The following is a 144,179-nucleotide window of genomic DNA, read 5'->3' as shown; positions in this document are numbered from 1 at the left end:
CTAAATGAGCTCCAGAGATGGGCATGAGACAGGGCTATCAGCATGGACAACAGAGAAGGGCATGAAATGCCAAGGTTGCTGCTGCAGCCACCAAGAAGCCTGTGTGCAAGCACAGGTCACTATCCACACCTCCCCTCGCAGAAGCCTGTGCAGCCCGCCACTACCAGGGTCCCATGATCCAGGGACAACTTCCCCGGGAGAACACATGGTGCGCCTCACACTGTTGCAACATCATGCCGACCTCAGCCACCACATGCTCGTCCCGCATTCTGTACCCCTCCCTCCGACTGGCCTGAGCCAGAGCCCCCTAATCAGCTGTTGCTTTAACCCCATCCTGTCTGGGTGGGAACAGATGCCCTCAGGTGACCTAAGTGAAGAGGCGGGGCCAACCCAAAGCTGAACCCCAGGAGCTGTGCGAACAAAGAAGAGAAAGGGAATTTCTCCCAGCAGCCTCAGGAGCAGTGGATTAAATTTTCACAGTCAACTTGATGTACGCTGCATCTGTGGAATACTTGAATAGACAATGAATCATCCCAAAATTGAGGTGGTGGACTTTGGGAGCAACTGTAGACTTGGGGTTTGCTCCGTGTGGCTGACAGTGTCTTGGTGCTCTGGCCGGGTGTCAGTCCTGTGCCTCTGAGGTAGGAGAGCTAAGGTCAGAACATTGGTCCACCAGAGGCCTCACAGCTCCACGTAATATCAAATGGCGAAAGCTCTCCCAGAGATCTCCATCTCAACGTTAAGACCCAGCTCCACTCAACAACCAGCAAGCTACAGTGCTGGACACCTTATGTCAAACAACTAGCAAGACAGGAACACAACCCCATCCATTAGCAGAGAGCCTGCCTAAAATCATAAAAAGGTCACAGATACACACCACTGGATGCGGTCCTGCCCACCAGAAAGACAAGATCCAGCCTCATCTACCAGAACACAGGCACTAGTCCCCCCTACCAGGAAGCCTACACAACCCACTGAACCAACCTTAGCCAATGGAGGCAGACACCAAAAGCAATGGGAACTACAAACCTGCAGCCAGTGTAAAGGAGACCCCAAACACAGTAAGTTAAGCAAAATGAGAAGACAGAGAAACACACAGCAGTTGAAGGAGCAAGGTAAAAACCCACAAAACCAAACAAAAGAAGAGGAAATAGGCAGGCTACATGCAAAAGAATTCAGAGTAATGATAGTAAAGATGATCCAAAATCTTGGAAATAGAATGGAGAAAATAGGAGAAACATTTAACAAGGGCCTAGAAGAACTAAAGAGCAAACAAATAATGATGAACAACACAATAAGTAAAATTAAAAATTCTCTAGAAGGAATCAGTAGCAGAATAACTGAGGCAGAAGAACGGATAAGGGACCTGAAAGATAAAATAGTGGAAATAACTACTGCAGAGCAGAGTAAAGAAAAAAGAATGAAAAGAATTGAGGACAGTCTTAGAGACCTCTGGGACATTAAATGCACCAACATTCGAATTATAGGGGTCCTAGAAGAAGAAGAAAAAAAGAAAGGGACTGAGAAAATATTTGAAGGGATTATAGTTGAAAACTTCCTTAATATGGGAAAGGAAATAGTCAATCAAGTCCAGGAAGTGCAGAGAGTCCCATACAGGACAAATCCAAAGAGAAACACACCAAGACACATATTAATCAAACTATCAAAAATTAAATACAAAGAAAGAATATTAAAAGCAGCAAGAGAAAAATAACAAATAACATACAAGGAAATCCCCAGAAGGTTAACAGCTGATCTTTCAGCAGAAACTCTGCAAGCCAGAAAGGAGTGGCATGACATATTTAAAGTGATGAAAGGGATTCAGATTCAATGGAGAAATTAAAACCTTTACAGACAAGCAAAGGCTAAGAAAATTCAGCACCACCAAACCAGCTTTACAACTAATGCTAAAGGAACTTCTCTAGGCAGGAAACACAAGAGAAGGAAAAGACGTACAATAACAAACCCAAAACAATTAAGAAAATGGTAATAGGAACATACATATCAATAATTACCTAGAATGTAAATGGATTAAATGCTCCCACCAAAAGACAGAGACTGGCTGAATGGATATAAAAACAAGACCCGTATACATGTTGTCTACAAGCGACCCACTTCAGACCTAGGGACACATAAAGACTGAAAGTGAGGGGATGGAAAAAGATATTCCATGCAAATGGAAATCAAAAGAAAGCTGGAGTAGCAATTCTCATATCAGAGAAAACAGACTTTAAAATAAAGACTATTACAAGGGACAAAGACGGACACTACAGAATGATCAAGGGATCAATCCAAGAAGAAGATACAATAATTGTAACTATTTATGCACCCAACATAGGAGTACCTCAATACATAAGGCAAATACTAACAGCAATAAAAGGGGAAATCGACAGTAACACAATCATAGTAGGGGACCTTAACAGCCCACTTTCACCAATGGACAGATCATCCAAAATGAAAATAAATAAGGAAACACAAGCTCTAAATGAAACATTATACAAAATGGATTTAATTGATATTTTTAGGATATTCCATCCAAAAAAACAGAATGCACTTTCTTCTCAAGGGCTCATGGAGCATTCTCCAGGATAGATCATATCTTGGGTCAGATATCAAGCCTTGGTAAATTTAAGAAAATTGAAATTGTATCAAGTATCTTTTCCGACCACAATGCTATGATATGAGACTAGATATGAATTTCAGGAAAAAAATATGTAAAAATACAAACACATTGAGGCTAAACAATACACTACTTAATAACCAAGAGATCACTGAAAAAATCGAAGAGGAAAACAAAAAATACCTAGAAACAAATGACAATGAAAACATGACGACCCAAAACCTATGGGATGCAGCAAAAGCAGTTCCAACAGGGAAGTTTATAGCAACACAATCCTACCTCAAGAAGCAAGAAACATCTCAAATAAACAAACTAACCTTACACCTAAAGCAATTAGAGAAAGAAGAAAAAAAAACACCCCAAAGTTAGCAGAAGGAAAGATATCATAAAGATCAGATGAGAAATAAATGAAAAAGAAATGAAGGAGATCAGCTCTGTGCTTTGCGACCACCTAGAGGGGTGGGATAGGGAGGGTGGGAGGGAGGGAGATGCAAGAGGGAAGAGATATGGGAACATATATATATGTATAACTGATTCACTTTGTTATAAAGCAGAAACTAACACACCATTGTAAAGCAATTATACTCCAATAAAGATGTTAAAAATATATATATATATATATATATATTTCCTCATTTAAATATTTAATAAATATAATTAATTGGACTAAATAGAATTTGGTGTTAAATGTATTAAAGTCATGGCATACTTAAAATATTCTATCTTTAAAAAGATAATTTAATAAATCAGTCTGTATTTCTCTTAAAAAAAAAAAAAGAAATGAAGGAAAGAATAGCAAAGATCAATAAAATTAAAAGCTGGTTCTTTGAGAAGAAAAACAAAATTGATAAACCAGTAGCCAGACTCATCAAGAAAAAAGTGAGAAGACTCAAATCAATAGAATTAGAAATGAAAAAGGAAAAGTAACAACTGACACTGCAGAAATACAAAGGATCATGAGAGATTACTACAAGCAACTATATGCCAATAAAATGGACAACCTGGAAGAAATGGACAATTCTTAGAAAAGCACAACCTTCCGAGACTGAATCAGGAAGAAATAGAAAATATAAACAGACCAATCACAAGCACTGAAATTGAAACTGTGATTAAAAATCTTCCAACAGAAGCCCAGGACCAGATGGCTTCACAGGGGAATTCTATCAAACATTTAGAGAACAGCTAACACCTATCCTTCTCCAACTCTTCCAAAATATAGCAGAGGGAGGAACACTCCCAAACTCATTCTATGAGGACACCATCACTCCGATACCAAAACCAGACAAAGATGTCACAAAGAAAGAAAACTATAGGCCAATATCACTGATGAATATAGATGCAAAAATCCTCAACAAAATAATAGCAAACAGAATCCAACTGCACATTAAAAGGATCATACATCATGATCAAGTGAGGTTTATCCCAGGAATGCAAGGATTCTTCAATATACGCAAATCAATCAATGTGATAAACCATATTAACAAATTGAAGGATAAAACCCATATGATCATCTCAGTAGATGCAGAAAAAGCTTTCAACAAAATTAAACACCCATTTATGATAAAAACCCTCCAGAAAGTAGGCATAGAGGGAACTTGCCTCAACATAATAAAGGCCATATATGACAAACCCACAGCCAACATCATTCTCAATGGTGAAAACCTGAAACCATTTCCACTAAGATCAGGAACAAGACAAGGTTGCCCACTCTCACCACTATTATTCAACATAGTTTTGGAAGTTTTAGCCACAGCAATCAGAGAAGAAAAAGAAATAAAAGCAATCCAAATCGGAAAAGAAGAAGTAAAGCTGTCACTGTTTGCAGATGACATGATACTATACATACGAGAATTCTAAAGATGCCACCAGCAAACTACTAGAGCTAATCAATGAATTTGGTAAAGTTTCAGAATACAAAATTAATGCACAGAAATCTCTAGCACTCCTATACACTCATGATGAAAAATCTGAAAGAGAAATTAAGGAAACACTCCCATTTACCATGGCAACAAAAAGAATAAAATACCAAGGAATAAACCTACCTAAGGAGACAAAAGACCTGTATGCAGAAAACTATAAGACATTATGAAAGAAATTAAAGATGCTGCAAACAGATGGAGAGATATACCATGTTCTTGGACTGGAAGAATCAACATTGTGAAAATGAGTATACTATTCAAAGCAATCTACAGATTCAATGCAATCCCTATCAAACTACCAATGGCATTTTTCACAGAACTAGAACAAAAAATTTCACAATTTGTATGGAAACACAAAAGACCCCGAATAGCCAAAGAAATCTTGAGAAAGAAAAACAGAGCTGGAGGAATCAGGCTCCTGGACGACAGACTATACTACAAAGCTACTGTAATAAAGACAGTACTGTAGTGGCATAAAAAAAGAGATATAGATCAATGGAACAAGACAGCAAACCCAGAGATAAATCCACGTACATACGGTCACCTTATGTTTGATAAAGGAGGCAAGAATCTACAGTGGAGAAACGATAGCCTTTTAAATAAGTGGTGCTGGGAAAATTGGAGAGTTACATGTAAAAGAATGAAATTAGAACACTCCCTAACACCATACACAAAAATAAACTCAAAATGCATTAAAGACTTAAATGTAAGGCCAGACACTATAAAACTCTTAGCGGAAAACATAGGCAGAACACTCTATGACATAAATCACAGCAAGATCCTTTTTGGCTCACCTCCTAGAGAAATGGAAATAAAACCAAAAATAAACAAATGGGACCTAATGAAACTTAAAAGCTTTTGCACAGCAAAGGAAACCATAAACAAGATGAAAAGCCAACCCTCAGAATGGGAGAAAATGTTTGCAGATGAAGCAACTGACAAAGGATTAATCTCCAAAATTTACAAGCAGCTCATGTGACTCAATATAAAAAAAACAAAGAACCTAATCCAAAAATGGGCAGAAGACCTAAATAGACATTTCTCCAAAGAAGACATACAGATTGCCAACAAACACATGAAAGGATGCTCAACATCACTAATCATTAGAGAAATGCAAATCAAAACTACAATGAGGTATCTCCTCACACCAGTCAGAATGGCCATCATCAAAAAACCTACAAACAATAAATGTTGGAGAGGGTGTGGAGAAAAGGGAACCCTCTTGCACTGTTGGTGGGAATCTAAATTGATACAGCCACAATGGAGAATAGTATGGAGGTTCCTTAAAAAACTAAAAACAGAACTACCATATGACCCAGCAATCCCACCAATTGGCATATAACCCGAGAAAACCATAATTCAAAAAGAGTCATGTACCACAAGGTTCATTGCAGCTCTATTTGCAATAGCCAGGGCATGGAAGCAACCTAAGTGTCCATCGACAGATGAATGGATAAAAAAGATGTGGCACATATATACAATGGAATATTACTCAGCCATAAAAAGAAATGAAATTAAGTTATTTTGTAGTGAGCTGGATGGACCTAGAGACTGTCATACAGTGTGAAGTAAGTCAGAAAGAGAAAAATAAATACTTCATTCTAACACATATATATGGATACTGAAAAAAAAAAAAAAAGGGTTCTGAAGAACCTAAGGGCAGGACAGGAAAAAAGATGCAGACGTAGAGGATGGACTTGAGGACACAGGGATGGGGAGGGATAAGCTGGGATGAAGTGAGAGAATGGCATGGACTTATATATACTACCAAATATAAAATAGATAGCTACTGGGAAGCAGCTGCATAGCACAGGGAGATCAGCTCGGTGCTTTGTGACCTCCTAGAGGGGTGGGATAGGGAGGGTGGGAGGGAGATGCAAGAGGGAGGAGATATGGGGATCAATGTATATGTACAGCTGATTCACTTTGTTATAAAGCAGAAACTAACGCATCATTGTAAAGCAGTTCTACTCCAATAAAGATGTTAAAAAATAAAATAAAATAAATGAAAAGAAAAAAAATAAGAGACACAACATAAAGTATGACTATTATGATGGAGATCTGAATAAACAAGTAAGGCATTTGATACCCCATCTAACAGGTCTATAGTGCATTTCCAAGGAAGTCATTCACTTGTAATGGAAACTACAGAAGAGGAATAAGTTGATGAACCAAGTGTGGAGAAAGTGCAGTGGAAACACTGCCCAAAGTTTACAGAAGCTTTTAGTGGTTTAAATTATCTCCAGGGACACTGGAAATTGACAAGGGAGTAAGAATTCTTTCAGCACCAGTAATAAATGGAAGAGTTCTTTATATAGTTAGATTTTGTGTTCACAGGGAGACAGGAGAGCATGATTTCTAGTACCTGAAAATCTGTTGTTAGATAAAACAGTCAGACATGTCATAAAATATTGACAAATATTAGCCTATTTACATGTGAATACCACAGAATTTCTCATAGAACACAGATATCATATTATAGCACATGCAATTATTTTCTAGTTAGGAATGTTAAAAATATCATATCCCATAAAATGTACACATAATTATCTAGGATTTAGCAGTGCATTCTCTAAAAAAGTGTGTGTTCACGCCTTCTATATGTATATGGCTTTAACTGTTCATCTTCAGGGCTTACTACTTCCCTGATGTCCATAATTACATCTATATTTATATATCTGCATCTATATATAAATTTATCTTTAGAAGTCTACTCAAAACTATCTATTGATGGCCTAAAAAAATTTCAAACTTCATGTAAATAAATATTTGTTGATTACTTCCCCCCCATCTCTTGTCCAAATGGTACCCTCCTCAGTAGACGTCACTTAAATCCACATTGCGCCAATAAAATTGTGTTGTGATTTTTGACCTTGATATTTATCCGTCTTTTACACACCACATGTGGTACATACGCAAAACTTCTTGTCTTCTTTTTTTTTTATTAATTAATTAATTAATTTATGGCTGTGTTGGGTCTTCGTTTCTGTGCGAGGGCTTTCTCTAGTTGTGGCAAGCGGGGGCCACTCTTCATCGCAGTGCGCGGGTCTCTCACTATCGCGGCCTCTCTTGTTGCGGAGCACAGGCTCCAGATGCGCAGGCTCAGTAGCTGTGCCTCACGGGCCCAGTTGCTCCACGGCATGTGGGATCTTCCCAGACCAGGGCTCGAACCCGCGTCCCCTGCATTGGCAGGCAGCTTCCCAACCACTGCGCCACCAGGGAAGCCCCCTTGTCTTCTTAATGTATCCGAAATGATCTCACCTGGACTATGATAATAGTATCCAGAATGGTTGTCAGCATTCTCTATCTCTGTCTGTTTTCCACATATCTTTGGTAGTATTAGAGTCATACTTCTATGACCATAAATCAAAACCCATCATTACCATGCAAACTTTTTGATCACATCAAAACAAAATCCAAATTCTTGCTCTCATTTAAAAAAACAAAACAAAGAAATAACTATAAGTCTATATATATTAACTTGCCGAAGGCTATTCCGCTAAGTCATTTGCAACCGTATTTTTCACTCTCAGCTCACTACACTTCAGGAAGACATATCTTTGCTCTTTGTTATTAATAACAAATTAATTACTATAGCAGTAAATTTGTTATTGCTGTTCTCTATGCCAGAAATAAGCTGCTGCCTAACTTGCTTCCCACTTAATTCACTGTCTGCTCAAATGCCACTGTCTCCCTGGATTACTCATAAAAATAGCCACATCATCTATCATTCTTTATCTTCTTATCCTGTCATATTACTCTTTGAAATATTATGGGGTTTTTTGTTGTTGTTGTTAGTTTATTGACTATCTCTGCCAACTAGAATGTTAGCTCCACTTCAGCAAAGGTTTTTATCAACGTTCCTATCTGCTATATTCCCAAAAAACTGTGCTTGGGACCCAGAAGATTTTTTTTTTTTTAATTTTGTTAAATGAATGAATGCAGAGTTAAGTGTATTCTTCTCTGGAGGGTTTATGATCAGTTTTATCCAAAAGCTTACAGGGGATATTGGCGTACTAATGATTGAAAAGAAAGTTTGAGTTGAAATAAATAATAATTGTAACATTTAAAATTTGGAAAGAAAACGTTCACTTTTAATTGTCCTACCATCTTCATATTTTTCTCTCAGTAGGCAGCTTTAGGACAATCATAGTGCTTAATATTTATAATTAGTTTTTTGTTGTTTTACAAATAAATGTTTTAATGTAATCTAAAAGGTGGAGTGAACCAAAACCTATCCATCCCATCAGTTTACCAAAACTATTTTTCTGGTATTAGCAAATTCTGATTTGCTGTTTGTCCTGTATATAGACAGAAAGAAAAAAAGTAGAACTGTCTGCCTTGTAATGGGATACTGAATAATACTTTGTGCTTTGTAAAATACATGGTAAAAGGAAGTTTTATTAAAAGTATTATGAAATACATAGGCCAGGAGTTTAGACTACCAAAAAGCTGATAAAACAGGAAAGACATATAATTAGAAATATCCAGAGAATAAAGATATGTTACAGGAAACTTATGAAGGAAACAGTGCATTTCCTGTAATTAAGATAATTTTCTCATAATTTCATTCATAGTAGTCCATTTTGAATGACACTCATGATGCACTGTTTGTTGAAAGAAGCAGGCAACAGAACAGCATGGACATTTTGATTTTAACCTTGTTACATTAAACATGGCACACTGTCCTTTTCAACCTTATCAATTACTCTATTTAAATTGATTTATTACATTAGTTTGCAACTGTACCTTGGGAATGTGTGCTGACAACTTTTCATTCAATTCATCAGTTCTTTCTTTCGAAAGATCAATTACCTTATTATATTTTCTAGACCATTACCTGGGATTGAAGTAAGTCTCACAAGATAATTACTTAGGTTGTCCTTCTAGTATGTTAAAGTCTGAGTTTATTAACCTTTCTTAAGCCAAGAGAGAATTTATAAGATATCTAGAGAATTATTGATAACTATTAGTCTAAATGACTTTAGTAAGACTTTTATATCTTATCAACTATCTCATTATACATATTTTTAGCATGCATTACTATTTTATCTGAAACTTAGCAAATTAAATACATTTTAACATACTTAATCTATAAACATAAAAGTTTTGTTAAAGAAAGATGGAATAGCTCTATAAGTATAGTCTGGAAGCAGAGTACAAATTAGTCCATCATGCTCAACACTCTCTAATAATAGTAAATGTGATGAGAAGTTATTCTGATGACAAGGATATTCTCTCCCTTCTTTCTTTGCAAGATTCCTGTTTATACTGTTTGTAGTACACCAATCCGGTGTTATCTTAAAATGCTAGCCTGTTGACCATACTATATACTAGTATCCAATTTTTCTTTAATGACTTCTGACTAAAGAGTTCTGAAACTCAGATGAGAATTTGATTGCTTTGAGGCCAAAAACATGAATAATTTATGTCCTAATATATAAGAAAAGAAACAAATGCAAAAAGTAAGCCTTTTCTTGTAAGATTAATTAAAGTGATAGAGTTTATTTTATAAGAAGGACTATAGAGATAATAAATAGAAGTTTGGTATTTAACACATTATCCTCAGAGAGCTAAGCAGTGCAAATAAGCTGAATCAAATGCATATACATACTGAAAAAGAAGGAAGAAAAGACAAAATTATGATTGCCTGAAAATAAAATTTTATATCTGAAGGCCATGGTCAAAAATTAAAATATTTTTTAAATTAGGAAAATGCCATACAAAGGCAAATGACATAATTAATACAAAATATGTTTTCTACGACAAAAATAACACAAATAGGAAATATATTTTAAAAACTGACAACAAAATATAAATTATATTAGAGCAAATAAAACAAGAGATACCCAAAATCTATGATAGAATAAAAAATTTACTAAAGGACAAAATTAAAGCTTTATGTAAAATGAGATGTTTTGCTTTTGGAAATGAAATCCATAGCCAGCAGAATCTCATTACTGTTGTTAGAGCACAGTTTTATGCAATTTTTTGGATGTTAGTTTCAATTATTACCAAATGTAAAATATTTCTTATCTTTGATCAAGCAATTCTACTTTTAAGGATTTGCTGTACACATATAGCTGCAATGTGAAAAAATATTTATGTGAAAATAATTTCTCCGAATTTTTTATTATAATAGTAAAAATTTGAAGACATCTTATATAGTCAAAAAGAGAGGACTAGTTATGTAAATATATACAAACCATTACCTCAGTTAATAAATAACATGATTAGATAATCTTTAAAATGATTATTTATGCATATATAATACAAATATACACATATATACAGAAAACATTTATATTATCTCAGTGAAAATATCTGTAAAAGTGTATTACGTAAATATATGCATTTAGTGATATCTGGAATAAAGGTCATCAAAATATAAAACGTGATTATTTCTGAAGGTTGAACGTCACAGAATGATTATGTTCTTCCATGTCTTTTACTGTATGATTTAAATAGTGGATACTAAGCATCTCTCATTCTAAAAAATATCATTTCTTAATTAAAAGGTGAAAATTAAAGTAGAGCTAAGAAAGCATTTTTGTTTATATAACTTATTTTTCAGTACAGAAATAATTATCAGAACAATATTGTGCTATATGGTTTTAACACTAATAATTAAAGTTATTATTAACTTTAAAAGTTTCTCTCCTGAAATTACATTGCATTAGATGCTATTTAGTGATTTATTACTATTTAATAGAATGTATACTTCTTTAAAAGATACACGCAAATGATATAGCTGTATGGGGAACTATCTCCAAATATATGGAAAAAATAAACACTATTGTGAAAAATGCCTGAAAAGAGTTGGATGTTAACTCTATTTTTTTTTATTAAAATATAGTTGATTTACAATATTGTGTTAAATATTACACACCAGTTTCTGCTCTACAGCAAAGTGATTCATTTATGTGTGTGTGTGAATATATATATATATATCCTTTTTCATATTCTTCTCCATTATAGTTTATTATAGAATATTGAATATAGTTCCCTGTGCTATACAGTAGGACTTTGTTTAATCTATTTTATGTATAGTAGTTTGTATCTGCTGACCCCAAACTCCTAATTTGTCCCTCCCCTACCCCTTTCCCTTTCGGTAACCATGTTTGTTTTCTATGTCTGACTCTATTTCTGTTTTACAAGTAAGTTCATTTGTATCATATTTTACATTCCACATATAAATGATATCATCTGGTATTTGTCTATATAACTCTATTTTCTTTACCTTTAACAAAAAGTCTTGATTTGGAAGTGAGCATTATTAGACATGTTTAATTCTTGAAAAAATATAAAAACCTGTTTAATATGAAATTCTGTAGTAAGATGACATAACATATTTTTCTATTATTTCTGTACATGTTCTTTCCTGTAATTATAAACTAAGTTTTGTAGTTTTTATTTTAATGAGGGACTAATCATATTGATAACAGAAACAGAAGACTTCAATTACTCCTCTGGTTCCTTTGTTTGTTTTAGTTTTAGTTAAATCTGTGCTCTATAAAAATTACTTTCTCCCTCGCTTTAATATATAATAATTTTAGTCTCTTAATTGATCAAATATTCATTCATTCAAATATTCAGTGAACATGTATTTTGTACCATCCATATGCCCAACACTAAACTAGGCACAGTGGCCTATTAAAAAAAAACATAAAAGAACTAAAAATTCTTAACTCTGAGACAAAACCATAATCCAATAGTTATAATAAAATCTAATAGATATATTAATACCATGAGTACCAAGTATTATTACAGTGTAAAGCTCATGATAGGGAGTTTCAAAAATATCTTGCCACGGTAGGAAATATAAATCTTCCTACAGAAAATATCTCAATATTGGTGCTACGATTTAAAGATACAATATTTTCCCCTAATCACAGAAAGTATAAGGCGTAGCTATTATACTAATTTAGGTGGAATTAGTGATTAAGCATTTTGTGATTTAAGTGTTTTGGAAGGTAACTTATTTTGAGTTACAAACAGAAGCTTAGTGAAAAAGTTTTGTCTCTTTAAAGTTGTAGCTCTAAACCTGTGACAAAGACTTGAAAACCGCCCTCTGGTGACGTCTGAGGACTTCCTCTGCACCATCTGTGCTTTTGAAATGTCAGCACTATAAGTATCTGATACTGAGAACAAGCTGCAAGGAGCTCACAGAAATAGGACCACTAACTTTTATCAGATTCAGCCCACTACTTGCCATAGATGGCAACAGAAACAATCTGATGTCCTTTACTTGATGGAAATGGTCTTCAGCAGAAACTGTTAAAAATGTAGGGATTCCTAGGAATTTGCTGACACAATATTACAAATTTGGATAAAAATTCAATTTTATATGGTAAATTAAAATTTTATTATTACTTTTTTTGGCTGAGATGCTATAAGGAACTTAAGAAATCTGCATATATTCAATGCCCGTTAACCTTTGAAATGTTTGTTATTGACCAGAGAAAAGATGGTAATTTGCCTATATTCGAATCAAATAATATTTACAAATGGTTTAATCAACAAAATGACGTAATTATGTTCTGTATATTACTAAACAGCTAGTTGATAAGAAAGAAAATCCAACGAATATGCAATCATCTCAACATTAATTTTACCTGCAATAAAAATTTGAAAAAAACATAAATTTCTGTCTACCATCTTGTGGGATTTAAAAAAAATGATATTTATTCATATAAATATCTATAAATGGGTTTTAAAATCTATCTTACAAATATCTTGAATTAAATTAATATAAGCTAATGTAAGAAGATCAGTGTGGTGTTATTTTATAACGAACCATGTAGAAGTAATTCAATTGTCAACTTAAAATGTTAAGGACTTAAAAACATACTTTTTTTCAGAGTAAAAAACTTTTCATATAACATACACAATGTTTTTCGTTAGATACATTATTATATCAAAAAGGAGAAGTTGCAGTTTTGTTTTTGTGTAGAGTTAATATGATGCCAACTATCAACTTGAAGAGTAGCTGTGTAACATAACAATGGGTGCATAATCAAACCATGAGTTACACACCAGTTACAGTATAAAGAACAGCAGTGATTTCTGAAATAATAAGTTTAAGTGTTCTTTTTCCCTTTTAAAATTGTCAACCATGACTAATGTGCCTTTTTTGGTACATCATCCAATTTGAGAGTTTGTTGGTATATATATATATATATTTTTAATTCGAGTGTAATTGCTTTACAATGTTGTGTTAGTTTCTGCTGCACAATAAAGTGAATCAGCTCTATGTATAGGCATATCCCCTCCCTCTTGGACCTCCCTCCCCCGTCCATCCCACACGTCTAGGTCACCACAGAGCACTGAGCTGAGCTCCCTGTGCTATACAGCAGGTTCCCACTAGCTATCTATTTTACACATGATAGCGTATTTATGTCAAACCTAATCTCCCAATTCATCCCACCCTCCCCTTCCTCCCTTGTGTCCACACGTCCGCTCTCTATGTCTGCATCTCTATTCCTGCTCTGCAAATAGGTTCATCTGTACCATTTTTCTAGATTCCACATATATGTGTTATTTGTAGAGATGTGGATGGACCTAGAGTCTGTCGTACAGAGTGAAGTAAGCCAGAAAGAGAAAAACAAATACTGTATATTAACGCATATTTGCTGGTATATTCTTGAACAGCTTTTGCTATTTGTATAGCCTTGGGATATGAATTAAAGTTGTATAGTGCATATGAATCCCCCACTGATGAGAATATTCTTTACTTGTTTCTACTCATGAGGACAATAATTATTTATTTTAAAATCAGGAAAATAAATAAAATATATAAATATAAATCTTTGTACTATAAAAATGAATCTAAAGCAAGGAAGAACCAATATTGATCATACATGAATGTAATATTATATTTATATTAACAAAATTTAATTTAGTTAAATGATAGTTTTTTCATGTAGCCAACAATTTATTTCTCTAATTATATAGAAATGAAATGTCAATAAGTATTATTTCCTAGAGGACATGACACTGATTCATTGCAGATAACTTCTGTACAAGCAGTTATAAAATGTTCAGTAATTGTGACTTTAACTAATTTATATTGTTTATTAGTCAAAGTATGAAAAGCTTCATATTCCTAATATTTTGGTGCAAAGAAGAGTTGACCCCTGTGAATTGTTAGATTTAAGCATAAAGTCACATAAAATTAAGTAGGTACAGAATTACTTAATGAACTCAGACTGATCATAATTCAAAATCTGAAAGAAATTTAATTTTACATTGACTATCTTCTAACTCTGTTTTATTTGTATTGCAGGAAGAGATATTTCTTATAATACCTTTAAGAATAGTATCAACTTTTTCTTTCAAAAGTAGGCTATAAATATAGATTTCTTACAGCTCTTATTGAAGTAATTTAAGCCACCACTTTTCAGATGCAGACTTATTTTTTCCTCCTGATTAGGTGACACCAAGCTAATCTACTCTTTTGTATTATAATCACTTTGCTGGCTTTTTTTTGCATACTGTTTGTCACAGGACAATGCAAAAAGAAATACATCAATTTTTACTATTGTACAATAGTATCTCAATGAAGAAGACAGTATATGGTATGGCAATGATGACAACAGTGTACAAATGTAACTGACATTTATCAATAAATGTAAAGACACTGAATTTTAACTATAAAACTATTTCCAAGTAGGCATGGACATTTTTTTGTAAATACCAGATTTTCAGTAAAAGGGGTTTCACTTCTTTCAACTGAGGTGCTAAGACAAGAATCTATCAGATTTCAGGGCAAAAACACAATGACAACTCATCAAGAAAATGAAGTAATAAATCTTGCACTGTCAAAGACAATCATATTCAATATGATGGGGTATCACATTCAGTATGATGGACAAACCTCTTTTAGAAGAACAATGGTACACTCTTGACAAAATACTTAATACAAAATAAAATAAGAAATGAACTGCACAAAGGCAAGGCCACATTAAACAGGAGTTGAAACTTGGAAGAAGGCAAAGATTAATTTCTGAATTTGGGGGCTTTGGCCTGAGGGAATGGTGTAAGGCAGAGAGGTGCTTGGAGGCTGAAGATACAATAAAGACTCCACCATCATTCTGGCTTGAAAACTCAGATGACAGAGCAAGGGTTAACCCCTGCAGCAGAAATCTGAGAAACGAATCCCAGAAAGAGAGAGCTCTATTTTTTCTGTTTAAATTTTGCCAATTCACTGGCTAAACCCTGAACCTCATATTTATAGCATTCATGCTGCCAAGCTAAAGCTCAAAGAATTGAACTGAGATTTGAACTGCCATCCACCACAAATGAGAAAGAGTTTGCAATTTTTACCTTTCCAATTTAATTTCCTACACAACAAAATTATTACCACTCTCTGGGAGAACACAACAAAATCCACAGTCTACAATATCTAACATCACAAAGTCCACGACACAATGTAAAACGATTTGACCCATGCAGAACCAGGGGAAACACAACAGAGATAATCCAGGTGTTGGCAACATTAGGCAAGGACTTGAAAGCAGCTATTATATCTATGCACAATGAAGTAAAGAAAAATACCCTTAGAATGAATGAAAAGATAAGAATATTAGCAGAGAAAAAGAACCTATTTTTAAAAAGAGGTAAATATAGAATTTGTAGTTGTAAAATATGATATTTATAATAAAACCTTCACTGAGGGCTGCTGGTTTCAGCTACAACACCAAAAGGGCTTGGAAGTCATACCCCCTGTCCTCACAAGAAGAAGCTGGACAAATTAAAAATCAACAATCTTTCTCAGACCCATTAGAGAAATGAAGTCACAGGACAAACTGCCATGCTGAAATCTGAAGAGAAAGGAGCACCCACAGTGTTAAAGCAGGCAACATCTGTTTACCTGGAATAGAGGCTCCTGGTGCCATAAACTAGCATGAACACTGAAATGTTTGATAAATTTCTGATACTGATAAATTCCTGGAGACTGAGTATGAACTGGTATGAAAGTGAAAAACTCCTGAAGGCTGCTTCTGTTGGAGGTCTCGCTCTTTTATGGGTATTCTTTCTAAGAATTTTACCACATTCTTATTATGAGAATCTGTGAAACATTTCCTCATGAATCTGGCAGAGGAAGGGGAGAAGTAACCATTGTAAAACATGCCCAGATCCTTCTCCATAACTAAGACCTACTTTCTTTGCAAGAATGGAATTCTGGAACAATGTATTGGGTGTGCATTAGTCAGTGTTCTCCAGAGACACAAAACCAACAGGAGAAGAATACATACTGTCTTCAATACCCCAAAAGTCCAAAACACTGTTAGATCTAATTTTGATTTTATGAGGCTGAAAACAGTTTTCCTATGCCAGTGGGATTGAATCTTGTGAATAGGCTCAAGAAACTTTATTTCATAAATACAACCCTGAATTTTGTTAGAATTTATCATCCACCCTCCTGGAAGAAATGTGGTACTGTCTCAGTCGGGGACTTTGAAACAGAGGATTTTGTTTGAAACAAAACAACCACCAAAGCTTTGAACATCAGAGGGTAAGAAGAGCAAGAGGATGGAGACGGTAGCTCCTAGCACAAGGCCTCACATATATTAAACAGTCCCTGTTCAACAACTATTATTATTGTTATGGTTTAGTCAGGATACAAAATGCTATGCTGTGTAATAAATAAAACGTTGCATTTTCAGTGATTTAATAAAATAAATGCATTTTCTCACCCATATAAGGTTGGTTGTCCTCCTTTGTTGAGCTACCAGCTGTTGGGAACTTGTAGATTTCAAAGCCACTGTGTCTGGGGAGGGAAAACGTAAGGTGACTGAAGGGCCAGGAAGGAAAGATGCTTACATTCTTCTGCCCAACTGGCACTGGCAGAGACCCAGTCACATGGCAAATCTAATTTTAAGGGAGGCTGGGAAATATAGATGAGCACAGGATCTTTTTAAATAACTTTTGGTTTATTTTCATTATCACATTTATGAATAACCCTGTAAATTTAGTGAACCTTTCTAGATGTCTAAAGGTCTACTCCTTTTTCTAAATATTTATCAAGTACAGCGATAGGGAAAATAATATTTGCCTTATGAACTTGTTTTGAAGACAACATAGTGTATTATAAAGAAAACAACACACTTTTATGCATAGTAGCTACATGGTATCATTATTATTGTTGTTACTTAAAAAATAATTTAAAGATATGCACAGCTACGGTGTAAATATAAATACTTACCTGGCAAAGTATTGCAAAACTTCAGTGATTTTCATGAGTATAACAGATAACCCATATATTTCTATTCTTTTGTTTAGAATGTCTCAATATTGTCACCTAATGCAAATATCTGGATTTCACACTACAAGGTTATGATAGTTTTACCATATAATGGTTCACTTCTATGAAAAAAGTGGTATGGAGAAAGCTTAATATGAAAAGTAAAATGTCAGCATTTTCTTTCAAACATGTCTCTCATAATAAAAAAAATATTCTTTTCTGAATCTTCACTCATAAGGGATGAAAACAATTCACTTTTATAAGCAGTTAAAAAACAACACATTAGAAATGAAAATTAAAAGATTTTTTTAAGGAAAAAATTTTACTCTAAATAATGTAATGGTGTTTTTCCTTTTTAACAAGCAATTAAATTAAATGATATTAAATTACAATACATGAATTTTTTTTTGACCACACTGTGTGGCATGCGGAATCTTAGTTCCCTGACCAGGTATTGAACCCATGCCCCATGCATTGGGAGTGCAGAGTCTTAACCACTGGACCGCCAGGGAAGTCCCATGCAATACATGAATTTATTAAACATTTAGCATTATTACATAATTATATTTTATATATTAACAAACACAACCATATGCTATGTACAATTAAATTATAATCTGTGTGTAATACAGATACATATTTCTGTAAATCACATTTGTATATTTTATTATATGTTATTAAATTTCACAAGTATCATTAAGGAGAAAATCAAAATTTTGATCTTTAAAATAAAAAGACTTTCTTGTGGGGGGTAATTTAACTTCTAAAAAATCCCTAAATTCAGATATGTAAAGACATGAAGAAATATTTATGATATGGGATCTTCTAAAGAAGTACCCAGTAAGGTAAAGCAGCCTAAAGTCCTATTAATTTTTGAATAGGATTGGTTTGTGAAAGTGTTTTATAATATTTAAAGATTCTTTTGATGGTGGGAGACAAGACTATTACACTCACAGAGATGAAAGGGTTCTCTTTGTTGCTTACAGCTCTGAACAAGTGAAGGTTGCCGGAGCTGGCACCCAGGGGAGAAGGTAATAGCAAGCTGGAGCTGTATAGAGTAGCTTATGTATAGTAGTAGGTGGGGTTAACTAGGTCTTGTGGGTCTCCTATGGATTGGCTAATTTGAATAATCTAATGGGCTCCAGGACATAGGGATTATCCTTTGTTCTGGCCCAGGGGGAATAAAACTGGTTCATAATGGCCCCATGTATGGGAACTCAATATGTGGACGGGTCAGGTGTGATCTTAATCAGCTAGCTACTCAAGATGCTGACTAGCTTTTAGCCAGGGCCTCAAAACTGAGTGAAGACAGCATTGCAAACAACAACAACAACAACAACAGCAAAACAAGACAAAACAAAAACAGTGTCACACAGAGTGAATATCAGGTTTACGTAATACGTGAAGAAGTTCAGTTTTGATTTCACTGTTCTTGGTGAAATGTCATCATGATCACTCTACAATCAGTAGAATTTGGCAATTCTTTGCTCCTATTTTTTTTTATGAAAAAGGTCACCAGATTTTAGTTATACATTCTTCACTAAGCTCTTGCTGGTCACTCACATGTCCGTGTTCCAAAGCAGAAATGATATGAATTCATTTCAGGGGTATTTTCATGAATTGCTGTTATAGTCCATCACTTCCTGTGTACACCATCTACTCCCTCTCCATTCCCAAATTTAATCTCTCCCGCTCCCTTGTTTTAGCATCTACCTTGTTACACATTTTCTAATTGATTGAAAAATATCATGAAAAATATATTAACTCTTACCACTTCAACTTTTCGATAATTCTTTTAATTAAAATTTTTTTCTCAGGATTACAAATCTTTCCTTGAATATATTTCCCCTAGCTTGACAAATTCAATTGTTTTTTTTAATGATTATTCTTATATAGAATGAGTCATGTGTCTCAGTGAAAAATATAGCTCATGCATTTCAAAAAAAATTGTAACTATACAACAAGAAGTATGTCTCCAATCCATCTCAGATCCCAGGTTCCAGGGCATAGGGCTTCTCTACTCCAGGACAATGGAAAACCACTGTGGATAGTTTCTTGTTTCAACTTTTTAAAATGTAACTACATATATAAATGCATATATTCTTTTTAACCTATACTTTCTACAGAGATCGAAATGCTTCTTGCTTTTTATTTGTAATATAACATATTACCAAATGTAGATCAATTTTCTAAAAATTTCTAACTATTTAGAATTTCTCATCTCAGATGTGCCATAACGTAGAAATAGAACCAGATTTATTACCTATTGAAGAGAATTTAGATAGTTTCCAATCTTTTAAATATATCTATTTGGGGCTTCCCTGGTGGTGCAGTGGTTGAGAATCCGCCTGCCAATGCAGGGGACACGGGTTCGAGCCCTGGTCTGGGAAGATCCCACATGCCGCGGAGCAACTGGGCCCGTGAGCCACAACTACTGAGCCTGCGCATCTGGAGCCTGTGCTCCGCAACAAGAGAGGCCGCGATAGTGAGAGGCCCGCGCACCGCGATGAAGAGTGGCCCCCGCTCGCCACAACTAGAGAAAGCCCTCGCACAGAAACGAAGACCCAACACAGCCAAAAATAAAATTAATTAATTAATTAATTAAAAATATATATATATTTATTTGCTTCTTTGTTTATATTGACTAATTTAATATATATAGAGAGGGAGAAAGAAAAAAACAGATACAGGGGAAGACTTTGTAGTTATCTGGGTCATCCAACCCTGCCAATATATTAACTTTATTTTTCTTCTAGACCAAATGCCAAATGATATTCAGTTTCAAATTCAGTGTATCTCTTTCCTGTATTCAGTGTAAGCAGCCCTCCTCTTGGAAATCAGTACCTCTAACCAGCAAAGTTTAAGGACTGGAAATATAAATTCTGTGAGAAAAAGGAGACAATTTCCTTCCATCACTTGGGTCTTAGATCATATATGGTGCATCCTTAATAGGACCATAACACCTTACATCAATGATTCATTCAATATATATACTACTGCTGGAGGAAAGAGCTCTGACCACCATACAAGACATTATTCACTTGTTGATATCTGACTGATGCAGTAGAAATATTTCTGTATTGATCCTATCATTCTGCTTTCTCTGTCACTTCTCCTCTGCTCTTTCATCGGCCTTTTTGTCTAATTTGATGATGGGAAGGACCATATTCCACAAAATAATGTAACCTATGAACCTTCAGCTGATGATTTTGTTGGAAGTTGAGTGAACAAGGAAGGCCTATCCATATTCAGAGAAGGTGTGAATTCCAGTAATGATAAATTACTGTCCTCTCACTGGTGGAAGGCGTTAGATGTAGACAATCTGCTACCAAGTAACTGGCTAGTATCCTTAAGGCATACCATACTGAGGGCTAAATATCAGTTCCTGTTAAATGTCAGCCTCTGTTGCTGGAATGTAAGTCCTTCAGCAGCAGTAGTAGATGGAGCAGCCTTGGAAAATGGAGTTCTCTTCTTTCAAACAAAGGTACAGGCTCTATCACTGTCACCATAACCGTTGTATGCATGAATTTATTGCAGCAGCCCAGAGTGGTCGAACTAAGACACTAGCTGGCAAACATAAAAGAAATATTCTTCCATTTGATTGTTTAGTGTCCCCACAGCACAAATTTTTTTGCTGTACCTTACCATTAGATCTACACATCTGTACCCTTTGTGTCTACTCCCATATGTTCATCTACATGCTTTGTCCCCAAACATTTGAATGTGAAATTATGATTTAGTTTCTTTTAGACCAATGACCAACAAACTCAACCATCTTCTATGTCCTACAATCAAGATATATATAAAGCTTTGGCCACTTCTCCCTCCATACAAAACAAATGTCTAAGTTCACACTTTTATTTTTTTTTAACATTTTTATTGGAGCATAATTGCTTTACAATGGTGTGTTAGTTTCTGCTTTATAACAAAGTGAATCAGTTATACAAATACATATATCCCCGTATCTCTTCCCTCTTGCGTCTCTCTCGCTCCCACCCTCCCTATCCCACCCTTCTAGCTGGTCACAATGCACCGAGCTGATCTCCCTGGGCTATGCAACTGCTTCCCACTAGCTATCTATTTTACATTTGGTAGTGTATATATGTCCATATATACACTACCACTCTCTCACTTTGTCCCAGCTTACCCTTCCCCCTCTCCATGTCCTCAAGTCCATTCTCTAGTAGGTCTCCGTCTTTATTCCTGTCTTGCCCCTAGGTTCTTCATGACCTTTTTTTTTTTTTTTGACAGTCCATATGTGTTAGCATACGGTATTTGTTTTTCTCTTTCTGACTTACTTCACTCTGTATGACAGACTCTAGGTCCATCCACCTCTACAAATAACTCAATTTCGTTTCTTTTTATGGCTCAGGAAGATTCCATTGTATATACGTGTCACATCTTCTTTATCCATTTATCTGTCGATGGACACTGAGGTTGCTTCCGTGTCCTGGCTATTGTAAATAGAGCTGCAATGAACATGGTGGTACATGGCTCTTTTTGAATTATGGTTTTCTCTGGGTATATGCCCAGTAGTGGGATTGCTGGGTCGTATGGTAGTTCCACTTTTAGTTTTTTAAGGAACCTCCATACTGTTCTCCATACTGGCTGCATCAATTTACATTCTCACCAACAGTGCAAGAGGGTTCCCTTTTCTCCACACCCTCTCCAGCATTTGTTGTTTGTAGATTTTCTGATGATGCCCATTCTAACTGGTGGGAGGTGAGATCTCACTGTAGTTTTGATTTGCATTTCTCTGATGATTAGTGATGTTGAGCAGCTTTTCATATGCTTCTTGGCCATCTGTATGTCTTCTTTGGAGGAATGTCTATTTAGGTCTTCTGCCCATTTTTGGATTGGGTTGTTTGTTTTTTTTAATATTGACCTGCATGAGCTGTTTATATATTTTGAAGATTAATCCTTTATCCAATGATTCATTTGCAAATATTTTCTCCCATTCTGAGGGTTGTCTTTTCATCTTGTTTATGGTTTTCCTTGCTGTGCAAAAGCTTTGAAGTATCATTAGGTCCTATTTGTTTATTTTTGGTTTTATTTCCATTACTCTAGGAGGTGGATCAAAAAAGATCTTGCTGTGACTTGTGTCAAAGAGTGTTCTTCCTGTGTTTTCCTCTAAGAGTTTTATAGTGTCCAGTCTTATATTTAGGTCTCTAATCCATTTTGAGTTTATTTTTGTATGGTGTTAGGGAGTGTTCTAATTTCATTCTTTTACATGTAGCTTTCCAGTTGTCCCAGCACCACTTATTGAAGAGGCTGTCTTTCCTCCATTGTATATTCTTGCCTCCTTTATCAAAAATAAGGTGACCATATGTGTGTGGGTTTATCTCTGGGCTTTCTATCCTGTTCCATTAATCTATATTTCTGTTTTTGTGCTAGTACCAATACTGTCTTGATTACTGTAGCTTTGTAGTATAGTCTGAAGTCAGGGACTCTGATTCCTCCAGCTCCGTTTTTTTCCCTCAAGACTGCTTTGGCTATTCGGGGTCTTTTGTGTCTCCATGCAAATTTTAAGATGATTTGTCTAGTTCCATAAAAAATGCCATTGGTAATTTGATAGGGCTTGCATTGAATCTGTAGATTTCTTTGGGTAGTATAGTCATTTTCACAATATTGATTCTTCCAATCCAAGAACATGGTATATCTCTCCATCTGTTGGTATCATCTTTAATTTCTTTCATCAGCGTCTTATACTTTTCTGCACACAGGTCTTTTGTTTCCCTAGGTAGGTTTATTCCTAGGTATTTTATTCTTTTTGTTGCAATGGTAAATTGGAGTGTTTCCATAATTTCTCTTTCAGATTTTTCATCATTAGTGTATAGGAATGCAAGAGATTTCTGTGCATTTTGTATCCTGCAACTTTACCAAATTCATTGATTAACTCTAGTAGTTTTCTGGTGGGATTTTTAGGATTCTCTATGTATAGTATCATGTCATCTGCAAACAGTGACAGTTTTACTTCTTCTTTTCCAATTTGTATTCCTTTTATTTCTTTTTCTTCTCTGATTGCCGTGGCTAGGACTTCCAAAACTATGTTAAATAATAGTGGTGACAGTGGACATCCTTGTCTTGTTCCTGTTCTTAGAGGAAATTCTTTCAGTTTTTCACCACCATTGAGAATGATGTTTGCTGTGAGTTTGTCGTATATGGCCTTTATTATTTTGAGGTAGGTTCCCTCTATGCCCACTTTCTGGAGAGTTTTTATCATAAATCGGTGTTGAATTTTTTCAAAAGCTTTTTCTGCATGTATTGAGATGATCATATGGTTTTTATTCTTCAATTTGTTAGTATGGTGTATCACATTGATTGATTTGCGTATATTGAAGAATCCTTGTATCTCTGGGATAAATCCCACTTGATCATGATGTATGATACGTTTAATGTGTTGTGGGATTCTGTTTGCTAGTATTTTGTTGAGTATTTTTTATCTATATTCATCAGTGATATTGGTCTGTAATTTTCTTTTTTCGTAGTATCTTTGTCTGGTTTTGCTATCAGGGTGATGGTGGCCTCATGGAATGAGTTTGGGAGTGTTCCTTCCTCTGCAATTTTTTGGAAGAGTTTGAGAAGGATAGGTGTTAGCTTTTCTCTAAATGTTTGATAGAATTCACCTGTGAAGCCATCTGGTCCTAGACTTTTGTTTTTTGGAAGATTTTTAATCACAGTTTCAATTCATTACTTGTGATTGGTTTGTTCATATTTTCTGTTTCTTCCTGGTCCAGTCTTGGAAGGTTATACCTTTCTAAGAATGTGTCCATTTCTTCCAGGTTGTCCATTTTATTGGTATAGAGATGCTTGTAGTAGTCTCTTAGGATGCTTTGTATTTCTGCGGTGTCTGTTGTAACTTCTCCTTTTTCATTTCTGATTTTATTGATTTGAGTCCTCTCCCTCTTTCGCTTGATGAGTCTGGCTAATCGCTTATCAATTCTGCTTATGTTCTCAAAGAACCAGCTTTTAGTTTTATTGATCTTTGCTATTGTTTTCTTTGTTTCTATTTCATTTATTTCTGCTCTGATCTTTATGATTTCTTTCCTTCTGCTAACTTTGGGTTTTGTTTGTTCTTCTTTCTCTAGTTCTTTTAGGTGTAAGGTTAGATTGTTTACTTGAGATTTTTCTTGTTTCTTGAGGTAGGCTTGTATAGCTATAAACTTCCCTCTTAGAACTGCTTTTGCTGCATCCCATAGGTTTTGGATCATCGTGTTTTCACTGTCATTTGTCTCTAGGTATTTTTTGATTTGCTCTTTGATTTCTTCAGTGATCACTTGGTTATTTAGTAACGTATTGTTTAGCCTCCATGTGTTTGTGTTTTTTACGTTTTTTTCCCTGTAATTGATTTCTGATCTCATAGCACTGTGGTGAGAAAAGATGTTTGATATGATTTCAATTTTCTTAAATTTACTGAGGCTTGATTTGTGACCCAAGATGTGATCTATCCTGGAGAATGTTCTGTGCACACTTGAGAAGAAGGTGTCATCTGATGTTTTTGGATGGAATGTCCTATAAATATCAATTAAATCTTTCTGGTCTATTGTGTCATTTAAAGCTTCTCTTTCCTTATTTATTTTCATTTTGGATGATCTGTCCATTGGTGTAAGTGAGGTGCTAAAGTCCCCCACTATTAGTGTGTTACTGTCGATTTCCTCTTTTATAGCTGTTAGCAGTTGACTTATGTATTGAGGTGCTCCTATGTTGGGTGAATATATATTTATAATTGTTACATCTTCTTCTTGGATTGATCCCTTGATCATTAGGTAGTGTCCTTCCTTGTCTCTTGTAACATTCTTTATTTTAAAGTCTATTTTATCTGATATGAGTATTGCTACTGCAGCTTTCTTTTGATTTCCATTTGCATGGAATATCATTTTCCATCTCCTCACTTTCGGTCTGTATGTGTCCCTAGGTCTGAAGTGGGTCTCTTGTAGAAAGCACATAGATGGGTCTTGTTTTTGTATCCATTCAGCAAGCCTGTGTCTTTTGGTTGGAGCATTTAATCCATTCACGTTTAAGGTAATTATCGATATGTATGTTCCTATTCCCATTTTCTTGAATGTTTTGGGTTTGTTATTGTAGGTGTTTTCCTTCTCTTGTGTTTCTTGCCTAGAGAAGTTCCTTTAGCATTTGTTGTAGAGCTGGTTTGGTGGTGCTGAATTCTCTTAGCTTTTGCTTGTCTGTAAAGCTTTTGATTTCTCTATCGAATCTGAATGAGATCCTTGCTGGGTAATCTTGGTTGTAGGTTCTTCCCTTTCATCACTTTATCATGCCACTCCCTTCTGGCTTGTAGAGTTTCTGCTGAGAAAGCAGCTTTTAACCTTATGGGAGTTCCCTTGTATGTTATTTGTCATTTTTCCCTTGCTGCTTTCAATAATTTTTCTTTGTCTTTAATGTTTGCCAATTTGATTATTATGTGTCTCGGCGTGTTTCTCCTTGGGTTTATCCTGTATGGGATTCGCTGCGCTTCCTGGACTTGGGTGGCTATTTCCTTTCCCATGTTAGGGAATTTTTCGACTATAATCTCTTCAAATATTTTCTCTGGTCCTTTCTCTCTCTCTTCTCCTTCTGGGATCTGTATAATGCGAATGTTGTTGTGTTTAATGTTGTCCCAGAGGTCTCTTAGGTTGTCTTCATTTCTTTTCATTCTTTTTCTCTTTATTCTGTTCCGCAGCAGTGAATTCCACCATTCTGTCTTCCAGGTCACTTATCCGTTCTTCTCCCTTAGTTATTCTGCTACTGATTCCTTCTAGTGTAGTTTTCATTTCAGTTATTGTATTGTTCATCTCTGTTTGTTTGTTCTTTAATTCTTCTAGGTCTTTATTAAACATTTCTTGCATCTTCTCGATCTTTGCCTCCATTCTTATTCCGAGGTCCTGGATCATCTTCACTATCATTATTCTGAATTCTTTTTCTGGAAGGTTGGTTATCTCCACTTCATTTAGTTGTTTTTCTGGGGTTTTATCTTGTTCCTTCATCTGGTACATAGCCCTCTGCCTTTTCATCTTGTCTATCTTTCTGTGAATGTGGTTTTTGTTCCACAGGATGCAGGATTGTAGTTCTTCTTGCTTCTCTGTAGTTTTCTTTTTCTGTGACATCTTTGTCTGGTTTTGGTATCAGGGTGATGGTGGCCTCACAGAATGACTTTGGGAGTGTTCCTCCCTCTGCTATATTTTGGAAGAGTTTGAGAAGGATAGGTGTTAGCTCTTCTCTAAATGTTTGATAGAATTCGCCTGTGAAGCCATCTGGTCCTGGGCTTTTGTTTGTTGGAAGATTTTTAATCAGTTTCAATTTCAGTGCTTGTGATTGGTCTGTTCATATTTTCTATTTCTTCCTGGTTCAGTAAGTTCACTCTTGATATTGGAGAGATTTCCGTTCAGTATTCTCCTTCAAGGCATCCTTGAGTGGGATTGTTGCTAATGCCAAAATATTTTGCTAATGCAGTTGTGTAGCAGGACTTAGTTTAGGTTTGCTCTTTTCTGCCAGTTGACTGTGGAAAATCCAGCATGAGTACATGTACGTACAAGATAAGAGGCATGAGTTCAACAGAAGTAGGGGTTGGGGATTCTGGGCTACCTGTCCATGCAGTAGATGTCCTCTGGATCTGTGTTGGCTGATCTTGAATGTTACATTTTAGTTATGTGCTGGACTGCTGCTCAGCACACATGACCATTCAATTCATTGCTCTGTAACACTCATATCATGATGCTGTAGTTCTAGTCACAAAGTCCTCTGATGCTCTGTAGTCAACAGGCTTTCAGTTCCTTCTAGGTGTAATAGAACACCAAAAGATGCCTTTCAAATTATGAATAGTTCTCCATTGTGGAGGCATGACCTTCTATGCTATGATAATCTTATTGGACCTTGTCAGGCACTTTACCCAGCATGCTAGTGTTGTTCTGTCATTTCATCAGCTGTATCACATGGCTCCAGTGGTCGGTAGCTTTAACCACAGTCTGGAGATTTTGAGGAGTCCTCTTGCTTTAGGATCCACTCAAAATTTGCAGACTTTTGAGTCACTCAACTGTTTTGAGTAATATATTCCATTCAATGTCCTTGGTGTTTCTTCCATCATTTCAAAAAAGTCTCAGAAAACTGTTTTTTTTCTTTATGGTATGGGCTACAACATGCTCAAATGTATTAAGAAGGTATCTTGTTCTGCCTCATATGATTAGATACTTTAAAAATTTATAAATGTGATAGGTCCCTCATTCTTCATGCCTTAAATCTCTTACCATGAGGCATACTTCTGTTTTACTTTTTCATTTAGAATACCTGCAACTCCCTGCTCACCAGATCCAATTAGCATCATCGATTATGTGAACTTATGTGTGCTTTTCTATGAATGGCAAGATGATCAATTTCCTTGGGCCACGTTATTACAGAAATCAGGACGGCTTATACAACCATAAGATAGTCAATGTGGACAGCTGTCCTTACCACATGAAAGTCAATTGTTTTTGGTCATACTTATTGTTGGAGACTGAAAAAAAAAAACCAAACCAAACCAAGTCAAACCAAAACAAGGAACACCTAATTTGGCAGATAATGGACTGAAATGCCAAGTGCCAGAGGCTCTGTTGAGTTCTGACAATCAAGATACCTCAAACATCACAGCATCTTGTGTCCTGGCTATCACTTGACTAAGTTTAAGATAGTCCACAGACAAATGCCATGATTCATTTCCCCCCCAAGGATCAAGCAGGTAACTGAGTTAGAGAATAATAGGATCTACTGCCTGCCTTTAAATTTATTTATTTTCCAGAATCCCATTACTTTTTAAACTTTAAAAAAAATTCTATTGAAACATAGTTGATTTACAACGTTGCATTAGTTTCAGGTGTACAGCGAAGTGATTCAGATATATATATCTATCTTTCTATATATATCAAGATATATACACACACACACACACAATACACAGATGGCCAACAGGCACATGAAAAGTTGCTCAACATCACTAATTATTAGATAAACGCAAATGAAAACTACAATGAGGTATCACCTCCTGCCTTTTTAAAATTTTGAATATGGCATCAATCTTTGCAACTTCTACTTGTGATTCACTCTCTTGGCTGGGGCCTGGAACTTCAGGGAATTTCATTTGGTTCTTCCTCCTACTATGACTTTTAACCCCCAAACCACGTAACTCATGTGAGGGCTTTCTTAGATGTTAAATGTTTGTGTCCTAGTTACATACTGGAAGATTGGGAACATATTAAGTTGGGTCTCTGAATGCACTATAGGTAAACCCATTATATATATGGCTCCTCATCCTCCACCTATTGAATCAAATATGCTCTCTCTGGCACAACTAAATACTCTTAGTGAGTGCATTCTAAATCTGTATTACTAAAGATAAAGCTTTTCCTAAGCAGCAATATAATCAGCATGGCTTTGCCTGTTATAGATTATTGTGCAAAATGTGTTGTTTCCCCTTATTTTTCTCACTCAGGGCACTAGTTTAGAATAATCTATTTGATAATGCCCACCACTTGGCTATATAAAGATCTAACAGATGTTTGCTTTTCTAAATTGTATTTTTATTTATTCCCTAGTAATATCTGTATTATATTAATAATAGCTTAATAACAATAATGTATGATCATTAAGATCACTTAGAAAACATTAAAAATAATAAGAAGAATTCATAATTTTATCCCACAGTTTGTTTAGCGTATTTCCTTCTAATTCTTTTTCAATGACTATGTTTAATGTGTTTCTATTTATGTATGCATGCGTGTGTGTGTGCATGAGTATGGCCTCTTCCACCACAAATCTGTGTGTATAAATAGAAATAAAATTTTTATTTTAGAATAGTTTAGATTGACAGAAGAGTTGCAAAGATAGTACAGAGTTTCCATATTCCCTGCACCTAGTTCCTGCTATTGTTAATATCATATATTACTATGGTAATTTATCAGAACTACTGAATCAATATTGATACACTATTATTAAATTGCCTATTGTTAATATTTCCTAATTTTTTACATACTGAATTGTTTACTGTTCCAGTATCCCATCTAGGAATACTACACTACAGTTACTCATGTCTCTATAGGCTCTTCATCTCAGACCTTTCTCATTTTTAATTAGCTTGATCCTTTTCAAAAGTACTAGTCAGGTGTTTTGTAAACTGTTCCCAAATTTGAGTTTGATGGCAAGCAAAGAGGGGTGGTATTTTTGAAATAATTTTTATTTTATTTTTGTTATTTTAATTATAAATAATTTATACTTTTTTTTACTCGAATTCTGCCATGATATTTTCTGTTCATGAACTTCATCTCGTTTTCTTTATATTGTGGTTTTTTCCTGTGAATTTTCTGTATATATTCTTTATCATTTTTAAATTTTCTTTTTAAAAATAAACTTAAAAGAATTTTAGAATAATTTAAGGTTTATTGAAAACTTACAAAAATAATACAGAGATTTTTGGTATTCTCTAAATCACTTCCCCATGCTGCTGACATCTACGTAACAGTGTACATTAATCGAAAGTAAGGAATGAGCATTAGAATATTCCTATTACCTAACTCTGGACTTTATTCAGATTCCACTGGATTTTCCATTAATGTTCTGTTTTGCTTCAAAGATCCACACTAGAATACCACATTGCATTTAGTCATCATATCTCCTTAGCCTTCTCTGGTCTATTACAGTTTCTTAGTTTTTCTCTTGTTTTTTACTTAATGTTATTTCCCAAGTTCTTTGGATCTAATAAATAATTAGGTAGGTTCCTTATACATGGTGTTTTACCTGAATCTCTCTCTATGAGGAAGTATGACATGATGAAACCATTTTTCTTATGTTTAATTAACTTCATATTACATGTTTTTGCCTGTTTTAGCAGTTTCAACTAAATAAATTATGCATAGTAAAGTTTTTATTTATCTTTTATCACTGTTCCTATACATGTTATGCCGAATCTCCCTGTCCAGACCCCTACTAGTACCTTAATCAGATTTTGTATCTTGCCAGCCACTTTGTCTTTTTCAAGCTAAGTCCAGCCTAAATAAAGTTCAATTCCCATCTTCATTTGAAGCTCATATCCTTCTTTCATTCCGCTATGAAGACTTGACCTGGGATTCTTAATGTTGGAGTTGGGAACCACAGTGGTATTGTCTGGTTCCAAGTTACCTCCTTTTTACTCCTTCTCTAAAACTTAGATGTCTGAATGTAAAGAGCAAAATAATACGTGGGTCTTCACTAATCGGCCATTTAATGGTGTTCTTTCTTTTGCGTGTTGCTGATTCTCAGGCGAAGAGTGACTGATCCTCAAGGCACTTGGTGTGATTGATGCTCAAATCTTGATCCTTCATGTGGAAACCATGTGTTTTGCAGACAGCTCATTGGAGTTACTCTCTCTAGTTTCCTATACTTTCTGCTTGTCCTTTTACCCCCTTGCTCACCTCCTTGATCTGAGGCTCTGACCCAAACACACTTCTTCTTTTGATCCCTTCAAATAGCAGGCAGCTCTTTCGAGTGAATCTGGGTAGGTTAACTCAAGTCCAGAAAATACTGATGGCATCTTCTTAGACATAACAAAACATGGGGATATGGACTGCTTATTTTTGACTCCTGTTTCAGTCTTGTCATTTCTCCCTATATTTTTGTAGGTGATGGTGGTGGTTGTTTATGACGTTAATGCAGGCACAGATAAATCTTGCCTAAGAAGATGTCCAACTGGGGAATAAGAGGGTATTGCTCCTGTCCTCCTCCTTGTGCCTTTCCTTCTCCTGCCACTCATCCTCTTTTGTTCTTCTCTTTCTGACGTACACTCTGATACCCACAAAAAAACAGCCCTGAGATAAACGTTAGGCTTTTCTAGGTTGGGCTGAATGCCATGCTGAACAACATCAGTGTTCTCTTTGTAAAGAAAGAGATCACGAACACGGAACAAACAAATAGCAGTGTCTATCACAGACGTGAATCTGGCACATATTCATATCTGACTCTCTAGTCCATGATTAGGGGAAATTCAAGGTCACACAATACAGTAAATACAGCTAGAGGAAACTTGTGATGCTTAGTGAGATAATCTATAGTTAATCATTAGAATGCATTTAGAATTTACATAGTACAAAATGGTAAAACAAAATCATAGAGATCAGAAGCAGAAAAACTATGTTCTGGTCTAAGCCTTATGAATAATAAGCTGTTTCTTCTTAAGCCTACTTAAATTTTTCTTCTTCAATTTTCTCACTTGACTGTTCACTAGAAGAGTATTAAATCCCATTTCTTACCTGAAACTGCAATGAAGTAACAGTAATGGTAATAATCATTGACATCAATATCATTTATTGAACACTTACATTTGAGAAAGCTCCCATTAAAACAAGTAAATACTACGTGTAAATAAATAACATACATAGTGTGCATATATGTATACATTATGAATATTTAGTCATATACTCACTTGTTTTCTAATAATAGCCTTTCTTCTATTTTCCCACTTGCTATAATATTTTGAAAAACATTGGTTTCTTTTGAATATTGGTATTGCAGAAAATTTAGATTATACTGGCATTATTACAACTCACATTGTAAGATAAGCACTTTAGACCTTCAGGCAGGAAGAAATAAACCAAGCATAATGGTCCTTGAGGCAGGCTCTAGATATTTATTACCACTCCCTTACAAAATCACAGTCCAAGATGACAAATAGGCCCCATGCAAAGAAAACAAATATTTAAAATAAACTTTTTAATTGAACTAGTTCATGGTTCCAAATAAACCATTGTATTTGAAATACGATCACAATTACCCTAGCACTTAGTTCCTAATATATCAGCAAAGAGTCAAGTGAGAGAGTAAGTAGCATGACACTGAAAGTATTTAATTATTTTCATTTAATGATACTTTTATAATGGGACTCTGTGGACTCTAACCCTGTTATCTCTGCCAATTTTTATATCGGTTCAATATGAATACACTGAGAGTGAGAGTATTTGATTTAATTTGCCAGAGGTAGTAGTGAGCCCAACAGCTAAAATTATGGAGATACCCTTTGACACATGTGATCTGAGGACAAGTTGGCTGTGACATCTATTACACAGCTTCAAATGATCTGGCTGGCTGAGTGCCTCTTCTGCAGTCATAACTCTATTTGCTTCTTTCATAAAATGAAGTATTTAATTTGACATGATCACTTCAGCTAGAAGAGGACCTATTTCTTCAGTTAGAATCTCCAAACAAAAGTACCCTTTCTGACCTCAGAGAATCTTTACTATGACTTTTAGGACATTCCTCAAGTCAAATTTGAAATGGAATTATCAGAGACGGCCATTTAATAATACGTAATTGGCACTCATTTCATTTTACTCTTCTTTGTGTAGTCAGGTGCCAAAGAAGCTTATATATTTCAAGCATAATGATGATGATAATAATAATATTGTTATTTTTAAATGCCTCCATTAGTATTTCTGTCCTCAAATACTATTTTGTGTTTTTCCACTTTAGCATAATTACAGATATATCCATTAGCCTTCAAAGCAAATGTGAGGAAACGTGTCTCTGTCTGGATTGAACGTTAAATTTGGCAAACTTATTGCTGCCATCAAAGTGCCAGAATTAAGCTGCATGCAGTTCAAAGGGCACTGCCTGTGTACCTGGAGTTCCCTATTTATGCTAGTCCCCTCTCACCCCAAGACATCCTTAACCTTAGTGTTTCTGATGCTATTAACAGAATCATATGAGCAGGAGTTTTCTTCAAAGCTCTTTGGTACAAGCTCTGACACAAGGCAGAGATAATTAGACCCTCAGGAATAATGGGCATAAGGTCTCTGCCTATTTCTAATTATTGGAAATTCCTCATCACTTGCAAGAAAAATGTTTCTCCTTTTATCTCTGTGTACTAGTTTAATTCCTCCTTTTAGAGTGTATGTGAACAAGCAGACTTAACATTCATTTTTTCACAAAATTCCTCAAATATTTGAGTGGAGCAAACTGTCAACATGTATTTTTTTTTAAAATTTGTCTACAAAATCACAGAAGCATTTATCTCTCATAGTTCCTCCTCTGTTGTTTCAAAATAGCACAGTGGAGACAAGTTACAATTCGACTTTCAAATACAGGAGTTATTTATCCAGAGACATGGAAATGTTTCCTCACTTCAAAACACATAAAGCCTAATTTAAAAAAAAATGGAATGAGATAATCTCAAGGTCTAAATTTATAGGACCTTTTATTTATAGGTTCCACAGGTTATTGTAAAAGCACCCAGAGAAAAATATTTTTTCTATCGTAATTACAATGTATTCAGTTTAAAAATATGAAATATTTGATTCTAGATAGTTCTATTTGTATCAATCACCTAACAAAAGAAATTACATTTGGGTATTTATTCATACATAAAATGTTAATTTGTGTTTAATTTGATGAAATGACTGAAGTAAATAGGTCTTACTTATTTTAAAAGATATTGTCACTGATCACAAGTGATGATTGAGTTTTAGTAAGTGTAGACTAACTTATCACCAATGCAATTTTGTATAAAAAATTTATTAAACAAGATAAAATACAGAATTATTTATGTTCCACATCATATGTAGTTAGATAGATAAAAACTGATTAATAATCACTATGAAGATTTTCTAGAAGAAAGATGTAATAAAGGATAATATCTTCATTATACTGATAGAAAATTATAAACTGATTTTACTCTTCAATCTTAAATGTGAATATTCTGAAATGTTACTGAAAAATGTAATTTTTTTGTAGTTAAGAAGTTACTGGTACTTCTACTAGTACTACCAGAAAGAGAAATTAAGAAAACAATCCCATTTACAATCACATTCAAAAAGAATAAAATACCTAGGAATAAATCTAACTAAAGAGGTAAAAGACCTGTACTCAGAAAACTGTAAGACACTGATGAAAGAAATTGGTAACCACACAAATAGATGGAAAGATATACCATGCTTTGGATTGAAAGAATTAATATTGTTAAAAGATCCATGCTACCCAAGATAATCTACAGATTCAACACAATCCCTATCAAAATACCAAAGGCATTTTTCACAGAACTAGAACAAATAATTCTAAATTTTATATGAAAATACAAAATACCCTGAATAAGTAAAACAATCTTGAGAAAGAAGAATGAAGCTGAATGTATCACGTGCCCTGATTTCAAACTATACTACAAAGCTACAGTAATCAAAACAGTATGTTACTGGCACAAAAACAGACACATCAATGGGTAAATGGATAAGAGAGATGTGAGATATATATATATATATATATATATATATATACACATACATACATATATATGTATATATATAAAATATATAATGGAATATTACTCAGCCATAAAAAGAATGAAATATTCTCATTTGCAACAACATGGATGGACCTAAAGGGTATTATGCTAAGTGAAATAAATCAGACAGAGAAAGACAAAAACTGTGTGATTTCACTTACATGTGGAATCTAAAAACCAAAACAAATGAACAAACATAACAAAACAGAAACAGAGTCATTTATACAGGGAAGAAACAGGTGGCTGCCAGAGGGGAGGAGTTAGAGGAAGGAGAGAAATAAGTAAGGGAAATTAAGAGGTACAAATTTCTAGTTGCAAAATAAACGAGTCAGGGATATGTACATTGTGGGGAATATGGTCAATAATTATGTAACATCTTTGTACGGTGACAGGTCAATTATACTTCAAAAACAAACAAACCAGCAAACTCATAGAAAAAGAAATCAGATTGGTGATTGCCAGAAGCAGGGAGTAGAGGGGGGGGAATTCAATGAATGCAGTCAGAAGGTACAAACTTCCAGTTATAAGATAAATAAGTACTAGCAATGTAATGTACAACATGATAAACATAATTAACACTGCTGTATGCAATATATGAAAGTTGTTGAGAGTAAATCCTAGGAGTTCTCATCAGAAGGAAAAAAGTTTTGTATCTATATGAGATGACAGATATTCATTAAACTTATTGTGCTAATCATTTCATGATGTATGTAAGTAAAAATATTATGTTGTACACGTTAAACTTATACAGTGATGTATACCAATTAATTACATCTCAATAAAACTAGAAGAAAAAAGTTACTAGTAGACAATAACACAAAAATGTTCTCTTTATTTACAGTATACTGATATGAGAAGGTAAATTACTGAACTCAAAGGAAGAGACTGTCTTCTTTTGAGTATGGAAGTTCCTTTAAAAACTAAAAATAGAGCTATGATATGATCCAGCAATCCCACTCCTGAACATATATTCAGAAAAGATGAAAACTCTAATTTGAAAAGACACATGTACCCCAATGTTCATAGCAGCACTAATTATTTTTTTTTAATTTACTTTATTCAGATATAGTTGATTTACAATGTTGTGTTAACTATTGCTGTACAGCAAAGTGATTCAGTTATACATATATATATATTCTTTTTCATATCCTTTTCCATTATGGTTTATTACAGGACACAGAACAGCAAACCTTGTTGTTTACCCATTCTATATATAATAGTTTGCATCTGCTAATCCCAAACTCCCAATCCATCCCTCCCCCACCCTCTTCCCCCTTGGCAACCACAAGTCTGTTGTCTATGTCATAGCAGCACTATTTATAATAGACAAGACATGGAAACAATCCAAGTGTCCATCAATAGATGATTGGTCTAAGAAGATGTGGTGTGTGTGTATATATATATATATACACACACACACACACACAATGAAATATACTCAGCCCTAAAAAAGAATGAAATATTGCCATTTGCAGCAACATGGATGGATCTAGAGAATGTCATACTAAGTCAGTCAGATAGAGAAAGACAAATACTATATGATATCTCTTATATGTAGAATCTTAATGAATCTATATACAACAGAAACAGATCCACAGATATAGAAAACAAACTTATGGTTACCAAAGAGGAAAGGGAGGGGGGAGGGACAAATTAGGAGTATGGGACTAACAGAGATAAACTACTATACATAAAATAGATAAGCATTGAGGATTTACTGTATAACACAGGGAGCTATATTCAATATCTTGTAATAACCTATGACAGAAAACAATCTGAACAAATATATATATATAATTGAAATACTTTATCAATTTGCTAAACCTGTGAAAATGTACAGCAACTAGAGTCTGTACATTTTCACAGGTTTAACAAGTTGATAAAACTACAGTCTCTGCCTTTTTAAAATATAGTTGATTTACTGTATCATGTTAGTTTCAGGTATACAACAGACTAGTTTCTGAACAATCACATTTCTTGTATTTCTAGTAATATGTGTCAATTTGGAAAGTATGCTGTGTTGTCTCAATAACTTTTTGATTAAGTCAATTTAAAAGAAAGGCAATTGCAAAAGCAAGATGTATATGTGTATATATATGTGCATGTATGTGTGTGTGCATATAGACAGCAAAATACGTATATACGTGTGTGTTTATGTATGTGCGTTTGTGTGTGTCGATATAGGCACAGAGATATAGAAGTCTAGTTGACCTTTGAATAACTCCATGGTCAGGGGTGTGCTGACCCTCCCAGCAGTCAAAAATGCGGGCTTAACTTCACAGTTGGCCCTCTGTATCTATGGTTCAGCATCTGCAAGTTCAACACGTAGTACTGTAGCATGTATTTAGTGAAAAAAATCCACCTATAAGTGGACCTGTGCAGGTCAAACTTGTGCTGTTCAAAGGTCAATTGTAAATACAGATATAAGTATGCTCATTCAAGTTTCCTAAACATTAGCATAATCCTAGTCTAAATACTAAATAACTAAATGAATAATGCTCATCATATGAAATGTACCAATTTCTTTCAAGACAGCTGTACAGGTTTCCTTGGTAGAATAATCACACTTAGATATTTCATTTTTGTAATAAACTTGCATATCTACCTTTTTAGAAAATTTTCTAACATGTGTAATATTACAATTATAATTATTCTCCAGTGTAAATGAATATTAATTAATCAAATACATTAAAATGTATCTGAAGACATAATATGCTTCTCCAGAGTGTAATTATTGAATTGGTGATCTTCAAACATTGGTAGTGTCTTAATTTCTGTAATATATTTGGAGAAAATAAATTAAAAGTATCCATAACCTTCATTTTGTTGGGTGACTTTAGTTATATTTTACCCCTTAAATTATTTTTAAAGGCATATGGCTTTATTCTCTTTTTTCTTTTTCATTTTATGGGTATCAAGAGAACAGTTATTTTTGCTGCCATAATGAGAATAAAATTTTTTCCAAAATTTGACCACATGCTTGGCCTATAAAAAGAAGATAAGCCTTAGTGGAAATATACTATAATTATACATATAAATACAGAAAAAATAGTATGTCCAACTATACCCATTTATGAAAATAATATGTATAATGATACAAATATCAATCTAAATTGTTGAATATGAGGAAACTATTCCTGATATGAAACATGAAAGTCACCAAGTTACACATTAAAATAAATGTGAACTTACTGACTAACAGGCTACATAATACTTTATGTTGCAAGCGAGGTTGTAAGTGCTAACTTTTGAAATTTCACAATATGAAAAATAGTATTTGATCTGTTTTGAGAACAGGAAACTGAGGCTCAGAAATGTTATTTAACTTGTCCAATAACTCACAATTAGCAAATGACGGAGGCAAGATTTGCACCTGGGTTCTTTGCTGATGAAGTGTACACAAAGCATTTTCCAAGATGAAGAGTGTTGTGAAGGTCTTTTGAGAAGCCAATAATTTTTTGAGGTACTACTGAGACTCCTCAAGGCTATCAGAGAATATAAACAAGAGGCAGGGTATGGTGTGAAAGGACTGTTATTTTTATTTTTGAATTTTTTTACAATTCATAATTTTTTTAATATACTGCAATTGTATTTCAGTCGCACAAAGTTAGCGTGTAGGAAATGTAAATGAAACAGTATGGTAAAAATAGCAGAGAACCAAAAAAATCTAGAAAGGACAGGAATAAAGACAAAGACACAGATGTAGAGAATGGACTTGAGGACATGGGGAGTGGGAAGGGTAAGCTGGGACGAAGTAAGAGAGTGGCATGGACATATATACACTACCAAATGTAAAACAGCTAGTGGGAAGCAGCCGCATAGCACAGGGAGATCAGCTCAGTGCTTTGTGACCACCTAGAGGGGTGGGATAGGGAGGGTGGAAGGGAGACACAAGAGGGAGGAGATATGGGGATATATGTATACATATAGCTGATTCACTTTGTTATACAGCAGCAACTAACACAACAATGTAAAGCAATTATATTCCAATAAAGATGTTAAAAAAATTAAAAAATAAAAAGCTAAATATGTAAAAAATAAAATAAAATAAAAAAAGAAGGAAATACAATTAAAGCCTGAGAATTCAACATTCATTAGTATTTCATCTTCAGTTTTTTCAGACTGACACTTGATACTTGCAAATTTTGAAACAACCTTGAGATCATGATGACTATCCTGAAGAGATTTCAGCACCAGAACTAAGATTTGTACATTCAGTTGTTTTGCAATTGACTTGTTAGCCATTTGCATAGCGTATAGTACAGATTTGTCAATGGTCAGATCACAGTGTTGAAGGAAAGAAGTACCTTCCTGTAATTAGAAAGGATCCCCTAAACTGCACTCACCTTAAGACATCCAATGTGCAAGAGCACAAAAACCATCACAATAATGTGTCTCCAAGGAACATAGTTTTGATAAGGAAAATAACTTAAGCTTCTGTTTCCAATTTTAATTACTGAAATCTCTAACAATGACAAAACTGTCACATAGGACAGTAAATGTATACAGTAATTCAATCAAACTTCTTGGAAAGAACACATTTAGCAATCTGGGATAATGCAGAATGAGAGGAAATATAACGTGTTTCAACACTGGTTCTTATAGTCTTTTTACACAGACATCATGTTAATATTAGACCAAGGCACAAAACATTTAGTGCATAAACCAGTTTTTTTAAGATCTATCATTTTTATCTTGGTCTTTTATCTTACTTTGGACCACCTGTACCCACCCAGTACTCTATCCTACTGCTTAACTTAATCAACAAAATCAAAAGTGATTTCTGACCAGATTTATGGGGGACATATACATTTATATCATCAAAGTGTTTCCATGACCAAAAGTACAATAATAAAGATGAAAATGCCTCCTATTTCTTTTAGAAAATAGTACTTTATAAGCTTGCTGCATCTTTAATGTCTTTACTATTGGATGACAATGAATAGTTGATAGAAAAGAAACTGTATACTTAATTATGATAGCTCATCCATCACAGATTAATCTAAAAATGAAGTTTCTACAGAAACAGGAACTATTTTAACAAGGAAAAAAAATTCCCTCATTCAAACCTCTTTGAAGTGGTAATGGCTGCAAACCTGCAGCATTTAGAAAAGAATGCTATCAACAAGCTCTGTCTTATGAACTTAGATTAAGAAATCTAGAAAGCAGATGGTGGATTATTCCTTCACAATTTCAGTAAAATTACTGATAATCAAAGACTTCAAAGCAAATGTGGCACATAACAACCCAAGCATAAATCAAGATGGAGAGCCTGGAGAATTTTTGATTTCTTAAATTTTCAAAAAATTCTATCATTGCAACATACAGGATTTCTCCCCTATTTTAATCTTAGAAGTTTCAAAGGAAAGGGAGTGGATTACATACTCACACATGAGTGCCCGCACACACGCACGCTCACACACACACACTTGGTGGTAAGTAGAGTATCTAGCTCCTTCTTCCCACCACCTAAGTCTCACTTTATTTATTAAAAGAAAATTATGCAGGACCCCTCGTTGTTTTCCTTTTGTCTAATGATTTCTATGACCTTAATTTCTGCCATCATGGTTACTTTTCTAGTATTTCAACATAAGATTCAAAAGCAGCTTTATAGTCAGGAACGTGTACCTGAACAACTGTATAACTGCAGGGCACCTAGGTAATAATAACTGCCAAATTCAGGGATCAAACTTTTGAGTTCCACAGTAAGATATAATTCATGTGAATTATAAATGGTCTGAATCATGTTTTAGACCATTGAACTTACTGAAGTTAAAATACAAATAGCCGAAGACATGATGTAAAAGATTAAATACTTGGTTCTGTTAACATATTTACCAAGTAAAGTCACAAAATATTCCTCATTATTATTCATGCAGATAATTGAGAAAAAGATCGTGCAGAAATTAAGTTTAAATTAAACATTATTCCTTCCCTTCCTCCCACTTCCCTATACTCTACAAAATGTTTTCCCTGGGACTAGGCCTTGAAAAGGCCACTACATATTAGTTTGACATGCATTACTGTCTGCAATTAAAAAAGCTAATTTTGTGGTGGTTGTAATTATATTATAAAAATGTCCACATTCATCAATCTAAAAAAGGTTGAAAACCTACAGTGAATCTACAATATATTGTTTTACATTTGACCACTGGTTTGTGTTATGTAGGAATCATAGACGTGGTAAATCACTAATAATTTAGGAAGGCATCTAAACCTTTAAATTCTGGATGAATTTATGTTCAGATCTACAAAATTGCTTGAAGGCTATACTCGAGAGACTTCCTATCATTCTAAAATTCCTCACTCTGGGCAAATCATTTTTTAGGACACTTTCTTATAAATATCACCCTTTGAAAGCACATACAATTCCATCTGTTCCACATTTTATGATCTTAACCTACATAGGGCTGATCTCAATTATTCATGGGATATCAAATGTGATAGGAAAACAAACCTGAGAGAAACATTTACAATACAATAGCATAAGTTGCTAAATTCTTCATCAGCATTCTCTGAAAAACACTTCTCAAAGCCTTTCTCCTCTTTATTTTAGCAATGGATTGTGGAAAATGTGTGATTTTCTCTTGACATGAAAATATTTCAAGGCACGGTGTTCTTGCCTGACTGGTTTAGTATTTTCTGCATAACTGATACAGGAACTCCTATACAACTCTCTTCCATCCTGTTGTAAAGGTCAGAAAAAAGCATCAAACTGGGAGGGTACTAGCTTATTGCCAGAGTAGTAATGTCTGAAGGCTTTCAAAGTATGTTGTCTTTTCCCTCCTTCTGACTGTTTGTCTCCATTTTCTTTTTACAGCTCACAGAATGTAGGGGTTTTGTTGTTGTTAACAGTTGTTCTTTGCAGGGTTTTTTTTTTTTTTTTTTTCTTTCTCCAGATTAAAGTCCTATCTCTTCTTAGTTTGTTTCTCTATGTGGCATTTCACTTGCTCAGTTCCTGCCTGATTGCATCGATGAGCTCTTCTTTTAGCTTAGTTAATTCTTTTCTCATTTCATCTAAAATGTTTGGCTTCAGCCTGTCAGAGTCCAGTCCTTCTGTCTGGACTCCTCTGGCTCTGGGCTGTGATGAGGGCGCAGATTTTGGTCTGTAAATAACAGGTGACTTGCTGCCATTCATTGTATTTGTTCTTTCCCAAGGTTTTCTTGTTGGTTCAGGTGTACTTGTTGAAGAGGCCTTAGAAGTTACAGGCTCTGAATCTTCATTTTTGTCTTCTTTTTGTTCTGTTCCTATTGTTGATCCCTTTTCAGCAAGTCTCTTCCTCCTGGCCAGCAGGGTGCTCATTTCTTCCATTAACCCACCACCCCTAATGGAAGGGGTCCTTTTCCACTACCCGTAGTTTTAGATGAGGCCAAATTCACACCAGTGATCTTCCCTCCGCTTGGGAAACAGGCATCCTCCATCCGTGACACTTTCCTAAGTTTTGATCCAGAAATTGCAGCTGCAAGTCCAGTTAAAGGGTGACTGTCTTCAGACATGGATCCCAAAAAAATCCAGATGCAGGGAGGGGAGAAGCAGGAGGTGGTGGAGGAGGAGGGGGTACTTGATTAGGAAGAGGTGGTAGAGGAGGTGGAGGCCCTGAGGATGGAAGTGGATGGGATGGAGGGAGTCCTGGGGGAGGAGGGAGTGTGACTGATGCCTGGGCAGGACCTGGTGGGAGTGGAGGAGGGGGTGGAGGTGCAGGTGGTCCCAAGACAATGCAAGCCTGGCTCAGCAGCAGAGGAGACTCCCAGCACAGAGCTTAGAGGAGTCTCCGAAGAGGCAGGGGCAGCACAGTTGACATTCTTCGCTCTCGCTCCCATTCCAGCGGCTCCCTTTCTAGCTGCTCTTGCCGCTCTCTTTCTTGCCTTTCTCGGTCCAGTCTCTCCAGTCTCTCCCGTTCTTGTCTCTCCCGCTCCAGGCAATCCTGACTTTCTTGTCTCCCTCTCTCCAGCTGCTCCTGTTCCAGTCACTCCCTCTCCAGCCTTTCCCTTTCTAACCTCTCCCCCTCCAATCTCTCCCTTTTCATTCTTTCGCTCTCCAGCCTTTCCCGCTCCAGCTCCTGTTGTCTTTGCTGTTCTTGTAGTTGCCTTTGAATTTCCAATTCTTCTTGTGATGGGCCATTCTGAACTTGGGCAGGTAGCTGTGAATTTTGTCTAGGCAATGTTGGCTCTGTTTCCTGTGAATTCAACACGTGGAAGGCATGCATCACAGCACTTGCGAAGACACTGGCATCTTCTTTGCTGCCAAAGTTGAGACCATACACCTGTCTAGTGTTCCACCATTGGTGGAAGGTCTGTGTAGCTTGATTGTACTTCAACCCTTTATTTTTTTAATGAAGTACGATTGACATACAATGTTACATTAGTTTCAGGTGAATAACATAGTGATCTGACTTTTATATACATTACATACATTACAAGATGATCACCATGATAAATCCAGCTACCATCTGTCACAGTTTAATATTACTACAATATTATTGACTACATTCCCTATTTTATATATTACAGCACCATAACATTTATATTTGTAAGTTTGTGCTCTTTAATCTGCTTTGCTGATAAAATACATCCCTCCACCCTCCTAACTCCTATCTGACAATCATCAATTTGTTCTAGGTATCTATAAATCAATTTCTGCTTTTTTTGTTGTTGTTCACTTCGTTTTTTAGATTCCACATATAAGTGAAATCGTATTATATTTGTCTTTCTCTGACTTATTTCATTTAGCATAATACCCTCTAGGTCCATCCATGTTGTTGCAACATCTTCACTATCCATTTAACTATCGTCACTATCCATTTACTCATCGAAGACATTTAGGTTGCTTCCATGTCTTGGCTATTATAAATAATGCTACTATGAAAATAGGGGTGCATATACCTTCTCAAATTCTATTATTTTACTTTTCAGGTTAACACGTGAAATACCCAAAGTACTATCAGAGATAACGTGAAGGAGCAAGCAGCATGGATTTCATCTGTATAAAATGTTAAGGAAAGATTTGAAAAAAAAAATATTTCACTATAGTAAAGAACATCTCAACAGATGGAAAAGCTAATCTTGCATTTGTGATGAACATCAGAAATTCCTTTCAGAAATATTATTAGCAAAATTTAGCTCACCGGATATCTGGTAAAAGTCATATTTTGCTAAAAGCTATGCAATCAAGGAATTACTTGACTTTGGTTCAACATTCCAAAATTATAAATAAATTAACAGACGAAAACTGCCAAAAATCTTTCCAGCCAGTAGGAGTTCAGGTTAAGGTGGTAATATCTTTTGGGCAAAGAGATCTATTTGATTAGAATACAGAGGTAGGGCAAGAATAGATGTCCAAAATTATGTGTTCTCCTAACATAGTCCTGGATTTTCTTCAAAGGACAAATCCAGTGAAGTTCTGACCATAATGTCCAAATCCTTATTTCTAAGTTTAAAAAATCTATGTTGCATAGAGACCAATTTATGTTTTGTTTCATTCAAAATTTCTCTTCATTTTTTATACATTTAGTTATACAGAAATTCTGAGATTTTTTTTATGCTATATTTAAGTAAGTTATTTCCTTATATCTAAGGTTAAATTTATTTTGTTATTTCTTTTTACATGATTTCTCAGTGTCCTCCTTATGTACATTCTTTTCTATTGGTGTTTTGGGAGAACTGTCTAACCAAATGTTATTTTTAGGATACATCAGATAAGTTTCTGGGTACTATAGCGTTTAAGAACATAGGCCTGAACGTAGACTCTGGGATTGTAAGTCTGTCCTGGCCCTTACTAAATGAGTTACCTTGGTACCCACAGAAAACCATAATTCAAAAAGACACATGCACCCCAATGTTCACTGCAGCACTATTTACAATAGGCAGGTCATGGAAGCAACCTAAATGCCCATTGACAGATGAATGGATAATGAAGATGTGGTACATATATAGAATGGAATATTACTCAGACATGAAAAGGAACGAAATTGGGTCATTTGTAGAGACGTGGATGGACCTAGAGACTGTCATGCAGAGTGAAGTAAGTCAGAAAGAGAAAAACAAATATGGTATATATGGTATATTAACGCATGTATGTGGAATCTAGAAAAATGGTACAGATGAACTGGTTTGCAAGGCAGAAATAGAGGCACAAATGTAGAGAACAAACATATGGACAACAAAGGGGGAACTGGGGGTGGGAGGGGTGGTGGTAGGATGAATTGGGAGATTGGGATTGACATATATACACTAATATGTATAAAATAGATAACTAATAAGAACCTGCTGTATAAAAAATAAAATAAAATAAAATTCAAAAAAAAAAGATAAATAAATGAGTTACCTTGGGTAAAGTACTGATTGAACCTCTCTGCTTAGAGACTCCATCTGTAAATGGGGCTGTAGGATAATGATTAAATAAACCAACCCATGAAAATACTAAGATGAGCAGAGAGCATGTATCAATAAATTATCAATAAATAATAGGTATTATTTTTATATTTGTACATTCTTATGTCTGTCTTTAAGTACAGTTGGTTGCCTGTCTAACCTATATTTTACAGTCTGTCACTGTGCCAGGCCTCCTGCTTATTTCTCATAAAATGAGAATAACCCTCAAAAAATCTTCCTGGATTATTGCAGCAACCTCCCAATTATTGCCTGGTGTCTGATCAATCAGTTGTCCAGTGATGTCAGATTACCGTGTAAAAGAATATTTTCCAAAACATATTCCATTAAATCTTCATCTTTTTTGGTGTATCATGTGAGAAAAGTAATATGTAGTTTATGTTCAGAAAGCCCACTGTTTTACATGGTCATTTTGGAGCTCCATAGGAATTTTAGCAAAATACAGCTCCTGGGGAGTACTGCAGTTAAATTTTGTTTAACTCATAAATTTGACAAGTTTATTTCAGCAACTTTGTTCCAACTAAGAAATAGTATTACTATTATTAACTACTGTTCTGAGGAGCATGTTATAAAAACACTACAGTTGTTCTATCTTGAATTAATAATTTTTTCTCAGAGTGTAAGGCAAGGAATTCTAAGATATTCATGTGATTTTGGGGCAATGGAGTTACTGCAGATGAGCATCAAATATTGTCTGTGTGATGGAACAGATAATAGCTGGAATATATGAACTAATTTTCAAATATATATACCTGCTTTTATTACTAATAATATACTCATAATAACATGCTATTTAATATATAGCAATTTAGTATTACATAAATGTTAAAATACAATTAAAATCATGTAAGACTACCTATTACACTTCATTGTTATAAAAAGGGTAAGAACTATATATGAGGAGAAAAGACCTAATTTTAAAAATCAGCTAAACATGGACTGAATGTCTGTTCCCTCATTAAACCACAACAGAATCCACTATTTATATGAAACCTCACTTATAAGGCTATTATGAGCAAAGTCTGTCAACATTGGTAAAAATTTCTTCAGAGTCCATAGCATCAAGTACATAATAAAATGTTACTTCTTTCATTCTTTCCTTTTGCTTCTCAAGTGTAATGTTATCAGGGTATAGACTTGTCTTTTTCATTTCTATATTCATAGCATATATAGCTCACTATATACATTATAATATATATAGTAGCTCTCCAAACAATATTTGCTAAAGTGATTGATTGTAAAATGGGAGTGGCAGAGAGTTAAAAAAATTATTAATATAGAAATAAAATATGGAGCCAATAATCACATTACTAAAATGCATGTTTATGGAATTTTAATTTTTATTCATTAAATAAAGATGAATATTTGTTCTGTTTGTTTTATACAAGTTATAACTATTTTTCTACTTCGTTTGCATACTCACTTATAAATCTACAGTTGCTTATGGAGTCCCAGCTGGCAAGAAATGCAATTTTCACAGCGTTTGTCATAGATATTAGGAACAGATGCAAACCTCACCTGAGCACCCACACTATTTAAAACCCCAGATTGACTCAGAGCATTAACATTACTTCTTCATACTCTTAGCAGGAATCTGTCTTTATGTTTAGCCTAAGTCTAAGACAAATGAATTTGTCTGTCTGAGAAAGTCAACTACATATAGTCAACCCTCTTTGCCTGAGCTGCTAGCAATTTGTTTAATGTAAATTATGTACCCAAAGCAAATCTATGAGTCATGAGAGAACCATACAGTAAACCCCCAAAAGAGCAAATCGTCCCAGGTAAGCTCATTTTCCTATTGCAGCATATGGGCTAAAAATTGAAGATTTTTGTAAAAGTTTATTATCATTACCATCAAAAATAACTGTTCTAAGAACAAACATACTGTAACATCAGAGTGGTTATTGTTCAGGATTCCTGGCTGCAAACAATGCAATGAGTCACTTAAGCAGAAACAGAATTCATTAATGGATATTTGCCAGTTTACAGAATCTCTGGTAAGGCCAAAACAAGCAAGAAAAAGGTAGCAACAACGTTCCACACACTGCAGTGATTTCTCTACCTAAACATCACTGCCACTATCAGTGGCTCCTACGACATTCAAGGATTGGTATCAGAAACTCTACTACTGCCACCCTTGAGGAGCAGGACACCCTGTCTCATAGGTTGCCAGAAGACTGATTTCCTTTTAGGTGTTGACCACTTCTATATCTAAATCTTGCTTGGTTGCATTAAATAACTGGATTAAATAACTGTAACTGGATTAAATAACTGTTCTGTACTTGAAAGGGATCCTGTGGATGCAGGCTTTCTAATTCTGTTTGAGAAGGTAGGACTCATAGTGTCAAAAATTATCAAAATACAGAGATGGAGTGCAAAACATATTGGGTAGCTATAGGTAACAGATAGTCTCAGAGTAGAAAACAATATTGTATAAGGATGGATATGATTTCTAGGAATACGTGCTCTTTTACCAAAACAATGTTTATTTAGAACACTGAAAGACTTGCTTTAATCATATATGTAGCTATTAAGTGATCAATTATTTATCAATTGTGACACTGTAATGAGTGTTGGTGGCACAAAGCTATACAGATACCATTCTGAACTATTGTCAATATAGCATAGAGAGCAGATATATGGTTGTAAGTTCACAGAAATAAGACAAGTCTGTAATGACGGTATACAGATGGAAAATTAGAGGGGACATTTTGTTTGTCTTCATGGGAATGTCATAATTATCTTCAAAAATAAAATTTTGGGGACAGAAGATGTGAGAATGAAAAAAGTAAACATTCTAAAGGTGGACAAAGGAACAAAAGGTATGTTTTTCTCAGGAGAAATATACAGTTGAAGGTAGAAACCATCACATTGTGTTGAGAATTTCTTTGCTCGAAAGTGTATTTTATTAGATATTAATACAGCCACGCTTGCTTTCTTATTTTTTATTAATGTTTGCATGGTATATCTGTTTCCATTATTTTATTTCAACCTATCTATGCTATTGAATTTGAATAGAAATTCTTGTAAGTAACATACAGGTGAGTCATGATTTTTTGTTCTGTTTTGACAATCTATATCTTTAGATTGGCTCCAAACAACAAATGCAGATATTTACAGAATCATGATAGAAACAGACACTGGCATGCTTTAACCTCAGAACTCCACCACAACACAGTAAGTATTTCTAATTTTGCTTCATGGCTTGAGAATGGCAGGAAATGACACAAAACAGGAATAAATTATACATCCATCAAATCATTGTCAACTGCCTACCATGTGCCAGACTGTGATATCTGTTGGAGGTATAGTGATAATCAAGACCTGTACTTGTTGTCAGAAGGCTTACAATCTAGTAGACTATAGTACCAGAGCAAGGTCTGTAGTGTGACTCATTAAACTGTTTTAAATACACATGTCTATTGTCAAGACTGGTCCTAACGATGAGAGATGGAATTGGGATGGGGTTATTAATGGTCTCAATTGAAGAGAGAAGAGGAATTCAGAAGTTAGACATTAGGAAGATAAAACATAAACTATTCCAGGATATATTTTCATTTTCTCTCATATTTTGGTTGTTAGTCAAGAGTCAAGATATTTTTCTACTTCTTAAATACTCTGTAACATTCCAGTTGAAAACGTTCCCCTGATTTAAGCCATATGAGGTTTTACATTAAATGACTTAAAATTTCAAAATTAAACTCTAATTAAAACAATATCAAATGTGTCAGTTTTGTTTAATTTAATATATATACACAAGTCAACCTACTTATGAAAAAGTGTGTCCATTTTTAATGTTTGTATATGAGTTCAGATTATTAATATCCTGTAAATATCATAGGATTAATTCTGATGATATTTACAACAATTAAAATATAATTAAAAAAAATTTCCCCTACTACTTTAGTACTTAGGAAGGGTTGAATATTTGTTTAAAGAATTAATTACGGTAAAGCGTAGGAAATGTAATTTTATGATTTCAATCTTCTGCTTCATTGATCGATAAGAAGCTCAAGTTCTTTTGCTAATACTTTATTCTGACTATCCTCCATCTAACTCGCTCTATTTTAATTCCTTGTCCTTGGGGCTATGGGTATAAGTCAAAAGTTTGTGCTGAAGATGGAATATATTTTTATTCATTTAGAGTAAAAAAAAAAAATCCCCCTTGTTCTATTTCTGGATATATCCTCAGCACTGGAAGACTGCCTTGTACAGAGTAGGCAACTGATTAATATTCTTTGAATTAAATACTTTAGACTTCCAGACCTAAACCTCATGCTACAGGAACAGTTATCAGAAAAGTCTTATATTAGCAGTCACAGGGTATTTTAGCACGGGTAACTAAACTATAGGTTAATTTCCAAAAGATAAACAACCTACTTTACTTGCATTTATAGCAAAAGGAAGTGATATGATTTAGATAACAAAGCTTACCTAACCTCTAACACTGAGTATTAGTTTGGATCCACCTATTGAAGACACCACAGGGATAATCAATATCCAACTGAGATCCATTAATGCATTTTGTAGTTTGCTGATCACCCCAAAATATATTTATTTTTGTAGAACAATCTTTGGAAAATATTGCAACTAGTCATCCTTATTCATCAACTTCTGAATATTTATATATAACACTTTATCTGAAAAAATCATTACCCTTTATATGTTCTTTTTTAACCCTAGGCACACTCTATAATCTTGGAAAATGTCAAAGATCAACATAATAAAGGATTGTAGTATAAACCAACTATTCTTATAATGGTACTTATCTCTCTAATAGACTTGCTATTTGTTATAGTTTAGTTTTGAACAACATATAAATTTTGGTAAAAAATTTTAAAACAAAATTTATATGGAAGCTATTTTTTGTTAAAACATACTTTGACTATATTAAAGATAAAGCCACTTTCAGAATAAAAACAAAAACAAAAAAACAAGTACTAAAGAAGGAGAACATGCTCCCCAGCTGAGCTAATAGCAATGAAGAACATTTTTTGGATTTAGTCATGGCACTGGGAGGTTGAATGACAGTTTGATGGCCTTGGAGACTAGCAGCCTTGACAGAGCCTCTGAGATCTGTCGATCAGGGATGAGTGGGCAGGGTTTAGACCTAAGGGCCATGAGAATAAAGGTAATATAATAGAGAGAGCCTTGTCTCAGGAGAAGGACAAAAGCTTCTGCAACACACACATCCCTAAAAGAAGCAGCAATAGATGAGTACAGCAGCTGCCTCATAATGATGCCAAGAATAACCAACTAGGTTATTAAATGCTCCTTGTAGGAAGTCCATTTGCCTCCACAGGAAAAAGTGTTTAAAATTCAGCAAAATGAATTCCTAGGGAGAGAGATGTTTTTATCTCTGTATTTAAAAGTTTTGGGGCCTTTGCATCCATTTTCAAAACAACTGTTATTTTCCATTTTGCCACTTCATATCACTGAAAACAGTGGCTTCAAATGTAATTAAATTACAAAAGAAAAAAATTATCTCCACAGCTCAAAGCTAAAAGAGTTAATCTTTGAAACATGGTCAGTGTTGAAATGAATATTTCCCAAATGCTCCATTACAGCTAAATACTTGAATTCACCCTTTATTTGAAAGAATGTTTTCTGTTTAAAGTTTTATTAAAACTTCTGGATACATTAGAAATTTAATTTAAGTGCTTATCAAATTATATCAAGTAAAATTGGCCTCAGACATAATAGAGTTTAAAACTTGACACAAGCTGGAAGCATTGCCTCTTGGTAAAACTCTTTCACGGAAAAATGTCACACAAATGTGTTCTTAGAAAAATAAAATGTATGGAGAAAAAATTAATTTGTTTTTATTTATTATACTTATAAGCTCTGAATACAGATGGAGAACTCGAATCTTTTATTAATTAAACCAGTTATGTTTGGATTTATCATTAATTGTTGTTAAAACTTAAAATTAATAAATATATATTTGAAATATTCTAAACTTATAGTCTGAAATAAATTTGAAATACCTATATTAATACAAGCTCGTAAAACTTTAATAAGTACAGTGCTTCATAGGCGACTCAGAAAGTAATGAACATATTAGTATTTTAGCAACTTTAGCTATTTAAAAAATTAATCCACTCACATATAAAGAGTAAAAATAGCACTGAAATATCATTTTTTTCTATTAATCATTTACATTAATCGAACTAATATTTTTAAAATGCTGACATGACCCTTTGTCTTAGAATTGACAGACAATTTTTAGCCTTGCTTCCTAACATTCTTGGAAGCCTTATGATGATTGATTTTGTAGTGAATACAAAAAATAAATGATGCAGGCTCTTTACGCTTTCCAAACAAACCAACCTAGTACTTAAAATTAAACAGCAATTACAACAATAAAATCTATTCAAAGGTTACTCATCAGTTGAAATTACTTTAAAAATTTAATGTTTCTTTTTCCAGTGACCAGAGATTTCTTGCTGTTCTTGAGCATGTACTACCCTTATTCACTGTACTGACTGCTGTTTCTCTGTTTCTTATTCCTGCTCTTTTAATCTTGGTTCCCCATCACTATGGATGATTTCAGGTATCTGTTTTCTTCCATCTTCTCTTCATTTTTTCTCTCTCTATTCCTAGAGGCATTATAAAACCCCATCTTAATCAACTACACACATACAAGTGTGGTATTTTAATCCAATTCTGACCCTACCTACACCCAGGCTGATCAACAAGGCTGCGAAAACACACAGAATTATTTAAACTGTTCTCACTTTAAATTAATGATCACAAGCTTCCAGTGGAATGGAGTGATCACAAAACTCCTCCCCAGTCCACACACTTGTGCTGTCCTAAAACATCCTATACTTTCTCCCCAAACTTCACTCTCACCTTACGATATTGATCTCTACCTCACTGGGAAAAATCAATCAAAAGAGAACTTTCGAAATCTCAAACCACCACCCAGGTCTCCCAAGGTCATCAATATTCATTTTTATTAAATTGTATCATCCTCATTCATAGTACTTTTCATAGCCTTACCCTGTCTTTTTTTTTTTTATACCATTTTCATGACTTTCTATCATAATGAATAATTTACTTATTTGTGTTGTTTATAGCTTGTCCCCATTTGCTCTATCTCCCAGTGCCTTGAATAGTGCCTAGCTCATACTGACCCTCAATAAATATTTGTTGAAGTAGTTATCCATATAAATAACTTCTATAGCTGCACTTTAAGACCTTGCTTATGTTCTAATTCTGAAGCCCTGTTATTAATCATCCACCTGCTGGAAATGTAAACTTAGTTAAATACTCATCAACTTATTATTTATATATTATTCATTGAAAGTATTAATTATTTATGATTGTCAGTAGCTAGTTATGACAAGTAATTACTGGTTAATAATTGGTATTGATGGTCTTTATTCATCATTTATTTAAATTATTCATAAATCATTTGATGTAGAGCCAAGACTATTTTAAATATGATTTCATTAATTGGAGTCTTATATGAACTTCCTAACCATGTCTAAGATGCGTTATCTATGAGTTTCTCTTTCAGGTTCCTTAAAGAAGAGTTAGACCTATTTCAGTTGCATCATTGGCAGTGTTTTCTGCCACCTATGAAATCATGGTTTTTCAATATTTTCTGAGCCACCTTCTCCAACTGCCTATTCCATTCTTTTAGTTACACAATTTTTTTCAACAGTTTTATACTAAGGTATTTTTTTAAAACATCTGAAACCAGGACTCTTCTAGGTTATTATGAGTTTTGCCTAGTTTTATAGTTGCCCTGCTAATTCCTAACTAAGACAATAGATTTTCCTTCCCTTACACTTATCAAGGCCATCAAAAGCATAAAAACTGCAACTCTCTTTGCATACACATTTTATTGGTTTATGCAGTGCTTAATGAAATAATATAATTAAAGCTATAAAATAAATGACATTAAAAAGTTTAAAAACCAAGAAAACTGACTGAATTATTTTCCTATTGCTGCTGTTTCAAATTACAAGGTCAGCAGGGCAGCATCTTCTCTAATCTCTGACCTTTTTCTTCTTATCCTTTATCTCTCTCACTCTGGCCCTCTGAATTACATTTTATAAAGGTCCTGGTGATTAGACTGCACCCATTTGGATAATCCAGGATAAATCCTTTTATCTCAAAATCCTTAAATCTGTGAAGTCCTTTTGCCATGTAATACAATATATTCAAAGGTTCTGGGGAATAGAATATGGACATCTTTGGAGGCATTATTCTGTCTACCATACTGACATACATTTCATCTCTTAGGAACAAAAGTACACCCAGGTATTGTTCAGTAGAGAGTAACCTGCAAGTGTCCAGTGGTAACCATGCTTTAAGCATCAGTAGAAAAGTTTTAAAGAGGGAAAGGAGAGTGTTATTGATCTGCAAAATCTGCTAAATAGAGATCTATTAAAATAATTCTCCTCTGAATGTCTGTTACACTTTATCTTTCATGTTTGTCTAATTAACATCATACTATGAATTTTCCATGTTAATAAACAGAGCTGCCATCATATTTTCAACACTAAAAGTGAAACAAAATTTATTTAATCATTTCTGTATTGATAAGATTTTATATTTTCCAGTTTTTTTTTCTTTTTGCAATCAAGGGTACAATAAATATCCTTATACATCTTTCCTTAGTCAAACATGTATATATACTTTCCTGAGACACAGTCTATAGAATTCTACTTTAAGTGCAATCAACTGATGAAAAATTAAGCTAATGTTATCACTGGATCCAGACAAATAGTTCTCCCAAATGACTATGGCAGTATACATTTCAACCTCTACCTTAACATGCCTTTGCTACACACTTACTAAAATTGAATGATTCTAAATTTTATTTTTTCTCAATTACTGAAAAATATTTCATTGTTTTAATTCACTTTTCTCTATTAACTAGTGAGGAAGGAAAATTTACATAATTAAATGCATTTAAATAAGAATTTCTAAGACTTTGAAGTCAAAGTAACTCAAAATAGCAGTTTATAGCATTGTTGTAGTGCTGCCAGAATCTGTCCTGTAGCACCTGCATCTGATGTTCACCAGTAGTAGTAGCCAAGAATGAAAAGTGGATTTCAGTCCAATAACCATGATAGGGCAATGCCATGAGCAGCGATCAGCAGGAGAAGAATGCGTTCAGCAGACTCTGTGGCATCATTTTGGCACAGTTTCCCACAATCTGAATTCCTGTGATTCCTTACCATTTTCTTAGAAAGATTCTCCAGGTAACTTTACAGTTAATTCCAAATTATTCAACTGATTCTATGAGATATCCAATATATAAATAAATAAAGAAAGAAATAAGTAAATACACACACACACACACACACACACACACACACACAATTAAAGTAACCTAAAGTCAGTTTCAGTTGCTTAGAGGTAAGAAACCTATGCAAATTATTTATTTTCCTCACATTTAATACAGGGCTCATATACTACTAACCTTAAGGGTTCTAGTGAGGATTAAGAGAAAATATACGCAAATCCCTTAACACAGTGTTTTTCAGTAAAAATTATTAACATATTTTAATATCATTTTCATTGTTTTAATTCTAACTCAAACAATTTACACAGGTCATGAGAGGAATAACGTGTCTAGCGACATAGCATAGAACCTAGTATCCATTAAGTTTTTAATAAATAGAAGGCTCTTTACTGTTTCATTCCTTCAACACCTATTTATTGAGGGCTTACTATGTACCAGATTCTTTGAGGTACATGGGATGGATTAGGGTGCATGTGAGATAAGAGTCCTGCAGGAGACATATAATTAACAATTAATAACAGAAATAAGTCAATCACACAGTACTGTAGAAGGTTAATGTGCAATTCTACTAGGTTAATGTGTATAGCTTAGCGCAGGTTAAGGAAGACATGGAGTGTAAGAGGGGAAAACGGGCTGGCGGCATTTTCAATTTTAAATAATCTTGTTAGGATAGGCCTCAAAGGCAGATGATATTTGAGATTACTGGAAAAAAGTGAGGAATTTTGTCATGGGGATGTCGGAGAGAAAAAAATATTCTAAAAAGGATAAAATTAATGCAAAATTGCTAAAATTTGCCTGGTATGTTATGGAATTGTTGCAGACTTTTTCAAGTGCAGTTCAATTTGTGGAAAAACATACCTTAAACAAATTTTATTCATTTATTTATTTATTTTTTGGCTGCATTGGGTCTTCATTGCTGCATGTGGGCTTTCTCTAGTTGCAGTGCTCGGGCTTCTCATTGCGGTGGCTTCTCTTGTTGTGGAGCACAGGCTCTAGGTGCACGGGCTTCAGTAGTTGTGGCTCACAGGCTCTAGAGCACAGGCTCAGTAGTTGTGGCGCATGGGCTTAGCTGCTCCGCGGCATGTGGAATCTTCCCACACCAGGGATTGAACCTGTGTCCCCTGCACTGACAGGTGGATTCTTAACCACTGCACCACCAGGGAAGTCCCTGGAAAAATATTTTTATGGCAGCGCAGGTATGACAACTACATCTAACTTATTTCATATTAAATATAATCAAAATGGTTTTCCTAAAGAATAGCCATTAATCATTTAATTTAGATCAGTAAGTAAAATTGCTTACAAGCGAGTTTTGCTTCTCATTTACCTAATGTTGGTATGCAAGTCTTATAGATATTGGACATCTTTTGAGACATAAATCAGGACATTGAAGCTTTTTTTTTTTTTGCTTATTAGGTAATTTGGAATCTGTTAACATCTAAAATCCCCAATAATATATAATTAAAAGAAAGATTAGGCTGATTTTTATTCTCTTCTTTCCTTTCCTTTGTTTTCTTTCCTTTCTATTTCTCATATTTCGTGGAACCTTGATTAAATGATGTATCTTAAATTAGTCTGTCAATACTGAAATAGTACAGTGTTTTTAATTCAGAGATGTAAATTAATTACTTTATTGACAATAATCATAATAATTGGGAATCAAAAACATTTCTTCATATATTATTACATATAGTAATATTTATATTACATAAAATATGTTGATTATTTTACTTATAACAGCCAAAACCACTGCTTCTCAAACTTTAATGTACCCAAAAACTAATAAAAATATATTATCAAAAAATACAGATTCTGATTCAGTAGTTCTGAGATAGGACTTGAGATTCTGAATTTTTAGCTCCTTCATAAAGCCAGTGGTCCACAGATCATACCATGATAGTAATGGCCTCTCTTATGCATTAAGAGATATTTTGATATATTAGAAATTTATGAATAATTTAGTATACATATACTAATAAAGAATATAATGTTCCATGACAGTTCACATTGATTAAAAAGCGAGTATTTTCAACTCTGAATATATAAAAATGAGATATTCCAATAAACATCATTTAGTTTCACTGCAGAGATAGAGATTTAAAAAAGATGTCTGGAATAAACATGGTAACTGCTGTAAAAATCTAACATCACAATACAGTAAAATGTATGTACATTTTTATTTTTAGTTAATAATCAATTAATAGAAACCTTGTTAACCTACTATTAACATTGCTATTTTCTAAAGTATGTAAGAAACATGGAAAGGTAATGTCAATAGCGTCTATTTTTGCATCTTAGAAATTCCTTTGTTAAGCCTCAAATTAATTAATTAATTAATTAATGCAATCTACAAAATAACTTCTGATCTCATTGATGTTTTAACCTAGGCCAAGAAATGATTTTCAGAAGGGAAAAAAATTACAAATCATCTATGTAAATGTACATACAAGGTATTCACTCAAGGTAAGGAAAATAAGACAGCTATATCATATATCTTCATTCTGTTTAAAATTGAGCTGTAAATGTCCATTTTATACCAAATAGTAGCATTTTATTTTAGCATTTACATTAAAAAGATGCAATAATGCAATTAGTTGTTAATTATTTTGAGTAGTGGCTGTGCTTTCCATTCATGGCTTGATATATTTATTGGCAAATTGTTTTATCAGCATATGTCTGGTTTTAATTATATTTAACTAACTTATGGGGATGAATTGTTATTTAGAAACGCATAAGACCTAGTTCACAGAGTAGTTCATTAGTCCATAAATAACCACAGTTATTTTATTTTGCCTTGACTTTACAATATGACTTTTTATATCTGTTTTTATTTTTTTAATCCTATGACACTAGACTATAAACTACCTAATAGGTTATGATCTTTTTTGCATGGACTTTCCACATGTATTTTAATATTACCAGGAAAAGTATAGTTCTAGAAAACTGAAGTACCTCAATAATAGTCTTCAACTGAATACATCAAATGATGTTAACTTTCACTTTTTTCCCCCTTTATTATACAGTGTTTGATGTCTGTATCTGCCTCCTTTTGGAGAATGCTCTATTTTTCCAAGCCATTTCCCAAGTTGCTTAATATCTTAATTTCTCAATTACCATGGCATCCCAGACAGTGTGCTATGCAAACTTTCCCTCAGGGCAATGGCATTTCTTCAGCAGAATAAAATGTGTTGTATATCTATCCTTTAAAATATAAAGCCTGCCAAAAAGTAAATTTTCTTATGAAAAATAATTAATAAAATGATGCTAATGATGAATTCTTGGAACCTCTGGTATAGCATAAGGAATTGTTATCTATCTTATTTTTGTCTCCTAGTCCCTGCTTACTCAATCAAAAAAATATGCAAGACAATGGAGTGAATTCCTATGACATTAAGAAGTGAGGGATAAAATGCATTATAACAGATTTCTTTCCAAGTTCACAAGAAATTCTGACTCTATTCTTTGGTCAAGATAAGCGTCCAGGCACTCATTACATTAAAATTATAATATTTACTGCCAAGAATGTACTAAGCATCTAATTTTCACCTATATTTTACAAATACATTAACTAAGACAGACTGTGGAAGCGATTTAGTGAATAGTGCATTAGCAGTTTTAAAAACGAAACTAAAATTATATTAAATTTTCCCGACCTCTACTTATGCACTTTTCCCATTACACTTTAGAAGATGGGAGTACAAAATTAAAAGAACACAGATTTTTTTAGTCTAGATTTTATTAGCTATTTGTACACTTGATTAAATGGTTTTCAAACTGTGTCATTTAAAAAAAAATACAGGCCTCTTATCTAAAATATTTGGGAATCCATTCTGATGTAATTCTTGATAAGAGCACATTTTCTATACTTTGACCATAATGGTTTGACAGTAAATGCTTTTTTCTTTTAATAAGAACGCTTCATTGTCCAAAAACTGTAGAGAATTAACAAATTTGAATGAAAATATATGTTGTGTTTGTCCTTTACTGTCAGTGGTACACTATTCTTACTTAATCACCACTATAAAAGAGACTGAGGTTTAAATGAAGTCAGAAAATCAGTTAATTTTATAGTTTAGCTCAACCAGGAGAATAGTTAGTCTTTGCCTTGTATTAATGTTAGATACAATGTATCAATACATTTATCAAAACCTTGAAATAATTATCCAGTACCATCCTAACTCATTTCAACATTAAAAAAAATATTAATGACTTTGTGTTTGAAAACTCATAAATTACCAAAAGGTTTAAGAGAGAAGGTAGGCATTCTCCTATACGTAATCTTCCAAAATTTCACTTTAGAAAAACAAAATAATTTATTTGCCCTTGACTGAACCTAAATTTTAATTATGGAATATATATAAGGGGAAAATACTGCTTTAACAGAAGGCATGTTTATGCACTTAGAAATAAAACAGGATACAATATAAGTGTTATTTTCAGATCTTAGAGAAAATGAACAGAAAATCAAATCACAAATGCAGGTGAAAGATAAAATTCCTGTATAAAAAGAATTCTCAAAGGATTCAACAGCATACAGAATTCCAACTTGTAATGTATTTTAAGTTTTTTCTTAGTCATATTTTTTTGTGGTCCATATCTTGCAATTTTCTTTTATTTTAAAGAAATTGCCTAATGAACTGCTTTATCATTTCCTTCCTTCCTGCCTCTTTATTTCTTTCTTATCCTTTGCACATTGTTATTCATTTTAGTTTATTTTTGTTGTAATTCTTGATTTTTGTTTTTCTAAAACAGAAAATATCTACGTTCAAGTTTAGATCATATGTTAATATAGTAACACCTAAAATATCTAAAAACATTTGATTTGGACATATTCATTTTACATGCAAATTTGGAATAAACATTTCTTTAAAAAGTTGATGAAAGAGAAGCTGAGGCTGCTTCAACTAATCCAGTATTTGAAACTGGGTCATCATTTTATATCAGCCATAGGTCTTAACCCTGTTATTGGTTTCAGTAACACTGAAGAAAAGAAACTGTTTCATCAATACAAGTAGGCAGAAATAATAACAATTTATACTTGCTTTTTTCTGTATCCTTTACAATATTTACTATTATATCTTAAGAACAAAATAAATTGCCATAGTTTATATTTCCTGTTTGGTAGCAAGCAAGTTTTTTATAAAGATTTCATTTCTTTAGAGAAGTTTTAAGTTCACAGCAAAACTGAAAGGAGGGTACAGAAAACTTTCATATACCCCCCCACACATCCATACCCCTCCCACACCATTATCAACATCCATCAGAGTGATACATTTGTTACAATGATACTGTAATCTACATTGACACATCATCATCAGCCAAAGTCCATAGTGTATATTATGGTTCACTCTTGGTGCTGTACATTTTATGGGTCTGATCAAATGTATAATGACATGTATCCACAATTATAGTATCATAAAATATTTTCACTACCCTAAAAATCCTATGTGTTCCATTTATCCATTCCTCCCTCCTGCCAAACTCATGGCAATCACTGATTTTTTTTTTTTAACTGCTCCATAGTTTTGCCTATTCCAGAACATCACATAGTTAGAATCATGCAGTATGTAGCCTTTTTCAGATTGGTGTTTTTCACTTAACATGCATTTAAGTTTCCTCCATGTCTTTTCATGGCTAGATAGCCCATTTTTGCAAAAGATATATCTGATAAAAGACTGTTATCCAAGATATAAAAGAACATTTAAAACTTAACAATAAGAAAACAAACACCCCAATTTAAAGATGGGCCAAAGACCTTAGACACCTCACTGAAGAAGATACACAGAGGGCAAATGAACATATGAAAAGATGCTCCACTATACACACCACCAGGGAAATGGAAATTAAAACAACAATGAGATATCACTACACATCTATTAAAACGGCCAAAATACAGAACACTGACCACACCAAATGCTGACGAAGATATTGAGCAATAGGAACTTTCTTTCATTGTTAGTGGGAATGCAAAATACTACAGGCATTCTGGAAGACGCTTTGGCAGTTTCTCACAAAACATAACATACTCTTACCATAAGACACAGTTGTGTTCCTTGGTATTTACTCAAATGAGCTGAAATCTTATGTCCGCACAAAAACCTGCACACAAATGTTTTTGGCAGCTTTACCCATAATGGCCAAAATGTGTAGGTAATAACCAAGATGTCTTTCAGAAGGTGAATGGATAAACTGCGGTACATCCAGACAATGGAATATTATTCAGCACTAAAAAGAAATGCGCTATTATGCTTGCTTTTTGAGTAAATTCATTTAAACACTTGAAAACAAAGGAGTAGAAAATTCATTTTCAAAGTTAAATCCACATAAATACCTTGGCATATATATATCCTTTAGTAAATTTAGTCTGAAGGTGTAGAAAAATAGATTTCTTACTTTTTAAATATCTACTGTTTAGCAAAAAATCATTTTTTCACAAAAAGTTTTTTCACATATTTTTGTTAAAGTTTGACACAGAAAAATGTGACTATAAAGCACAATCTTAGATACCACTGAACTTTTACCTGTGAAATAAGTTTTTTTTTAAACTGAATTTTGCAGGTGTTGAGTAAACCATTTTCTATATCATTCAAGTTATTTGCCTTTTCAAGCAGGTTAAAAATGTGAAATATAGAATTGTCAAATGGGGCTCATTTTGTTTATGAAAATATCAGGAAAATGTGAGTTACCACATGATATTTTAGAAAATATTTATAAATTGGGACTTCTACAAAGATTTGAAAATAAAAGAAAATATGACTCTGACATAACTGGAATATTTTTCTGGACTCAGACTACGTGTGTCAACATGAGTCAGTTTGTTCCCTATGCTCTTTGCTCAGGAAGATAAAACTGTAAATCTATACTGAACTTTACTTTTTGCTTCAGGAATCTCTGGCAGAGAAATTTATCTGAAACGGTAGCCTGCTCAGCTAGACAAAGCATTCACTTATCACACAATATCAAGACCTGCTTCAAGACCATCACCACATGTCATATCTATGGCTAATTACAAATTGGAAGATCTAAATTGGATTTTTTAAACCTAGATCCCAAAATCCTATTATAAAAGCCTCTTCTGACTTCCGCTTTATGAGGCACTGCTAAGTCTCTGTCAAGGTAATGTTCTCCCTCAGTCCCTCACTGCAATGAGTTCTAGAGAAAGCAACCTCCATGTTGGTAAATGTTTCTATCACATGTTTTTTCTGCTCCAAGGCTAAAGAAGACTGTTCCGGGTGAGTAAAATTCAAAGCACTATTGCAGTTGAGACTGAAGACTCAGCCATGTGGCATAAATGCACCTAGCTCTGGGCAGTGAGACTTTTTGAATGCTGGAACCCATAACTTGCTCAGAAAACTGAATAAGCAAATCCTTGCAAAACTGCCCTTGCTAGAGAGAAGGTGTGGCTATGCCTTCTTCTCTTTGGTTCATTTGTCTCTTACCCCATCTCATCCACGTTGAGTCTGTAGACTGCTTTCATTTAAGAAATGGTACTAGACCTGCTCTTTTCTGACTGGGTCAAGTTCTCTGTTACTAGTTGATGTGTTAGTTTGTTAGTTTCTCATTAGTCTTTCCACATCAATTGAAGGGCAAGATGGAAGTCTTGAAAAGAATGTGGAAGAGAATAGATGTAAGAAGCTACCTACATTTAAGCCTGGGTCAAGGCTAGCCTTTGTCTTTGAGCAAATTAGAGAAAGGTGGCAGGTCTGGGATGGTAAATTAGAAATTGCCCCTCCCCTGGGTGTTATGGCTCAGTTGGAACAAAATATTAACCACGAGGCATTTTTGTTTAGAAAAATGGTCCCTTGTCCTTGCAGAGGAGGACACGAGACTTGATGAATGGAATCCCGGCTGCATTTTAGTTCACCCCTCAGCAGGGCATCTATGTGCCCTGCACAAACTCACCAACCATATGAGAAAACCTTGAATCCAGTTTGCTATATTTAAACCAAAACCACAATTATAGATACACAACCCCACACTGACATTTATCCAAAGCTGGAGTTTGCATTCCCTACTTGATACATTTAAGGTACAAGTTCAGTTTTAGTGTATACATTTTAACAAGGTCACAAATAACTTTGAACTTTGTTTCATTTAGAACTTGAAACCCAGATTGCATTTTATTTTCCCATTAAATATATTGTTAATTAGTCTCAAAGTCAATAGCATTTTTTTTCTCTTATCAGTTCAGAATTACTCCCTTCAGAATGTGGTAAAAGACTGATGTAAATTTAGGGTTATGATCTAATTTTTCTTATAAGAAATCAATACGAAAATTTGTATGAAGGTCTTGCTTTTAGTAGTTTTTTTTTTTTTAATTGAAGATTGAGGAGGACTAAAGGTACATCTAAAAGAATTCTGTTGCAATTGAGAAAAAAAATATCAGTTAGATATGTCCCTTATAGTTTACCATATGAATGAGGCTCCACAATTAGTCCCTGGAGGAGAGTATCTGTGTCATATCCTCAGTCCCCTCAGTGAATCTTAAGCCCCACAACTCAACTCCAGTATGCATGCCTTAGGTTCTTCCCAAAGTATTCTAGCTCAGTCTCTTTTCATACTTTACTGCATTTGCTCTTTTATTTTCCAAAAGGAAACTCCTCAAGGGTAATGAGTAAAACACATGAATTTAAGCTCTGCAGAGTCAAATGATCACTACCCACTTTTTCAATGACTCTATGAAGGATATATAATTTGTGATAAACATAAACTGAGAAAAGAAGAATTTAAACCATTCACTTTTATCGCTAACAGGCCAGAATAGATTAAGTTTGCATCACCTCTATATGGTTAATTGTTTTGTAGGGAATATTTTTTGGTTCCATCATGCAACAGGAACAGCAATGCAGTGTGGCTAATTCTGTTTGAGGGAAGTCATTTAACTATATGATAATAATTTACCCTATCTTAAAATAGTTTATTTTATTATCGTCATTGTCCTTCCTCTTCTGTATAAAATTCAACCTATGTTAGTATGTGCATAAATCAATATGGAAACATTAAAAATAATTACTTCATGTTAATTTCACTTACTAAACAATTGCCACATGTTGAGCACTATGTGAATCATACTTCTCCTATGTGACACTTCTGAAAAAGCCAAAATTATCCACCACCTATAGAAAAACCAGAGAAAGCATTTTGAGTGTTAAGTTCTTTGCTGAGTTTAGCTAATTTTACACCTTTATTTTCCTTTTACCCTCATTTACTGACCTAAGAAATTTTTTTTTGCCATAACATGTATTTTTGTATGTCATTTTAAATCCAGTAAAAATATAATCATGTAAAAATAAATAATGCTATGATTTTTTTTATTACTGGCAAACACATTTGTACAGAAATTCCTAAATCACAGAACCTTGAAATGAATTGAGGCAACAACATCTGCAGCAGAAAAATAACTATTACTATAAAACCTTAATAGCTAGAACCTGTAATTAACCAGCATTCATTAAAGATTTGAATTCACAGAAACAATGTATACATAAGTAGCCATGCACATTTAGTTTAGGAGAATGTTTCTGCAAGACTATTTACTATAAAAAGAAAAATGCACATGGATATAAGCAATTGTAATGGTATTTATATATAATTCAGCACATGGTAAATGTACATACACAGCCCAAGTAGTTAAATCATTAGTTATAACGGAATGACATCTGTGTTATATAAAACACCATATTCTGCCAAAATATTTTTTGTTTGTCCTTTTTTCAGTTTTCCTGTTTGTTATTCTATGACAAAATTATAGGACAGCTATAATGGCGTGGCAACCAAAGGCTTAAAGGCTTTCTCAAGAAGAGAAGAGATACTAGTTTGTGATAACAAATGCTTACTCTATTTGTGATTTATCAAGTGAGACTGATGTGAAATTTTTTTCTCAAAGTGACAAATATCTCTAAATTCTCTAAAACTATTCAAAATATGTCAAATACTTATTAAATATTTAGTAACACGTTAAGTAAATTCTGACCATTTTTCAACAGAAATTTAGTGATAGTTTACTCAACATGTCTAGAAACATTGACTTAACTCTAATTGGAAGGGGAACAATTGCAGAGTCCATTAATTTCACAACTGAGTGTTATTTGTATGGATTTTGGAGTCATAAAAACTTAAGAAAATTATCCTTTGTGAGACTCTGTTTGTTGCTTTATCTATTATCTGATGATATTTAATCCATCCTTATAAGGTTTTCACAAATACGGGCACCCTGTGTTTTTTAATGACACTATAATAAATGCTTGAGACTGTATAAGATGCTATAAAACTACTTTCTGTTTTTATATTTAGGTAACTTGCAGATTCATCCTGAGTGAAATGAACAGATTTCTTTGTAATTCTCTAGTGGTAGTGTATCTGCTCCAAATTACTTGTATAATCATGTGCAGGCCCCAGAGTCATCTATTCATTGATTTGAATTACATTTTCTTGCCTCTATGGGTTGTGGTAGGGAGTTACCCTGTGGAAGTGGAACAAAGAATTTACCTGTGATATGTCTGACCTGGTCTATACTTTCTGTTCTTAATTGTACAATGTGCTAACCAACTGAGATGATTAACTTTACATCAACTTAGCTAGGCCACAGTACATTGATATTTGGTCAAAAATGTCTGGATGTTGCTGTGTAGGTATTTTATTTAGATGAAACTAAAACCTGAATCAGTAGACTTCGAGTAAAGCAGATTGACCTTCCTAATGTGGGTGGGCCTCATCCAAACTGTTGAAGGCATTAAGAAAAAGACTGACCTTCTCCAAGGAGGAAGGAAATCTTCCAGAAGTTTGCATTTAGACTTAAACTGCAAGATCACCTCTTCCTTAGGTCTCTAGCCTGCCAACTTACCTTGCAGATTTAGGACTTGCCAGTTTCCATAATCTTATAAACCAATTTCTTAAAATAATCTGCACACCCCCCCCCCCCCGCCACACACACACAGTCCTATTGGTTCTGTTTCTCTGGGAAATCCTGACTAAAACACCAACTAAGCTTTGTGCATTTATTTAGAAAATATTTTGGGAGTGAAACATTTGTCATTCTAGTCAACTTCATCCATGTACTACATGCCAGGTACTGTGTTAGGTGTGGATAAAAAAAAAAGATAAATACGACATGAGTTATACTTTGAGATGACTTGAAAATTTTGTAATGAGAAATATTTATAAAAAATATCATTGTAATAGATAGTAGTATATTTAAATACAGAGATAACAGGCTTCAAAATATGGAGAAGAAGAGTCAATAACAAAGAAAATTCATTAAAGAATGAACTATGAGGCAGAAATTGTCTGCAGGTGAGAATGGAAAGAAAAAGCATAGAGGACTATGAATGTCATGAAATTACACTGAATTTTATCCTATAAATTAACTCATTCATTGAAAGTTTTTAAGCTTAGGAATCAAATGTATAGATTTAGATTTTTGTTTTGATCACTCTGATGATATTATACATGATAAATTTGTACAAGGTGGGAATAGAAGGCAAAACTATTGAGGGTATTATTGTATTAAGTTAGGAAATAAATGATAAAGACCCAATCTACAGATGGAGTTAAGGGGACATATTTACAAATATGAATGAGACTGATTTGGGTAGTTTCATTAATGGGGTCATTAAAATGACTTCTATTGAGATTTCTAGCTTGGGTTATTGGGTGATAAGGCTACCTAAATAAGACATACCAGACAAAAAGAACAGATTCAAAGAACAATATAATGAACTACGTGTTGGAAGTGTTGCATTTGAGACACTAGTTAAGTAACTATATGCTGTAAGCTTGTTTACTTTCTCCAATGTAGTCTGATTAGACCTACAATCAGCTGCCACTAGGTAGGTGCCTGGTTTTTGAAGTTCAACCAGTGAGACAGAGATCTTTTCTAGCCATAGACAAATGAGACGATTTCCACTTTATTCCTTGGATAAGGAATAACATCCACGTTAGTTTCTTTCTAGTGGTGTTGGAATTAAAATCCTTTTAATTGAAAGAAGAACAACAAAATCCTAGGAAAGAAGTGAAGGAAGAAGCTTCCTAACCTTGCAATACAATTCCCTAATAACCATATGCACAAGAAAGGAGAAGCTTATAGAAAAAAGTATCTATAAGTTTGTGGATATTTCCTTGGCTTTCTTGGATACTGGGATATTTCTAAGCTATTCCTTGTAAAACAAGTTAACTTTCTGATTCATTTATTTCCTGATACTGAATAACTAATTTCTGCATATGGTTATTTTGGGAATTATATTACAAAGTTAGGAAGCTTCTTCCCTCACTTCTTCCTAGGATTTTGTTGTTCTAATTTTGCTTTTCCCCTTTGATGAAGAAATATGTATAATATTTTTAAAATATAAAATGACCATTGAACTAGATATCAACAGATTATGTTCAAATTCTGGCTCTATACAGCTCTAAAGTATATGATACCAGACAGATTACTTAAAAGTGAGGAACAGTTAAATAAATATTTATAGCCTATTTCACACAGTTGTAGGAATAAAGTTTGATATATATGAACACTTCTAGAAGATGGACTTGTACACTGTAAATATTCATTAAAATTTAGTAATTATAGATCTTTAGTTGCAAATAATTTTAAAGCTATTACCCCAAGTTTCTGATTGTAGAATTCTTGTCCCTATTCTGTGACTTTAAATTCTTAAGTTTTCATTCTGTAAGTAAATTCAAATTCTTCTGTTTGTAAGAAGAAACATATACAGATTACCATAGATTGGGGGGGTTATTTTAAGGGCATATAGGCAAGTTGTTACTGTAGAATATTTATTTAGATTTATCCTATAGATGCCACTGCCCTTCTGGTACAGGTTTTTTTTTGTCATCACTTCTACTCCACCTCTTTTATCAACCTAGACTCTGTCTCTATCCTTGTTTCTCAATTACAGACATCCCAGGAAGCACGGTTTTTCTGGCTGGATAATCACTATATATAGGCATATATAATCACATATATAGGCAAACTCTTCAAGCTAAGTGTTCTTCCTCATAAGTGACACTAAGCAGGCTAAGGATGGATGACATTGGAAGGATTCCATCTCTAATTCAACATTGGAAGGGTATCGTCTCTAATTCAATCAACTTGGACCAAGTTAGCAGAATCATATGTAATGAAGCTAGAGATCTATCTGAGCAGGACCACCTTTGACTGCTTGCTGAGAAGGTATCTTTGCATATTGAAGACTGCCATTCCCACTAGCAGAAAAGTAGTTCAGACAATACATATTTTACAATTTTATGAACTAGTAAAACTGCATTGCAACTTTTCATGGATTAATGACAACACAGATCTACTTAAATAAATATTTCTATGGAAATAATTTGACAAGAACAAGAAATGATGCCAGAGGGAATAAAGCAGGGATAATACACACAAACTCACAGTAGAGGTAGAAAAGATATTTTGTAAAATTTATTATATGAATCTAAATTTTATCTAAATAGTATTACCATGATGCATAAGCACATTTGCAAAAGGTTTCCCTCAGGATAACCATATTCTGAACCATAATATGAACCGTGTTCATATGTCAAGAATAGTGCAGAAAGATTCATGCATCAGGAAAAAAATCATACAGAAAAAGTTAAAAGATCATTTTTTTCCTTAAAATTCAGTAGTTTTACTGTGCTTTACAACTACTTATAGGTTTCATGTTTTGGTAACAACAATGTGGTAGGCAGAACAATGCCCCCCCCCCAAATTAAATAAAAAAATAACAGTCTTATTCCTCAAAGTGAATATGCTGGGTAAAATAAGAAGAATTACAGTTGCAGATGGAATTAACGCTGCTAATCAGCTGACCTTAACATGGAGAAATGATCCTGGATATTCCAGGTGAGCCCAATATAAGCACAAAGTTCCTTAAAAATATTGAATACAAGAGGGAGGCAGAAGAAGAGAATCAGAGAAAGAGATGTAAAGATGAAAGGAAGTTGAGTAAGAGTGAAGGGGTATGAGAAGAACTTGACCAACCATTTCTGGCTTTGAACATAGAGGAAAGAGGCCCCAAACCAAAGAATGCAGGCAGTCTCTAGATGCTGAAGAAGGCAAGAAAAGAGATTCTAGTTAGAGGAGATTAAGGTTACAGATGGAATTACGGTTGCTAATAAACTGACCTTAAAATAGGGCCAGTAGCCTGGATTATCTAGGTGGGCAATTGCTAAATAAATATTTTATGTGAAATGAATGAACACAATGTAGGGAAGGGACATTTAAAATTGACTATTGATAAGTTAATACAAAAATGTGGGTGACGTAATTCTGAACGAAATCATTTTCATATTTCATAGACTTCTCAATTAAAAAAAATTACAAAATACCAAGATGTAATTGAATAGATATTAACTGAGTATTAAAATCAAGATTCTAGTGCTTAGAAAGCTCAAAGCCAGATTAGTATAAATGCATAAGTTAATATTTAAAGTTTATGTGTGTATTTGTATAGAATAACTGAGATTTATGGCATGCAAGTCTGAAAAAAAACTCATAAGCCTTATTTTAAAAGGTCAAAACTGTGCTATTCTCCCCTTCGAAGTCAAATTAGGGGAGTACTTTCTTTTTAATCATTTTATGAAATTGCTGTATATTTCATTTCAGGCCTTAAAACATATGGCAGTCCCACTAATTGAAACAATTTTCTTCTTCATCCTGACTAATTAAATCCCTCCTTTCTTTAATATGCACTGGAAATTTATGTCATAGAGGAGTCACCAATAGTTTATTCCTTGGATTACCTTAAGGTCCACTCAGCAGTACTCTAATACTCAATTTAAACATACATTAAAAATGTTTTCTTTATAATTTAATTGGAAGGAATTTTAGCTCAGTTAATGAATTAAAACTCATTCATGGCACAGACATGATTGTTCTGCCTCCCTGTAGTTTGTAGACTTTATTGCACATACCACCTGCTTAATACTCACTTTAAGATGTCTAGGAGTTTGGATTGTCAACTGGATTTCAGAAATTAATAACTGTTGACTTGTAATGTTTTTTCAGCTTTATTAAGGTATAAATGACAAATAAAATTTTAAGATATTTAAAATGTCCTGGAATTTTGTTTGTTGGGAGCTTATTGATTACTGATTTAATCTCCTTACTAGTAATCCGTCTGTTCGGATTTTCTGTTTCTTTATGATTCGGTGTTGGTAGGTTATATGTTTCTAGCAATTTATCTGTTGCTTCTAGGTTGTCCAGTTTGTTGGTATATAGTTGTTCATCCTCATATCTTATGTTCCTTTGTATTTGTGTGTGTGGTAGCAGTTATAATGTCTCATTTTTTGTTTATAAATTTATTTATTTGAGTCCTTTCTCTCATTTTCTTGATGAATCTAGCTAAAGGTTTGTCTATTTTGTTTTTTTTCAAATTGTGATATTATTAATATATATTTATGATTTCTGAAATAAAACTTGTTTATTTACATTTGGAATGAGCTGAAATAAAGGATTTATGTCTTATCTTTTAAATCTTGTCTCAGATCAAGCTCTTCCAAGGGCTAATGAACACATAGGAACCATCAAGATTAATACATTCTGTTCTCACAAGTAAACACAGATGAAGGTCCCACAAGTCACTCAGTAAGTAAGAACACATAGCAAAAATGATGAAACATTCTGTGCTTTGTTTCTGGTTATTTTTCAAGTGAACTATACGATTTTAAGTCTCTGCAATTCAGTTTGTATTTGTGTGTAATAGGAGAATTGAATATTATGCAAATTATTATTATACCTCTAAAAGTTCTTATACCAACGGCAATAACAGGCATAATCCATACCATTTAATATTTAGATTAATTTCATGTAATTGATTCTTGGTACTTTTTTTTTAATATAAATGTATTTATTTATTTTTGTCTGCGTTGGGTCTTCATTGCTGTGTGCAGGCTTTCTCTAGTTGTGGCGAGCAGGGGCTACTCTTCAGTGCGGTGTGAGGGCTTCTCATTGAGGTGGCTTCTCTTGTTGTTGAGCAGGGGCTCTAGGAGCATGGGCTCAGTAGTTGTGGCACACGGGCTAGGTTGCTCTGTGGCACGTGGGATCTTCCCGGACCAGGGCTCAAACCTGTGTCCCCTACATTGGCAGGTGGGTTCTTAACCACTGCGCCACCAGGGAAGTCCCTTGGTTCATGATTATGTTAACCGACTTGCCTTTTGTAAATCCTGTTGAGATTATCTCATTCATGGCACAAGAATTTTATTATTCACTTTGTTTTACCAGAAATTGTCTTCTGTCTGTCATCTATCTAGATAGCTAGCTTGCTAAAACTGGCAAACTTTCTGTTTACTACAGGAATATTTCTAGTTTTATGCATATCTATCATTTTCCTTACAACGCCTTAATAAACTCTTCATAGGAACTCCTCAGTGCCACACATTCCTGAAGTTTATGCTAACTTCCTTCCACCCCTGGGATTCACCATCCCACACAAGACAATGCTTGATTCATTGGTAGTGGTTCAACCTGCTTAAAACCCTCATATTATTTGCTCAGGTTGAAGAAAAACATTTTTTTTTTCCCCAGAGAGTCACAGATAACTCTGTGCAGATCTTTTATTAATTGTTATTTTGCCAGAGAGTCATTTGGGGGCCAATATTCATCTTCTTTTTCCACTTGTGTCTCAGTAGGTATCCTGCTGTCTCTTTGCCTTGAGTTCAGCAACTCTTGCTTCTTTCTATATCAGATTCGTTCCCTCTATTTATTGAATATATTACAAAGGAAAGTACATAGCAGTATACAGTTGACCCTTGAACAACATGGGAGTTAGGGGTGCAGACCCTCCAGGCAATAGAAACTTCACGTATAACTTCATAGCTGGCCCTCTGTATAAATGGTTCTGCATCCACAGATTCAACCAACTGGGGATCCTGTAGTATGGTAGTGTTTATTTAGTGAAAAAAGTTCACATATACATGGACCCATGCAGTTCAAACTGATGTTGTTAAAGGGTCCACTGTATTTAATAAGCATATTTGTGCATTTTGTGAAAAATAACAAGTTAACAGTAGTAAGGCCATATTCCTCTTACTAAAATATCCCTGTCTAATATTCATTTTATTATGTTAATATAACTCATTTTTTAATCTCCTGGTTAGAAATACAACCCAGGCTGTAAGCAAAAGTACTAAATTGGTGGAATATGATCTAATCTGGCAACAGGAAATCAGAATGAACTGCAGGTTCTTAAAAGCATAGCAGCATTTATTCCTTAGGATGGGGAGGAAGTGATTATCTTCTTACCAGGGGTCTAAAATCCATAAATAGCCAGGCCACTGTACCACTCTGACTGATTAGCTTTAGTTAATCTTTCACCCAGACATGACTCCTGATCCTAATTACCAAATAACCAGAAGCTAAGTGACATATTACCTGAAATTTTAAAAATTGTTCCTGTATTATAATTTATAACATCATACTAATGTATTATTTATTTTTATTTTTAATTTTTTAAACTTTTTTTAATGAATGAAAGATTCTTTAAGTTTTATACTGCTTTAAAATGTCCAAAAGTTTCACACACATGACTTCATATAATCCCATAACCCTTTTTTTTTTAATCCCCATACTGCCCCTCTTCTTTTTCCTCTATCCACTGGTAATCACTAATCTGTTCTCTTTATCTGTTAGTCTGCTTCCTTTTTGTTTTATTGACTAGTTTGTTATATTTTTTAGATTCCATATAGAAGTGGTATCATATAATATTTGTCTTTCTCTTTCTGACTTATTTCACTTAGCATAATGCCCTCCAATTCCATCCATATTGCTGCAAATGGCAAAATTTCATTTTTTTCTATGGCTGAGTAGTATTCCATTGTATGTATGTACTATATCTTCTTTACCCATTCATTTGCTGATGGACAATTAGTTTGCTTCCATACCTTGGCAATTGTAAATAATGCTGCTATGAACACTCGGGTGAATGTATCTTTTCACATTAGTGTTTTTGGGTTTTTTTGGATATGTACCCAGGAGTGGAATTTCTGGATCATATGGTAGTTCTAGCTTTAGTTTTTTGAGAAATCTCCATACTGTTTTCCAGAGTGGCTGTACCAATTTACATTCCCACCAACAGTGTAGTAGGGCTCCCTTTTCTCCACATCCTCACCAACATTTGTTATTTGTGCTCTTTTTGATGATAGCCATTCTGACAGGTGTGAGGTGATACCTCAGTGTGGTTTGGATTTACATTTCCCTGACAATTAACAATGTTAAGCATCTTTTCATGTGTCTGTTAGCCATCTGCATTTCCTCTTTGGAAAAATGTCTATTCAGTTCTGCCCTTTTTCAACCGGGTTGTTTGTTTTGTTTTTTTGATGTTGAGTTGTATGAACTGTTATATATGTTGGATATTAACCTCTCATTGGTTATATCATTTGCAAATACCTTCTCCCATTCCATAGGTTGTCTTTTTGTTTTCTTTAGAGTTTTCTTTGCTGTTCAAAAGCTTTTAAGTTTAATTAGGTCACATTTGCCTATTTTTGCTTTTGTTTCCTTTGCTAAAGGAGATGGATCCAAAAAAAATATTGCTGCGATTTATGTCAAAGAGTGTTCTGCCTATGCTTTCCTCTAGGAGTTTTATAGTATCTGGTCTTACATTTAGGTCTTTAATCCATTTTGAGTTTATTTTTGTATATGGTGTTAGAGAATGTTCTAATTTCATTCTTTTACATGTAGCTGTTCAGTTTTCCCAGCACCACTTATTGAAGAGACTGTCTTTCCTCCATTGTATATTCTTGCCTCGTTTGTTGTAGATCAACTGACCATATGTGTGTGTGTTTATTTCTGGGCTTTCTATCCTGTTCCATTGACCTATATGTCTGTTTTGTGTCAGTACCATACTGTTTTGATGACTGTAGCTTTGCAGTACAGTCTGAAGGCAGGGAGCCTGATTCCTCCAGCTCCGTTCTTCTTTCTCAATGTTGCTTTGGCTATTTGGGGTCTTTTGTGTTTCCATACAAATTTTAAAATTTTTTGTCCTAGTTCTGTAAAAAATGTCATTGGTAATTTGATAGAGATTGCATTGAATCTGTAGATTGCTTTGGGTATATGATCATTCTAACAATACCGATTCTTTCAAATCAAGAACATGGTATATCTTTCCATCCATTTGTGTCATCTTTTGGTACTATTACTCAATATATACATTTTCTACTCTCAAATAAAACTTAAACTATGGATTAGTCTCAATTTAATGTTTTCTTTAAAGCAAATATAACAAGTCTTTGAAAATATAAAACAAAATTATTGTTAGACAACAATTTTATTTTATATTTTTGGAAAGCAAAAATAAATAAAACAACTGACAATGTACAGTGAGCCCCATCACAATGAAATCTCAGTCATAGACAATGCTATCCATCTATTAATATCTCCTCTCTTTTGCGTGGGTTTGTGTGTATGAAATAAAATTCAAATGTGTAAATAAATAACCATATATATTCAAAATACATTCATATGAAACTAAGTATCTACACATATGTAAAGGGAAAGAATAATTATATCATCTACTGTGTCAGATGTTGTGAGTTTTATATGATCCAGTCATTCAGTTACCCATTTTTTCATCACACTTCATATTTCCAGAATATTTTATAGTGTTATCCATCTAAGAGATGATATGACTGAATGGTGAATTGGTTGTGAATGACTGAATGGTTATTAAGATCGGTGAAGTTAAGCCATTCTCTTTTCAAGAATTTTGTAGACTATGGTTTATGAAAATCTCTCAGAAAAATACAATGTGATGATAAATAAATATATTCAATAAAAAAAATAAAATCAGAAGAATTTTAGAAAAATACCCATGATTCAATATTGAAAACATAACTGAAAACCAGAAATGCACATATTTGCCTTATATTTGCCAATACTTGTAAACCAAAACCTGTTACTTAACAAGCATATGTAGAAAGATGCAAAATTATATCATCCATGAAAGTGAGAATTACAAAAATACATTTACTTTCAATCAGGGAAACAGGAAAGCTTATTTTGGTTTGAAAAAAAAAAACACACAATTTTACATGAGAATTAATATGCCCTGTTCTGACTTTAGGTGGTATTGAGATTTGAATTTTAAAACATGTATGATTCAAGTAACCAGAAGCAACAAAATACACATTAATGTCAATCCTTGTTGATAACACTAGATAGTGCCAACCGAATTTGAGAGTAAAATATCTTTCAAGGAACACACCCTCATCTCAGGCAACAATGATGTCCATAGGTAAAGCTCCACCAAAAATGAATTGCTAATTCTAAATTATAATGCACAAAAGGAAATAATTTATCATGAGAATAAGCTAAAACAGTAAGTGGCAAGGGTAGATTTACAGGAAACTTAATTATGAATAATACAGTATAAAATAATATAAGCATGCTTACTATGATTAAATGAACAATATACTTTCAAAGTAGTCTAGACATATTTGAGAAAGATCTAACTAGAAATCCTTGCAATTAGAAGAATAACAATACAACTAAAATATAAGCTCAGTGATGGATATAAAACAAGTTAGCACAGCCACTTAGAGAATTTGTGTACCCGAGTATATATTTTAAGTTACATGTATGTACATATATATTTGTATGGATTTATAGATATAGATACAGATAAGAGAACAGGTCAGAGAAAGAAAGATATGGAAAATATGAAGGAGAGAAAGAGACATGGGGAATACACTAAAACAACTGAGCATGAGTTATGGAAGATGCAAACAGAAAAGAATGAGGAAAATAATGAAGTAATAATGACCAAGATTTTTTCAGAACTGATGAAAACATGAATTCAGATTTAGGAATTCCAACAAAACCCAAGAGAAGTATGGAAACATAACCCTAATGACAAATAGAGTATCTTAAAAGAAGTTGGAGGGGCTTCCCTGGTGGCACAGTGGTTAAGAATCCGCCTGCCAATGCAGGGGACATGGGTTTGAGCCCTGGTCCAGGAAGATCCCACATGCTGCAGAGCAACTAAGCCCACACGCCAAAACTGCTGAGCCTGCGCTCTAGAGCCCATGAGCCACAACTACTGAGCACACATGCCACAACTACTGAAGCCCACGCGCCTAGAGCCAGTGCTCTGCAACAAGAGAAGGCACTGCAATGAGAAGCCCACGCACCGCAATGAAGAGTAGCCCCTGCTCGACGCAACTAGAGAAAGCCCACACACAGCAACGAAGACCCAACGCAGCCAAAAATAAAATAAAATAAATAAGTAAATAAATTTATTTAAAAAAAAAGAAGTTGAAAAGAAAAGTAATAAATAGTGGACTGAAAGATGACACTTCAACTGTAACAATAAATGCAGAGTAATAGCTTCAAAATGTGGGGAGAAAAATTTGCAACAGAAACTATTTTAGTCACCTAATCTATGACTCCACACTGAAAAAAGAAATACATTTTTAAGTAAAAATAAATAAATAAATAGATAGATAACTTATAACAAACATGTCCTCAATATAAGAGACTATAAAGTCTGTACTTACAGAAGAAAGAATTTGAACCTAGAAGACTGAGCTGCAAATAGGAATAGTTAAAAAAGATAATGGCAATTATGTAAAAAATCTGAATGCTTAAAACAATGAAAGTAGAAATAATGAAACTGTAAATAAAAATAGAACTGAAATACTGGATAACAGTAATGGAAAGACACAAAGGTGTGACCAGAATTAAGGCTTTCACAGAATCTTGGCATACTTGGAAGGAGGAAAGAGACAATGATAACTGTGTATGCTAAAGGGTATGTGATATAATGATAGAAACAGAATGTTTAACTACCAAACCATAAAACTAACTTTCTATATTATGAGGTTAAATAAAAATATTTTAATATAGCTATACTATTTTGATGAACACTTAATGAAGCATTTATAATGCTAAGATGTACCATATGTAGTATCTAAGGAACGAGCACTCTCAGACGTCCAGTGTTAAGGACAACAAGGGCTGAATTTTCTAATGTATGAAAATTGTACCATAATTATAGATGAAATAAATCCCCTGAATCTATGCTAATTATTCTCACATAAGTTAAATGTAGAAATTGAATCTGTTTTACTTGCTATGTAGAAGCTATGCAATGCATTTTTGATGACTAGAATATTTTCTATTTCCCCACTTGGTAAGAAATATTGTTTGCTTTTCATTTGATTAACCTAATGTTTTTTCTATATTTAATTTTTTTATAGAATATGAAGATTATGCAATCTTATACAGTTTGCTTAACAAAGATAAAAGGAGCTATTTTAAGTGTCAGAAAATGGCAAAGTCAACAGTTTTCACAGTACTGAATTGCTAACTAGTGAGTTTTTCTCCTGCATATATAACAATATCATTTTTAACAAAAGACCTAGGTAAGAAATATTGTCTATAGTAGGCAAGTTCCAAAAGTTTGGTGTCAAATAGCCCTAAGTTTTCCAGTCCCTCCAAATGTTTAGCTTATAAACAAGTGTAATTAGATCTGATACTTGGTTTCCTCAAAAGAGGTATAAAACATGTACAATATTTATCTCATTTTGGAAAAATATATAAAAATTGTATGTTAAGTCTGTAGCACTGTATCTGACACAAAGTCCTCATTAAATGATGGCTACTAGAATAAGTTTTCCAACAATTATTTTATAATTTCATAGCTGATTTTTATCACAAGACTCACTTTGACATTTTTCCTTTTTTCTGGAAAGTTCTAATTTTTGAGAAAAATATCAATATACCTAAATATTATTAAGGTTGGGAAAAATCATGCTTTGTATACAAACAATTTAAACTTATATTCCTCTGTGTGTGTGTGTGTGTCTGTGTGTGATTAAATTGTCTGTATATTCTCCTAGCTTTTCTCAGATTCTCCATGCTAATTTTCTCTTTATTCACTTGTTTCTAAATCAGATTCCAGTTTCATTTGGCTGTTTGTATGAGTTTAGAAACATTTTTTTCTGTGTCAAATTTGTTTAGGGATTTTTTTTTTGCAATAAAAGCCCTAAGCTTGCTATAAAGGATTATATAAGATTTATTTTCTAGTAAATAATCTAATAAGTTGACTATGTATGAATCATTATAATAGAAAAAGGAGCAGGGAAATTTTTTGATATGACTCATAAAGGTAGAATAAATACTTTTGAATACCTAAAAAGAAATGGTTATTTGTCAAATCATAACACTTGAAAAAAAATCAGAAGAGTGTAAGTGAATCCAGTTAGAATTTTTGCCAAGACATTCTTAACATACATTTAGAAAAAATGAAAAAAACTGACTTAATAATTTGGACAAAGTATATTCATAGAGAAAGTAAAGGAAAAAAAAACCAAAAAAAAAATTACTATCACCAAAAAGTCCCAAATATTTAGGAACATACCAGAATTATTAAGAAAATATTTGTCTAAAGTAACAAATATTTTTATATTTTTTAAAGGTCATCAGAATTATTACCTTGGACTTTTAATAATCACTGAATATAATTACATGTATATGTTATAATTTAGAAAATATTTAAATATTTTTGAAAGCAAAATGTTTGGGAGTGTGACCATAAGTAGCATAATAATATTATGGCATTCATAGTTTGTAATCTCATATTCATTAGTCAGTATCATGCCCATGACACACAGGAAAATGAAGTTTATCATAGAAAAGTTGAGAATAAATTCAGTGATCAATAGCAAATGATCTTCATGATATACAATTCAAGGTTTAAAGCCAGTAGAGCCACAGTTGTACTCTGAATCACACTGTGTGCACAGTAACAGTATTGCTAAAGATAATGGAGATTGGCTAGTACCTTTCACATACTGGAAAAAATGGAGAATACTGAGAATCTGGCCCTAACCCAATGTCTTCCCTTTCTTCTATCCAGAGATAGAAGAAGCCACATGAAGGCTCCTATCTTCCCAGGCCACAAATTCACTAAGGATTCATTAAAAAGAAAACTGCAACACTAGACCTAAGCTTGAAAGCTTGCAAGAGCTCCAAGATGGCCCTGCTGACAATGTTATGCTTGGTCTTGTGGCTTCAAGACTCCTTCTGCCAATGGGAGGACAATACATTCTATCTGATGTTTGATGATCAACAAACTTTCTGTGAAAGGCCAGACAGTAAATATTTTAGGATTTGTGCGCCATATGATCTCTTTCACAGCAATTCAAACCTACAGTTGTAGCATAAAGGCAGTCATAAAATATATATAGATGAATGTGATTCCATTCTAATAAAATTTTATTGATGGACTTTAAATATTTAATTTAATTTTTGCATTTTATGCCATTGATTAAAAAATGTTTAGGAATATAAAAACTATTTTTTTGTGAACCAAAAAAATAAGAGGCAGGCTAGATTTGGCCAGCTGGCAATAGTTTGCCAACCCTTGATTTAGGTCACCATGACAATCAGATATAGACAGAAAAGGCCTGACAAAAATAAGTAACAATGCATCTAAGCTGTGCTATGAGCTCAGGAGGAAGGTAATCAGAAGGAAAAGGTCCAACATGATTTATCAGCTACAGAAGAAAGCTTACTAAAATTCTAAAAAAAAACAATTACTTATACATGATGAAGAATAACACAGGTGTTTTCAATGCAAAATCAAAAAAGTATCTAGAAGTAAAATGTAATTTTTAAAATGAAATGACTCAGTGGAACACCAAAGTTTCTTGAACTAAAAGGTTTGCTTTCTAGTTAAAAAATCGATAAGTCAATTAAAGGAAAGAACAGCTGCCCCTGAGTCCTAAATTATGGACAAAGTAAAGGAAATATCCTAAAACATAAACAGAATAAAAGGAAAGAGATTAAAAATATGAAAATTATGAGGAAAGAGACAAAAAACCTGGAGTTCAGATATTGAGAATTAATAGCTAAATATTAAAAACCCAGGCAAAAAAGAATTGATAGTAAAAATTTAAAAAATAATGACAACAAATAATAGACACTCATTCCTGGGCCAAAGAGAAACCGAAGTCTACTTTCTTGAATGCACTGATTTCTAGCAGACTAATCATGAAAGACATGCACATAGACATTTCCTGACAAAAGCCACACATTCCCACCCATTTTTAGGAACTAGAGCAATAATTAAAAATAAAAATGTGAAATATAATGAAATAAAACATACTTTTTAAAATATAAATTTAATGAAAGAAAACAAAAATTAGCAACTTCTCCAAAATTAATTGTCTGTAGAAAATGATGCCATACATGGAGACTGAAATTTTGAGAAGATACAGGTTTGAAGAAAGATTGGTCATTTTCAAAATGTTGAGTTTCAGATATAGAGAAATAGAAAACAATGTCATGGAATTAGTGATTAAGAAACTATGGGGTAGGGCTTCCCTGGTGGCGCAGTGGTTGAGAATCTGCCTGCCAATGCAAGGGACACGGGTTCAAGCCCTGGTCTGGGAGGATCCCACAGGCCGCGGAGCAACTGGGCCCGTGAGTCACAATTACTGAGCCTGCGCGTCTGGAGCCTGTGCTCCACAACAGGAGAGGCCGCGATAGTGAGAGGCCTGCGCACCACAATGAAGGGTGGCCCCCACTTGCCACAACAAGAGAAAGCCCTCGCACAGAAACGAAGACCCAACACAGCCATAAATTAATTAATTAATTAAAAAAAAAAAAGAGTGTCAATGAAATGGCCCTGAAAAACATAGTGCGGTAAAAGAAGAGACAATACATGAAGATAAAATTTTGGTAACACCACCATTTATGAGTGAGTAAGGAAAAGAAACCAGAAATGAAACTCAAGAAGGACAGGTAGCACAACATGCTAGAGTAGAAATACAGAGATACCACTCTTCTTGAAACAAAAGCATACAAAATTCTGAGGAAAAAACTTTGGGAACAATAATGGTAAATTTTTCCAAAAAGTTCAATTAAGAGAAGTGTTGGGAGAAAAATCAGCTTTCAAAATATGGAGGGTTTCAATGTAATTAACAAAAGTAATTTCAACGGAGTGCTTTGACAGAAGCTATGTCACTGTCATTTGGAGTGAATAGGTGAAAAGAAAGCAGAAAATATGTAATGTGTATATTTAAGTATTGTGTACTTTAAGATATTAGTATTCTTGGTTTTATGAATAAAGAAACAGTATCAGAAATATTAAGCAACTTTTCACTCATGGCCAAATAACAGATAGGATTACTGTATTCGGGAATGATTCCATATATTTTAACCTTATATTTATTTATTTTCATTTGTATTTATTTTATTTTATATTTATATATTTATTTTAACCATATGTCTAACATTGTAGTGTGTGTGTGTGTGTGCATATACCTTTAATCCTAGAAAGGTGCTCCATTATTAAAAATATTAGAAGGTCAATTCAGAAAAATCACAGGAATTCATATTTTTATACTCCAATAACTTCATCTTGTATATTGTATAAAGATATAAATATTATTTTATCTTTCAACATGTTGGGACTGAAGATGTTTATTATTTATTCAACAGTACATTTTAGTTCCTTTTCTCTCCACTAAAAATGGTAGAAATTATATCAATATTATTTATTCATTTTTTATTAAGCATAAGTATTTGGAGAACATACAAATATGTTCAGATCATTTTAAGGGCATTCCTTCATTAGCAAATGTTTGGAAAGCCAAACAACATGCTTAATAAAATTATGAAAACTTATTTTTACTTTTTCCTCAAATAAAATTTCATACTTTAAAAAATTTAATGCCTTAAAAAGGAGGCAAGAATATAAAATGGAGAAAAGACAGTCTCTTCAATAAGTGGTGCTGGGAAAACTGGACAGCTACATATAAAAGAATGAAATTAGAACACACTCTAACACTATACACAAAAATAAACTCAAAATGGATTAAAGACCTAAATGTAAGACCAGATAGTATAAAACTGTTAGAGGAAAACATGGGCAGAACACTCTCTGACATAAATCATATAGCAAGATTTTTTTTGATCCACTTCCTAGAGTAATGAAAATAAAAACAAAAATAAACAAATGGGACCTAATTAAACTTAAAAGCTTTTGCACAGCAAAGGAAGCCATAAACAAAATGAAAAGACAACCCTCAGAATGGGAGAAAATATTTGCAAATGAAGCAATCAATGAGGGATTAATCTCCAAAACATACAAACAGCTCATGCAACTCAATATCAAAAGAAAAACAAACAACCCAATCAAAAAATGGGTGGAAGATCTAAATAAACATTGCTCCAAAGAAGATATACAGATGCTTTAAAAGCACATGAAAAGATGCTCAACATCACTAATTATTAGAGAAATTCAAATCAAAACTACAATGAGGTATCACCTCACACCTGTCAGAATGGCCATCATCAAAAAATCTACAAACAATAAATGCTGGAGAGGGTGTGGAGAAAAGGGAACCCTCTTGCACTGTTGGTGGGAATGTAAATTGGTTCAGCCACTATGGAGAACAGTATGGAAGTTCCTTAAAAAACTAAAAATAGAGCTACTATAGGATCTAGCAATCTCACTCCTGGGCATATATCCATGTACACACACACACAATGGAATATTACCCATAAATTTGCAGCAACATGAATGAACCTAGAGAATATCATACCCAGTGAAGTAAGTTAGACAGAGAAAGACAAATATTATGTGATATCACTTTATCATGCAAATGAATCTACATACAAAACAGAAACAGACTCACAGACATAGAAAAAGAATTTATGGTTACTAAAGGGGAGAGGGAAGTGGGGAAGCGACAGATTAGGAGTATGGGATTAACAGATACAAATTACTATACATAAAATAGAAAAGCAACAAGGATTTACTTTATAGCACAGGGAATTAACACCCAATATTTTGTAATAACCTATAATGGAATATAATCTGCAAAAAAATCCCTCACATCACTATGCTGTACACACGTGAAACTAACAAAACACTGTATATCAACTGTACTTCAATTAAAAAAAACAAATAAGCAAACAAAAACAACCAGAAAAAGATAACCAGAGTATTTACCCTTTGTTTTCCTAACTTTTAATTGTATCTGCACTTTATTGTTCAAATAAAAAAATCACATACAAATATGAGACTTGATCTTCCTGATCTTCTTCATGCAAGTAGAAATAATACCTCCTTCCTTTGAATTCCTGTAGTATTTTATTTAAGAATGTCTCACAACAGTTATTACTCACTATTTTATTTTGCAGTCATTTATTTTATCATCTCGAACAAAGACTATAAAACACAATACCTGTTTGAGATTCAAATGCTATTTGTCTCAGAGATTTGAATAATATGAAAAAACACAATAAATATTTATGGAATTAAAGAGCTAATGAATAAACACTATCCATGTGGTTTCCCCCACTTTGTTACCTGATTTTCAACAAAGAATTCAGTACTCAACATTAGTTTTCTCAGTGTAGTTTCCTCCACTACATGAGTATGTCAACCTACTTATATTCACATATTTATATGTTTAGCATTTAGAAGTTACAGAATATTATATATGAAAAATAATACAGTTTTAAATCCCTTACCCATACGCATATTGAAAAATAAAATACCAGGAAAATAACCTATACTTCTGAGGGCAAGAATATATCAAACAGAGGAAAAATTATGCTCAGAGCCTTTTGGGTTTTAGGGATAGAAGAATTAAAACGTGTAATTTCCAAGGAATGCTGCAGAAGTGTAAAAGAGATAATCGAGGTTTATTAAGTCAGTAGGACTAAGTCCCATGTGGACACGTGCTTAAGAGTTATAGAGGGAAAAAAAAATCTGAATACACAGCTTTTAGTTTGTGTGTGTGTGTAATAATGCAATCAGAGTTTAGTGTCAGAGTATATAATTATAATGTGAAGTACAGATAAGAAATTCCAGCATGAATCCTGTCCTTCATAAAGTATTTTCATTACATTCATGTATGCATCTAATTAATCTACACTAATTGAAGCTAAATGTGAAACTCTTTAGGTTACAGTAAATTTTTATATGTTTTGAAAACTCTAATTCAGGATATATATGATATTACAATATGCCCTTCAGATGCTAAACTTATATGGCAATATTCATATATCTAGTACATTTCATTTTTTTTCTTTAGGTTCTATACTGAGGTGCTGCTAATATATAGTTTATAGAAATACCCCCCCAAAGTGCTGCCTTTATATGGTCTGCAAATATTTTATCAACAAATGTTGCACTGGGTTTTAGTCTGCAGAAACATTAAATATTTGGGTTTAGGCAAATTATATGAATAAAAACAAAGCAGACAATAATAGATAATTAGAGGAAAGAGAAGAAATTGCGAGAAAAAAAGGAAGGAGGAAGAAAAGATTATGGCCTTGGAGTCAGAAGAAAAATGAGGAAAATTTAAGACCGAGTAGGAAAAAGAATTGGAATGGGCAGTTGGAAGGGTACCAAGATAAAAGCAAAGACTAGGCATAGAAAGGGAATGAGGTTGGAATGAGAAGGTGCTTTTGGTGCCAGAAGGAGAGTAGATATTGGGTTGTGAGCCAGATCGGGCTGTGAGGGTGCTGGTGTCCCTTACAGGATTGAGTTATGGCTGGAAGGGAGAACAGGATGTGCCTGGCCAGGAGCAGAGATACTGGAACAAAACTGCAGCATATGAAGTGAGAGGAATATGTTCAGAGCTGTTGGAGGTTGTGGTTATTTAATCATAACTTTGTTCCTTCTGGTGCCAGAAGTCTGATGGAACTCCCTCCCACAGAGGTCAAACAAATGATTTTCTCAACTCAGTCAACTACCCACCCTGTGAATAGAAGGTCAGAATGCTGACTAACCACAGTTTAAGACAAATGAGATGCATTAGATGTACACTTGCTCCCAAGGTTCCTGTGACCTAATCATTTTAGAGATTTAGATACTGCTTTGCTAAGGTCAGACTAACTAAATGATCAGTATGTTAAAATACTTGTTTTGATATTCTTATAATATATCTTTACTAAGGATATTATATAAACCATTAAGAATTACATGAAATACTAAACAATAACACTTTAAGGAGATAGAATAGTTCATTACTAACATACCTTACTAGAAATAGTTACTAGCTTTTGATTCAGAAAAATGTGAAATTGAATCCCAAGTCTGTTATTTAACTATTTGAATTGGTAATTTAATGTCTTAGAGCCTCAGTGTTCTACCATTATTATTTAAATAGTAATATGAAACCCACGTGGTTTGTGTAATGATAAACTGGGACTAAATCTGGTTTAGCACAATACCTGGTACACATAATAAATGTTACTTACAGAAGATACTTGATAAGATCTCCCTATATGAACCCTTCCTAAAGGCTCTCAAACTTTCCCACTTTTACCAAACACATTTCCTTAAGCCACTCCTAGAACTATTACACTGTCTTAAAAACAATCCCCTTCTCCTGAATATAGGATATCTTTATTCCGCTGTTCAATCAGTCAAGTGCTACTGTTTGTTGGTGAATAAATAACGATTTCCTTCACAAGAGTTTTCAACTTTGGTTATGGCATTTTGGTTATGACATTTTCTTACACTGTTCCTCTCTTCTGAACTCATTTGTTCCTATATCCTATAATCTTCTATTTTGAAAGAGCTTTCAAGTGTAAAAACAAATCATTCTTTCTTACCGTAATTGATGTCTTTTTATATTTTAATAGCCCTTTATATTTAACAATACACTGATATGAATTACACAGTGTATCATATCTCATTTTGCCTTGTCTCCCCCAAATATCATATTAAAATCTTAATAGAATGTGCCAAGCCTTACACCTCTTTTAATTCTCCATTGAGAAGAACAGTGCCTTGTCACTGTACAGGGGGCAAAACTTTCACCTCTATACTCTTAAGGTTTTCCTCTGGCCCTGAGAATTAAACTGACATAAAACAGATTAACAGGAGAAAAGCATACAGATATATAAGTTTTATGTGACATGGAAACCTTCATGAGGAATGAACACCCAAATAAGTGATGAAGTCTATTAGGTTGAACAGAGAGAGGCAATAGTGGAAAAATAACTGAATTATGTGTTAAAGCTAAAAGAAAATAAGAATTATTTTAACAAGATCTGTTTGTACAGAATTCTTTTGGTTTCAGCTTCTTGTCCTTGATGATAAGAATGTTACTTTCCTTCTGGTACAGGAGTTACCAAACCAAACTTGGGTCTGCTCGCCTGTGCACAGTAAAGCCAATCTACTGATATCAGGTTGTGGTGAAGGAAAGTGTAGCCTTTATTGCAGGGCACCAAGCAAGGAGTCCAGGCAGCTAGTGCTCAAAAGACCCAAACTCCCCAGTGGCTTTCAGGGAAAGGTCTTTAAACCTTTCCCCGGTTTAAAGGGTGAGGGAGAAGGGTTGTAGGGTGTATGATCAGCTCATGGACACTCTTCTGATTGGTTGGTGGTGAGGTAATTGGGAGTCAACATCATCAACCTCCTGGTTCCAAGAAGTCTGGGGTCTATATGCTTGTGGGCAGCATACAGTTAACTTCTTCCACCTGGCAGGAGTTTTAGTATCTGAAAAACAGCTCAAAGGATATGGCTCAGAATATTATCTGTAGCCCTTGAGAAGGAACTAAAGGTCCTTGACTTTGTTTAATGGCTACACTATTATTATTCTGTCTTGCTTGGCTGTTTTCCTTTCTTTCTGCATTTTCTCACTTCTCTGACTAAATTTATTCTTTGGAACCTGGGGAAAACCTAGGAAGCTAAAGATTTTCTACAGATAAAAGCAGGTGGAGGACATGGTGGGGGGTGGGGGTTCTGTTTCTGGATGGCCCCATCGGGTCCTGCTCACATAGGAAGGACATCTTTCGCATGGGCAATTCATCTTCTGCTCTTCAGAAAAAGAAGGAAGGTCACAGTGTTTTTCTTGCATTTTCTGTTTTGCAAGTGCCTTTAACTCAAAATAGTCAACGTGCCAGAGCAGCGAATTTGGGGGTGGTATATTCTGCCAGCCTTCACTGGTAAAGTAAGTCCAATAAAAACTGAACGGTCGCTTAATTTGAGAAGTATATACCAGGGGATCGCAGCACCACAAATTCCTTTTGCATTTTGAAGTCCTCTGCTGAGTGAAGACAACACACAATTAATATTAGTCATTTTTATTAGTCGAAGTTTTATCTGTGATATTAGTGCAAGGTTCCTGGGCCAAAGCTAGATTTTAGCAACTCTGCATTCTGAATCTAGATATTGTCAAAAATATATCTACAGAGGTTGACAGGAAGGAAAAATTCTATGAAAACATATTAACTCTACTTACACTATTACTGACAAATGTCTCAGACCAGGAAACCCAAATCTTTTTGTTTCTTATCTCTTTTTCCTTGAATCTCAGAGAATATTTACATAAATTATTGCAAGAACAAGTAGCTGGAATAAGGAGAAAATGGCAGACAAATAGAATCAGATGAACAGCAAGAAGCAGCATGATAGCTTCTGAGTTTAGCACTGAGGTGGCCAAGGCTACATAGCCTCTATGTGTCCCAGGCCTGTCGCTAGACAGGGTGCCATTTGCACAAGAGAGAGATGGGGGTTGGGTGGAGGAGATGGCTGACTATAATGTAAATATCTACCAGAAAGTGGAAAAATAAATAACAAGGAATATCAACTTGATTTTTAAGATAGTGTTATTATTTTTAAAAATTAATAAACAGAAATTTCGGTCAAGTAGATTTGGGTTACCAGAAGTTAGAGCTCTCACACCCCGCAAAGATAGCAGAGCCCAACAGGCAGAAGAGATTCCTCTTCTTTCCTGTCAAGGACTCAGCCAACAAAAAGCCATGGCCTGTTTGTTTCCGATTCCCTCCAATTTCCTTTTCCCTTCTATAAAAGTGTTCTTCTTGGGACTTCCCGGGTGGTCCAGTGGTTAAGAATCTGCCTTCCAATGCAGGGGAGGCAGGTTCGATCCCTGGTTGGGGAACTGAGATTCCACATACCTTGGGGCAACTAAGCCTGAGCACCACAAATACAGAGCCCATGCGCTCTGGAGCCCGAGCGCCACAACTAGAGAAAACCCACACGCCACAACTAGAGAGAAGCCCGAGTGCCACAACTGGAGACAAGCCTGTGCGCCGCAACAAAAGATCCTGCATGCTGCAACCAAGACCCGACTCAACCAAAAAAATAAATAAATAAAATAAATATTTAAAAATAAATAAATAAATAAAAGTGTTCTTCTTCCCTTACCATGTGGTGGCTTGCACATGGCTCGCCATGGCTGCAGACCCCAAACTGCAATTTTCTGCTTATCCCGAATAAACCCATTTTGCTGGAGAACTCAGTGGCTCCAGGGTTGGTGAGAAAACAGGTGAGATATCCATGATTGAGCCCATTGTACTCACTGCTTACCTCACAAAACCTTGGAGTTTGAAGGTATTTCTTTTTCTTGGATCTAAGCTTACATGTTCTTTGTGTTTGAAGCTCTCCCATCTTTACTTAGGATCTTTTTAAAGGTTTCATCTTTCTGGTTAAGGCCTTGTTTTGTATATGCATACTCCTTTGGCACTTTGGTCTAACTGGAGATCAGACTGTTTCACTGAAGCTGGCTAGTCTTCAAACCATTCCTTCCGGTACAGGGGTTGTTTCTCTGAAACAATGCCAATTTTTTCAGCCTTTGGCCAATTCCTTTGGATGGGCTATCTTCTGGAGAATGCCTAAAAGAAAAGCATTTGGCCTGGCTCCTCTGGGACCAAACTGTCTTCAGACTGGCTAAGATGGCTTGTAAGCTGTTCAAATTAAGCCATTTGTGCTGTAAACTTATTTAAGGTATTTGAAAATTGTTCTTTACTCTAGAAGAAAAACCTCTAGGAAATGGCATCCCAGTATCTAAGTGTCTTGAGGGAGTCTCACTCCCTCCCCCCAGGGAATCTGGCCAATTTTATGTTTAAAAACATGGTCCTTCCTCAGGTACATTTCTAACTGAATGGACCAACCTGACCAAAGGCAATTTAGAATATCAATTGCCATTATGGGGAACTTTTGAAATACCCAAACTTAATTTACTTAAAACTGTACTGGACTACAATAGCTTGAAAGTTTCCAGAACTGAGTGGAATGCTTATTTCAATTAATATTTTGAAGCTTCCTAGCATTACCAGGAATCTAAAATTGCCTCTGTAAAATAAAGTTTTAAAGATTAACTGAGGCAAACAAATGACTAAAGAAAGATAAAATGGCTCCCGTAGCCTCAGGATCTTCTTCCTTGGCTTCCTCTCAGACTCTGTCACTGGCACTATCTTGTCTCTCTCAGCACCTCCTGGCCAGACTCAGCCTCCAGAGCTATCTTCCTTCTTCCCTTCTACACCACCTACACCTCCACCATACTCCCAAATTTCCCATACTAATTCTCTTGCCAAACTTCCCATTTTCTCTGAAACTCTCCCCACTCCCTTTTTCTCTGACTTGTCAGAATCTGTCCCTTTAAAATTAAGCCTTCTGAGGGTCCAGAGGCTAAATTTTTAATTTTTTATACTTTCTGGATTAAAGCTGAACTGTGAGCCATAGTCAAAGATTTTCCTAAAGTAATCAAAGATCCTCATAGATTTGCTGAGGAATTTAATATAGTCATCCACACTTATCAACCTGGTTTCTCTGACTTACATCACCTAGTTCTTATGCTTGCTGGTAAAGGCCAGGGCCAGCACTGGATGAAAACTGCTAATTGGGAGAGTCTTGAAAGGTCTCTAGAATTACAACTGGGAGACCAGCCTGCTAACTTACGATCACATTCAGGCAGTTGCTAGGCAATTTCATTGAGCAATTCTTAGGGCTATTCGAAAGCCTGTTGATTAGAACAAAACTCAAGTGTGCACACAAAAATCTGAAGAACCTATTCATAATTTTTACAGTCAACTTCAGAATGTTTTAAAAGAAAATTCTAGTCTTCCTTCAGATGTTGATTCCACCTGAGTAGCTTTTAACTCTATGCTTATTAATGGGGCTGAACCAGGCCTTTCCCTTCTAGTAAAAAGGATCAGGATGGAATGGGAAACTATGTCCACTCCACATTTAATTAATCTGGCAACCAGCTGTCTTGCACTCCAGATGAGTCACCGCTAAGGAAGACCACCAAACTTCATAATCTTAAACTCCAGCAAATGAAGGCTCCTAAATGAAACCAAACCCCACCTAGTTTCTGCTGCTATTGCAAAGAGGAAAAACATTGGAAAGGAGATCTTTACAAATTTAAGCACTTTAGATACCTTCAGCTCTCTAGCCAGCCTTTCGAAAGTCCTCCCTAATGATGGGGCTACAAGGAACTACAGGGGTTCCTCCCAATCCTCCCTCTTGACTGGCTTGGAGGAACTTTTCTCCATATTAGGGATCAATCTCTTCCAGTCCTAACTGACACTGGAGCCACACTCTCAGTGCTCAACCCTGCTACTATGAAACAGCTCCTGCTTCGGAGTACTAAAACAGTTCAACTAGTGGGCATCTCTAATGAACCTCAAGAGGTTCCTGTCCCCGAACTTATTCCTTTTTGTTTAGGCCCTTTGAGAGATACTAACCCTTTTCTCCTTAGTTCCTCTGCCCCTATACGTTTATTAGGCTGAGACTTCTTAGAGAAGCATCATGCTTCTAATTCTAGAAATTGATAGTAGTCATCAAAATAACCAACCAGGTGAATTAAATGACCCTTTGACATTTTTCATTTGTTCCATTTCTGATGGTACTAGAGCAGATTCTGGCAACACTGATCATTTGTCCCTTTTGAATCAGCTACCACTTTCCTTATGGGCAAAATCTCCAACTGATGTTGGCAAAATTCACAGCCACCTCCCAGCAAAATTTAAATAGACCCCTCAAAACCTCTTCCCAAAATTAATCAATATCCTGTAGGTCAAGAAGCCCTGTGAGGCATAACGCCCATAATAGAAGTCCCAAGGTTTCATTATCTCCTGTACTAGCCCTGTGACACCTCCATTAAACCAGTGAAAAAAATCTAAGGGCCCAGGGTGGAGGTTTGTCCAGTACCTCACAGCAATACACGACACTGTTATCCCTCGATACCCTGTTGTTCCTAACCTTCACAGGTTACTGACATCCATTTTCACTGAAAGCAAATTCTCTACTATAACTGATTTATGCACTATATCCTTAAGTATTCCAGTTGATGAAGATAGCCAATACCCTTCTTGCCTTCACTTGGGAAGAAAAACAATTCACCTGAACAGTAATTCCTCAGTGTTACACTGTGAGTCCCTATTTCCTGAAAATCCTGAAGGCTGATCTGGATGCTTTGTTGCAGTATGTGGATGATTTGCTTCTTTGCTCTCTTTCTCAAGCTTCCTCACAGGAGGACAGCGTCCAGTTGCTAAAGCTTTTAGCCTTAAAGGGACATAAGGATGCCAAGAAAACTGCAGTTTGCCCAAACTCAGGTTCAATATTTAGGGCATTGGATATCAGAACAAGTGCTACACCTACATCCAAATAGATTTCATGGTGTCTTAAAACCCAAAACTAAGTACCAACTGTGGGGTTTTCTCAGGCCAGTTGGTTATTGCTGAAATTGGATTCCAAATTTCTCTCTTATGGGCAAACCTCTATATGTTTCACTCAACAATAACAATCCCAACCCAATTTTATGGGAAGAACCAGATAACACACCTTCAAGACCTTAAAGGAGAGTCTGATGAACTCACCTGCCCTTTGGCATCCCAATGATCAGATTCCCTTTTTCCTTCTTGTACATGAAAAGGAAGGGAATGCCCTTGGGGTACTCACCCAAAAACACAGGGACCACTATCAACCGATAGGGTATTATAGGCAGCAACTGGACCCTATGGCATGGGGATATACCCTTGCCTTAGAGCCATTACAGCCACTGCCCTTTTGGTTAAAGCCACAGAGAAAATCATGGGATCTCTTCTAACCATTTTTGTACCTCACGCAGTAGAAGCTCTCCTGACTTCTCATCACAGTCAGCATTTCTCAGCCAGCGCCTCATCTCCTACAAAGGTCTTTTACTAACTGTTCCTCACATAACTCTTTTACTTCGTAATAACCTTAACCTGGCTACTTCCCTCCACGTCACTGATGAAGTCCCTTACGACTCATTAACACTAACAAACTACCTCCTGACTCCTTGTGATGATCTACAGGAAATTCCACTGGGTAATGTTGACTTCTCATGGCCCACTGATGGTTCTTATTTAAAAGTGACAATGGTAAATATTGTCCGGGAAATGCTATTACAACTCCTTTGGACGTTGTTAAGGAATCATCTCTACATATTGCTACTTCAGCACAACAGGCTGAATTATACAGTCTTTTATGAGCTTATATTTTAGTCAAGAACAAAACTGCCAATATTTATAGTAATAGTATATATGCTTTTGGAGTAGTTCATGATTTTGGAATATTGTGGAAGCAATGTGTCTTCCTTACTTCCAGTGGAAATACAATTAAAAATGGTCCCTATGTTCAGGAATTATTGGATGCAATACTTTAAATCACTGCTTTAGCTATCATTAAGATTCCAGGACATTCTAAACTTGATTCTATGGAAGCTAAGGGTAATCACACCTTGCTGATATTTCTGCAAGGAATGCTACCCTTTAAGGGATCAACAGCAGCCAAACCTCTGTCATGGTCCCTTCCCCAAATAATAATTTAGAAAAACTGGCCAAAGAAGCCCAATAATTGGCCTCAGAAAAGGAAAAACAAGATTGGGAATTCAACAATTGTTGGTCTGATAGAAAGAGGAAGCTCTGGTTTGGACCAAATAACAACCCAGTCTTATCAGAGACTAAAATTCCCACTCTTCACTACTGTCCATGCATTAAACAATTAGTCTACTGACAAAATGGTAGCCTTCATGAATCAATATGGTGGGGAAACATTAACAAAGCTGCAAAAAGTGCCTACCTCACTTGTCCCACTTGTCTGAAGTACAACCCAGGGAAAACTGCTTCCAGTCATTTTAAACTGCCTAATGGACCACTGAAGGTCTGGCAAATGTATTCACACAACTTCCTCTGTTTCATGGATATAAATATGCTTTAGTCATGGTCTGTATGTTTCCACACTGGACTGAAGCCTTCCCTTGCAGATAGGCTACTGCCTCTTCTGTGGCTAAGGTCCCATTGGTAAAGATTATTCCTACCTGGGTAACTCCTCTCAAACTCCATAGATCAAGGAACCCATTTTACTGGCCAGGTGCTCTGACAAGTCTGCACTGTTTGGCTAGTTTTACAAAACTTTCATTGCGCCAACCATTCTCAATCCTTTGCTTTAACCTAATGCAATAATGGCATTATTAAGACTCGTTTGGCATACTTTGTAGAGGCCCTCCAAATACTTTGGCCAAAATCATTGCTGTTGGTCCTTCTAAATCTCAGGTCTACCCTTTTGGAACTCATAAACTCTCACCCTTTGAGATAGAGGATACCCACTGTACTTGGCACGTGCTTCTTTTGACCCATACGAATAAAAGGAGAGAGACTCCAATACTGCAAAGACCTAACGGCTTCTATTAAAAATAACCATGTTTTGGTACAGCAGTCTTTTCACAGTGTGCCCTCAGGAGATGAAGGCCTTAAGCTTCATACCTTGCAACCTGGAGATTTTATCTATTGGAAAAACCCCTTCAACCTTGCTGGTTGAAGTATTGTTAACAAACCCTTGTGCCACCCAACTCTAAGAAACAGATTCTTGGATTCACGTGACACACCAAAAGAAAGCACCAAACCTTGACTAGACCTGCACATTATCTGGTAACCTAAAAGTAAAGATTTCCCAAACTGAAGCAAATGACATCTGATGAGACAGCTTTCCCAATACTAGCTGGATGTTTGTCACCAAATCTTTGATGATGACATAATCCAGATGATTTCAAATGTCTTTGATCCTGAGAACATATGAACTTCAGATAAAAAGTGCCAGAGAGTTCTCTCTCCTGCCCCTTATTGTTACCTGAATGTGACCTTAATAGGTTTCCAATCTGTGAACTTTCTCTCTGAAGTGAGACACTACACCCAGGGAAGATCCTTCCCTTTTGAGGGACAGAAAGCAGCTGAAACTAGAAAACCTGACACCTAATCAGCGAGGTTTCCAAGAAAGAACTTGATCAAAAGAAGAAAATGTAAAAAATTAAGAGACCTCAATTAATTAGAGTTGGGAGACCAGAAGGGGGAGCTCTCATGCCCTAGGATGACAGCAGAGCCCAAAAGGGAAAAGAAAGACCTCTCTTTCCTGGCAGAGACTCAGCCGATGAAAAGCCATGAACTCTTTGTTTACTAGAGCTCTCCCAACTTTCTCTTCCTCCCAATAAAAGTGTTCTCTTTTTGTTGCCTTCTGGGGACTTGCACATGGCTCATCACGGTTGTTGGCCCCAAACTGTCATTCTCTGCTGATCCTGAATAAACCCATCTTTGCTGGAAAAATATCTGGCAGTCTGTTTCAGGTCAAAAATAGTTACCCGTGAAGTAACAGACTGTTCAATGCCCAATCAATCAGAAGGCAACTTCTATTCCAAGACCAAAATCAGATATGAAAATAGAATTTGGGGTGAGAATATTCTGCTTCATAGGAGAAGGCCAAAGTATTGATAGCTCTGCTTAAAATCCTGTAAATGTTCAGATAATTTCTCTTAGCTGTTTGCACTGAAACTTCACAGTCTTACAGAGTTTTCCCAATCGGAACTCATTACCTACAATGCTCTGAAATGTGCATTCAAAATACCTTGTTTCATGGTTAGTAGTTTTTATTTTCTCCCTTCCACAAGAACACATTTTCTAAAATTTTCTGCAACAAAAATGTATACTACTGTCTTTTGAAAATAGACTTATCAGTAATTTGAATTGACTCTAGTCCTAAAAATTACACATCAAACAGACACATTTGCTTCCTCATGAAGGTCCACACATCAAAGTTAGAAATTATCATCTCTCTCCTGGGAGCATTCCAGTGGCTACATGGTGATAACTGACACAAGAACATTTCTGAACATAAGTGCTGAACACATGTAGGAAATCCATTTTAGGAGCAGTAAATAGAGAACAAATCACAGATTCTGGTGACCTCTGTATCTTCCATCATTTTATATTCCTAAACCTTATTCCATCTTACATTCCTAATTCCATGCTCCCTTTTAAACTATAAATTAATAGATCCTCAAGGTAGCTGGTCTGATCACAGTGTAAAAGTGATTTAGGTAAATTTTTCTTAGCTCTTCATTTTTAAATGTAATTTTAGCCACTCAAAGGAAACTCATATATAAATGTAGATTATGTTTATATGATATAATCAAATGTGAATTTATTTATTGGCTATAACTTGTTATTTAGGTCATTCTAGATAGATAGGTAGGTAGATAGGGCCCCTGGCTCAAGGAACTTAACACTGTAAGCAGGTCGCACAAAATACTGAGTAAATCAGGAGGAAAGAGTGAGTAATCAGGTATGGAAGAGAGCAAGATCAGACAAGTGTGTACTCTGCTCTTTCTACCCTCTAGTTATTTCATTAGTATTTCAATAGTAGAGAGTTACTTCTCTCTACTATTTCATTAAAAAAAATATTCAAATGGTGATCTATTTATGTTTAATATCAAATAGCATCTAGCACATAGTCACTGGTTTAGCTTCTACCTGCCTGCCAGTAAAGTAACTGTGATGATTATCATACATTTGTTTACCATAATAATTATTAAATAAGCCCTTATTACGTTCCAAACGTTGTAAATTTTGTGATTCAGCAGGGAGCAATGCAGAGTATAACACACATTAAACCAGTAAGCATATCATACATAATATTTCATATACTGCTGTACTATGAAGAAAATAATCAGGGTCAAAAAAATAGGAGTAAATGGAATGGGATGGGATTGTTTTGGAAGGGGATTTAGAGAAACTTCTCAAGAAAGAGACCTCTGAACAGAGACCAGCTGAATGAGAAGGAGTGCCCCCTATGAAGATACAGAGAGGGAATTCCAGGAAGAAAACAACCAGCAAGCTTAGAGATATTGAGCCAGGAAGGGATCAGAATAGTTGAAGGAAAGAAAGAAGAATGTGGCTGAACTGTAGTTGACAAGGAGGAGAATGGTACTGAATGATACTGTAGAAGTAGATAGCAGGTAGACCGCCAAAAATAAATAGGTTGATAAATAAACAAACAAACATAGGACTTTGGCTTTTTCTGTAGATGTGATTTAAAGCTACTGAGGGATTTTTAAAATGGAAGATACTGCTTTGAATTGCCCTGGGGGAAGGGTAAGGAACAAACACACTGCTTGACTGGCAATAGTGTTTGCAGGCTGACCAGTTAGCATGTTACATTAGTAACATAGATGAAGGATTATGATTCCTTGAAATCAGTGTTTGTTGTGGAGATAACAAGAAGTGTCTGGCTTCTGGATATGTTGTGTTCATAGATAACTGGTATACAGATAAGGGAGATAATGAGGAAAAGAGAACCTTGGATTACTCTGAAATTGTATCCTTAGATAGTATGTAATTGGTGATTGTATGGGGAGTAACTCATCTGGATGCCACATGGATATTTGGGCAAGCCCATTTGCTTTTGTCCTTGGTCACAAGCCATTCTCAATGCTTCTCTTCTCTGCACTGAGCCAAGGGGGGCTGACCCAGGAGGGAAGCTGACATTTGAGGACAGCTTCCTTTGGGCTCACTTGCCAGTAGAATTCTCATTGGGTTCAGTCAATTGGAGGAGGATTTAAATGATCTCCTAAATGCTATTGATTTATAAACATATATTTTTCTAGGGAAAAAAGTTATTCTCCTTTTCGTGTCTATATATGAAATGTGCCTATACAATAAATATCTAAATTCAAAATGTTCCATACTGAACATTCTCTGGAAACACGCTTGCCTTCTTGTTTCTCTCTTGAATCACACTACAATTCTGTAAATTCCTGAATCTCAAACCTATGAATACATCTGATTTTCTAACTACCAGCATATACTAGTTATTAAAGTCATATTAATAAAATCCAAAAATATTTTAACTAAAATTTCTTTAATTTTTCTCCTTTACTGTCTTTCAGAGACACATGTCATCTCTTCCTTTGAACTGTTCCTCTAGCCTTCTGTGCCTAAATTTGTTCTCCAACTTACTAACTGAATGGCCCTACTAAAATTTAACTATTTTGATGTATGTCATCTATAAAATCTTCAGTTGCTTCTCAATAGTCTGGGATAAAGTCTAACTGTCTTTTATTTACACATATAACTCATTATTTTTTGGTTTTGCTAACACTTCATGCTCAACCGTCATCATACACACATCCCCATCCTTAGTGTACACACACACACACAGGCCACATTGGGATCCAGTGGAAATAGTTGTATTCAATTTTAGGCATACACAGCATAGTTTGCATCTAACCCTTGCTTTGATCACCCTCTCTCTCTTGCATAGAATACCCTTTGAACCCACTTTTTCTTTTTTTTTTTTTGGCCGCACAGTGTGGCATGCGGGATCTTAGTCCCCAGACCAGGGATGGAACCCATGCCCCCCTGTATTAGGAGCACGGAGTCTTAACCACTGGACTGCCAGGGAAGTCCCAAACCCACTTCTTCTAAACATCTATAAATGTAATTGGCTCGACTTGCTTCATATGAAACATTCTTTGTCCCAGTTAGAATTATCTCACTTATTCTTGATGCCTCAAAAGAATTCACACTTCTATATTTATACCTCTAGAACTTTCTTACAAATACTAGTTTTATTTCTATCTCTTCCAATTAAGCAGAAAATAATAGTATCTTTCCCAATACCCTGGTTGTTAAATCTTAGGCTCATTACCTCAGCCAATCAGATGTTCCATTCTGAAACTGTGAAATTTGATGGAGTAAAAAAAAAATGGATAGTTAAAATAAATTATTCAGGGCTTTTGTTGTTACAAGTTCCCCAGAGATGGTAGTACTGACACTGCAGCAGCACGGGCTTATACAGCACTAGCCTCAGCAGCTGGTCACAGTGATAACCTCAGGTGCAATGCATTTCATCCACACTCCCCAAACCTAAACAGTTTTTTCAGTTATCTCCTAGAATAGCTGCTATATCATGCACCTTCAAATACTTACACATCTACTTTATATACATTCATGTATATTTGTAGTTAGTTTAGCTAAATTTTACTAGGACAAAAAAAAGAACCTTGACTGAACTGCCCTTATACTCTCAATACCAAATAATATGCTTACATCATTGAAGCTTAATTTATATTTGCAGACTGTATAAATGAATGAATATGTTTCATCCTTAAAAATGAACAATGTAACAAATGTTAACATTCATCAAGTGCTTATTTTGGCTGTAGCTCTTTGCAACATGCTTTGCAGAAATGAATTTATTTACTCCTAAACCCATCCCTTGAGGTAGATGTTATTCTTTGCTTTACTGTGTAGGATACTAAGGCATAAGAGTTAGTTATATGGCTCAAAGTCATATCTCGTAAAATAGTGAAGCTGGGATTTGTACTTGAACATCTGTCTCTGAAACCCACACCCATTCCATTGCCTTTTATTGCCTCTTAAAGCAGGATAAGAAGTATGTTTTCTTTTTGTTTGTATTTGTTTGTGTATTGAGATCATTACTACTTTAAGCAAAAATAAATGAGTACTCTTTGAATTTTTAATATTAGATTACATTTTTTCTACTGTCCTTTGCCCAAAATAAAAGAAATGTGAAAAATAATACAGGTTTATCCAAATTCAGGAGAGAAGTGAAAACGATTTTAATGATCATCTTCTCAGCTGTTTGGTTTGCTTATTAATCAGCATGGTCCATATGAATCAGTTGACACTAATAAGAACATCTAAGAGACGAATATATGCCTTCAATTTAAAAGTCTAGAATCTATCAATCCCAGTTAAATGAGCATCATGTTTTGTAAATTTGAATGTGTTATACTAGAAATGTATAAATATTTAAACATATCTTCTTTATTATATATAAATATATACATATGATATGTACATATTTATGTGTGTGTATATATATATATATATCATTGTAAATGGATATATGTTTTACTTCCACATAAATTCAGTTTTTAGATCCTGTGTCTTTATATAGACAAAGTCTAAGCCAAAATAAGAATTAGCTTGGCTTAGTAGATGCAGAATACTGATGAAGAGCTATCTTTTGAATTTCTTCCTAAATGCTCTTATATTAAGCCTTAGAACTGCAGGAACAGAGAGTTCCACAGCCTTGGAAACATGACAAAGACATCCTCCCCTGAATTTTTCATCATTTATTTCAGTTAACTACAAAATGTCAGAAATGAAAAGGACACCACCAGAAATTTTCTCAGTAACTTTTCACCTCAATTATGGCCATAAGCATATAGCACAAAAAAATTTAAACAGCACAAAACTAGAAGTAAAAAGAAGCTGGCCAATTTCCGACAGACTTGCTTTCAATTGTACTTATTAGAGAAAGCATTATCTTCTAAAAATCAATATTCTATAATCATAACTTTTTTCTTGACCTATAAAAAGTTGAGGCTACTGAGTTTGTAATTCTGAGAAATAAAGCCCCAATACTTATCCTAGATATTGTTGAGTATGCCCCAAGTATGAGCATGCAATGTTTATTCACATATTCACATCTGTTAATTCATTACAAAAAATTTTTTGAGGCAGTATTGTACCTTGAAGTCTGTGGCCTGCAAAAACTTCAATAATTATGCATATGAATATGTACATATATTACATAAAAAATACATAGTACAGAGTGTCAATGATCTACATTGAAGTTACTGGTGATCACAGACATAAATCATTTCCTAAATGAACCATTAAGATATTTATTAATTCATGTGTATTAGACACTAATAATTTTGAAATAATTTTTACTCTCATGTAAAAGAGAAGGAATTTTGTTGGCTCAAAGGGAGAGGCAGGACTCAACTTGGCAGGTTTCCTGTTGTTTTTTTTTAAACCTACCGGGAGGAACTGAAAGCTGGGAAGGGAAGTGTTACTGCATGGGGAAAAACGTAGAGTAAGAACAGTAATAAAATTAATGTCTGAAATAATCTAACCTAAGTTCTTTATCATACTAGTAGTTATATGGAATGCAGTTGCTTTTTGAACACACTATTCTCCTAATTCTGTGGATTCCTGTTCTGATTCGTTCTTTTGCTTTCCAGGCCTACTTCTTAGCTTTTACTCTCAGACTTCATTTCCTTGTTCTCCTGGATTTGGCATCTGTTTTCTGGAAGCCAGATTTTCCACTACTTTAATTTTAAAAAAACCAAAAAAAACCCAAACCTGAAGCCTTAAAGAATTCTCCAAGAGGCATCAGAGTATCATACTCATGTAAATCTCTTCAAATCTCTAGATATTTATGTCATCCTCATACTTGATAGATATTCCTGGCAGAAATATTTGAAGAATGAAAACTCAGAGTCGCCCAAATTAATTTTAAAAATATATAAAACATCAGCTTGAAAAGGCACCTATAGTGTCAAACAGAATAAAGAAGAAAAAAGTCCAAACAGAAACTTGGTAGAGTCAGTTTCTAAAGCATCAAGAAACAGTTCTGAAGACTTATAGAAATGAAAAGCAATTATTAAAAATTAAGAAATGGCCTTCTTCAGAGTAACACTGGATACATAAAATTAATGGATTAATATTTATCATGTTTTGAAGGTAAAAACTTATTATTTTTGATATGGAATACTCACAACAAAATGAACACAAGCTGGGCCACAAAAATCCTCAAATTATTAAACAATGAACATCACTTATCTATATTACCTGTCTAGAATAAATTGCAAGTCACAAATAAGTGGAGATATCAAAAAATATCTTATTTCTAAAAACAGTTATAAATATTCCACAGACAAAAGAAAAAAAAGCTTAAAGAGATTATGGATAACTGAGAACTAATTACTGTAATAAAAACATAGGAAATAGCTAGAGAGAAATATTTAACTTGAAAGTCATTTTTCAGAATAAGTAAGTTTGAAAACTACGATCTCAGTCTCTAACTCCAAAAGATAAACTCCCAAAAGATTAATTCCAAAATATTAATAGAATTCACCTTTCAAAATATGAAATAATAAAAAAGATAATGAAAGAAATTAAAAAATGGGATAATCCTAAAAGTTTTAAATGGTTTATCAAATATACATGTATTACTTCTGAAATAGATTTTAATTGTTTAATCAAAATTATCATATTGTTCCATTAAAAAAATTTCTTTTGGAAAAATTCCTAAGGCTAAAACAAAATTTCTCATATAGCATGACTGAAGACACTGTAATTTTACTCAGGAGCAAAATATTTTGGAATTTGTTTATTAGCTAACAAAATTATAGTAACCTGAAAACACTGACCCTTTTCTTATTTCAATAATTTAGCTATTACAATAAATCTCTCTCTCCCCTCTCTCTCTTCTACCCAGTTCAGGAAAACTCTGTTAAATCCTTAAATGCAAACATAAAGCAAACACCAGACAAATGAGACTTGGTAAGCACTCTGTTTGAAACTAGGTTCTCCACTAGGTTCAAATCTAAATAATAATTTTCCTTGTAATTTTTACATTTTATAAATCAAATACTTCAGTGTCCAGTTTACTGTATAGAGTTCTTTTATAACTCAAATCACTTTGTATGGATATTCTCCTCACTAAGTTCTCCCCTTAAGAGAAACAAACACTAATGTGTTAGCAGAGTCTTCACCACATAAGTTAGTAAATACTAGAACAATTTTTTTGTCTCAAACTATTTCATCCACTAATCAGAATGTTGTCCAGATTATTTTGTTCTTAAATCCAAGACAAGCTATTTGCTATATTGTTGAGGAATAATAGAGAGGAGAAAATTCAATTTAACTTCAAAATAAATTTCCAGGAGAATAAGAGAAAATAAATATTAATTTAAAATAAGTAATACATATGTGAGAAATGAATTTGTTATACTGTAATATGAGCATATTTAGACATTTTTATGATTTACATATTGTTTTTATTTTCATATAGACATTTAAACCATTAGTTTTCATATCTGACTGTAAAATTTCTAGGAAAGATATAGTTATGTTTGAATATACATTATATATAGAATATATAAAGTATATATAGATTCAAATATATTTATTCAAGCACAGACATATAGCATATATGTGATATGCATGTGATATATATGTGAATATATATCTGTGCATATATATAATGCTTCCAGGATGAACCCAACAAAACTTAAAATACGGACTAAAGATATTGTACTAGTACTTATTATTTACTGCATCACTAGCACTTCATCAATCATTTTGAGCAAAATCTGATTCACTTGTCATTCTTACTTGGCAATCAAAAATCTATCTCAGAAACAATGTTTATCCATCACAGCTCCATTTCCACCAACATTAAAATGTATATTTTTTCCAACATAGTCACAAAAAAGTCCCCAAGTTTCAATCTATAATGAAGATAAGGTTTTTGAGTTTAAGGATGACTTTGTCTTAGTTTAATTTAACCAATTTTTTGGAAATAACCAGCCAACTAATGATTTTGAAATTCTTCATTTGCTTTAACTTGGTGTCAAGCCTCAGTTATTCAGGTCCCCTGAACTTCACCATCATGGCTCATATGGGGGTAGTGCAAGGTTGCTCAAAATTTTATAGATTAGAACTATTTCTGTCGACCTCAAATATGTTTCTATGGTATATTTTCTTTGTGAGGCCTCTAGTTGGCCTAGGGAACTAAATTCTATTTTGTTTTTTTTTTTGATAGACATTATTTTCAAGTCTTCCAACAAGAAGTATCTACACTTAAAACCTATACTTCAGTTTACTGAGCCTATGCTTTCCTTCCTACACTAGTTGAGAATAATTTTACTCCAGCAAGAAGGCTTTAGGAGGCCAAATTTTTTTCTTTTGATCTACAATTTTCTAAAATGGCAATACCAATAGTTTTGTCATCAGTTACCACATGCTGCCACGAGTCATTACAATCTAGGGATCAGTATAGAATTCAGAGGATAAAAATCTGGGTCTTAAACTTGGTTACACAACAAGGTAGGCAAGTTGTATAATGTCTCTGTCTCCTTTTCTCCATTTGTTAGAAAAACTAATACAATCCTATTTGAGATTGTTTTGAGCATTTTGTAGTACCTAACACTATTTAAAATAGTATTTATTAAGTTATTATATATAAGTTCACTCACTGATATTAGTACTTGCAAAGATCTACTCTACCTATAAAAGTTTAACACCAAGTCAATGGTGTATTGTGACTCTAAAATATGCATAACAAAGCCAGTAAAACACAATTTTTATATGCACGCCTATTAAAATATTAAGTTCAACAGACCTTGGGAATATTCTGCTATAGAAAGTTTAATTTAGTTATAAGAATATTCTGCTATAGAAAGATCAATTTAGAAAAGTGATTTGTTTAGCACAATATAATTTAAAAAATAATCACCACAGCTTTTAAAAAGATAAAGCTATTTTTCAACTGCATACTATTATTGAAACTATTTGAGGGTACATTGAGAAAAACAAATTCCAAAAATCACCAAGTTTCATAGAATGAATTAAGATGTACTTTCTCATTCCACTCAACACAGCTATGACATGAAATTTTTAAAGTTTTGGATATGAGTCACTGTCTACTAACATTCACTTGGAATTCTTTTATTGATTTTTTTTTTTTTTTTTTTTTGCTATGGCATGGTGCCCTGTGTCTGCTGGTGCTAACGTTTATCTAAGATCAGCATTTTTTCTATAGCATCTGCTGTGTTTATTTGTTTTTTATTTCCTTACTGCTGTAACACAATTGTCTATAATTTAATTTATCATATTGTCTTCTTTAAACCACTATAGATTTAACTCTTCATGTGCAAATAATATCACAGTTCTTTTAAAGTGTTTAGATTTTATTACTTTTATAGAAAATCATTTATGTTATCATCCACTTATTTGAAGACACATGAAGCTGAAGAATCCTGGATCTGTTTTTCAATATAGTTTACTTTTTACTGGATTTTTATGATGCACTTCTGTATATATCTATAATAATAGTGTCCAAATAAAAATTACAAAAAATGCAATATATTAAACCATATTAATACTATAAAAGAAATATGGATAATAATCTGATAATAATAATCTGTGATATATTTAGTAAAATATCTTTTTTTACAGCATAGTAATACCAACATTGGACATACTTATATTAATTAATATAAGTATATATCATAAATATAAGTATTAATAATATATTTATATACATATATAATATATTTTTATATATAATAATATATAATATATATTTATTTATATAAATATAAGTATTAATAATTATATTTATTTATTTACTTATAATTAATATAAGTATATAATATAAATATATATAATATAATATAATATCTTAAATATTAATATTTAAGATAACATATAGTATGCCTGTAAATGCTAAAAAAAAACAGTTGGCTACTTCTGTTTTTGCTATCTCTTTTTGCACTTTCCACTGTCACATATAATATTTTTAACATGTAGAAAAGGTCCAATAAAGGTTCCAAAAGAATTGTCACAAGATTAAGATTAATCATTAGAAACACTCATAACATATGTGATGGAACTATGCTTCTATACAGTATTGCAAAGATTAAAAGTGTCTTTCAGTTCTTATACTGCCTCTCCCCAAACATAACCCTCAACAGAAATGTAAATGCATGGGGGGGGGCATTCTTTGTTACCAAAAGAAACAGATATTAAAATTTCATTAAATCAGTGCATGCAGTTTATAAGTAATTCTAAGTCAATAGAATTTTGTAATAGTTTACATGATATCTTCCCTCTAGATTAAATAATATAGTTGTGAGGTCTATTTTTCATACTCTACTCTGCCAAGACTGACAGAAACCTGACAAAGGGATTAGCGTAATACTACCTATTTTTTTATTTTAGAAGTTATTATTGAATTAATACTGTGATAAACAAGTGTTTAAAAAGTGCCTTTAAGGATCTGTACTGATGAAAGTGAATTCACTGTGATTATTGACAAAATCTGTTGAATTAATCTCAATTTCTCTTTGCATTCATCATCCCTTTACTCAGCTAGCAGATATTTATTACATACATTTAAGTGCACAGTGATATTACAGGCACTTAACAATTATTTGCTTATATGCAAATATTTTAAGAATTATATCCTGATTATTCTTTAAGGTTGCATCCACATTTTCAATATTCTGAAAGAAAAATGATCAGTTTAAAACTTTTCATCTTAAATATCTATATACCTACCAGCACTGCAGATCTCCTCTGAATGTGCAAATAATCTATTTACCAATGTAAGACAAAATTTCCTTACAAATTTTTGAATATATGAATTTAAATCTCTTGTAATAATACTGAAAGTATAGTAAAGGCTTGAAAAAAGAAAAAAAATACAACCACATATGTCTGCATAAGATGATATTCTATTCTGGTCCTCTCTCCTACAAATTTCAATATTCATTTTAGCCAATCCCAAAGCTATCATCAAGAATTAGTACAGAAACCTCCATCTTAGTTTTTCTCTTCAGAATGGCGAGTCTTAAATTTGAACCTCAATGCATTTCAAACAATTAAATATATATAATTCAATCTGCCTTAATCTCTTGCTCCCAGTAATTTCCCCAAACTGAATTCTACAGTTTTCAGTAAGATAACACATATATTCTTACATGAACTTTCTAGCAGAATTAGACAGCAGAAGGTTGAAAAGCCTAACATTTATAATCAGATTCCAGCCTTCATCAAGCCAAACAGTTATTAGATTTGAAATACAATTTAATGATCACATCTGCCATTATTTATTCTTCAGATGGCCCTTGACTCTGTTCATCTTCATCTTTGCTGAATTTTACAGACAGTAAAACATATCATCATTTTTACTACATCGATATCTTGCCTGAAATAAGTCTTAAGACTTGTATATTTTTTGTCATCATTTAGGAATGTCTTCCAATGAGGTGATCTATGATTTATATTGTCATAATAATTAATAACATTGAGTTAGGCACCAATTATGCTTAATAAATGGCTGAATGAATTTTTTTAGAGTAAATCAATTGATTTTGACAAAGAGAACCCTTTAAGAATCATGTTGGGATTATAATAAAAAATAAAATAACCTATTAATTGAGTGTATCACAGCCTAAAGTGAAGACAGTAAAATATAAAGTTTACTGTTATGGACTGAATTGTGCCCCCCCCTCAATTCAAATGCTAAAGTTCTAATCCTTAATACCTCAATGTGAATGTACTTGGAGATGAGGCCTTTAAAGAGGAAATAGGTTAATGAAATCTTAAGGATGGGGCCCTAACCAATAAGACTGGTCTTCTTATAAGTGGAAGAGACAATAGGGACACATATGCACAGAGAAAAGGCTGTGTATGAACACAGCAAGAAAAACCGCCATCTACTAGCCGAGAAAAGAGGCCTCAGGAGGAACCAAACCTGCCAACACTTTAATCTTAGACTTTCAGATTCCACAACTGTGAGAAAATAAATTTCTGTTGTTGTAAGTCATCCAGTCTGTGGTATTTCATTATGGGAACGCTAGCAAACAAATACAGCTGTCAAAACACAGTATCTTCTATGGCAATTTGGCTTCTGTTAACATGAATAATTATTATTTCTTAATGAAAAATATAACAAAGTCTGTGTTATCTAATTACTATCACTTCATGTCATTTTAAAAATGATATGACAAACATTTTCTAATTCCATACTAGAACTACTACAGTGCTTTCCTAATTAATGAAAAATCTCTTATTACTCAATATTATGTTGTGTTATGGAGAAATTAATATAACATTTCTTTTATGAAATTGCTAAATGGAGAAATAAACTCATTTGAATTTAGGTTTTAAGAAATTACAAAATAAGGGAACTTTTAAATAAAAACTGAAGCATGTACCATTTTAAATTTGAGAAGATAAGATCTCAAAATATTAGCAAGAAAAAAACACATTAGCAGTTGTAACTACAATTTTTAAACTCAAATCTCAAAGGGCTTTCACAGTTCTAACTAATGCATATCTTAATAAAATTCATATCTCCTTAAGTGATCATATACCTTTTTTCTTCCTTACTAAATAGTTAAATTGCCAGTTACTTGCAGGCCAGATAATGTCCATTTTAATTTCATATTGTAAGTTTCAGTTCTATTTTCTGAGTATCTGAAAATATTGATGGCCTCTTAAAATATGTAGTTGTTATTTGCAGGATTTTTTTTCTATTTCAAATTTTCATGTTTAAAGAAATTGTGCTAATAAACATTGTCATCTGCAATCTTGTGAATAGGATATCGGACTAAGAGTCATTAGAGTTGATATCCAGGTCCACCACTTACACTTACTAGCTTTGTAGCTTGGTACAAGTCATTTAACATCTTTGAGATCATTTATTCATCTGTAAATTACCAGTATTCAACTGTAAACTATCTCCCAAAGGATACATGATTGCATTAGATATACTAGACAGGGGTTGGTAAACTCTATTATCCAAACAGAAATCATTTTAGAGTGATTAAAATATTTTGAATTATTTAAAATAAAAGTAGCTACAATAAGCATATTATGACTCTATCGATTTGATATTGATTTTTGCATCACTTATTTATTATATTGCTGTTATATGTTCCAGGAAAAGAAATTCTTTCTTTGCCTAATGTACCCCAAATTAAAACAATTTAGCTGTTCAGAACAGTCACCATTTAAAAATGATAACAGCATGTCATCATGTGCACTATGGCTAGTCCTATACCAATAGGTCCTTTATTATAACTTGAGTGGTAGTAGCACAAACTCTTCATGAGGCTCTTTCTCCAAAAAGTGAGCTTCTTATTCTATTTCATGTGAGATATTAAAAGTTGCAGAGGAAAAAAAAAACCAAACAACACACCTTTAGTTCCAAACTGACCTGCCAGATGACCAATTGATTGACTTACAAAGAGAAATGTGGAAAACCGGTTCCGTGACCCTTATTGAAGGTATAGAAGTGTGAAAACTGAGTAAATTGAACAAGATCATTTTTTTCTTTCCATAGCATTTTTTAAAAAATCCTGTGAGGCTCCCCCGACCGAGTTTTATTGAGATATAATAGACTTATTAGTTTAAGGTGTACAATGCAATGATTTGATATATGTATATATTGTGAAATGATCACAATAAGTCCAGTTAACACCCAACACATTTTTTTTTTAGATTCCACATATAAATGAGATCATGCAGTATTTGTCTTTCTCTGTCTGACTGATTTCACTGAGTATAATGCCCTCAGTGTTCATTCATGTTGCCACAAATGGTAGGATTTCCTTCTTTTTTATAGATGAATAACATTCCAGTGTGTGTGTATGTGTGTGTGTGTGTGTGTGTGTGTGTGTGTGTGTGTGTGTATGTGCCACATATTCTTTATCCATTCATCCATTGATGGACATTTAGGTTGTTTCCGTGTCTTTTATTGCAAATAATGCTGCAATGAACATGGAAGTGCAGAAATCTCTTTGATACAGTGATTTCATTTTCTTTGGATATCTACGCTGAAGTGGAATTGCTGGATCATATGGAAGTTCTGTATTTAACTTTCTGAGGAACCTCCATACTGTTTTCCATTGTGGCTGCACCAATTTACATTCCTACCAACAGTGCACACCACGTCCTCACCAACACTTATTATCTCTTGTCTTTTTGAAGACAGTCATTCTAACAGGTGTGAGAAGATACCTCATTGTGGTTTTGATTTGCATATTCTCGATGATTAGTAATATGGATCACCTTTTCGTGTACCTGTTGGCCATTTGTATGTATTATTTGTAAAAATTTCTACTCACTTCCTCTGCCAATTTTTTAATCAAATATTTTTGTTGTTATTGAATTGTATGAGTTCTTTATACATTTTGGATATTAATATCTTAGATACATGAATTGCAAATATTTTCTCCCATTCCAGAGGTTGCCTTTTCATTCTGTTTATAGTTTTCTTTCCTGTGAAAAAACTTTTTAGTTTGATGTAGTCCCACTTGTTTTTTTTTGCTTTTGTTGCCTTTACTTTTGGTTTCAAATCTAAAAAGAAAAAACAAAACAAAACACTGCCAAGACCAATGTCAAGGAGCTTACCCACTATGTTTTCTTCTAGGGGTTTTATGTTTTCAAATCTTATTTTCAAGTCTTGAATCATTTTTTTTTAACATCTTTATTGGAGTATAATTGCTTTACATTGGTGTGTTAGTTTCTGCTGTATAACAAAGTGAATCAGCTATACATATACATATATCCCCATATCTCCTCCCTCTTGCGTCTCCCTCCCACCCTCCCTATCCCACCCCTCTAGGTGGTCGCAAAGCACCAAGCTAATCTCCCTGTGTGATGCAGCTGCTTCCCACTAGCTATCTATTTTACATTTGGTAGTATATATAAGTCCATGCCACTCTCTCACTTTGTCCCAGATTACCCTTCCCCCTCCTCATGTCCTCAAGTCCATTCTCTACGTCTGCATCTTTATTCCTGTCCTGTCCCTAGGTTCTTCAGAACCATTTTTCTTTTTTTTTTTAGATTCCATATATATGTGTTAGCATATGGTATTTGCTTTTCTCTTTCTGACTTACTTCACTCTGTATGACAAACTCTAGGTCCATCCACCTCACAACAAATAACTCAGTTTCGTTTCTTTTTGTGGCTGAGTAATATTCCATTGTATACACGTGCCACATCTTCTTTATCCATTCATCTGTCAATGGACACTTAGGTTGCTTCCATGTCCTGGCTAGTGAAAATAGAGCTGCAATGAACATTGTGGTGCATGACTATTTTTGAATTATGGTTTTCTCAGGGTATATGCCCAGTAGTGGGATTGCTGGGTCGTATAGTAGTTCTATTTTTAGTTTTTTAAGGAACCTCCATACAGTTCTCCATAGTGGCTGTATCAGTTTACATTCCCACCAACAGTGCAAGAGGGTTCCCTTTTCTCCACACCCTCTCCAGCATTTACTGTTTGTAGATTTTGTGATGATGGCCATTCTTACTGGTGTGAGGAGATACCTCGTTGTAGTTTTGATTTGCATTTCTCTAATGATTAGTGATGCTGAGTATCCTTTCATGTATTTGTTGGCAATCTGTATACTTCTTTGGGGAAATGTCTATTTAGGTCTTCTGCCTTGGATTGGGTTGTTTGTTTTTTTGATATTGAGCTGCATGAGCTGCTTGTAAATTTTGGAGATTAATCCTCTGTCAGTTGCTTCTTTTGCAAATATTTTCTCCCATTCTGAGGGTTGTCTTTTCATCTTGTTTATGGTTTCCTTTGCTGTGCAAAAGCTTTTAAGTTTCATTAGGTCCCATTTGTTTATTTTTGTTTTTATTTCCATTTCTCTAGGAGGTGGGTCAAAAAGGATCTTGCTGTGATTTATGTCATAGAGTGTTCTGTCTATGTTTTCCTCTAAGAGTTTTATAGTGTCTGGCCTTATATTTAGGTCTTTAATCCACTTTGAGTTTATTTTTGTATGGTGTTAGGGAGTGTTCTAATTTCATTCTTTTACATGTAGCTTTCCAGTTGTCCCAGCACCACTTATTGAAGAGGCTGTCTTTCCTCCATTGCATATTCTTGCCTCCTTTATCAAAAATAAGGTGACCATATGTGTGTGGATTTATCTCTGGGCTTTCTATCCTGTTCCATCGATCTATATTTCTGTTTTTGTGCCAGTACCATACTGTCTTGATTACTGTAGCTTTGTAGTATAGTCTGAAGTCCGGGAGTCTGATTCCTCCAGCTCTGTTTTTCTTTCTCAAGATTGCTTTGGCTGTTCAGGGTCTTTTGTGTTTCCCTACAAATCGTGAAATTGTTTGTTCTAGTTCTGTGAAAAATGCCATTGGTAGTTTGATAGGAATTGCATTGAATCTGCAGATTGCTTTGGGTAGAATAGTCATTCTCACAATGTTGATTCTTCCAACCCAAGAACATGGTATATCTCTCCATCTGTTTGCATCATCTTTAATTTCTTTCATAGTGTCTTATACTTTTCTGCATACAGGTCTTTTGTCTCCTTAGGTAGGTTTATTCCTAGGTATTTTATTCTTTTTGTTGCAATGGTAAATGGGAGTGTTTCCTTAATTTCTCCTTCAGATTTTTCATCATTAGTGTATAGGAATGCAAGGGATTTCTGTGCATTAATTTTGTATCCTGCTACTTTACCAAATTATTGATTAGCTCTAGTAGTTTTCTGGTAGTGTTCTTTAGGATTCTCTATGTATAGTATCATGTCATCTGCAAACAGTGACAGTTTTACTTCTTTTCGGATTGGATTTCTTTTATTTTTTCTTCTCTGACTGCTGTGGCTAAAACTTCCAAAACTATGTTGAATAATAGTGGTGAGAGTGGGCAACCTTGCCTTGCTCCTGATCTTAGTGGAAATGGTTTCAGTTCTTTACCATTGAGAACGAGTGCTGGCTGTGGGTTTGTTTAATCTATTTTGGATTATTGTGTATGGTGTAAGATAGGGATGCAGTTTCGTTCATTTGCATGTGGTTGTCCAGTTTTATCAGCATCATTTATTGAAAAGACTATCCTTCCCATGGTATACTCTTACTCTCCTCTGTCATAAATTAATTGCCTATGTATGTGTGCATTTATTTGGGGGTTCATTCTTTTTAAGTAACATTGTCCACTGTCCTCTAGATCTCTTCTACCCCACTTAGATGGGGAAGCTGTAGGGATGTTCTGATTGTTAATTTTATGTATCAACTTGACTGGAGTAAGGGATATCCAGACAGCAGATAAAAATTATTGCTGGAGTGTCTGTGAAGGTGTTTCTGGAAGGGATTAGCATTTGGACAGATAGAATGAAGAAGACTTTGCCCTCACCAGTGCAGGTGTGCCTCAGCAATTCTCGAGGCCTTAACAGAACAAAAAGGCAGAAGAAGGGAAAATTTGCTCTCTGCTTGAGCTGTGACATCCATTTCTGCTGCCCTCAGACTTCAGCGCTCCTGGGGCCTTTGACACAGACAGGGACTGACGTCATTGCTTTGCTGGTTCTCAGGCCTTTGAAATTTGACTGGATTTATACTACCAATTTTCCTGGCCATCCAGCTTCCAGATAGCATATCATGGGACTTCTCAGCCTCCAAATTGTGAAACCTCATAATAAATCTCCTTCTATAGATCCATATTTATTTTATTGGTTCTGCTTCTCTGGACAACCCTAATACAGGTGCTTTCTTTTTACTGTCAACCAAATGAGAGGACTTTCAGGGGATCATTGGAAAACTTATGTGAGCCCTGCAATTTTAGTGGGTATTGCCATGAAATTCTACAGGCAAGAGGCTGACTTAAGTGACCCATGAAAGCTTAGAAGGTAAGACTGGAAACGTACCCTCACCTCTGTCTGGGCAAAACGAGGTATACATAAAAGAATATAACTGAAGTTTCCTTAGACCTTATTAAAACATCAGACAAGAGAGGGTTTTGTAACCCTAGCAGAATGTAGTCCACTGGATGTCCAGAGTTGAATGGGAAATCATTAGCTCCCAGCTGGATGAGAGGTACTGCCCCTATCAAATTGGAGTTGGGAGATCTTAAAGAGACACATTTGAGAAAACCACACAAGTGTTCTAAGGGATTAAGAATAACTGAAATGCAATTCAGAAGGAATCATCACATATGTCCTTGCACAAAGATATTTGCTACACTTACATCTCTGTTCTCCTTCTTGTTCTATATCTGTAGAGAACAGAAGCAGCCTCATGAAGGGAGGGGAGAAATACATAAAGTTAGAGAAAACAGAGTGAAACCCTCTATCCAAGCCCAGTTTCTTTCCTCTATGTCCACTCTCCATTGCAGTCTTCGCAGTTTGAGCCTCAAGGAAAAAAGCTTTTGATTGGTTATGATTATGACAGTGGAGTAGTTAGTGTAATTGCTTAAATGAAGCAGGTGATTGGAGCTCAAATGCCAGGAAGTGGAGATTATGGAACTCCATCTAGTGGCAAGAAAAACCTGGTTCAGAGAGTACTTTAGAGCAAAATTATATCTTATTATCAACTTGAAATTCCTTTAACAAATGTGTTATACTAGGGCCATGGTACTGTGAATTTTCTTTTCTCTTACATGTTTTTATTTTGCTTTATTTGCTTTTTAGTTGTTTGTCTTCTGTTCTGGCTCCTGCAGAGAATAAGGAAGCTGAACTAAAGAGAGATAAGGATATCACTTATATGTGGAATCTAAAAAAAGAAAATGATACAAATGAACTTATTTACAAAACAGAAACAGACTCACAGACTTTGAAGACAAACTTATGGTTACTAAAGGTGAAAGGTTGGGGGGGGCCGGATAAATTAAGAGTTTGAGATTAACATACACACACTACATATATAAAATAGATAATCAATAAGGATCTACTGTATAGCACAGGGAACTCTATATTCTGTAATAAACTATATGGGAAAAGAATCTGAAAAAGAATGGATATATGTATATACATAACTGAATCACTTTGTTGTACACCTGAAACGAACACAACATTGTAAATCAACTATACTCCAATATAAAATAAAACTTAAATTAAATTAAAAAGAAAGATAAGAAAGAAAAGTAAGTCAGCATGCAGTACATTTTGCCTCTCTGGGTGCAACCTTAAAATGGAAACTTTCAAATGTGGTAAAGTCTATCCTTTACATACTTTAAGAAGACCCTAGAGATTATTTGGAGAAACCTCTGCTGGTGGAGCTCGGAAAAAAAGTAGACAAATACTTCTTGAGTTTTCCTTCTCATTTTTATAACTGCCTTTTATTGAAATAAATATTACTATGAATTGCAACACAATTAAATGCATCCATTTTAAGAATACACATCAATGAATTTTAACACACATATATACACTCAAGTAACTATCACCACAATCAAGATACAGAATACAGCCATCTATTACTGTTGGTGGTTCTCTCTCCATCCATGGCACAATGAGCTTTGTGTCCCTATAAATGAGATTTGCCTCTTCTAAGTGTTCTATATAAATAGAAAGATACAGTAAATAGCCTTTTGTATTTGTGTTTTGTCACTTAGAACAATGATTTTGAGAATCTTTCTTGTAATTTCATGCATCAATAGATCATTCTTTGTATTGGTATTATTACATTATATGGATAGATCGAAAGTTGATCATTCACCTGTTGACATTTTCGTTGTTTATAATTTTCAGCTATTATGAGAAAAACGACAATAAAATGTTCATACAGATATTTGTAAGAATATATACTTTCATTTATCTTAGGTAAATATTCAAGACTCCAATTACTAGGCTTATGGTAAGTATATGTTTAATTGTATAAGGAATTGCCAAAATACTTTTCAAAGTGGTCACACTGTTTTAGATTTCCATCAGCAATGTATGAGTTTGAGTTAATTTATATGCTTACCAACACTTGGTTTTCTGCCTTTTTAAATTTCTCTATTCTAGCAGTGTGTGGTGGTATCTATTGATAACTGTGATTTTAACTTGCATTTCCCTAATGACCAATTATGGTAGGCAGCATTCCAGTGCTTACGTGCCATTAGCACATGTTCTTTGATGTACAAATTCTTTGCCCATTTTTAATTGGGTAGTTTGCCTTCTTATTATAGTTATGAGTCCTTATATATTTCAGATCCAAGTCATTTATCAGGTATCAGTATTACAAATATTGTCTTCCAGTCTGTACGTTCCTTTTCCTTTTTAATGGCATTTATGAAAATCAGAAATTTTTAGTTTATTTGAAGTCCAATTTATCATTTTTTTTCCAATTGGCCATGTGTTTTGCCTGTCTCAGGATCACAAAGATTTTCTTCTATCTTTCAATCTAGAAATATCATAGATTTAGCTTTCACTTTTCAGGTTCCATAAATCATTTAAATTTAATTTTCATTCATATTGTGAGGTAGCAAAGTTTTTTTTTTTTTCTCCCGTGTGGATATCAAGTTGCTTCATCAGCAAGATTGAAAAAACTAGCCACTCCTTCCACTGAATTACCATGGCAAAAGTGTTGAATATCACTGATACATGATGAGTCCACCTGTGGACTCTAATTTATCCTATTGATCTACATGTATATCCTCAAACCATATCACAGCACCTTAACTACTGTAGATTTATTATGTTTTAATCACATAGTGTACATCCTCCAACTGTGTTCTTCGTTTCCCAAATTGTTTTAGCTATTCCACGTCCTTTGCAACTGCACATTTATTTTAGAATCAGCTTGTATATTTCTACAAAATAAAAGTCTGATGGGGTTTTAACTAGAATTATGTTGAATTCATTCAGCAATGTGGTGTGAATTAACATCTTAATAGTATCAAATCAGCCAACCCATGAATAACATTTTTCCATATATTAATTTAGGACTTTTAAATGTCTCAAAGCCATGTTTTGCAGTTACCAGGGCAGAGGTCATGCACGTATTTTGTTAAAACTTTTCCCTAAATATTTCATATTTTGGGGTGATAATTTGAATGGTATATTTTATTTTGATTCCATTTCCCAATTGTTTCCAATTGTTATTTTCTAGTATATGGTAATACAAATAATTTATAAATGACTTCTCTAATCTGTTATTATTTTTATTATTTTTTATATATTATTCAGGATTTTCTTCATATACAATAATGCCACATGCAAATAAAGAGATGTTTACTTCTTAGTTTTTTGTTCAGTGTATGTTTTACATCTTTGATTGCCTTGTTGCTCTAGGGAGAATCTCTAATACCATGTTAAATAAAAGAGGTGAGAGTGCATCCTTGCCTTATACACAGTTTTTTCCATTTTCCCTCCCTCTCTCCTCCCTTCCTTTCCCCCACCTCCTTTCTTTTTTTCTTTCATCCTCCCTTTATGTGTTCCTTCCTCCCTTCTTTTCTCTCTCTAACCCTCTCCCCCTTTCTGTCTTCTCTTCCTCTCTTTTTTTGGGATATTCATTGTTGGATTGAGAAAGCTTCCTTTATTGCTCACTGTTTGAGCATTTTCATCAGAATAAGATAAATTTATTTAAAATGCTTCTCTGGTAATCTGTTTAGTAGTGAATTATATTGACAGAGTTTTGAATGCTAAAACAGTGATCCATTATTGGAATAAATCTCACATGATCATGATGTCTTAAAATATACTTTAATATGTTTCATTTAAATTATCTTTTAAATATGCACATGCATTTGGATTCCCTTTGCTAATGTGTGGGTATGTATATACATGTACATATATATATATATATATATTTTTTTTTTTTTTTTTTTCATTTTTGAGGTCTAGGTTCCCATGGCATAGAGTGTATATAGTTCTTTTTTTTCCACAATGCTCTTGTCTGATTTGGTTATCGGGATAATGCTGACCTTATAAAATAAGTGGTAATGCCTTCTTCTATCTTTTATTTCTAGAAGAGTTTGTGTAGGATTGATACTACTTTTCCCTAAATTTTTGAAAGGGCTTATCAGAGAAGCCACTTGAGTCAGGAGTTTTCTTGTTGGGAAGGGTTTCAAATATAAATTTATTTTCCTTAGTACATATAGTCTACTGAGATATCTTATTTTTTTAAGTCAGCTTTAGCATATTCAAATAACTATATTTCATCTCTGAGTTGAATGTATGCATAAAATTGTTCATAATTTCTTCTTCTCCTAAATATCTGTGGATCCCTAATAATGTATCCATCTTTATTCTTGACACTGGATATCTGCATGTTCACTCTTTTATTGCATAATGAATCTAGGTAGATGTTCATCAATTTTATAGAATTTTTCATAAAACAGATTATTGATTCATTGATTTCATCTTTTGCTTATTTTCTACTTTATTGCTTGCTCTTTTTATCTTATTATATCCTTCTCCTACATGTTTTGGATTTAATTTGCACTTCTTTACTAGCATCTTTAGATAGAAACTTAGATCATACATTTTAGACCTTACTATTTTCCAATATAAGCCTTTAAAACTATACATTTCACTCCAAGCATTGTTTTAGCTCTATCTTCCAAATTTTGGTAAGATATGTTTTTAATTTTTAAAATTTCCCATTTTATTATCTTTTTTAAATCTGAGGGGTATTTAACAGTGTATTTTTTTAAATCCAATTCTATTGTGGTCAAAGAACATGATTTATAGGATTTCATCCCTCAAATCTATTCAGACATATTTGAATGTTCCAAATGAACTTGAGAAAACTGATTTTCTACTGTTTTGGAGTGGCTACATTATTTCAATTACCTTACTTTAAGTCTTTTATATTTTCAAAGATGTTCTGTCTTCTTATACTAACAATTACTGAGAGATTCCTGTTGAAATTCATTTCCACTTCATTTTCTGTCAGTTCTTGCTTCACATATTTTGAAGCTGTATTAATAGATGCATATACATTTACGACTTTTAAAATCTTCTTGAAGAACTGACCCTTTTGTAATTATGAAATACCCCTTTATCTCTAGTAACAGTTTTGTTTTTTGTTTTTTTTTGGCTGCGTTTGGTCTTCATTGCTGCGCACAGGCTTTCTCTAGTTGCAGCGAGTGGGGGCTACTCTTCGTTGCGGTGCGTGGGCTTCTCATTGTGGTGGCTTCTCTTGTTGTGGAGCACGGGCTCTAGGCACGTGGGCTCAGTAGTTGCAGCACGCAGGCTCAGTAGTTGTGGCTCGCGGGCTCTAGAGCGCAGGCTCAGTAGTTGTGGCACACGGGTTTAGTTGCTCCACGGGATTGTGGGATCTTTCCAGACCAGGGATCGAAACCTGTGTCCCCTGCATTGACAGGCGGATTCTTAACCACTGTGCCACCAGGGAAGCCCTCTGGTAACAGTTCTTTTCCTAAAGTTTAGTTTTATTTTTGTAATACTGCCAATTGGGAATTTATCTGATAAGTGTTTTGCATGAATTACTTTTCCATCCTTTTCTTTAAGCTGTATATATATATATACATATATATATATATATAATCTTTGTACTTAAGATGTACTTCTTGTATGCAGCAATATCGTTGACAATATATGCCTTTTAAATGGTGCATTTGGACAATGTGCTTATAATTGAATTATCTATGTATTTGGGTTTAAACATGCCATCTTGGTAATTGTTTTCTATTTATCAATTTGTTCTTTGTACTTTTGTATTTCTTCTCTGCTTTGTATTGGGTTAAATATCTTTACTGGCTAAACCTGCTTGTGTGTGTGCATGTGGTCTGTGTGCGTGCATGGGCAGGTATGCATGTGTGTGTGAGTGATTGCTTAAGATTTACAATATGCATCTTTACCTTAACATAGTCTGTCTTTAAATAATATTATACCTTCTAATATTGAATATAAAACTCATATCATTGCACACCAGCATTTCTCCCCTTTCAACAACTGTGATATATCAATATAGGTAATCAATATAGATAAATGTTTTACAGGGGTTTAACATATTGATTATATTTTCCCAACCATTGAAAACTATAGTTTTGTCCAATTTTGTATTGTTTGCTTTTTGCTGCTGTTGTTGTTAGTAAAAGTTGGAACTTTTTTTCACAGCTCAAATGTAAATTTATCAGTCTTTGTTAGGAACTGGTAAATGCAGTTATTCAAAAATTAATTTACATCAACTAAAAAAGAAGTCAAAAGCATCAAGTAAAAGTCATTAAAGAAGTCAAATATATATGTATATATATACATACACACACACATATTTGTCTTTTTTATTTCTCCTGATTTTTGGGCCTTATATAGCATTACTTTCCCCTTAAATTTTTAGAAGGTAATGAACATGTACCATTTAACAGAAGTGTATTTGAGTTCTCTTCTCCAGGTCCTTACCTTTAATACTAAATGGTAAATTAATAATAAATAAATTTGAATAATGTCGACAAGTAGTCATGAACTGTTTTTAAAATCTATTCATTAACTTATTTCATCAGTCACACCTAGATAAAAATAATTTTCTCACCCTCAAGGCTTTTGACTCAATCTGCTTGTGGACATTGGTTTGTTCAACATTCCAATATGCTTTAAATTTCCATATAATATGCATTTCAGAGGACACAAATTTATTTTAGATGTATTTACTGTATTATAGATGAACATTTTTCTAAGATATTTTTATGAGATAGTGCTAAATTACTAAACATTTATTTAAACAAAAACAGTAAAATATCACAACAGAATAGAAGTGATATGCCAGTGTTGCTATTAATTAAAATAAAAAGTAAATTATTTATGAAATACAAAATATATCATTTTTCCAATAATGCAAACTAAAGGTTCTACACGAAACATATTATACACCAATTAAGATTATAAAAGTCTTGGTCATTTAGTGTACTTATAGAGTGATTATGTTAATAAAATGTTATAATAAATTGAACAACATAAATTAGATAAATGAGTAGTTGATATCATTGTGAGAACACTAAGTAACAGAGCTATATTGAAAAACAAATATTTGTAAAAATGGTATAATTAATTTTTGAATCCTTGACAATGAATACTTAGAAAATTCTAATTGGGAAAGAAAATTAACCAGGCTATGTTTTGGTAAAATTGGGTTCCCTGGTAAAGTAAAATTTATACTATATAACACTTGAACTGTATAATCAAAAAATTAAAACATTACTTTTAAAATAAGTCCTCTGATGAATTAGTCAAACCCATAGTCTTAGAAAATTTCATTTAAATTTCAAATATGAAGTTAGCAAATTTACAGATTGTTATTTTTTACTAATCTGAAATTCAACACCTTATCTTATATACTATATAATATTTTTTACATGTATATAATTATAGAAGAACATTAAGAAGAAATTAGATACTGTAAAATCCTTAAGTGGATTTTGTTAATTCTACCCTCATCTTCTAAAAGAAGTCTAATATTTTCTTCTAACTTGATTTGCCATTCATCAAAAGAAGTTATTTAATGCTAGAATAAGAAGATACAATTCTATTTCATGAGTGCTTTTGTATAACAGTCAATGTATACCTCAGTGCCATCCAAAAATGACAATGCATTTTTTTTTCTACCCTAGTCTTTTTTTTTGGAGGCATGGACCACTGACTTTATGGAATTGGGTATTTATTTCTAAACTATGTAGTAAAAAGAAATGACAATTTAAATTAATATTTCTTTGATAACTAATTTTAAAATAACTTCCTTGATACAGACATGCAATACTCTTCAAATTTTTATATTTCTAAATGAACAGTTGGCTTTATTGCAATGAAATGATTTAAATTTCATCATAAATTTGGTATCTTTTGGTTCAAACTATATTGGTGGCTTGAGGATAGTAGGCATTCAACATACATTTACTACTGTTATTTATTAATCCTCTGTGACAGTATGTCAGGTCAAAGTCAAAATTATATTACAGAATTAAATGAAAAGACACAGTTTATATAGATTTTAAAAAAAGACACAGTTTAATGTTTATAAATGATAAACCACTTATAGTGATTACAGTTTTCACGTGGTGAAAAAGAAGCCATCTGGATTAAAAACTATTTAGATCATGTACACAACCTTTCTCTAATAGGCCAAAAAGGTTATATTTCTAGAGCAATGTAATGCCATCTAAAATAATGTGGACTACTTATTGAGAAAATTAGCACTTTTAAATTAGAACCTCAGATTTGAAACCAGACCTCTGAGTTCAAATTCTAGTTCTACCAGCTGCTAATTCTGTGACCACAGGTGTGTAATTTAATTTCACCATACTACAGGCTCCTCATTTGTAAATAAAAGTAAACTAAATACAAGATGCTGTAAAAATTAAATGCATTAATGTTAAACTATTGTGACAATACTTGAAACATAGTAATTGCTAACTTGTTTTTAATTTTTCTTCAAATTAACATATATGCATAAAGTATTTTTAAATGATATACTGAACAAAATAATCATTTTTATTGATTAATCAATGTTCTACTCATATGTGAACAATACTAGATTAGACTTTTATATGAAAAATGTTTATATATTTGATATTCAAATATATAAAATTCATGAAGATATAAAAAGTAATGTATTAAAAGTCTTTATATAAAATGATAAAATATGTATTTTCAAAGCTGAGATTCAGAATTTTGAATTTTAGATGTATAGGTTTAAGTATAAAAATGTAAGGCAGAAGAAAAAGAAAGAAAAAAGAGAGAAAGAAGGAAGGAAGGGAGGGAGGGAGGGAAGGAGGGAGGGAGGGGAAGGGAAGGGAAGGGAAGGAAAGTGAAGTGGGGAGGGGGGACGGGGAGGGAGGGGGAGAGAGAGAAAGACAGAAAAAAGTAAAGAAGGAAGAAAGAAAAAAGTAAAGTGAAGGACGGAAGAAAACTAAATGATGACTTACCGTAAACCAGAAAAAAAAAACACTCCATGTATCTAATGTTGGGGTTTAAATTATTCCCTACAATGAGACTTTTGCTACAGTATCTTTCTGATGCAATATACTTCTTTCAACTTAATTTTTAAAAAAGCTTGCACAAAGATGAAATGTTTATTTTAAAGTCTACATTCTCTGATACTAGTATAGCCATTCCAGCTTTCTTATGGTTTCTGCTTGCAATGACATCTTTTTATATCCTTTTACTTTCAACCTAATTGTATATTTGGATTTAAGTGTGTCTCCTATGAGAGACACACTTTAGGAGGATCTCCTATATATGGATCCTGTTTGTTTTCTATTCAGTCTGAAATCTGCCTTTAATTAGATTGTTTAATCCATTCAAAATTTAATGATATTAATGATATAGCTGGATTTGTCTGCCATACATTATGGCAGTTATTATTTTATATAATTGTATATCACTGACAGAAGTTTATATAGAAAATCGAGAGTAAGTACATATTTATAGAGGTTGTTGTATTAACCTGCTCATATATCATTTTGGTTCTTTTCATTTGTATCTATGGTTTGACTTATCATATGGTATCATTTCCTTACTCCAGTACAGCTTTGCTTCTACCTCCTCCTTTATGTTCTTATTGTAAAATATATTATATTTGTATGTACTATGGATCCATATAATTATATACAAATTGTTGCACACGATTCTTTTTAAAAATCAGCCAAGAGAAGAAAGGAGAAACATTATACATTTGTTTGTCTTTTGTGTTACATAATTACCTTCACTGGTGTTCACTATTTGCTGTGGATTTGAATTTCCCTCTTTGGGTTTATTGCTTTCAGCCTGATAAGTTTCCTTTAATATTTTTACGGTGCCTCTGGGACTTGCTAATTTTGCTGTTGTTTACCTGTTCATTTGTTTAGTGAACTGGCTGATCTCTTTTTGTGGCACCTGTTTCCTCTGCCTTGTAAATCAGGGGTCCCCAACCCCTGGGCCGTGGACCAGTACCAGCCCGGGGCCTGTTAGGAACCCAGCCACACATCAGGAGGTAAGCGGTGGGTGAGAGAGCAAAACTGATAGCTGATTGTTATATTGTTTCTATCAATTCCCTGGAGCATAAAATTAATACACAGCGATCCAACTTCACTTGGGTTCCTTTGCAGAGGTAGTTTTTGAGGCTATCTTGAAAGTTTTTTTGTTTTTTCCTGGTTCCAGGAGGCTGTCTTTTTACCTTGTTGTCTGTGGTAAACTAGCTGATCTAAAGCTTAGCTCATTCTCATGAAGATATTAACCTTTTCCTTGGTTGTTTACCATTAAAAGCTCTCTTGTTTTTGAAGGGGCCCTAGGCTAAATATTGCCCACGTGCTGTTCAAAATAAAGCCAGTTCCTTTTGGGAGAGCTCTGGTGACCTCTGTTCTTATGGCCTAAATCTTTCACTGGGAAAAAATTCTGAGCTCTGAAGATGGGGTTGGGAACACTTGCTTGCTTCTCTTAAAATGACATGCCTAGGATATAAATGGATGCTAGAAAGTGGCTATAGCCTCTGGTCTTCTCAGCTTGACTCTCTCTGTGTGGTACCTCCAACCTGTAAGCCCAAGTGAGGGTAGCTGAAGTACTCTGAGTCTTCCTCACCTGAATGAGGTACAGTGGCAGGTTTTTGCACTGGGGCAAGGTTTTGTCTGGGGTTTGCTTAAGCAACAAGAAGCTAGGGTTGTGAGAAAATGCTGGTGATAGCACACTTCTGGAGAGATTCTATAGCTCTTAACTAGGATCTGGGTGGAAAGAGAGACCTCCCATTTTGGCCACAGCTGCCCAGAATGGAACGGGGGTTCAGCCTGGAGGCTGGGAACAGACCATGGCTCAAGTTATACAGTCTTTCTTTTTTTCTTCCTGATATTTAGTAGATTTTCTTTTTTTTTTAAATCAAAATTATTTATTTATTTACTTACTTACTTATTGCCGCCTCGAGCAGCTTGCGGGATCTTAGTTCCCTGACCAGGGATTGAACCCGTGCCCATGGCAGTGAAAGCATTGAGTCCTAACCACAGGACCACCAGGGAATTCCCTAGTAGATTTTCTTGAATAAATATTTATTCATTTGCTTTATATCTTCAGGATAATTTCCAGTGATTTTAATTTCTTTAATATAACTTTCCTCAGTTATATTTGTTCTACTGGGAATTGGTTTCACAGATCTCCTCCTATCACTATTCAGGAAATGGAATCTGTGTGTGTATGTATTTAATGCCAGTCATCACACAAAATTGTAACATGAAACATAAAGGTCAAAAAGAAGTACAGATAATTATAAACAAACTGGAGGGGTTGGGAGTGGGCAAAATAGGTGAAAGGGGTCAACTGTATGGTAATAGATGGAAACTAGACTTGGTGGTGGTGATTACTTTGTAGTGTATACAGATGCTGAATTATAATCCTGTAAGCTGGAAACTTAGATAATAAAAAATAAAAACTAAAGTTAAAATTAAAACAAAACTTCTTTGTGATGTACAAGATACATCACCTGCATAAGTGACAGCACAATTCTGAAAATTATTTTTGTGATTCACAATGGCAGTAAAAGGACTGATATGTTCTTTTAAGGTTTTATTCTCTCCATTTTTCCCTTTACTTATACTACATACAGCATTTAAAATCTTGTTGCCATAGTTACTGATATTAAAGCAATACAAGAGAATCAAACCTGAAACTCTAAGAAAATATACTTGAATAAAGAAAAATCACTACAGTGAAACATACTTATATATAATAATTTCCCACCTGACACTGTATTATTTTTCTTCCCTTAGAAGATATAATGATTGAACTATATAGTGCCCCCCAAAAGGTTGCAGGATTTAAAGAACTTTAAAATGTTTCCTTAAAAGAGTCATTTTTAGAAACCAAAAATGGCATGATATTTACAAATACATTGTGTACAAATAAGTGATAACGACATGAGAAATACACTGCATGGTAATGAAAAGTTTATCCCAGACACAAATTATAACATATCCTTTTCTCATTAACATATTAATTTCTCATTAATATGAATATTTTTGTTAGCAATCATTTTTTATCAATTCAATGGCATACAAGTGACATTTAATTCAAGGAGAGTGAAATACAATATATAAACAGCATTTTAAAAGCTAGATTACTGTATGTGACTCTGCACAGTATGGTAGCCCATTCCATAAGGTCATTTTGAACTGAATGAAAAGGTAATAGCTGACCTGATATGGGATTTGATGCTATTCTTAACAATATGATGCCTCTTATTATATTGCAATAGATGCATCATTTAAAAGGTTTTAAATCACTTTCTTTCTCTTTTTTTGTCAAAAGAGCATACAGGGTAAAAATAGCTTTTTCAAAACAACTTGAGCACTTTTTTTTTCAAAACCAATTCCACACCGATAAATCACAGAAAACATAAAGGCTTTGCAGTTGAAATCAGCCCACTCAAGTTCCTTCATCTGAATTCTACACATTAAATGTGAAAAGCTTGAATTTATCATATTTTCTATACACTGGGATTCACCAATATCTTTATAGATAGAAATATATAGATTGCATACTTAGATATACAGATATAGATATATAGATATACACATATAGATATCACACACCAACACACAAACACACACACACACACACACACACACATAAACACATATATATAAATTTAGGAGGCCAGACAGAATAACTTCTTTATCTTTGAATCTTACTCCTCTTTTGTTCCTGTTATACATATTTATTAGGTAGCTTAAATAAGTATTAACTGATTGATTTGTCAAAGGAATTTGGAAATTTGAGCAATTTAACATGCTTAATATTAGGATAAAAAATTAATAATTGAAGAAAAAAGAAAAGTACTTTAAATTTTCAAATTATCTGGAACATGCATTGACTTATTTTTTGACAATGCTCAATTTTAAATCTCCTATCCTGCCTGCTCTTCTAAATTCCTTTCTCATATATTCAGTTATTCACTTACTATGAGCTTCTTTGTTCCCAATAGAAATACAAAGGCAGAATCCTTAAATCAATTCATGGGACACCGCTGATTATCTCCTGCCCATTCCCTCCCCCCACCACACACACATACCTGAAAAACCATCCAAATCTCAGCCAAGAGTACTCTCCACTTAGATATTTGTACCTACAATCTAAGAGTGACTTTCTGTGTGTGTCTGTCTGTCTCTCTCCCTCCTCAAAATCAATCACCAACTGTTTGATTCCACTCCTGAAATATTGATCAAATCTCTGTTATTCATCTACAGCGCCATGACATTAGTGAGAGTCACCATTCTCTTCAGCTTAAACCTCGGCAACTATGGAAAACAATATGAAGATTCCTCAAAAAATTAAAAATAGAGCTACCGTATGATCCAGCAATTTTACTTCTAGGTATATACCCAAAGGAAATAAAAACAGGGTATTGAAGAAATATATGCATTCACATGTTTACTGCAATATTATTATTACTCACAATATGGGAAAACCTAAGTGTCCATCAGCAGATACATGGATAAAAAAGATGTTGTATATATACATACAGTGAAATAGTATTCATGAGAAAAAAGGACAACTTGCCATTTGTGACAGCATGGATGGGACTTGAGGACAGATACTATGCTAAGTGAGATAAGCCAGAGATAGACAAATACTGTATGATATGACTTATGTGTGAATTAAAAAAAAAAAAAACTGAACTCTAAAAACAGAATAAAATGGTGGTTACCAGGTGGGGAAATAAGAGAGATGTTGTTTAAGGGTACAAACTTGCAACTAGTAGATATATAAGTCCTGGCGATCTAATGCACAGTATAGTGATTATAGATAACAATATTATATTATAAAAATTAAACTTGATAAGAAACTAGATCTTAATCATTCCCACCACAAAAAAAGAGATGATAATTATGTGACCTGATAGAGGTGCTATTTAACACACTACAATGACAATCATACTGCAGTATATAAATGTATCAAATCAACATGTTGTACAACTTAAACTTACACAATGTTATATATCAAATATATTTCAATAAAAGACGACAAAAAAATCCCTGCAGTACCCTGTTAACTCATCTGCTCTTTCCTCTCCTGCAGCCCTTCATTTGGTTCATCACTAAGTATCAGAGAAGTATTTTAAAATATGATTTGGATAAGGGAGCTTTCCTGCTTGAAACTTTACAATGCCTTCTCCTTTAGACTACAAAACCTTGCATCAACTGGCTATGAATTCATCTCTAAATTTACTTCACTCTTTTCACAGTCAGCTACTATCTTTTCCTAACAAATACTACATAGGCTTATTCACATTCTCAGGATTTCAAGTCCTCCTCTGTCAGGCATGCTTTCTCTTCTTTTTTTTATGGGTTAATTTCTCCTCATCTTAGCTCCTTAAATTTGCTTTCCTAGGAAGTCTTCCATAAACCTCACACTAGGTAAGTCTCTTTGTTATAGCTATAATCTAATGGCACAAATTTTAAAGTATATCTCTTTTATGAGATCCCCAGCTTCTTGAAGCCAAAGACTGTTAATCACTTAATTCCCAGCACCCAAGCTGACTAGCTAGTAATGAGTAAATACTCAATAGTGTTTGTGGAATAAATGAGTAAATCAACCAATCAACAGTAGATTGGTGGGGAGCACAAGTGAGATTATAAATGAAATAAAAATTTTACAAAATGGGAACATATACAGAGTTCTTCCAGGAACCTCCATTAAAATTACCATTATTTAAAAACTGGATCTTCACTCTGTACTATTTTTCTGAGAGCACTAATGCTGAATACTGGCAACAGGGAATACAAAGCTCTTTTGTTTGATTTAATGAGACACAGATGAACAGATATTAGAACAAACATCTTAAAGCAAGGCATATAACTTCCTTTCCAACCAGAATCAGTTTCATTGCTATCTGATTCTGAGGAACCTCTGGAGGTTCTGAGATAAAGAAATATAAGTGGTGCTGACAACTTAATTGGAATTTCAAACAGAGCAAGTCAATTCAGTGAGCATTTTATTGAACACCTAGATAGGCAAAGCCCTGTGATAGTATGTGTGGAGGCACAAAGGTGAATAAAGCACACATGCTGCTGATTGTCTAGGTGGCTACAGCAGGGTCCTCTGAGTCCATGAACACTTCTCATTATGGCTCTTTTTGGCTATACATTGATTCTCTCAGAACTTCCTCCATCACTGGTATACTTGACCATGTCATTTTAAGTATTCTGATGAGGGGTGATTATGGAATAATAGAAGGACTGCAGCATGGACGCAGAGTCTTTTTAGATCTAGGGTTCACACATGCAATGGTTGTGATTTCTGAATTGAATTTTCTCAATGTGTAAAGTGATTATTAATATTACTTATCTTTAAGATCACACATTGACATATCCAAAGCTTTTCTGATGTTGATAATGAGTATTAAGTCACATAAGATCTCTAACTATTTAATCCTTTAACAATATTGTTGTTAAAACTGTGCCTAAAATTTAGACAGCTGAGGGAAGGAAAGCAGAGTACTTTGCAGTGGGCTCTTCTAATCCAAATTGTATGGATTTGCAACAAACTTGAAATGGTGTGGACACTGAAACTGGGTGAAGATCAGATATGGCCTCATAAATAACAGTAAAGGAGACTATATTTTTATTTTGGGAGACATAACCCTCATCTTCTTACTTTTCATATTTCATTTCTTTAGGATCCTAAGCCAGACATGTTTCAAAAACTTTGTCATCCTGAAAAACGAATTTCCAGTTCCCTGTTATATATACTTTCTTGTGGATGCCTTTTGATGCAACTGATTTCAATTAGGTAACTGAAACAAGATCTTATCATTTTTATTCTCAGAAATTTTACTACCTTACCTCCAAATTTATGGAATTATCTATACAGTACGTATTTCATCCTTCCAGGTTTCTCTCTAGTTTCTATAAGTATTATTTTTACTTTATAATATTTGTTTGTTCTATTTTTCTCAGAGGTAGTTAACCCAGCGTTACTCCTCTGCTCTTTAAAATAATAATAATGCTAATTATGGAAGTACTGCTTATTTATTAAGAGAATAGAATTATAGAACCATTCCAGTATAACACCGTGTTCTTTGCATGCATAAACTTGTTAAATATTCACAACGAATTTTTGCATTAAGTACAAATTCCTGTTTTACAAAGGAACAAAATGAGACTCAGAAAAATTAGGCTACTTGTCTAAGTTATAGAGCTAGTAAGTGGTAATGGGTTAAAGCCAAGAATATCTAATTCCAGAGACTGATGTCTGAATAATTATGCCATAAATACATTATCACTGTTGCTTGGAGAAATTGTTCTTTTGATTTTTAGTGAGAATAGTCTTCTTAGATGACGTAATCAATTACATATGTGAAGTTACAGTAATGTAATTTCAACCAAAATGCAATTAAAGTGATTTGTTAGCCTAGCCTTTCTTAAGAAAACAACCAGCTTAAGTGATGAGGGCAAACCACAGGACAATTCAAATTAAGAGGCTTGATTGGAACATTTTCCTACCTTCATTCCAATGTTCTTCTGAGTTCATACAACACTTTCTCTCAGGTGTAATACTTTTTTGACTGCTCACTACTCCTTGGAGACACTTGGACTCTGAGAAGTCACCTCTGTCAGAATCTCTCCTTTCATTATCCCCATTTTTAAAACTTGTTCTCAGCTTAGAACCACATTAGAAGATAAAATGACAACTAAAACACGTGTGTTAACAGCAGGTACCAGTTCGCTGAATTTTGTTAATTTTTAACAAAATATGCTTTCTTTAAAGTAAGAAATTATAATTTAAGGCAATTTTACATAGTGTGTGGTCAGTAAATGTTTAATAACTGATTAGTTTATGACAGAAATTCAAAGATTGGCAGTTGAAAATACAGATACATTTTTGGCCAAGCCCTACCTCTATCCCCATCTCTCACCATGCATTCACACGACACAGTCAACTGCCTTTTTCGCTGTTCCTTCCTGTTCATGGTGTCTCTCATACTTCATCAAAACCTGCATGTAGAGACACTGCAAAGTAGAGACACTGACAACCTTTTAATTTTTCTTCCTGGATTACTTTTAAGGGTGTTGCATAGTGAACAGCTTTGGAAGATAGAGATAATGAGGGCAGAAGTGTTTGCTATTCAGTTTAATAAAGATAAGCTCTCCCTCTGGGTAACAGATTGGGTAGGTTTGCTTGCAGTTCATTATAAAAGACAGGTTTTATAATCTTGGGGTTTCCATCTGCGACACAAGCCCACTGCTGCGTGGGCTCTACCCACCTGCGTTATGTGCTCAGGAAGTGGATTGGGGACAGGGAGAGGAACTGATATAATTATGGAGTTTATGCTTCTTGCTGTATCTGAGTAACAAAGTCCTTTTTCTCTGTTATGGGTGTCTCATGTTTTCTGTCAGCAAACATAAAACCGTGGCAGGCTTATTTGCTAGTTTGCAAATCAGGTAAATCTCAGGCCCTTTACCATTCTCGACACCATCCAGTTTAGAAATCAATCCCATGGTTATCACAAAATAAGGCTAGGAAGATGGCTACACCTGCAGCTTCCATCTGTGTGTTTCCTCTACTTTAGCTTTCCGAATACGTTAAACTCCAACCAGCATGAAAAGTTGGCTATTTTCTTCCTGATTGTTACATTTTAAAAGGAATTTAATTAGCAATGGTGGAAAATTAATGCGAGTTGATAATTCATAAATTTAAAGACAACATTGCCAAATTTAAACTTATAAGTTGATATCATACAATTTGTGTATTTCTTTTCATATTTTGAATGCAAAGATTTTTCAAATAAATTAGTATAATCTATATTAATGATTTAAAAATGATCTTCTATATTTGTCAGGGTACGTATCTTGGTGATATGTAAAGGTATAGTAGACAAAATGTAAATCTAAGCAGAGTAGAGGTGACAAATTAATATCCACCTATATATCATTCACCCTATTTCCATTAAAATAGAAGATAATTTGGTGGTAAAAATATTTTGCTCTTACTCACATTCCAAAAGCCCTCAAAATTTCTTCTCGTTGGATTTATACAAAATGATACTGAAGAGAAGCATAAAGATCTATCTCCATGGCTCTTTTTGACTGTGCAATGTATCATAAAGGTAGATGGAGAATGTGGCAGAACCTCACTCCACTCCAGACTTTGGCATAATGGTGCAGGAAAGCTAATCCAGTGAGTGAGTTATTGATTTTTTTTCCCCTCTGCCAAGCAATAGCATTTGCAAACATTAGTGGAGTGTTGAGATCTCAGGATTTTCTCTTAGCAGTGGTGGCCACATGATGTTCAACTCATTAAGTAAGCTGATACACACAGTTACCTGGAGAGACTGTCATATATTAGAATACACAGTTTGACCTGTGGCCAGTTGCCTGAAGCATATGGTCAGATATTGACTCATCCTCAGTGTTAACGTATGTTAAACGTTCTTACTGTGTACTCTCTTGTTTTAACTCCCTTTTTGTTGTTTTTTCATTTTTGTGTCTCTCCACCCTCATGCATTCATGTGTCTTACTAATGAATCTGGAATGCTTATTCCTCTAGCTCACCAGGTTCAATTACAGTGAAATATCAGTGTAGTGAACCAGTGTGATTATCTATAGAATATTTTTCTGAATGTCAAAGACATGAGATTAACAGCAAAGTTGGGACTAAAATTCACACATTTCTGTCCTTACAAGTCAATGTGTTTAACAGAGTAGAGTGTTTCTTAACATAATCCTAATATTAAGAAGGCTATAATGTGCAATACTATGTTTAATCATTCATTTGTTCATTCTTTCATGAATTTATTGAAAAGAAATAGAATTATGCCTGAGGATAAAGAAATAAATAATATAGAAAACTGTGGCAGTTTCAATGAGCTTATGTCTAAAACAAACAATAAATTGATACATTAGAGTTAAAAAGGACATTTTTATCAGATCCTTTAAATCCAAATTAAAGGTCTGACTTTTACCTGAAAGAAATGAGAGGTTTTTTAAGTGTTAGGAAACAATTGTGAGCAGATGTTTATTTTTAAAATATAATTTTCATTGCCATACCAAAAATGGATACTCTTCATACAACTTGTATAGCAATTCATTTTCAAATTGACAATATTTTAAACTCAGGTATAAACAGCAGTTATAAAAAGGACTCCAGAAGCATTTTAAAGTAGAATAAAATAAACTTAATATATTTTTTAAAATCATATGGTAGATTCATGAGAGGGTGGGAGAGGTCTAAGAATGACTTCTAAATCTGAAACACTATAATGGGAAACTGGTTTGATTAAGGTATCATTTCATGAACTAAGGTTTAAGAGAGAAAATAAATTTTGTGAGAAAAGGATGAGTTCAATTTTGTTTAGATTGGTATTGTGGCTCCTAAGAGGTATCAAATGTAGACATAAAATGAGAATTTTGAAATATGGGTGTGAATTTCAACAGACATCAGAGTCGTGTAACTTGAATTTTAGTTTATAAATAAACTGATGAGAAATTAATCCTTGGGAATAAATAAATTAGTCCATGCCTATATATTAGTTGTTGATTGCTACAATAACAAATTATCCCAAAGCTTAGTGGCTTACAACATTTATTATTTCACAATGTTTGTAAGTTAGGAATCTGAAGTGGTATAGTTGATACATTTGGCTCTAGGTCTCTCACAAATGTACATTCACTTCAAGTCTCCCCTGGGAAGGATTCACTTCCTAACTCACTCATGTGGTTGTTGGCAGCCTTCAGTCACTCACAGGCTGTTAAACTGAGACCTCAGTTCTTCATGAGGTTTGACTATAACTGTCTCTCAGTTTCTTGACTCATTTTCGTCTACATACACTACCTTACAACATGGCTTGCTTCATCAAGTGATCAAGCAAGAGAGCAAAAGAGAATACCAGCAAGAGAAAATGAGTGCAAGCAAGTTGAAAGTCACAGTTAAGCTCATACCAGAAATGATAACCCATTAATTTCCATACTCTATTCATTAGAACCAAATCACTAGGCCCAGCTCACAAATAATGGACTAAGCTTAAAGAAGAACATGAGTTCGAAGAGGTGGGGTCATTGGAAGTGATGTCAAAAGCTACCAGCCACAGCCCCAAGGAGTGAGAAGTAGTAAGAGGAGTAGACTCATGGCAAACTTGAGAAACATCTTTAATGTTATAATTTTAAAATTATCTGGTACAGAGTTAAACAAATATTTGAGGAACATCTCAGGCATTGTTTAACTTCATATTCTATTTAAACTATCCACATATATAGAAATTGTTAACATTTCTAACTATAACCTAAATTGAAGATTCCATGTCTTCTATTCATGCCTTATTTAAGTGCTCAATGTTCAACAGAGGTCTTTGTTTATTAACCTATTATAAACAATGCTACAATTTATATCCATTCAATTGATGTCCAAGATGGAAAATAGCACTCTACAATTAATAACAAAAACATATCATATTCTGATGATTACTATAAATACACTCCTTTCTTATGTCTTCTCTAGTTCAATGGTTTGAATATAATTTGATATTTTAATTATATTTGATATTTTAATTATTAATATATAGAAATGTAATTGCTATATTATGAAAGTTCTCTATATTTTATGTTTCATTTCCAATCTGAACATCTACAGCTAATACTCATGAGTCAAATCCAATGAAATATAAATCACAAGCAATTTCCGAATGATCAGAACTATGTTTAAGAAGTCTATGATGGAACCATAGGCTAAGAAAACAGACTGAACTGAAAAACTGACACTTAACCACAAGAAGCATGTTTAATTATGTAAGATTATTTGTGTGATTCACTCAGTTGTATGGTTCATTCCTTGATTATGACTTTCTGAAGGCAAGAGCATTTTGCTATAATATAATCATAGCAAAAATTGCCCAGCATAATATTAATTAATGAATATATTCTTAAGTATATTTTTTAAAATTCAGTTTACAGTTTAATAGCTTACTGACTTCTCAGTATTAGTATGATCATATTTTGAACTGACCTTTTAAATTTCTTTACAGATAGTTCACTGTTACAGTATTTGAAATGCAAAGCATTTTTCTATGTTGATATTTTTTCCTGAAACTTTACTGAATTCATCTGTTAGTTCTAGCAGTTTGTGTGTGTGTGTGTGTGTGTGTGTGTGTGTGTGTGTGTGGAGTCTTCAGGGTTTTCTATATATAAGATCATGCTATATGCAAACAGACAAAATTCTACTTTTTCATTTCCAATTTGCATGCCTTTTTTTTCTTACTCTACCTAGGACATCCAGTACTATGTTGATTAGAAGCTGTAGAGTATGCATCCATGAGTTGCTCCAGATCTTAGAGGAAAAGATTTCAAATTTTCAAAGATATTTCATGGCTGAATATTCTGTTAGCTGTGGACCTGTTATACATGACTCAATTATGTTGAGGTAAATTCCTTCTACACCTAATTTATTGAGAGTTTTTATCATGAATTGATACTGAATTTTGTCAAATGCTTTTTCTGCATCTATTGAGATGACTGTGTAATTTTTATCCTTCGGTCTGTTAATGTGGTTATCATATTGAATCTATAGGTTCAATGCTATAGCCATCAAAATCCCAATGACATTTTTTATAGAAACAGAAAAACAATTCTAAAATTCACACAGAACCACAAAAGACCTCAAATAGCCAAAGAAATCTTGAGAAAGAAGAACAAAGCTAGAGGCATCACATTTCCTGATTTCAAAATATATTACAGTGCTACAGTAATTTTAAAAGTATGGTACTGGCATAAAGACAGACATAGAGGCCAACGGAATAGGATACAGACCCCAGAAATAAAACCATATGTACAGTCAACTGATCCTCAAAAAGCGTGCCAGGAATACACAATGGGAAAAGGATAGTCTCTTCAACAAATAGTGTTGGGAAAACTGGGTATCCACATGCAAAAAAAAGAAAAAAATTGGAACCTTATTTTACACCATACACAAAAATCACTTCAATTTGCATTACAGACTTGCATGTAAGACCTGAAACTGTAAAACTCCTAGAAGGAAACATAGGGGAAAAGCTTTTGGACACTGGTCTTGGCAATACTTTCTTGGATATGACGCCAACAGCACAGGAAACAAAAGCAAAAATTAATAAGTGGGACGGCATCAACTAAAAAGCTTCTGCAGCATCAAGGAAACAATCAACAGAATGAAAAAGCAACCTATGGAATGGAAGACAGTATTTGCTAACCATGTTATCTGATAAGCGATTTATATCAAAAAATGTATAAAACTTAGACAACTCAATAGCAAACAAAAAAAACCAAATAAACTGATTGAAAAATGGGTAAAGGACCAGAACAGATATTTCACCAAAGAAGACACACAAATGGCCAACAGGTATATGAAAAGGTATTCAACATCAGTAATCATCAGGGAAATGCAAATTAAAACCAAAATGAGCTATCACCTCACACCTATCGGGATGGCTATTATCAAAAAGACAAAAGATAAGAAGTATTGACAAGGATATGGAGAAACTGGAACTCTTGGAGGGAATGTAAATTGGTGCAGTTGCTGTGGTGCATAGAGGTCCCTCAAAAAAAAATAAAAATAGAATCACCATTTGATCCACAAATCACATTTCCGACTACATATCCAAAATAATTGAAATTAGGATTTGAGGAGATATCTGCACTCCATGTTCACTGGAGCATTAGTCACAAGAGCCAAATTTAGGAAACAACCTAAATGTCCACTGATGGATGAACGGATAAAGTACACGTGGCATATATGTACAATGGAGTGTTACTCATCCTTAAGAGAAGGAAACCCTGCCATTTGAGACAACATGGATGAACTTGGCATTATGTTAAGTAAAATAAGCCAGTAACAGAAGGAAGGACAAACGCCGCATGATTCCATGTATGTGAGGAATCTAAAGTAACCAAACTCATAGAAGCATAGAGTAGAATGCTGGTTGCCAGAGGCTGGGGTAGGGGGAACAAGGAGTTGCTGTTAAATGGGTATAAAGTTTCAATTATGTAAATGAATGATTCTGGGGATCTACTGTACAATGTAGTGCCTACAGTTAATGGTAACCTATTGTGGGCCTGAAACATTTGTCAGTAGGGTAGATCTCATAGTAGGTATTCTTAATACACATACACACACACACACACACACACACACACACACACACACATACAGGGCAAGAGGAAACAGTTGGAGGTGATGGATATGCTTATTATCTTGATTGTAATGATTGTCACAAGGGTGTATGCATGTGTCCAAACTCATCAAATTGCATGCATTAAATATGTACATTTTTTGGTATATCAATTAGACCTCAATAAAAAAATTTTTTTTACAGTAATGATCCCTTACCAAAATTTTGGTGGTACACAGGAAAATTTATAAACCTAAAATAATACTCTTTTTCTGTATAATATAGTTCTAAAGATTCCAAATACAAATAATTTAAAGACAATCTTGGTACCTAAATAAATATAAAATTTTTGATTATCATCTTAATAAGTGTTTTACAGAATCTATTGTATATTAGGTAAAATAATAAACATAAAAATTACTCCATATTTTAGGAGATGGAGCTTTTTCAAGGCTATGTTCAAATGTATACTTTTTAAATATAAACATACCTTAAAGGTTATAAAACATAAAACGATTAGTTCCATATTGATTGTAGATGAAAAACTGGTTTTTAGGAAATTGCTGTTAAAGATTTGTTTCCACACTTTCCCAATAATTTTTATATTTCCTGTACAAAATGAGGTTGATCAAATAAGATATAACAACATAAACAAAAACCATGTGGCAAGATGCTGTTAGGAAACAAACTAAATGTAATAAATATAATAGAAATTTATGCTAAAAATAGAACCGATAAATGAACACAGCAGCAGAAAGCAAATATAAAATATACAGGCACTGTATGAGATCCCTTTTATATAATCAACTGAAAATACACTGCGCACCGCAGCGAAGAGTAGTGCCCACTCACCACAACTAGAGAAAGCCCACGCACAGCAATGAAGACCCAAGGCAGCCAAAAAAATTAAATAAAATAAATAAATTAAAGAATTTTTAAAAATACATTCAATAACTATATTTGTGATTAGTCAAATTCATAGAAGATTTGAGAAGGGTAGAAAATTAGGCTAATAGGCACACTCGGAATAAAACAACTATGGAAACAGCAAATTTATTCTAAATTTTACTTCATTTTAGTAATTCTAAAGTAGTCAAAACAATTCAAGTATAAGGGAATTTATATGTTGGTTATTGCTGTAAAATGTGTAAAATGTGTTTCCTTAGAATAATTAACCTAAGATGTATAAAATGTGTTTCTTTAGAATAATTAACCTAAGATGTGCTATTATTTCACTAATATTTCAACTAAATTTTAAAGGGTAATATGCATTCTGGAGAGTGTTTTGGTTATATAATACACAGTCACTCTTGCACGCTTGAAGACATAAGAAAAGCAAAAAATTGGCCTTAATAATTACTGAATCTAAAATTAATTTTGGAAATATTCAACCAATTATATACAAAATATTTGTGACAGGCTAGTAGGATGGTTCTACTTATGAATTACAAAATACTGAAAGACTTAAACTATCTGTAGCTCCTCAGTGACCAGTCCAGACAGTTTAGGTCTTGCCACTTGCTTGTGTTGTGCTGACATCAGCATCTCTTTGCCTAGAGGCATTCTCTACTCTTAGGTCCTCTGCCCATGTGCACTGCAGACTGGTGGTAGTTAAGAAATTAACACCTCCAGGATCATCTCTCAACTAATGTCTGATGGGAGTTTTCATGTACATACAACATCTCTCTTAAGATGGTATAATTTTGAGGAATGTGTTTTACACCATTTTCCAGAATTTCCCCCTTGAAATTAAGTTTCAGACAGGCATAATGGTAACAGGATGGACAGTGCACCCATTATTAACTGTAGCTCCTTTCCTTACTAACTTCTTCACTCCCATACTGATGTCACCTGCACCCCCCCCCCCAAATAAACTACTTTCACACATCTTCTTTTCTCTGGATCTGGTTCTGGGAAAAGCCAAATCAAGACACAAATAATACAAGGATGCCTGTCCTTAGTCACATAATTTTCAATAATAAGAAGTCTACATTAAACACCTGGGTTTATAGGAATGTGCTTTATATGAATGTGTTATGACAGAAGGAAAATTTTAAGTGAGACTAGTGCATATCACATAACTATATAGAATAGTGCCAATATTAAAAAAAATAGAAGCCATAAGATAAAAATATCTTCAGTTCCCATGAATAATGAGACATTCCTCACTCTATGATAAAATCAATCTTCACTCATACTGTGGAGCCTATTTCCCTCCCCATCTCCAGAGTCTCCACGTCCACTTTATTCCATTCATTCTCTCTGATATATCTCATTCATTTGTATGGCATCGATGATCACTTCTGGGCTTTCAAATGTCTGATCACTTCCGGGCTTTCAAACGTCTATCTCCAGCTCCAAGGTCTTGCACAATCTTCGGCTTCATATAGCAAATTTCTTACTGGACGAGTCCAGTTAGAAATTCCACAGGCACCTCAAACTCATAATGTCCACTATTCTAATCACTACTCACAATCCACACCTCTTGCCCTGTTGCTTCTCCTCTTTATAACATCATTTTGCACACAAGAAATTTAAGTTTTATTCTTGATCTGCTTCTCTTCCTTACCTCCAAATCAAATTAATTTCAAAGTATGTAATTCTATTTCCTGAACATTGTTATATGTGCAATTTCCACCTTACCATACCTCCCTGAGTGTCAACTCCCATCATCTGCCATGCAGATTACTGCCACATCTCCCAACTGGCCTATCTGCCTCAGTCTTTTCCCTTCCAATCCCTTCTGCCCAAACTAATACTGATGATTACTTCAGCCTTGCCTCTTGCCTGTTGCCTCCATCCTTAGCTTTACATTCAGTACTCCAGTTACTCAATATTGTTCAGTTGCTTCAAAGTACATTTTCTAGAATGTCTGGCTATGGGCTCAAGTTTTTTGTCTGCCTGAAATTCACTCCACCCTTTTCTCCACCTCAGGTTAATTTATACTCATATTCCAAATTTTAAATTATATATATTGATTCATCTGTTCAACAAACTTGTTTTGAGTGCCAAGCCTGTGTCAAGATTTATTGCAGAAACTAAGAATAAATACATCAATAAATAATACAGATAGGGTTCATGCTCTATTGGGTCTTACACAAAAGCATACAAAGGAGTAAGTGACATCATGTGTAATGAAGAAAAATAAATTAGGGTAAGGTGAGTAAAGAATCATGAAGAGATAGGGTGGCCGGCAAAAGCACTCTGATGAGATGAATATCTCAGCAGAAGCCTGCATGAACTAAAGGAGTGAATTATGCAATTATTTAGGGGAAGCAGTTTCCAAGGTGATAGAACAACCAGAGTAAGGATGCCCTTAGGCAAAAGTAGGTTGTAGGGATCTAGGAAAAGCAGAGATCAATGCGTTATATCCTGACATCTTTGGTCTGTTCTACATGGCTGTCCACTGAGCTTTCAGAGCATACTATTCCCCCAGCCTACAAACTGATACACTTTATGTAATCACCTGCTTGCTGACTGTTTTTTCAACTCTCACGCAAGCATTCAAAAGACAGAGTCCTGGCCTGACGTTTTCACTTGGTACACGGTGCCCATGACAAAAAGGCTCAATATATATTTTATCAAAAATAAAAGTATAAGCAGACATTCATACATAAACACATACATATGTATGTGCATGTATATATATTTTTTTTTCTTCGCCCCCAATTTTTTTTTTTATTCTTGCATTACATTTGTGTTTCCAACTATGCGGAAAAGAATGCTTAGAGAGTTGTTACCACACAGCGTGAAGTGGACACGAGGCGCGCGTGGCCCCCAGGCCCATCACTTCCCATCGCGACCCTCTCCCAGTTAGACCGGCCTGGCGCCGGGTCGGCTCGGCCTACCTGGGCTCCGAGGGCTTCGCACTCTCTGGATCTGGCGGGGCTCGGCTAGGGCCCTCAGCTCCTGCCCCGGGAGTGGCCACGGCAGGCAGAGAGGGCTGGTGCTGGGGCCAGACGCACTATCCCGCCTGTGGCTGAGGCGCGTTCACAGCCGTCTCCTCGCGCGCCCGGAGCCGGGATCCGGGCCCGACTGCGTGACGTGGCCTGCGTAGCGTAGCGTCTGCGTCTCCGCCGCTCGTGAAGCCTCAGCTGACGTCGCGCGCGTCTCACGGTCGGTCCACGAGCCCGTGCAAGTCGTCTGTAAAGGTGCGGCTTTTAACTGTTATATATATGTTTATACTATATATTTTATACACTTTATAACATTTAATATATGTAACATGTATATACTGCTTGAATATGTAAAAGGTAAACATTTAAAGATACATAATTGAATATATAAATAGGTATCAAACACGCGCACACACAGAGACATACCCTTCTGTTTCTCGCTCGAGAACCCTGGTGACACATATTTTGATACTGAGAGTGGTTCTGGAGAACAGAATCTTAAGGATGAGTGTTCTAAATCGGTTCCAAGGTTTCCGGAATTGGTTCTCTACTCTGCTGAGATTTAAAGGCATTCATGATTCTATTTCCAGTGGTAAAGAAGGCACTGAGAGTCCATAATGTGAAGCAGCAACAGAGATAGGCAAAATATCATCACTGAATTCTCTCTCTCTCTTTTTTTTTTTTTTCCAAAAATACGATTTGAATGAGGTATTCTTCAAAATCTTCCCTTTTTTCTATTGGATAAATACATGCAAATGTAATCTTGATTGTTTTCACTGAACTATCTTTTAAAGCGTTAAGGACCTATTTCTTTTCCATGGTTAGCATGAGTATTTTCATTTAACTTTTTAAGTTGAAGTACAAGACACATCCAGAAAAAGATAAAAGGCACGCATGTATATAGCTCATTGAATTATCAAAAAGTGAGCACGCTTATGTAAATATTACCTAGGCCAAGCATATTACAGTATGTCAAACACGTCCTTTTGTGCCCTTCCTCATCACTACTGCCTCCCCCATCCCCCAAAGTAATCATTGTCATCACTGCTAATGCATGTTTTGAATTATATACAAAAGGAATCATGCAGGATGTACTTTTTACACCTGGCTTCTTGGGTTAACATTATGCTTGTGAAAGGTATTCATGTTGTTATGTATAGGTATAATTGATTTATTTTCATTGCTTTACAACATTTCATTATATAAATATATCCCAATTTGTTTACCCATTCTACAAATGGACATGAGAGATGTCTTCTGGGAGTCTTATGAATAATATTTCAGAAACATTTACGTGCATGTCTTTTGTAGAGAGTGACGGCTTTTCTGATGGACACATTCTCAGGGTGAATATGCTGGCTCATAAAATAAATGCATGTGTATCTCTAGTAGAATATGTGAAAGACTTTTTATGGAGATTGTACTAATTTATACTCTCAAGAGCAGTGTATGAAAATTCCATCCTTTACAATATTTCGTATTGTCAGTTTTCTTTCATTTTAGCTTTTTACTGCTTCTCTCAGTTTTAGGCATTCTGGTTGTGCAGAACTCTCTCACTGTGGTTTTAATTTGCAGTACCCCTATGACCATTTAGGTTGAGCACCACTTCATAGATTTGTTAGTCATTTAGATATTTCTTTTTGTCCCTATTTTTCTTACTGCTTTGTAGTTCTCTATATATTTTGAATACTAATGTACTGAAAAATAGATTCTTCCTATTTCTGTGGTTTCTGTTCCCAGCATTTTAACAGTGTCTATAAATGAACAGTTCTTAGAATTAATGTAGTCTGGTTTATCCATCTTTCCTCTTATGGGTAGTTCCTTTGTGTCATTGGGAGACTGCACCACAGTCCTGAAGATATTTAGCTATGCTGTCTTCTAATAGCTTTATTGTTTTGCCTTTCACATCTAGGTCTACAGTCTTACTGGAATTCGTTTATACATATGATTTAAGGCAGTGATCAAACACTCATCTCAGATTTTTTCTCTTATCTTTTTTGTCCAGTGTGGATATTCAGTTGACCCAGCATTGTGTATTTAAAAGAGAGTTTTTGTGGTGTGTGTGTGTTTTCTGTTTTGTGTTGTATCATCATTGAATACTCTTAATCAAATATCAGTACTTATGAAAGTGATATTCTGGTTGACCATATATCTGATATCTTAGAACAATTTTGTCAAACTAACTAGTATAATGAGATTGGCTGGTTGCTCATAATTGTACGGGGATAAGTTGGAAAAGAAAAGAATGAACTCAAGGCTTAAAATTCCCAGTTCAAGCTCAACATATATGACCTGAAAGGTTTTATATCTGTCCCGAAAGAAACCTTTATCTCCCATAGCCACAGAGCTGAAGTTTCTCAAAACCAAATCTAGAGTCTCATCATACAAGTGACTGAATTACAATCTAATTTGAATCTCCCAACCATACAGGGTATCTTCTGTTAAGTTGAGGGCATTGATTGGGAAGAAATGGGATCCTGAAAGTCAGAATAGAGACATGGGAAGATTCTGATGAAGCTGGGGCCATTGGACCCCTAAATTCTGCTGCATCTCCTTGGCCAGTAGAAACAGCTCTTTCAACCCTGTTTGTTGACTCACTTTTGCCTGAATAACCTGTAATGACCTTCCCTGAGGTAGCTGCCTAACAAGACACTGCAGGTTTTCTTCAGGACCAACCCTCACCACCCTTCTGTGCTTCTACCTGTAAGGAGACTCAAGCCCAAGCAGGTCTCGAAAAGTGAACTACAAACATTGACTTATGAAGAGGTGCCCATAATCCAAAACAACTGCATGATTTTTCTAATTTATGCAGACATTTAGCTGTGGAATATGTGTGAGAATGGATATTAAGAGAGAGATAATGGCAGAAGTACATAAAGTTTTATCAGGCTGAATTTATTCATATGGCCTAGTAAACTGTCTTTTTATAATACAAATTGAGTAATATCACCCACTTCCTTAAGCCCTCAGAAAGGTTCCTGTTGCAGTTAGAAGAAAATTTGACCATTTTTTCATTGCTTAGATGACTTTGTTCAGCCTTGTTTTTTACTGCCACCTGGTCTCTGCATTCCTTACTCATATGGCCCATGTTCAGTTTCTTGTACATATCAAGCTTTCCTCTGCCTCAAGGCTTTAAATTTGCATAATATCAAAGTTTCTGTGTAACTACTTTATGTTGTCCCTGTCTCAGCATCACATTTAGAATAAATACACATTCCCTCCACTCTTTATTACTTCTTACTGATTTATTTTCTTTTAACTAGTTATGATGATCGTAAATGGAAATGCATTCATAAATTCATTATCTGTATTTCTCCCACAAAACCCCAATATCCAAATCTAATGCCCACAAGACAAATAAAATAGTGCTTCACACAAGTACCTGCTCAATAAATATATGTTTAAAGAATGAATATAAATTACACATGTAAGAATAACGCTGATATACTCTACAAATATTTTATAATAGTTTCTAAAAATTCTATACATTTAAATGTTTTAAAACTCTACATATTTACAACATTCTAAACAAAATACTGTGAAAACGTTCACATTCACAAATGGCATATCTATGTTATGTAATCAATACATACAAATTCCTTGTGATGTAGAGGGTAATATATGTTCGAATGGGATTAAAATGATTTCTTCAAGTCACAACATTGGTAACTGTTTCACAAACCCAACATTGGCAACTATAACACATACACACAAACTTGCAAAGCTCAGCTATTTAAAAATACTTTCCTTAGAAGAAAATATTGATTTTTCTATGTCAATAAGTAGATTTAATAGTCCCTTTTTTGATCTTCCATATAATTTTAACCACCTCGTAGCATAGAATCAGATGTCTGTCTTCCCCAGGACCCTGACAAGCTCCTTGAAGCCTTGATAATTGCATATTTGACAGAATAAAGTATAATATAAAAATGGGACTAAGGGAGTTTTAGAAATAATTATATTTATTTTTAAAAGGGTGCCTGTTAAAAACAAACAACAACAACAAAAAATAGAAACAACAGAACCAACTAAGAGTTCATGGACAGTAAAACCAGAAAGTAATGCCAGACAGCAACTTTCTGCACTAAGCTATGATAAAAAAGTCCATGCAGTTCACCACATTTGAATGGTCTGATGATGGCGAGAGCCAAAGCACAGGGCTTGAGGGGTCACTGGGTACTAAGCTGGGTTGGGCCAAGGATGTGAACAAAGGAAGGAAATTTTTATTTATATCTGTATCAGTTCATTTATTTGGTAACCACATTATGTGAAGCCTACAAGTTTGAGAGCTGTTGCTTCTCTTACTTCGATCAAGTCAGTGTAGGTAGGAAACCAGGTAACTGGCTATAATTATCGCTGTGTATGTTCTAAACACAATGCTAGAAAATATGAACTGAGGACATACGAAAAGCTCACCTTGTTATGTGCTTTATTGTTGAAGAGGTAGCTTGAGACAGAAGCTTAAAAAGTACATTTTTAAAAATTAAAATTTCCAGTTTTTTTCTGAAACATTGATGCTCCTGTGTTTAACATTACACTGATTGATGAAGAGAAAAACTTCCAAAATAAGATGCATATTTATTAAAGTGTAAGACATGTTTAAGGTTTTATTGAGGATTAGAAACTAAGTTTAACTTATCTATTGTCATCACATTTTCAATTCTGAATCAGTTGCCTTAGGAATTGAAATATATCCATTCTATTACTTTGTTTCTGTTCCTTAGGACCTCCAAGACAAGGTGTAAACACTTGAGGTCTAGGACAACAAATAATGCTTCCTTAGTGCCATCCAGAGCACCCATAAGAGGTAGTTATGGAGCAGTACTTTAAAAATAAAATAATCAAATGACCAAACATTTTTGATTGATTTGCAAACTATTGAATGATTGACTTGGGAACTTATTGTTGAAATACTGCCTGTCATGTTTGGTGGGTACTGGTTACAAAGAAACTTATTTCAGATTTATTTAACCAGTGGCTTATTAACATTAGGATTAAGTTAAAGAGTGTATCAACAAATATATATATGTGTATATATATAATATTTTTATATACATGTAAAACGTAGATAATGTGAAACTTTAAAAAAATTAGTCCATCACAGTAATACAGTAGTTCTAAAATATCATAAGTACTCTAATTGCAACAGTGCCAAATGCAGTGCACACAAATGCTTTGTTGATATATTGATTTGTATCAGTATT

The 144,179-nt window shown here is 34.1% G+C and overlaps 1 pseudogene; it reads right to left on the bottom strand.

Moving 5' to 3' along the window:
• Positions 1-41,994: 41,994 nt before the first annotated feature.
• LOC118884066 lies at positions 41,995-128,917 on the bottom strand (annotated as a pseudogene).
• Between the last annotated feature and the right edge of the window lie 15,262 nt (positions 128,918-144,179).

This window comes from Balaenoptera musculus, chromosome 18 (assembly GCF_009873245.2).
Source record: "Balaenoptera musculus isolate JJ_BM4_2016_0621 chromosome 18, mBalMus1.pri.v3, whole genome shotgun sequence".
Taxonomy (NCBI): Eukaryota; Metazoa; Chordata; class Mammalia; order Artiodactyla; family Balaenopteridae; genus Balaenoptera; species Balaenoptera musculus.
Note: the sequence above shows the minus strand (reverse complement) of the source record. Positions and strands in the feature narration are given on the sequence as shown.